This window comes from Sus scrofa, chromosome 8 (genome assembly GCF_054392235.1).
Source record: "Sus scrofa isolate SSC_HxYL_T2T_F1_AM1 chromosome 8, Sscrofa_HxYL_maternal_Yorkshire_Landrace_v2.0, whole genome shotgun sequence".
Lineage (NCBI taxonomy): Eukaryota > Metazoa > Chordata > Mammalia > Artiodactyla > Suidae > Sus > Sus scrofa.
Window position 1 is genome coordinate 7,891,219 of NC_139390.1, and position 144,179 is coordinate 8,035,397.

Below are 144,179 nucleotides of genomic sequence, written 5' to 3' on the forward strand. Positions count from 1 at the left end.
CCTTGGAAAGTTATACCACTAATATTGTCTCTTTATCCCGAGGCATATGGATACTCTGGTTATAATTTTAAAGCTATGGACACGGGAGACGCGGGCCCATGTATGTCCATCTTAAATTGTGGAATAAATATGACCATGACTAGAGCTCCAGCAAGTAGTCATGCTCAGATAGGAATGCAGGGACACTGGAAAACATATCACCAACAGGTGTCTTTGAGAGGGCATCTCAAAGGGTACCACAGAGAATTTGCATTTTCCCCATGTCAAACTGTTCTGTTTTCTCTAATTGTAACTCGTAAGAGGCCATTGACTAAGTTTTCAGGATCATTGTTTTCATTAACCATGTGCCCAAGGATACATTCTTATATCACCTTTCCTAGGTAAGTCTTCCTTATATTACCTTTTACTCTTAGTTGATAAGACCCTGTTTGTAGTAAACTAAATTATAAGCCCCTTAGAGATCCTCATTCTTTTTTTTTTTTTTTTTGTCTTTTTGCTATTTCTTTGAGCTGCTCCTGCGGCATATGGAGGTTCCCAGGCTAGGGGTCGAATTGGAGCTGTAGCCACCGGCCTATGCCAGAGCCACAGCAACGCGGGACCCGAGCCGAGTCTGCAACCTACACCACAGCTCACGGCAATGCCGGATCGTTAACCCACTGAGCAAGGGCAGGGACCGAACCGGCAACCTCATGGTTCCTAATCGGATTCGTTAACCACTGCGCCACGACGGGAACTCCCAGAGATCCTCATTCTAATTCCTAGGTCGTGTGAATATCCTGCTCTCCATGGCAAGAGAGACTTTGCTGATGTGACTAAGATAGGACCTTGAGGGAGTTCCCACTGTGGTGCAGCAGAAACCAATCTGACTAGTATCTATGAGGATGCAGTTTTGATCCCCGGCCTCGCTCAGTGGGTTAAGGATCCAGCATTGCTGTGAGCTGTAGTGTAGGTCACAGATGCGGCTCAGATCCCACGTTGCTGTGGCTGTGGTGTAGGCCAACCGCTGCAGCTCCAATTTGACCTCTAGCATGGGAACTTCCACTTGCCACAAGTGTGGCCCTAAAAAGTGAAGAAGAAAAACAAACAAACAAACAAACAAACAAAAGGAATAGAAAAGAAAAGAAAGAGAAAAAAAAGAAAAGAAAGCAAAGAAAAAAATTGAATAAGGTCCTACCTTGAGATGTGGAGATTAGCCACAGCCTTTCAATGTAGTCACAAGTTTGCTGTAAGAGGGAGACGGAAGGGTCAGGATCTGAGGAGATGTGACAATTGAAATAAGGATCAGGGAATCAGAGAGAGATTTGAAGATATTACGCTAATGGATTTGAAGATGGGGGAGGGGCTGCAGGCTAAGGAATGAAGGTGGCTCAAGAAGCCGGACAAAGTAGGGGAATGGATTCTCTAGTCTCTAAGAGGAACTAGCATTCGCGACCCCTTAACTTTAGCCCAGTGACACTGATTTTGATTTTCTGACCTCTGGAATTATAAGACGCTAATTTTGTTGTCTGAACGGTCATGTTTGTGTTCATTTGCTAGAGAAGCAATAGTAAATTAATAAATATATTGTCACTAGTCTCCCATTCACCATCCTCTCTATGTGCTTTTGGGATCGCTTGGTTGACAACTGATCTTACACCACAATAGTATCACATCATTTTACTTTGTGTTTATCTTATTATATTTCATAGTCATATATTTTTTTTGGATGTGCCCGCAGCATGTGGAAGTTCCCAGGCCAGAGATCAAATCCAAGCCACAGCAGTAACTTGAGCCACAGCAGTGACAATGCCAGATCCTTAACCCACTGAGCTGCCAGGAAACTTTCATAATCAGTTTCCATATATGAATACTCTTTCTTTTTTCCAGTTTAGCTTATCACAGCCTAAGGGATGAGGTGTGGACCCTCCAGTGGGTCCCACAATCCAGAAGCAATATCAAGAGGAACCAAGACTAAATCTCAGAAACAGTGGTACATAAAGATGACTCTCACTAGTAGATGAAAATGATGGTCTGATGGCTAGAGTCAATTATTCTTCCTGAGGGCAATTCAGTAATAGGATATAGGATGCCAGAAATGAGTTACGTTTAAGGAAATCAATGAATAGGCAGAGGGAGCTTCCTGGAAGGTGGGTTGGGAGGCTGAATGGTGGGAGGAGCCCAGAGAGAAAAAAGGGAAAAGACTGAGAATCAGGCAGCAGAAGAAAATTCAATCTAGAGGAATAATAAAAGAGAAGTAGTCTCTTTGTGCTGAGACCAAAAATAAAGTCCATTTATCTGTCTTTTTTGCATATGTTAAAAAAAAATTCAGGGAGGCAAAGACCCATAACAGCATTTGGGGCAGTATCTGGCCTCTCAAAATCCAATTTGATTTCACTATTTTCTTGCTATATTACTGTTGTCTAACTTCATAGCACAGATACCCACTGGATCAAATTAAATACACTTTCTTCTGTATTTGCATTTAATAAAGTTTGGAGTTAATACTATCGAGTCATAGTGAATAATCCTATTATTAGCCAAATGTCTAGTTATGGCATTAGCAAGCCATGCATGAAACTACTGACCTCCCAAACAAAAATGAGATATTAGCCTAAAAGTGCAGCTGACATAGGTTAAGCTATAGTTGGAATAATTTAGTGTCTGAGCCATAATATTTAGATCATAGAGTGGACTTTTCCAATTCAATCCCGTTTTAGTGGAAATGGATGGGTTTGTGGTCAATACCAATTAAAAATAAACACCCTAGATACCTTTATCTCTTTCTCAATGGGTCAGAGATTCATTTCACTGAGCTGTTAGTGCCAGCGATTCAATTAAAGGAGGAAAAAGAAAGAAGCATGCATTGCAATAAAACTTTAGTATTTGAAATAGCTTAATAAAATGAACATAATCTCAGAAGTGTTTTCCCTTCCAATGTGCAAGTTTTAATTACTCCATTTTGCATTAAAAAGAACTTGTTAAAAATGTCTAATTGCCACTTGCAACTGAATGATGTCCTAGGACCGCTGGATCTTGCCTCTCTTTAAAGCACTTTGGGCTTGTATTTATAGGTCTTACAGGAAAGAACTGCAGAAGATTAAGAGTAGCAATTAGTCCTGAGTGCCTAGATGTCAGGATAGGAGCAGAACTCTGGGGATGGGTACAGAGAAAGAGAGTGAGCCATTGCTTAGGTTGATGTAATGCAGGAGCACTAGGTCAGTGTCCCATAAATAATACATCTCCCTCTTATCCTTAACAAAAATCAAGTTTAATTAGCCAAGAGAGATGGAAATCATTCTGGTATACATAAGCAAGCAGAAGAAGGATGGGGTGTTTTTCTAATTAGTGTTTTCTTTTTTATGCCAGTATTTCAATGTTTTCCTTATTAAAAATTAGGACAAAGGTAAAATAAAAATAAATCACAATCCCATTACTGTAATATACCAGTATAATTATGTTTTCTTATTATAAGAGTCCATATTTGCTGCTGACAATTCAGAAAATTTGAAACAAAAAAGAGTAAAGAATATATTAATTGATTACACAAAGATTAAAACCTATATGAGGAAGATATTTAAGATTTGGAATGACCTTCATATTTTGTTAGGACCTCCCTGAACACTATGGCATTGATTGAGAAAGCCACCCCACCCCAAGAAATGTTGGAGGGCAGGACAGTCTGGGGACAAGCCTAAAGGAATAGCTGTTACCCCAGAGAGTAGATTCAGTAGTGGTTCTCAGGAAGCAGCATTCCAAATTCCAAGGATCCATCCGTGCCTCTGATGGAGAGTGATGCAGGGAGACAGGCTTCTTCAGAGAGGGATAATTTTACAAGAAAAATGACCAAATTCTTATGGAATTGACCAAGCATCCTGAGTTTCCTTATAAACAGAAACACTAAGAGTTTAAAACAGGAAACCAAGGGCACAGCCTAGCTGTTATGCTGAACAAACTCTAAAAGGGAGGCACAAGGACAAAAAGAGCCTGGGTTTCAGGACGGCAATATTAAAAGATGAATTCTAAGCACCGTTGGCTGGTTATAGTGTGACTAATGCACTAAATGCATGGTGAGTACTGCTCTGGGCAGAGATGAGCTGGCATGTTGAATGTTCTTAATGGTTTGTCTTTCTCTCCCATTATAGGTAAGACTGAGTTCAGTTTACTGCAGTATCCTTAATGACCAGAACACATCTGGAAACAGTAGCTACTCAAAAATTATTTTTTTAATTTGTCAATTAATTAATTTAACTGATAAATGCATATGTGTCACATCACTAGACACCCACGAAGCTTTAAAAAGCTAGTGAGAGAAGAATGTGAGGATGAGGCAGTGGGGCAACAAGGACGGCATGAGATGGCCGGTCTTCTCAGATCCCTTGTTCATCATGTGTATGTCACAGACATGTTTAGCTGATTTATCTCCACCTCGGTTTTCTCATCATAAAAATAGAGCTCTGACTCCAGTCAGGCAGCTCTTAATTCTGTGCCTGGTGCCATTCTGATGCTCTGTGGGTCATGAAACACTTTACTTAACCTTTGTGTCCTCATTCTCCAGTCTCTCCCTGTATAAACTGTGGACACTAATCATATGACCCTCCAAGGTTTGCTATGAGTTATTTGGTACTGTTGGGAAATTTTTAAATATGCGTAATCTATTGCATGTGGGCACTGAACAGATCTTGGTTCTTAATTTTATTAGTAATGTTATTTATAATTATATTTTTGATTTAAAAAAAAACCTGTATTCAGATAGACCCTACACCTATTTTTTAAGCTTCCCTTTTTTTGCTTGATTATTTTACTGTTGGTTTTTATCTTTTTGTTGTTGTTGTTGTTGTTGTTGTTATTGTTGCTATGTCTTGGGCCGCTCCCGCGGCATATGGAGGTTCCCAGGCTAGGGGTTGAATCGTAGCTGTAGCCACCGGCCTATGCCAGAGCCACAGCAACGCGGGATCCGAGGATCCGAGCCACGTCTGCAACCTACACCACAGCTCACGGCAACGCCGGATCCTTAACCCACTGAGCAAGCGCAGGGACCGAACCCGCAACCTCATGGTTCCTAGTCGGATTCGTTAACCACTGTGCCACGACGGGAACTCCTACTGTTGGTTTTTAAATAGAGTAGAAGTTTCCATGTAGACAGGAGGTGTATCTTTCCCCACATTATTTTACTCTCCATTACCAAGCACAATGCCTAGCATATAGGAGGCATTTAATAGATATTTAATAATGAATTAATAAAATGATGATAGTGGTTCTAAAAAGACTTTTTAAATGAAGCGCTATAATAATAGAAGTTGGTTTATTATCATTTCTGAGACCAATTACTTAGTATTTGGAGTTTCAGACTAACAGGATTTTTTTCCTCTTCATCATTTTTTTAGCTGTGGTGATCATAATAATTACATCCACTGATGTTTGCAAGAATCTAAAAAAAAAAAAAGAAAAGAAAAAAGAATGTAGTTAGTTACATGACACAGAATAGACAATACATAATTTTACCCTCAAGACATGGAGTCAATCTGAAACAAATAGGAGAACAATGACACAACTTATGAGGAGGCACCATGGTGCAGTTTATTATTTATGTATCTTTTCATGTATTCAATAGATATTTAGGGACATGTACTTTTCACCATGCCCTAGCTACAAAGATGAAATGTTGTTCTCTAAAAACTTGAAGAAATCACAAAATAATACAGTGGTAGACATAAAGAATTAGATTATAAGATAAATGATGGTGTAGAGATGGGGAAAGAAAAGAAAAAATATTGTTTTATCTAAATAGATGTTATGGAAAATTTCATGCAGGAAGTGATGCTTAAGATTGAAAATGAGCATGAAATTTCTGGGTGGTCAAGTTGGGCCAGACATCCTAGCCATGGTAAGTATCATCTGCAAACACTACAGATGTGTGAAATTGTGACCTACGTGAAGACCCACACATAGTTCAAGATCAATGGTGTGTACGTAAGGAGGTGAAGATGTGTGCGTAATATCTAGTCAGTCATTGGAAAAAAAATTCTGAAGTTTTTGGTTAGAAAGACTTGTGTTTGCCCATGAAAAGGGTAAGTATGGTGTAAGTATGAAGCATGAGTTTATTTTGAGGTGTAGAAAGTTGATGGTAGAAGCATAGTACGTGACAAAGAAGGTATTGTTGGAGATCAGATATTTTAGGAGACAGAAATCTAAGCGCGTTGATGGCAGAGGAGGTGGAGAAGGGAGAGTAGAGTTAGCAGAACTGAGAAGACGTGGTAATTGGTGGGAAACAGGAAACAGAGCTTGAAGGAAGATTCTCTGTAATAAGAGAAAGCATCTTTGGTAACGCTCTGGCCCAGGGACTGAACTTCTCAGGACTGTCATGGTGCATGTGACTCATCTCATCCTGAGGACTTCACCCTCCTAATCTCATCTAAACCAAGTCACCCCAAAAGACCCACCTACAAATACCACCATCACATTGTGAAGCAGAACAGTGGAGGGCATGAGTGTCAATATGTGAGGTTTTGGGGCACACCAACATACAGTCGTTGTTACCAATATATATCATTTTTTCGCTTGTTTGGTTTACCTGTTCTTTAAGTCTCCATGCCTGTTGGGAAAACTTGCTATGTGGATTTGATGGGAAATAATAACTGCTACCATCTCTCCTTTAATGACTCTCATAGGGAAGCCCAGGAACTAGGTCTTTTTTCTACGCATCTATAATCGCTGCTAAGTATTTGGATCATGAACCATGGAAAAAGTATGAAGAGGACAGAGGCAGTGGTTGGGAGGTGAGACTCACTGCAGTGCTTACCAATATTGGTACAGCCCAAACTCTTCCAATGCTATGGTCTCATCTGTGGTTTCTGCTCCAACACAAATATACTTTGATCACTGCTTATATTTACCAAGTCCTATTCTCCAATTTCCCAACAGTTCTGTGTGTTCCTAAAACAATGTGGTAGCACTTCGCTGCAGGAGGGCAGTGCCAAGGAGCTTTGGTTGATTATGCCTCAGCGAGCACAGAAAGAATTCAGAGAGAGGAAAAGTGATAGATAAGAAGTGATTTATTAGAATAGGATGCTTGTGAGAAGTACAAGCAAGTGGACAACAGGATGCCACACCCTGAGAGCTTGGTGGGCTACAGTTTTATATTCAAAAGAAGAATGAGGATGGGGAGAACAGCACCTTCTTCCTCGTCCTTGAGTCAAGCTCCCATCATCAGCTCCTCCTTCAGGTTGGGCAGGGGAGATTTCTTATTTTTACAAGGTCAAGCTGGGGCTGTCATGGAGCAATGGAAATGAGCAAAAAGTGGCAACATATTCTAAACTATGGTAAATTATCTCAGGTTTCAGTAAAGTGTCACTTTTTCCTATACTTTCACTCTTAGTGTGTGCAGGAAAGAATGTTATAGGATTTATGAACTTACTAACCTCACTGGGCAGAATGTAGGTTCCATTCCACAATTGTTTTGTTCTTGGGGGCATGTCTCCTGCTTCTGCTGTGTGGTTTTATTGCTAAGCAAGCCTGCTTTCTTGAGGGATCATTAACTTGCAGCGGTCTTTCATACTTTTTTCCTACTTACATTGTCTAGTGGGATTAACTATTTACTCTGTCCCTATCATTCTCATTTCCTTCCAATAAATTCTCTTTTTTTTTGTGTAAGATAGCCTAGTTGATTTTTCTTTCTTAAAACCAAACCCCCAGCATATCCAGTCCTCATTTTTTCAGATACCTGAATGTGCCCCATTTTGCTAAACACTCTCTAACTGATGCCAAGAATGTAAAAGCTTTTGTGTCATATTCTTATCAGTAAGAATGAAAGAATGAAACAAAGCCAACATTTTCCTTAACAATTAAATTTAATAACATTGTAGCACTGATTTCAAATCATTGCACAGTCTTGTTCTTTTCTCTTGCCACTAATCTGTTTCCCCTTTATTATGATTTTATAGGATCTCAGTAGCCCTCACATTCTCAATTTGTGACCTTTGTCCTCCTCCTTCATAACTACAGCTATGGGATGACCTTTTTGGATATTTCCCCATAGTATAGTGCCTCTAGTCATGTGATATGAAAAATCGAATCCATAAATAAGACGTTTAGCCTTGGGGTGCTGCCCATTGGAAATAGTATACACTTAAGATTGGGACAATACACAAGTCTATTTCTTCATCTAATCTCGAGCTAGCCCAGACTTAGGGAACTAATTTGAATGCTACAGAAGGAGTGAAATCCATAGAAATAGGTAAGTTTCAAGAACACTGAAGTTCCTAGCTGACCATGGACTTCACTGGCTCTTTGAGCACGAGGTCCCTAGATGGATATGATCTCTCCTCCCATAATTATGAAATTCGGTAGGCCAGTAGTTAATGAAGGCTGGTTACGTGCCAAGCATCATCCTCTGTAATACGATTTAGTCACAAGGAAAAAAGTCAGGGTCCTGTACTTAAAGACCAAAAAATCTAATAAAGAAGGAGATAATCAATAATGTGCTAAATTAATAATATGATTTCAGTTAGTGACAAATGACAGAAAGAAAACAAAACATGGGAATAAGAGAGTATGAGATACTTAGGAGAGAATGTAGGTTATTTTAGTGTGTGATGGTGTGAGGCTACTCTGAAAGGTGATATTTGAGTGCAAATCTGAATGCTAAAGAGAAATTAAACCAGCTACCTACAAACAAAAAAAAATGTTTTATGCACATGCATGGACTGTACAAGGGCTAATAGATTTTTTTTTTCTTTTTCCTCCAAAGACAGAGCCATTGTTGCTAGAAATTGAAGATGGAGGTGGCTCTTAGGAAAGGTAGGGGAAAAAAAATGCAGAATTTTTGACGTGCTCTTTTCCAGGAAGGCAGCATGAGTTCTCCCCCACTGAGGTTTGAGGTTTCTGAGAGGTCTGGACATTTCTATGAGGGGTGTGTAACACTTGCAGATGACTCTGCACAATTCACAGAGTGCCAAAGAAGAAACCCATCACTCTTCGGCAGGGGAGGCAAGAGGAGGTAACTTAACGATTATGCTTCAGAATTCTAATTCCTCTCTTAGATTTTAACCTTAGATATCACACCTGCTGTGGAAAATCTCAGAAAGCACCTGTTGGACTCATGCACTATGTACTGGTCTCAAGAGCAGAGGCCAAAGTTCTGGCCTTACTACAAAATTTGTTTGTGTGCATGTGTGTAAGTATGTGCGTGTTGAATGTGTGTAGTGATCAGGTGCTTCTTACCATGTTTAGCAACCTCAGCTCAGCTGTTGGTAAAGTCTGAGGCTGGAGGAGAGCATCTCAGAATGAATATACCTGGACTTAGCTTCATAGAAATAACCTTGGACTTCTGATCACGCCCTTCAGGCAGGACAGCATCATCTCCCTTGACATTCCTATTTCTCGTACCAGGCACTATACTGGATACTCTGTTGCTATTACCTGTATTTTTTCTTATATCGAATGATCATAACGGTAGGGAGTTATTAACTTATATTTTGTAGATGGTAAACTAAGGCCTGAAGAGTTCTTTTTTTCTCTACATCACACAGTTTATAAAATAAAAGATTTCAGTTCAGATCTAACTCTAATGTGTAAGTTGTTGTTAATATACTCTTAAGTCTTATTTCAAAAGGAAGATTGTTTTAAAAGGATTACATAGGCCTTCATGGAGGGTATATAGATACAGGCTCTGGTTCTTTTTTATACGCATTTATTTGCATTTTCCAAATGTGGCTAGTTATTTATATTTAATTTCTCCCACTGGAGAAAATCACATTTTGCCTTTTGTGCCAAGCTGCAGAGTCGGCTCATTTCATTACATTTTTGTCTTCTCGGAAAGACACGACACAACTGGAATTTCATCTGTATCAATAGTCGGCTGCCAACTGTCGGAGACTGCTGACAGTGGATCAATTTTAATTTGCAGCCGATCTTGAAAGGCCATTTAAATAGTGGTAATTAAGGAGCAAAATATGGGGCTGGAAATATAGCAAAATGTGGACAGTTTTAAACTAATGAAGTTCTTGAGGCCCTTTCTCTACAGAGCCGAGATGTTCAGCATGAAGTTTCTCTGAAGTATACATCATTATTTTGGCAGAGTTAAGGAAAATCACTAGATTCCCAGGGCCAGACTAGATGATGCCCATCTAAAATGCTATTTCTTGGAGTTCCTGTTGCGGTTCAGTGGTTAACAAATCTGACTAGGAACCATGAGATTGTGGGTTTGATCCCTGCCCTTGCTCAGTGGGTTAAGGATCCGGCATTGCCGTGAGCTGTGGTGTAGGTTGCAGAAGTGGCTTGGATCCCATGTTGCTGTGACTCTGGTGTAGGCTGGTAGCTACAGCTCCAATTAGACCCCTAGCCTGGGAACCTCCATATGCCGAGGGAGCGGCCCTAGAAAAGGCAAAAAAGACAAAAAAAAATTAAATTAAAATTTAAAAAAATAAATAAAATGCTTTTTCTTACTATACTGCATTTCCTTTTCATAATGTACATTTCATTTGTATCTCTTTTTTCAGCATCTGTATTCCCCATAATCATAATTTCATATAATAGGACTTGAATCCACCAAATTAACCACACACATAGACCCCATTCGGGGTTATAGTTGATGCTTATCAATTATTGACTTAAATCACTGAGTGACAAAATAATTATATGAATAAAGGAAGAGAGTTCCATTTACATATACAAAATATCCAATGATGCATCCTGAGTCTTTAAATGAGACAGCAGTAAAAAGTCAGACGTGAAAATATCTCAGACTTTTTTCTTTTTAGAGCTGCACCTGTGGCATAAGGAAGTTCACAGGCTAGGGGTGGAATGGGAGCTACAGCTGTCAGCCTACGCCACAGCTACAGCAATGCAGGATCAGAGCCAAGAGCCAAATCCCTGGTCTGCGACCTGCAGCATGGGTCATGACAACGTCAGCTCCTTGACCCACTTAGTGAGGCCAAGGATCGAACCTGCATCTTCATGGATGCTAGTCAAGTTCATGTACAATGCGCCACAGTGGGAATTCCACAAGTCTCAACATTTCAACTCCAGGTTTTGTAAGTAGTTATGTTTGTCATTTCTTATTAATTCTGGACCTTGATGATATCTTTTCTTCTTATCTACCTCTGCATTTATCCTTTTCTCTTCATTTTCTTGGCGGTCAACCCCCTGGTCATTGTTTGTGATGAGCTTCCATAGGACAAAGACCATCTCATTTCAACCGCTTAATGTAAACATCCCTCTATATATCAACTATTAGGTACTTGATGAATATTTGTTTTAACTAAATTTCAGCCTTTCTCATGACAGACAGTGCAATGTTCTAGAGTGAGACTCATAGTGTTCAAAATCCAACAGTTTCTATCCTTCTTCTTTTTTTCCTGTTGTATTTCTCAACAACTGATGAAGAAAGCTGATGTGCAGTCATTCTTACAGAAGAAAACAGTGAAGGGTAAGGAGTGGCAATAACTTTAAGAAGTTTATTTTGGCAAAAGTAAGAGGCAACAGGGAACCTTCATGTTCATAATGTAAATGCAAGTGTGTACACACAGCTACCACAGTACTAGGTAAATTACTGGAAACTAATTAGAATGTTTTGCATTTCTAAAGTATGGTCTATCCTACATAAATTAAAAAAGACTATCCTACCCAGTCATTTTGTGGCCAACAAGCAAAAGCAGAAGCTTTGGGTATCTCACCTACGTCAAATACAAAAAACATCTCTGCTCTTAGATTCTTCATCTAAATACTGCAACATCTACTTTTGTCTTCCTCTGAAGTCCATTGGTGGGCATGTTTCTCAGTTTTGATGCTGAGTATGCCTTCTCTAGCTAACGTGGCATGATTTACACACACTATAATTACAGTCTCCAGCATTTGTCATCTTGGTGGATATCATCATTCTTCAAGCACCGCACACAGCCCTGGCATTGGCATTGGCCAGAGATGCTCCGAGGAGGAATTAGAAACATGTCTGTCTCCTGGATGCATATGTCTTCATGCTTCTGCACTGTACAGCAATGCTTTCTTCCCCAGAAAGCCTTTCTCAATGCCCTTTCTTGTTTCTTATTTCATAGTCATTTATTTCCATATCCCATACAATCCTCTCTCAGTCCTGCTATTTGCACACAGAGTTACTCTAATCATTAAAAGTAAAATCTTTAAGGAATCATGTCCTTTTATTCTGGATTTCTCTGCTCATATATGACTTGATATAGATTCACATTCCATAAATATTTTATACAATGAATGAGTGAATGAGTTACAAGAAAAATGCGATGTTGGACATACAGTGTATTCTATAGTTGCTTTTTTTTTTTTTTGGTCTTGCCAGTGTCATGTGAAATTTCTTGGGCCAGGGATGGAATTCACGTCAGAGCTGTGACCCAAGCCATAGCAGTGACAATACCACATCCGTAACCCACTGCACCACCAGGGAACTCCCTACAGAATATTTTAATTTTTGATATATAACTTTAAAAAAAGTGTTGTTTTGATCTAAGCCTTATACATGGGTTTAGTTCCATTTATTTAATTATTGAATTGTATTTAATTATTTTTTATGTTATTTTTAAAAAATTTTTATTACAGTATGTTGACTTACAGTGTTGGGTCAAATTACTGTTGTACAGAATAGTGACCCAGTCGTATATATATATATATATATATATACTTTTTCTCAAACTATCTTCCATCATGTTCTATCCCAAGAGATTGGATAATTCTTATATATGTAGTGGTGTTCAATTAATTCAATAGTGTCACCCTTTAACTTTCTTGTTTGACCTAGTTTGTTTTCTTATGTCTTTATGACTTTATTTTCGCCATGTAAATGGGGAAAAAAAGTATTATGACATGGATAAAATCTTACTAATTTAAAAGCTAACTCTTCCCTATTAGATGACCCACTTATGTGACCTAAAGAGAAAGCAAAACAGAAAGGGGCGCCACTTTATTTTTCTCCAATATGCCTCACAGGCATTGAGATGTTTTCAATTATTTATGATGTTTACTCAGAAGGAAAAAAAAATACAGAGGGTTTCAGTTCTTATAATGAGTAGAACAAAGTGCAAAGATCAAATAAAGTCAAAGAAAAATCCAATAAATAATAAAAGACATGTAAATTAGCATTTGTTTTTGGAATGCCTTGCATTGTAAAGCCATAGATCATCTTTATAGATGTCTTGGAAATGAATAAAATTTCTCTCATTCCTGGTATATCACTTCACTTTTTTTTTTTTTTTTTTTTTTTTAATAGGCATGCAGACTAGTCAACACTGCAAAGTGTCTAGAACCTCACTTTCTCTGAGGTGGGCTTTCAGATATAGTTATAGAAATGGAAACCTATTCACATAAATAGTATGAATAAGCATGTTTGGATAACATAACAAAGGTAATTTTCACCCACATTTGAGAGGTGCCAGAACAAATATCAGAAAACACAATTGTAAAACACATCGGGGGCAAAAAGTTGTGAGAAAGGAAGCTATTGTGTAAGATATCTAGAAAAACGAAAAGCTGGCAAAAATGGTTACTCTCTCCTGTTGTCAAATAGTATGATAGGAAAAATATATGGCCATCTAATGCCACCCTACCTCACAGAAACTGTCAGCATCACTGGAACATGGCCAGCCATTTCTTGAGTAGCAAGAAGCGAGGCGTGTCCTACTTCTAAGCAGCAGGTAGCATAATCTTACCTTTCATTTTTTAACACAATCTAAAACCACAAAGATGTGACTGAAGGTTTGGCGTGGCAGTTTCCTCTCTGGGCAAGCTCAGGAAGAGTATTTACATGCTTTCAGTTCCATCTCTTCACACACCATCTAAATTCTTCACTTATAAAATACCAAGTAACTTAGAAAAGACCATCTGTTCTTCCTACCTTAACAGACGTCAACATGATTATATATATGAAGTACAAATTGCCTTATAAATGTTACTGCTCAAATATAATCATCATTGATTTTCTGAACATTAGGCCTATGACTAATATTGAGGCCTGCGGAAGAAAGTTTTATTTCCCTAACTCTTCAGTAACAATTGGACTTGAATTCTATTACTAAGTTTTTCAAGAAAATTAAGAAAATAAATCAGGAGAAAACATAATGCTATGAAGAAGCACTAGATGATAACCAGTCACACCAAATATACATGAAGAAAGAACACTATGTATGATCATTATCACCAACGTGAAGGAAACAGAAGTCAGTTAATTACAGGGTAATCAGAGGAAGAAGACATGGCGATGTAGAAAAAGGCAGATGAAAAGAATTTACTTCATCTCTAGTGATATGTATCCAGGAGTTCCCTTCCTGACTCAGAGGTTAATGAAGCCAACTAGCATCCATGAGGATGCAGGTTTGACCCCTGGTCCCATTCAGTGGGTTAAGGATCTGGCGTTGCTGTGAGCTGTGGTGTAGGTTACAGATGAGGCTGGGATCCTGCATTGCTGTGCCTGTGGCATACGCCAGCGGCTACAGCTCCAATTTGATCCCTAGCCTGGGAACTTCCATATGCCATGAATGAGGCCCTAAAAAGCAAAAAGCCTGATCTCTAGCGATATATATCTGGAGTAAATATGGTTTGATATAATTGGCACCCTCTAGTTGAATGGTAGTGATATCGCCACAATAGATAAATGTTTAATCACCACCAGGATGAAAGTGCAGATAGGATTTAGCTGATTCATAACCCTGAATGTTTCTTTTGAATTTGCTGATGAAAAATATTGAAAGAAATATTTAATGATGTGGTTCCCATTGAGATGAATACATGTGAGTTGGCCTGGAGCCACTCCTTTGAACATAACATTATTTCCAAACTCTAGTCCACTGAGACTTCTAAGATATTTCTGGAAGAATTTCCTACCCTGAAAGATAATATTCTGGACCAAAAAAAAAAGTCAGCTTGCATGGAAAGAAAGCTGATAAGAGCTGTATCTTCTCCCCCAGCTGGAGCATTCATGGTGACTTTAATGCCTGAATATTATGGTTCCAAGGGTTAAACCCAAGACATTGTGTATGTCTGTGCTCTCCACATGTTCTCCGTGTTCTGTACCACAGCATTCTCCCACTCCATATCTAGGTAGAAAAAGTCACTCTTCTCACAGAAAACGCCATCGTACAAATGCAAGTTTTAGTAGCAGTGATGTTATAGGTGCAGAGACAAAAGTCAACTTGATGGTTCACAAACTCAGATGAATGAAAAGATACCCAGAAAGTCTCCTGTTCTCATGCTACTTCCTATCATTTGCCAACATAAAAATCCAGATTTCCTTTCTCTTGACTTAAGGCATTGCCCATTCTCTTTAAACTCATCTACTATGAGTATATATACCCCTTGGCCAGTGATGCTCCAAGGAGGGATCCGAAACATGTCTGTCTCCTCAATGCACCTGTCTTCAGGCTTCTGCACTGTACTGCAATGCCTTCTTCCCCAGCAAAACTTTTCTAATGCCCTTAATGAGGAGGTGAGCTTTTCCTTGTTTCTTATTTCATAGAGTCATTTATTTTCATATCCCTTACAGTCCTCACTCAGTTCTGTTATTTGCACACAGAGGTACTCTAATCATTAAAAGTAAAATATTTAGGGGCAAGAATCATGTCCTTTTATTCTGGATTTCTAATGCTCACATATTGCTTGACATAGATTCACATTCCATAAATATTTTACATGATGAATGGGTGGATATATATATATATATATCCATTTCCAATTAAACACCTCCCCTGAAGATCACAGAATGAGATGCCTGACATAGAGAATGCCAATGGGAGGCTGACTGGTTTAGTAGCTAGTATAAGTGAATCTGAATATCCACCATCCACCCCAGCTCATGTATGAACTTGTGACTCTGTGAACATGAGCAAACATGAATAAATTCTATGTATCTCTGAAGTGGGAATGCTAATCCCTATGCTGCTTTGTGGACAATTATTAGGAGAAAAAGACATTGCATGAATAAGTGACATGTCAATTACAAATGTCTGCATAAATGCTGGTCACTGCTTTTACTATTGCCATAGAATTGTTGACCGGGGAGCAGGGAAGAGCTCTAGAGAGTGACTTCCCTCGTGGAATGCTGCTCTATACTCTCTGTCTTGTCCTGGTCATCTGTGGGAGCCTTGAGGGGGAGGGCCACATCCCATTCCCCTCACTTCTTCCACTGCTGTTGACAGAATTCTCATTACAGAGTGTGTTCTATATAAGAAGCCATTTATAACATTTCCGAGTAAAAATAACAAGGACTTTCTAATGGGCATGTTTGTTTTCGCAAAGGAGGGGCATAAGGTAATCTGGAAAATCCTTTCTAGCTTGAAAAAGTCTATAAAAATGAGACCACAGTGGAATTGGGAGATTATTCCATACTTGGAGCCAGATTTTGTCCTGGCGCAGGACACTCAGAGTAGTTAAAACAATTTTAATTCATCCTCTTAAAACGTAAGACGTTGACTTGGATACATATGAGTTTAAAACGTATGTATTTAACTCCAAGTAGTTCTTTAACACCTTTAGTGAAATGTATTAGATATACAAAGAACCACACATATTTAATATGTACAACTTTATGAAAGTAGATATATATAAACACCTATGATACCGTCACTGTAATTAAGTATATGGGTGTGTGTGTGTGTGTGTGTGTGTGTGTGTATACACACATACATACATAACCCCAAAACCTTCCAAAGTTTCCTTGTGTCCCTCCATTTCTGTTTTGTGTAGTAAACAACACTTAATATGAGATCTATCCTGTTAACGAATTTGGAAGTGGAATATACTGTTGTTATCTCTAGGCAATATGTTGTACAGAAAATTACTAGAACTTATTCATCTGGCTCAGCTGAAACTCTGCATCCATTACACAAACCCCAGTTTCCGCCACCTCACAGCCCCAAGCAACCATTGTATTCTCTGCTTCTCTAATTTGACTATTTTAGATACCTTATTTAAGTGGAATCATGTAGTATTTGTCCTTTTGTGAGTGGCTTATTTCATGGAGTGTAATGTCCTTGAGGTTCATCCAGGTTGTTGCAAATAGGAAGATTTCCTTCTTTCTACTGGCCTGAAAAAATATTCCATTATATGTATACAGCATATTATCTTTACGCTTGAATTATTTCTGTATATTGGCTATTGTAAATAACACTGCCATGAACAAGGGAGTGCAGAAAAAGCTTCACTATCCTGATTCCAATTCTTCTGGATATATACTCAGCAGTGGTATTGCTGATTATACAGTAGTTCTATTTTAATTTTTTTGAGGTACTTCCATATCGTTTCTCATAGCTGCTGCACCAAATTACATTCCATCAGTAGTATACAAAGGTTTCAATTTCTCTACATCCTAGCCAACATATATTATCCTTATTTTTTTTAAATAATAGTCAACCTAACAGATTTAAAGTGGTATCTCATTACACTTTTGATCTGTAGTCCCCTAATAATTAATGATGTTAAATATATTTTTATATACCTATTAGCCATTAGTATATCTTCTTTGGAAAAATACCTGTTCAAGTCCTTAGTCCATCTTTATTTGTTACTTGTTAATGCGTTTTGTTTGTTGCCATTAAGCTGTAGGATTTCTTGTAAATTTTGGAGATCACTCCTTTATCAGAGATATAGTTTCCACTCTTTAAGCTGACTTTTTAATCCTTTTGATTGTTTTCTTTGCTGTGCAGAGCTTTTTAGTTTGATATAATCTCACTTGTCTAATTTTGCTGCTGTTGCTATGCTTTTGGGGTCACATCCAAGGAATCATTGCTAAGACCAATGTTAATAAGATTTTCCTCTGATGCTTTCTTTTAATAATTTGACAGACTCAGGCCTAATGTTTAACTCTTTAATCTGTTTGGAGTTTATTTTTGTGTATAGTAAAGTAGGGTTCCAATCTTATTATTTTGTGAGTGGATATCCAATTCTCCCAGGACTATTTGTTTAAAAGATTATTTTTTCCCTACTGTGCATTCTTGGTACACTTGTAAAAGGTCAGGTTACTCTATATGCTATACGCATGGGTTTAATTCTGGACTCTCTACTCTGTTCCATTGGTCCATAGGTTGGTCTTTATTCCAGTATCATATTGTTTCAATTACTGTAGGTTTGCAATACATTTTGAAATTGGAAAATGTGATACCTCCAGCTTTACCCTTCTTTCTCAAGATTGCTTTGGCTATTCCAAGTCCTTTGCATGTCAATATGGATTTTAGAATTTTTTTCTTCTATTTCTTTAAAAATATCCTTTAATGGGGATAGAATTGAGTCTTTAGATCTCTTTGGGCAGCAAGGACATTTTAGCAGTATTAAGCCTTGTAATACATGAACACAGACTTTCCATTTATGTGTGTTTCATTTCATTTCTTTCATCAATGTATCATTGTATTATTGATACAATGTATCATTATATTTCATTTCTTTCATTAATGTTTTATAGTTTTTTTGGTTGTTGTTGTTGTTTTTTTGCCTTTTTGTCTTTTCTAGGGTTGCACCAGCGGCATATGGAGGTTCCCAGGCTAGGGGTCGAATCGGAGCTGTACCCACCAGCCTATGCCAGAGCCGCAGCAATGTGGGATCTTATCCGCGTCTGTGACTTACAGCTCACGGCAACGCCGGATCCTTAGCCCACTGAGCAAGGCCAGGGAATGAACCCACAACCACATGGTTCCTAGTTGGATTCGTTAACCACTGCACCATAACGGGAACTCCAATGTTTTATAGTTTTTGGTGTGCAAGACTTTTACCTGCTTGGTTATATTTATTCCTAAGTATTTTAGTCTTTATCATGCTATTATAAATGAAATTGTTTTAACTCCACTTAAATTTAATCGTCATGGATGAGAACCGAAATCAATGCAACATTAAAGAAGAGATTAAAAATGAAAGTCCAATCTAATTTGGTAACATGACACAATAAACATATAAACTTGGGAAGGTAATCAAGGTAAATCAGTAGACACATGTTGGGCTGAACTAGGGCAATAAAAGTAATAGCCATTTACCGAGCACTGTCTCCATGGCAGACGCTACCTCTAAATTGTTTTCATAAACACAGTCTCACAATAGCACTATGAACTGGATATTTCTCTTCCCAAATTGCAAGTTTTGAACATGAAACTAAAAGATGCTGAATAAATTGCCCAAGTATATGTAGATTAAAATTCAGGATTTAAACTCGTGTGACCTATGCCAAATTCCTTTGTCTTACGTTGTGGTAGGACTAATGAGTAAAATTAAACTTGGATTCCATCCACCTTCTGATCTATGTTCTACAAAGAGGTAGTTCATTTGATGGCTTACAACACAGACTTCAGAATTATCATATTGCCTGGGTTCTATTAGAACTTTATCATTCAGTACCTGCTAGGACTTAATGCACACATGCATCTCACACATGCATACACCAAAAAGCACTATGTTGATCAAATTTACAAAGTTTTAACTAGATTAGAATGAAAAGATCATCTGAACTTCTGATTTACGTAATTCAAAAAAGAATATCTAAATTTTGAAATTGAAGACATATGTAGATGACCTATGGCTACACAAAACTGCTAATAGACATCACATCTATAGAATTTCAGTTCCATGAAAATTCATTTCCCATCTTATTTCTATAAATCTACTTGAGAGATTAAGCCTCTTCTCAACAAATCTTTTACTAGAAAAGCAATTGTGAATCATTAGAGAATAGAAAGTCAGTATTCTGATTTAAACTCTGACAAACTAGTTTAAAAAAATAAAAGAGCACATACTTTGAGGGTCAAAGGACCTGAGATTGAGTTCATAATTTGCCAGAAATTCGTGATTCAAATTGGAGAAAATTTTACCTAGGCTCCTCAATTCATTAATGATAATGTCTGTGCAAAATATTGTTACTCTTAGTAATGTAGTAATAGCATTATAACTATGTATTTCCAAAGAGCTCTCATCACTCAAGCAGAAAATCCATATCCATTAAGCAATGCTACTGTTCCATTTCCCCAACCCATAGTAACTTCAAATATATTTTCCATCTCTATGAATTTTTCCATTGTAGATATTTTTATAAGTACTTTTATACAAGATTTTTCTTTGTATATCTGGCATACATCATTTAGCATAATGTTTTCAAGGTCCATTCACATTGTAGTATGTATCAGAATGCCATTCATTTTTCACAGCTGAGTAATATTCCATTGCACAAATATACAGAGCCACACTTCACCACCATACTAAAGTTTACTGATTGCATCGTGTAATGAGATGATGGTTCTTATCTTGCAATAAGTTTACAAAAATTAAATTGGACAATGTAAGTAAAAAATGTTTTGTAAAGCACTATGCAAATTTTAAATATTATCTCTGAAGCTTTGTATCTTAGCTAAACCTCATTTCTTTCATCATAAGTTATAAAGAACTAATGAGAGGTATGACTTTGAATCATACCATTTTCAGTAACCAATTCTTCATCTTCAACAGTAGTGTATAGTATGGTATTTAGGGGAGAATTCTGTCCTTGTTTTCCAGGAACATCCCAGTTTCAGTCCTGATTCTGTGGCTAGAGAAGTTTTTCACTTAGATCATTGAGTTGGTCTCTCTGAGCCTCAGTTCCTGGCTCTTCAGGGAAGGGGTGTTTGATCTCCAACACCATCAGCTCTAACAATGAATAGGTCCATCTAAAAAATGACTGATACAAACTGTAAGACATACTAATGAGTTGAGGCAAACTTTTAGAAAGATAAAAGTTAGTTATTTTGTAAATGTGTTCCCTGATAGAGGATTTTCTGGAGAACACTGGAGCCATTATTGAGAATGTCTTAAGAAAGAAGTGATTTTAGATTATTCCCAAATAGTGACTGATGAGACTATCTCTAGCTAATGACAATTGCCTTAATCAAAGCACTTCATGTACATGAATTAATTAATCTTCAAACTCCCTCTTTAGAGTAAAACATTCATGAGGAAATCAATTTATCAACAGGTCCTAACTAAAAGGAATAATGTGACTTGCTTAAGGCTGTGGAGTAAGTCATGGTCCAGGTTTGATTGTGGAAGCAGAGGCCCCAGCCAGGCTGGGCCATTAAGACCCTTTATAAAATACGATTTAACGAATATCCCTAACAGGGGCTTCAATCAACTCATTGAGGGTCCTGAGATCTGTATCACTCAGTTCTGAGTATTTTTCCTGAATTTGTATCTCCTATAAAAATTAGTCTTTCCTTCTTTTCTTCTTTCTTATTAAACCATTGTTTTCACTATTGGCTATGCTGTTAGTTGGTACATATATGAAGATGAGTATGTCACAGGTAGGACCCTGACCTTGGAGAACTTGAAGTCCAAAGAGAGAGAAAAAGATGCTCACAAACATAGTGTTATTAGTGCTTAATGGAGGTAGCTATGAAAAGATTTGCAAACCGGGAAAGAAAATCTGGTTTTTCAAAATAAACCTTGATCAGTGATCACTGTCGGATAGCCAGTCTTATGTGACAAACCTAGAGTTAAGGACCTATATACCAAATGAATCATATTTCTAGACTGTGTGCTCAGTTATCTTGCCTTATCTGCGCCATGGGACTATCCAACATTTAGCTATTGATGGAGCTTTGTGGAAATTTCTATAAAAGCAAAGTAGTATTGCATTATGACTCAGTAAAGGCATTTCAAGGTGGACATGGCTATTTGGGGAGCTAGAAGGCTATATGCTATGAGGATTATCATTATCATCATCCTAAATTCGTTACTGAGGGCCCACAACATTCCTGGCACTATGTGTGCTATGCATGGCCATTTCCGATAATTACTTCAGAGGCTTCAAAGGAAACAATCTAAAAAAAAAACATCGAGGTAAAAGGACTTGCACGGTGCTTTGGTTTGGACATTTTGGAATTTTGGAATTTTTCCTTCACACTGACTACTGTGCACACCTTTCCCCTGGTCCTCACAGATCAGTGCATTAACTGTGCTTAGCATCCTAGACAGATTAGCAAAGACTTTAGTTTATGAGGAACATCTTAACTCAAGGACACCACTTCCTATTATGCTTATTTTTGATGACACCTGAATTCTACTCTGATTTGGTAGAATGTGGGATGCTCTGATAAATGAGAAGGTTCCTTTTATTGCTAGATATACCTTTCTCAGTAATTGGAATGGAGGTTATAAATGCCAAAAAGGGGGTCTGGAGCTTGAGTTAGGGTCCTTAGGTATGTTGACTTGAGTGTCCAGAAGTAGGACACAGCAGGTAGATGCAAACAACATACATGTGGGAAGATGAGGAGAAAGCCAGGCTGTGTTTGCATCTAAAGGGACAATTTCAGATCAAACAATAGAGGAGCATGAAAGAACAGGATCCCAGTGACCACAGAGATGAGCCTTTTGATGATGAGACCATTTGATCAAAGCTTGGTGAATTTTAAAGTGCACACCTGGCCAGGTGAATCGGGGGTGGGGGGGAATTAAAGTTTTTAAGTGGCTCGTTGGACTGTTTGGGGAAATGAGAAATGATAGGAGGAGATTCTGGATCTCTGCACACTCAAAGTGGGTGTGGAGCTGTGTGCTTATGGAGAATCTGGGAAAAATCAGAGTCGATGGGAGCTGTCTATGGGGCTCTGCCTCCAGAGGGAACAGGAGTGAATAGGGAGCCCAGCAATTCAACAAATGTTATCTCAGATAAGCCTCACAACACCACAAAGAACAGAGCATGGTGGGCATATGATCTCTTTGTCATCAAGGAAAAAAATTAGATTAATGGGAGTAGAAAGAACTGAAAGTCAACAAGTCAGGCAGTTGTAGGCTCAGAACTCAAATCTGAACATCTTTTTCTCAACCCAGGGCCCTTTTCATTCTATCAGTAAGTCTTCTTTCAAGCTTCTTTCTCCATTCTTGGTTCAAAATTATACCTTTCTTACAGCATCTGTTATAACCAACTCAGTTCATCCTGGGCAATAGTTATTTCCAAGTCTCATATCACCAATGTATTATTGGACCCCCTAATAATAATAATAACATAATAAATGGTAATGGTGGTGATGATGATGACAATGGCTAAAATCTATTGGGTACAGTTCACTAGGTACTAAGCATTGTCCTTGTACAGGTATTATCTAATTTAATCCCCATAGACTAGGAGATAGATATTATAAGTGTCTCTATTTTATAGAATGGGAAGCTGAGACTATGAGGTACAAGGTGCTTTCACACAGCTGATAAGTCTTAGACCTGATATATTGAACCCAGATTTTCTGAATCCAGAGGTGGCTCTCTTTACCTCTCAGAATAGTATATTCTTTCATTGAAAGTGGGAACCATGCTGTACTTATTTTTTATTACTACATCATACGTCATTGTTTGTAACTATATGCTGCCCTATATTTGATTAACATGACATTTGCCAAAAAACCAAAAGCTTGTTGAAGTGAATTGTAGCTTGATACTTCAGAGCATTGTGTCATTTATGAAGGAGAACATCCACCAGTTGGTTGAGAAACAGAGGTTTGATAGAAAGCAGAAGTATATATTTGCTTGTACCTGGATGCAGAAAGTGTGAGGCAATGGGGAGAATGAGAAAGAGCATATCCTGAGTCCCTTCTATTAATGAGGCAAATTGTTCTGGAGGCATGGTTGGGAAGAGTGAAGTGGACCCAAAGAAGTTGCAATGTTGAATTTGAGTTGACTAGCTATTTGGCTTACTTCTGTGTAATTAGATAAAATAGAGTAGCTTCTCTGAGTCTCAGCTTTTTTTATTTCTACAATGAATATAGCAATCAACATCTTGGAATCATGTGGAAATTAAATCAGAGAATGTATACATCAGCCTTCTGAAATTTCCTATATCTCTCTGTCTTGAGTCATGTCACCAGATTGGCGTGTGGCTTGTTTATCTGCTTTGTATTGATTAATTCTAGTGGAAACTTGAAAGGCAGTTGATTATCTCCATGTTAGTGATGAAAAAGAGTCATGGTGGTTAATAGGAATATTGAGGAGCAGAAAAGGGCCCAGATGTGGCTGATTAAAAATCTCAGAATTTTCCCATAATGTGTATAAAAAATTCTCTCAAATAGAAATCTCTAGGACTGTTTCAAGAGTCTCTTAAGTAGTGTGAAGTCCGCTCTCACCTCCAATTTAGTTGGGATTCCACTTTGTTACATATCAACCCTGTATTGAAAGCCTTTCAATAGACAGTTTCAAAATTCCATATGAAGACGTAACAAACCCTTTGTGGACAGGCCTCCTCATCATGTTTTTATGCCTCAGTCTTAGACTCCTCTGCTTTCTCATGTCAATGCCACGAAGATGGTTACTTATTTTTATCAACTGTACTAGCTATGCTCATGCTTCTGTAACTTGGAAGAGAAACTTCACTTTGATTGAAATAGACTCACCTTCACCTGACCCACTTGGTGAACTCCTGAAAATCCTGAAACCTTCCATTCACATTGTTCCTTCCTTCTGACATGCCCTTCAACCCAGGGTATCCCCCATCACTTCCGTAACATCTGGAGCTCACCTCCAATTCAATATTTCCAAAGCCTATCAATCTTAAAACTTTCAATGGAGGTACTTTGAAAGCTTAATGTTTATAAGCTCTTCAGTCAATTGTATAATCTGACATGTTCTGGTACTTTTTAAATGGACCGAATAGTAAATTGCATTAAAATTATCTGTGTGTCTGTCTGCCTCTCTCTAGCTTGTGGTGTCCTTTAAGTGTGTAATTTCACCTTATTCAGGATTGATTTTCTAGTTTACTGCTTGGAAATGCAGTCTTCAGAAATTATTTGCTGAATGAATGAGCTAACAAAAGAAGATTCTTAGAATGAAATAATAAATAGATGTCTCATATTCTCTATAGAAATCTTTCCAAGTCACCATGAGTAAGAATTCCAGATGTCCTGTTGCAAATTTCTATCCGTCATTATGTGTTTCGTTTTTTGTTTGAAAAAAAGTGGTGTTAGATCAGCAGAGATTTCTTTACATGAGGATATCAATTCTGAAGACTCTGATCATCAGAGTCAAAATAGGTTGAAGAGATTTGGGCTGTGGATGAGTATATATTAAACAACATTCAACTTGAATATAGACTTTAGTTTGTTGAATGTAATGTATACTGAAAAAATATATCAACAAAAAATATGCAAATATCTAAACATTGAGAGTTATGTTTCATTCAGTGGACAAAACAGAGGACTTAAAGCCTGTGAGGCAACATTTCCAACAACCCTGAGAAAACTCCAAGGAGGCAAGGGGGGAGCTAGGATATATAGAAGTTTTCAACAAAAGGCAGGTAGTAGGAACAAAAGATTATGGTTAATCTAAAGTTAAGGAATTTAGTGCTTTTCTATGTTTGGAAAGATGCAAGGGTCTGGGCTCACCTAAATCATTTCTTTGCTATGCACCTTGCTATCTGGGGCCTGTATCCTGTGTTCTCACATCCTGAGGTCTCACAGTTGGGAGCAGTTTAAGTCTGATGGCTGCTAGATGGGGGGTATTCTTTGTTTCCTTCCTGTGTTCCCTTAGGGCTCACTGGTTCACCCTTGGAGGTGATGGTGACTATGACCATTGCTGATGACTCTGACCTTGCTTTACTGATACAGCAGGCAATTTTTTTTTTTTTTTTTCTCAAATAGAAGTGTTAGAGAACCATTGATTGAAATCACCCACCTTGGCCAGGCATGACGATTGCCACTTGCATGAGTTGTCTCAGAATAGGAGGCCCTGATAAGAAACATGGTGCTGAGCTGAAGACTAACTGGGAGAATTTGGGAGGGACCAGTGGGAGGGAGGAGAAGAGCAACCTCCCAGAGTCCTTGGTGGTGGAATCCATCTTGGCTGAGAGATGCATGTGCCACCAAGAAGCACCCCGGGCAAAACCAAGCATGGGCAGAGAAAGACGACCGGCCAGAGACAACCTAGAAACTAACCCCATCCTCTGAAAACTTGAGACAGTTGCTGAAGTACTGGCTGCCTCTGTGCACTGATGCCAAATAGAAACACAGAGACAGAGTTGGGAGGAAACAGAAAAAGAAGGTTTAATTGCCAGGCAAAGAGGGGAACATAGCAGGTTAGTGGCTCAAGGACGGTTCCCACCCCTTTAGATGGGGTAATGAGGAGTCTTACAGTGTTTGAGGAGCAGGGCATGATCAGCTCATGGACATTTTCCTGATTGGTTGTTGGTGAGAAAATTGAGAGTCAGTGTCATCAACCTTCTGGTTCCAGCCCGTCTGGGATCTAAATGTTTGTGGGCAGCACAAGGTCGACTTCTTCTGCCTTGTGGGGGCTTCAGCACCTGCAAAACAGCTTCAGAGACATGGCTCAGAATATTATCTGTAGTCTTTGAAGAAGAACTGAAGTTCCTTGACTTAGCTGATTGCTGAATTATTATTAATTACTCTATTCTTTTTTCTCTATTCTGTCCCTCCCATCCCACTTCCCTGATGAAATTGGTTCTTTGACTAAAGTTCTTCCATAGATAAAAAGGCAAAAATAGGCAAGTGGAGGACATGGGGTGGAGGAGTCCACTCTGGGAAGGCCTGAGTGTCCTGCTCAGTTACAAGACTGCGAGCCACATGGCAGGGCAGTTCTCCCGGGGTCCCTCACTCTGCTCCTCTCCACCTGGGCGCCCCTTCCCAATAAAACCTTTTGCACATGTGTCTCCTTGTGGAAAGTAACATAATGTCTTTTCTATCAAAGGAAATCTTGGTGACTCCATTTTGCTCTGGTTTCGGCTGAAACACCTTCCTGCAACCCCCCTCCTCTTTCCCTCTTCTCCCAGTAACAATTTGTTTCAAATTAGCCAACTGGGAAGAATGTGCACCCTGACTTGACCAATGGGAAGGGGACAGGTAAATCACCTGTGTTAGGGATAAATAGGGGAGGGTCCTTTGTTCTGGGTGCGCACTTTTTGGAGTACCTGCACCCTTCTGCAGAAGTAAAGAGCCTTGTCGAGATCTCCCCATGTTCACGTGTCTCATTTTTTGACACCGACAATCTGAGCCATGTCCCCAAAATCCTCAGACAATTCACTTCTGAGCATTAGGCAAGACTCCACACTCAGGCCCTGGAAGCGGTCCCCCTTCCTGCAACTTAAGGTTTTTTTCCTATTAAAGTTCTAAGTGATGATGGAGAAGAAAAGTAGTAATAAGTCAGAATATCAGTGAAAATGTAAAAAGAAGAGATTAAAATACATCTCTGAATTCTGGGACTTCCATTATCACAAAGGACACCTTCCACTTTTAAGACGTATCTCTCTTCCTGCCATAATAAAGTCCATACCTCCTCATGGCATGCAAGACCCTCCAAGTCTGGTCCAATCAACTCTGAAAATTTCTTTTTATTTCATTTCACCACTTTTCCATATAATCATTCATAAGAACTATCTCTCTGCCCCCTTTCCTTCTTCTCTATCTTTCTTTCCCTAGTGAATTATTGCAACAAACAGAAACAAAGCTAGACAGTAAAGAAAGATTTTGTTCAGCATAAATACTGCAATAGGGAAGAAGGTTCAGCATAAACTGAGCACACCTTTGCCTAAACAAAAGGCAGGAGACTTTTTAAATGCCAGGGTGTGTTAGAAGAAAGATGCTGAAGGGTATTGAAAGCAGGTTTGTTTCCTGGGACCAGGTCATCTGTGTTTTGCTAATCAGCACTTGTCTGGAGGAAGGATAAACAAATTTCTTGAGGACAGGAGATGGAGATGGTTGTGCAATTTGGAGCAAAGCTTCTACTAAGTTTTCCCTCCAGGACTAGGGAGTTAGAGGTATCTCCTTGATTGTTTGCATTTCAAAGACTGTTCCCAGGTCCTTGAGGAGACAGCTCTGGTTGACGGAGGAGTCATACCTCAAAGGGCAGATAAAGGGTTTATAGCTGCAACTTTAACTCTCTAAAGGAGGTTCAGGAATTTACAGTTCCAGTCCCATCATCAAGTCTGGGCTGGAATAAACACTGTGTTCTCCTGGCACCACTGAGCTTTCTGAGACAGACATTTTAAGGCATCTGGGGGTATCTTGCAGATGCAGTTTAGGCTGCTAGAAGCCACATTAGAGTTTGATCAGGCATCTTAGCAAAGGGGTTTAGAAGGAGTCTTTAAATGTTAAGAGATTCTGCATCTCTCCCTTGATGCTGGAACACTCCTGAGAACTAAAAGCATTGCCTGCCATATCAGTAAACAAAGGAGATCACAGTCCAGAGATTGCAGCCACTTTTGGTGGTGAGCCCTGAGGGAACTCAGGAAGGAAACAAAGGATACCTACCACCGGGCAGCCCTCAGAAGGCAGCCACTCCCCATGGTGATTGCTTAGGATGAGAAAGCACAGGTACAGGCCCCAGAGAGCTGAGGTGCATATCAAAGGAATGACTTCTTGATCCCAGGCCCTTGCGTCTTCCCAAACAAAGAAAAGTGCTAAATTCCTTAACTTCAGATATTTGGCTTTCTTTTATTAGTGGTAACTTTTTTTTCCTACAGCCTGCCCTTTCTTGTAAAATTCCTATAAATCCTAGCTCCTCCTTCACCTTCTTGGAGTAGTTTTCTCAGGGTTAATTTCAGATCCTCTCTCCTGGGCTTACGTCATTAGTTTTGTCCACAGCATAAAATACAACTCTCAAACTTTAGGTTGTGCATATATTTTTTTAAGTCAACCCTCTAATTTCTTAATTTTCCTTAGAAAGCTAACATAAAAATAAAATCATAATAATATAAAAACAAAGGTAATATTCAGGATGGAGGGTGAAGGGAGAAAAGAAATGCCATTTTCCAAGGAGTGAAATGCCATTTTCCAAGATGGTGATAATATGCCACCATCTTTAATCAACCTCCATAGACTTTCCTGGGCACAAGCCTTTCTGCATCTCCCATTTATTATTTTTTGGGGGAATAAGCTTAACCCTCCAAGACCTTCCCTGAATCCCGGAAGGGGAGGTTCAAATAGTTGCTAATCAGGGAAGGGAGGGGGAGGCAGAGACAAGGGAGGAGCAGTCAAGAGACAATAGGGCAGCCTCAGGGTCAGGGTCCTGGTTCCTCCTCAAGGAATATGCATAACAATACCTTTGAACTCTTCTGCTCTCAGCGAATGTCTGCTGAGTTCTAAAACTCCCAACAAATGAAAGGCAAAGAGGAGCACCATCAGAACCAGTCCCGGGACAAATAAACACCAACTTTAATAGAAGAATGAAAGTTTGCACCTACACTGATCCTTATCTATGGCCCTAGTTTCCACACCCAAAACTATAAAGCCACCTCCTACACACTCCCAAGGGAAGGCACAGTCTTTAAAGCATTTGCCTGCTGTGGCTCCCTTTGCCTGGCAAAGCAATAAAGCTATTTCTTTCTCCTTCACCCAAAGATCTGTCTCCATGTTTCTATTTAGCACCAGTGGACAGAGGCCAAGTTTTGACAACAGAAGTTGCCAGGACCAATGAATAATAGTAATAAACGGTCTGGGAAATGACAGAAAAGCAAGAGGATGGTCCTAACTTCCAGCAAATTAAAATCTCCATTCTTTAGTGTGACAGGCAACGGTTCAACTACTTGTCAGTTCTTTGACTTCCTCAAGCAAAGGCGCCTAATTCTACCAAGGGGTCCATATCACAAACTCCTTTGATAGACACTGGAAGATGCTAATGTGAAACAGTGATCAACAGGTTATCCTGGCAAAGAGGGGAGGCGAAGTGAACCCCTGTGGAAAGCAGGTGCCTGAGGAAATAGATGTTTCAGGTATCTATTGCTGTACAGCAGTTGACCCAAAACTTCCTGACCTAAAATAATAACCCCTTTCTACATCTCATGCTTTTTTGGGTCAAGTACTCAAGCAGAGTTCAGCTGGGAAATTCTTCTGCTTCATGTGGCATTAGCTTTTTCAGTCTCTGATTTTTAAGTGGTAGCTTCCCTCTCATACCTGAGCCTTAGAAGGGACAACTGGATGTTGGGCTTAGCCAAGCCCATCTCTCCATTCAGGGTCTCTCTAGCAGGCAGCTGGGCAAGTCAGGGCTCTCAGAGGCAAGAAGGATCTGCCTTTCCTCCCAAAGGCTAAATTTGGGACAAGGAAATGTGCAAAGCGTCATTTTACCTGCGCTCTGTGGGTCAGAACAGCCACAGGCCAGCCCAGGTTCAAGGGGAGGGAAATAGACCTTACCTTTTGGTTAAAGGAGAGGCAAATAATACGCCACCATCTTTAATCAACCTCCGTAGACTTACATAGACATTCCTGATTAACCAAGAATCTCCCACATCCTAAGGGGAAAAAAAAAAAAAAAAGAGAGAGAGAGAGAGAGAGAAAATATTAGGCATCTTCATGGCTGTTTTTATATTATCAAGATAAGTATCTAAAAGATACCAACGGGAATGAAAGTGATAATAGATAAATTGCACCGCTTCATGTAACTTTCAAAACAACCGTTTGCAGAGAGGCATTTTATCTTCCTTTTCCAAGTGAGGAAACTGATACTCAGAGACACACCCTTTCTTGTCCTGGGCATTGTTAGAACAGCGAAGTTGAAGTTCCTTGATATCACAGTCCGTGGTCTTTCCATGGAGTTGCATCGCCTTCGCACATGCCCCACAGAGACCCATGCGCTGCCAGGACAGGGGTCACTACTGCCACTTCTCAAGTCAGATGACCCAGGTTTAAGGAAAACAGTTTTTCCACCCTTACAGAGACAACAAGTGAAGGCACAGGAATGCGTATCTACGCGTATTTAAACTCCAGAAATTTTAGGTGTTACACACACCACTTTGTAATAATTTCAACCGTGTTAAAGAACATGCAAACTGTATGTAACCTTTTATCATTTTTATGCTTATGACCGCGCAGTAATGGAAATGTAAATTCTTTGCAATTTACAGCGGATTTTACATTAGTGGCAGTGTTCCCACAGCTTCCTTATCTCAGTTTGTCTTAAACATTTATTACTAATTTGACACCAGTGATGTTCTAATTAAACTTCATTCTCTAACATGAAATGGCGTATTATATAAAGCAGGAAGAACAGTTTCTTTCCATTTAGATTGCCAGATATTTCATGGGTGCTTTACAAAAAACGTGAGACGTAATTTTGTTTATTTCCTTAGGAAATCATCACCTCCATCATTCTTACTCTGTATTACCACCCTGCATTGTTCCAGCTAAGTCTTGTGTTTCATTAAAAGCTCTTTTATGCAATGGGTTTTTGTTTAGGCACAATTGTTAATTAAAATAAGCATCTAAATTACTAAGTTGCTTGACATAAGATGTTAGATTTTTCCAAGCAAGACCTATGCTTTCAGCAGAAAGATTATTAAAAAACAACAGCAACAACTACTCGCATATTTAAGAAAAAAAGCAGTGCTCTGAAGAGAGAATGAAGTCATCCCGAACGAACCTTTTCAACATAAGCAGAATCCAAGTAAACTTTACTCAGTAGCCAATCCCTGTTTCTACTTCATGAATACATGTTGCAAGTATCTTTTTTCCATCTAACTCCCCTTCCTCCACTTCCAGGCAATGATTGGTTCTCAAAGTCTACATTTTATTATACTACCTCCTCAATTTTTTTTTTGTTTCTGTCATATTTTACACTTTTTTGAATAAGGAATCAATAACTTTTGAAAATTTTGAATATATGTTGGTATGATTGTTGTCTCTCTCTTTTTTTTTTTTTTTTTTTTGTCTTTGTCTTTCAGGGCCACACCATGGCATGTGGATGTTCCCAGGCTAGGGGTCTAATCAGAGTTACTGCTGCCAGCCTACACCAGAGCCACAGCAATACAGGATCCAAGCCATGTCTGTGACCTACACCACAGCTCACGGCAACGCCAGATCCTCAACCCAGTGAGCAAGGCCAGGGATCGAACCCACAACTTCATGGTTCCTAGTCGGATTTATTTCCATTGCACCATGATGGGAACTCCCTCTCAGAGGTCTTTTAAAGTCTCTTCATTAATTTTTTTTTCTTCTTTTTACTCTTCTGATAAGGTGATTTTCATTATTCTATCTTCCAGATCCCTTATTCATTTTTCTGTACCATCTAATCCGTTGATTCCCTCTAATGTATTTTTTTATTTCGGTTGTAGTTCTCAGTTATGATCGATTCTCTAAGACTTTGTTGAAGTTTTTGCTGAGTTCCTCCAATTTTCTCTGGAATTCAGTGAGAGTACTTAGAACTTTTTTTTTTTTGGAAGTATTTATGAGGTGAATCACTTATGTCCTTTTCATTAGAGTTTTTGTTCACTTGGGTTTTCTGTTTGTTTGTTTGTTTTTTTGTTTGGGGTTTTGTTTGTTTGTTTTTCCTGGAGATGTTTTTTTGTTTGGATCACATTCACCTCTATCTTCTTATTTTGTGTGACTTTGAGTTTTTGTTTCTATGCATTAGGCAAAACAACTACCTCCCCTGGTCATGAAGGCGTGGTCTTCATGGGAGCAGGCCTTCTATAGATTGCTTGTACCTGGTGGCTTTGGCAGGCAGGCTGGGCAGTGCTGCACCAAGTTGCCTTTGCGGGGTGGCTGAAGCTGGAGTGGATGAGTGCCAGGCAGAGTCCCTGGAGACGTGAACAGCGGTGCTCACTGATGCCTCCCACCCTGCAGAAGGCTCAAGAAGTTCCCGTCCTTTCGGAAGAAGTTCTAGGGTTAGTAAAGGGATTCCCTTTCCATATACTCTACTTTTCCTTTTAATTGCTGTTTTTTCACAGTGTCCCTTGTGGGCGAGTGTGCATTTGGACCCCTCAGCAACATCATTCCTACTGCACTGGGGGTGGGGTTCCCATGGGTACGGTGCCTCTGACTTTCCTACCCGTTGCTATGTGGTCCTTCCATGTACGCTACTGTTCCATCAGCCCTCAGGTGTTCTGCCAGAGTAACTGCTCTGTATTCAAGTGGAGACTCAGTGTGTCCCTGAAAGGAGGTGACCTCAGAGTCTTTCTGCATCACCATCTTGGACCCCACCTCTTCCTGTTTGTTCTTAACACAAAGGAAAAATGACTAAATTAAGAAGGAAATTATTTTCTGAGACCTACCCTCCAAAAAAAGAAAAAAAAAAAAGAGAAAAAGAACACTTCTTCAATTCTTTTTTGAGAAATCTGCAGATCACTTAAAATATTTTATATTTCATATTAAATATTTCAGTTACATTGGAAAGGTTCATAACTCCCCGTGAATACCACTGCAATTTAAATATTTAACTGAAGAAAAAGGGTATCATTTTTCCCCTACTGGAATTTAAAGTTAGTTAATTTTTGATTATATAATGTTCACTTGGACTCCCACAAAGTCTTTCTCTACATTAAAAATACTATTTTGTACTAAAGATTCTTTTATTCTTGCTTCTCAAATTGTAAATAATATATAAGTATTGCTTAAAGTGGTAAAATAAAGAATGAATCATTCCTTTTTAATAGTGTGCATGAATAATTATTAGAGCAATAGTTTACAGTATACAACCTGCAATTAAATATACTCAGTAATTCAGCAAAATGGCAATATTTTATATTCGAACACCATTAAAGTAGAAGTACATGACTCCTAATATAAGATTGTTCTTCAGTTATAGTCATGTACATACAAATAGATTTAAAATTTTCAAAAGTAATTGATTCCTTATTCAAAACAATTCCCTTGAATTATTAAATAAATAAAAATATTTTAACTCTTTCACGGACAATATTCCAACTAGCGAAATCTTAATTCTTAGTATAGTAAAATGTTTAAGTCCAAGTAAACACATTTAGGACTTTAACTCAGAGGCATTTCTTATAAAAATGTTGACCAGAGTCCAAAGATTGATATTTTGAAAGCAAAAACAAAAGGCTTTAAAATCAGTTCATAACTGAGTTACGAATGTATCGATCACGTTTCTTCCCAAGCTTCCTAGTATATACTGTTGGCCTTAGAGGTCACTCTATGCTTGTGCTCATAGACCTCAGCATAAAACATAGCCTCTGGAGTTCCCGTTGTGGCTCAGGGGAAACAACTCTGACTAGTATCCATGAGGATGCAGGTTTGATCCCTCACCTTGCTCAGTGGGTTAAGGATCTGGCATTGCTATGAGCTGTGCTTGGGTCAGAGAAGCAGCTCAGAACCCGCCTTGCTGTGGCTGTGGTGTAGGCTGGCAGCTGCAACTGATTCAACCCCTAGCCTGGGAACCTCCATAGGCTGCGGGTATAGCCCTAAAATAAATAAATAAGTAAATAATTTAAAAACTAAAATGTATAGGTGGTGAGTCTAGCTACTCAAAGTAGCATCAGCCCCACCTGAGAGCTAGGTACAGAGGCAAACTCCAGACCTACTCCAGTCCTATTGATTCTCCATTCAGAATCTGCATTTCGAATGGAGTCCCCTTGTTTTGAATGCACAGCATTTGAGAAGAAGGACTGAAGCACAGGACCTTAACTTTGGGAATTGGAATTCATTCTGCCTATGCCGAAACATAGGTCCATCTCTTTGAAGTGCTGTGTAAAGTGTAATTGATCTGTAAATATCAATTAATTATTGGACACGGCATAATTATTGGACACAGTAAAGAGAGCTCACCATATTGCTTATGTCACAAAGCCATGTGTGGCCTAGCAGAGAGAGCCCTTGACTTTGAATCAGCAGACCTGAATTTAATTCTCAGCTTTGTAACTTCCTACATGTTTTATCTCAGTTACCCCATTCAAATTCCCTGAATTTCAGATTCCCTTTCTGCAAAACTAGAATAATAACATTTCAGGGTGAACGTGAGGATATAGTGGGGCAAGAATAGGAAATCACTCTGTAAGCTTTATAATTCTGTACAAATATTAGTCATTGATATTGGAGCTCAGCATGGGCTCTGCTGACAGCGGGTGCTGTACCCCAACTCTGTTCCATCATGGCACTATCCTTCCCAAAGCATTTCGATGATAAAGCCTATCTGTCTGGCCCTCAGGTTTCTCCCTGAGCTGAGCCCTGCCTCTCTTGTTGACACCATCTGCTTCCCATTATTTCTTTTCTCACATTCCTGAAGCCATATGATCTTGCGGTTTTTCTGTGAAGACAGCAATTATGTACTTGGCATTTGCTACCTGTCCTTGCCATTCCCTAGGGCTGGAATGCATTTCCCTCAGATATCAACATGTCTTCTGCCTTCAGTTCTCACTTGCAGATGTCACCTCCTCAGAGAGGTCTTCTAAGATCTCTGAAAGAACATGCCACTCTCTCTCTCTGTCCACTTCCTATGTTTCTTGTTCCACTGAATGTATTGCTACCTGACTTTATAATTCAGGGCTTGAACAGAAAAGCAGAAAACACACTAGGCATTTTGAGAAGGAAAATTTGAATAAAGGAAATATTTGCATCTACATCCATTGGATGATCTGGGAGAGCAAAAAGCAGGCAGAGCCTTACATGACATCCAAGACATCTGGAATAACTGACATGGCAAGGAAGCTATAACCATGGCCTCAGCTGGCAGCAAAACCGCAAGACTGTGGACGTGCAGGAGTCAGCCTGGTGGCTGCTGCAAACACCACCTTGGCTCTCTGTGGCAACGCTGTGCCTTGGCTTTCACAGTGATTCTTGTCTCTTACTTTTCTTCTTCTCAGATCTGTGAAAATGCTTCTCACTGGTGAGCCCCAACTCCTGCAAGGATGTGTGGGAAGTAGAGTTGAGAACTCAAGGCTTTGCATCTCCAGGAAAGCTTAGAAGAGTAGATATAAGAAAATAACAAGAGTTCCCACAGTGCGTTAGGAATCTGACTGTAACAGCTCAGGTTGCAGTGGAGATGAGCATTTTATCACTTGGCCCAGTGCAGTGGGTTAAAGGATCTGGCATTGCCACAACTGAGGTGTAGGTTGCACCTGTAGCTCAGATTCAATCCCTGGCCTTGGAAACTTCCATAGACTATGGGTGCAGTCATAAAATTAAACATTAAATAAATAAAAAGAAAAGAAAATAACAACGGTACCTGGTATACATATATAGTTAATTTCTGTCTTCCCTACAAAAGCATAATCTTCATGAGATCAAAGACTTCATCTATTTTCCCTATGACTTCTGATAAAGAAAAAAAAGAAAAAAGAAAGAAGAAAAAGGAAATAATGAAAAGTAGCTGAAATTCAGCTGCCACTCAAAAATATCCTTGTGGAATGAATAAAAGAATGAGTGAACGAGGGATGGCTGAATGGCAGAGCCCCTAAAGCTGGTACTCCGGTCATTATCTGAGTCTTACCCATGGGTGCACTATAACTGCAAGGCAAAGGAGTACCCCTCTGCTCGAGGTGCTTGCAGTCACCCTTCCCACTTAGGCAGCTGCAGATTCTCAAGTCTTCATATATTTCTCAGTGGGTTAGGACAAGTTAAATCACAGTTAGGCAGGGCCCTGGACTGAGAGATAAGAGACTTGGGCTTCTAGCCTAGTCTATTTTTAATGATGAGGGTTGGAGAGGTACTTCGAGCAGATACTTTACTTCTCTGAAATGCATTTATGCTTTCTGGGAAATGGAGACTATGCTGGGTGCCCTAATGAGTGTATGGGGCTATTGGAAGAATCAGCTGAGACAACGTTATTTTGCTCATTCATTCAATCAGCAAACACTTACCAAGCATTTACTCTATTTCAGGAACAGGGAAGACCCTGGGAATACAAGAGTGTGTAAAATACTATCATGGAGCCTGACATATTATTGTATAGTCTGCACTAACAGCCAACGAAATAAACCTAATAAGAGTTGGAATGGAAAGAGGCAAATCAGAGTGATGTGGGAATAGAGGGATGAAGGCTTGTTGTACCAAAGGAGGCAATAACCCTGTACAGGTGTGCTGGCTTTTCAGAAGGCTCTCCAAAGGAGTCGAGTGTTGTCAAGGGGAGAACCAGGAGAAGTATGTGTTGCTTGCTGTAAAATGGTAGACACATAAAATGTAAAAGAAAAAAAATGGGTTGAATATGCGTAAATAGTAAATATTTCTCCAATGGCAATGGTTTGGTAATACATGTCTCTACGGAAAGATACGTGTATCAGGATGTGTGTGTGTGTGTGTGTGTGTCTGTGTGTGTTTTGGCATAGGGAATTCAGTCCCCAACTGTGGAGATAGATTGCTTACATTTAAATTCTAGTTTTACCACTTACTAGCACGTGACTGTGGGCCATTAACTTTTCCACGTCTTTGTTTCCTTACATTAAACCTTATTTAATGATAGCACCTACTTTACAGAGTTGTGAAGGCTATGTGAGTTTATACACACATACACACCGCTTTTAATAGTGTTTGACTACTGAACAGGGTAAACACAAGTAATCCCAGATTTTATTGTAATAGCTACAGTCCTATTATTATAGCTATTATTATTACTATTGATAGAATTTTCTTCTCTGTAGAAACTTCTGCTCAGTGTGAGGCCTTGGGACTCATAACCATCGAAAGTAACAGCTCGAGTCCAGCCAATCTATCTACTATATTCTTCCTCGGTAACTTGACACCCCCAGGGCAGATATTAGCTCAGTGTCACACTAGCATTATGCAGCCTTCTGGCACCCCAGGCTGGCTGTGCTGGGCACCCGTCACAATACATATGACTCAACTCCATGAGAACTGACTCTGCCTTGCCCTTATAAAATATACCTATCAAGTTCTCTTTGATGTGCTTTTGGCATGTTTATGTCCATGCAGTGTCATAGGGAAGGGAAACTGGGAGACCCCGTTATGCTCCCCCTTCACTTTATGGATGATTTATCTGAAGACAGGAGAGAGAGAAGAGCCTCGTCCAAGGTCACAGAGTTGATTAATGGCAGGGATAAATCCACAATACAGATCTGCTCAGTCCCTGACCAACACTCTTCTCCATTCCCTTGTCCTGCTTCTGAATTTCCATGTGGACAATAGCAATTACACAGACCATAACACTAAAAATGTGTCAGATTTACGTCATGATGTTTTTGTATTTTAGTCTCAGCAAACACTCTTCAGTTACAAATGTTGGTTTTAAAACCCAGGTTTAGCAGCCACAGTGCATGGATTGAGGGGATAAAAAGTGCACACACTAATAACCGTAATGGTAGAACTGACAATTATATGACACGTCACAGTCCACAAAGTATTGTACACACATCAGTTCAATTGTTTTCTCTTCCACATAAACACGAATTTTCGCACAAAGCTTATGCTTTTGTCATGGGCTCAGAGAACCGTTTTTAGCTGCAATCTTATAACCACCCTTTACCTAGTCTGACCTTTAATCCTTCATAGTAGGGGTGGTGGTGGTGGTGGTGTGTGTGTGTGTGCATGTGTCGTTGCTTTGCTTTTTCAAGCGCTAGGAGACCCTTTGGAATAAGTGTCTTGCCTCAGCAGTTAGCAGAGTAACCTGGTGCTAAGCAAATACACTATTCTCAGAAATGCCTGCCAGTTCATGGATTGGATAAAACTTATACAGAATATCTAAGGAGGAAGTTATGGTACAGTTGAAAACCATCCTTATGCTTACAGTTTTGGATAGTTGTCAGAATGGGTTCAAGGATGAACAGAAAGTCATGGACACGGTACACTGAATCCACTCTCTGGAGTTGTGTGAGGAAAATGCAAAGGGAAACTCAGATAAAGGACGGATTAATGATTTGTACGTACATGGTACATTGAGAGACGGAGAACATTTCTGTTTAATGGGTTGATGTGGGGTCATGGAATCCACATGTTGATGTCGTGAGTCACCAAATTATTCTTTCCAAAATACAACTCTTGAATTCCAAAACTTACCTTCCTTTAGTTTCTGTAAATGTCCTCAAGATTTGCTCATTGATCCAGCCCCAAACCAGGAGTTACTGCTTCGTGATTTTTCTCCCTCAGTCGTGACATGTAATCGTTTCAAAGCCCATCAGGTACATGTTGAAAAGATACCTGGAATCTATTCCCTGCTCTCTACCTCCACTGCCTCCAGCTCAAACTTTTCTTCTTTGCCTTGACTACTACAATTCTTCTGTAATTAGCATCATCATTTAATCTCTATTCCTATAATCTAACCTTTTACTCTTTATATGTATTTACGTCAGTAAAAGAAACTTTTATAGCTCTATGAGGTTTTTTTAAATGCATACAAAAAAGGTTCATTGCCCTCCAAAATTCCCTCTTATGTCTCTTTTCCAGTAAATCCCACCTCCCACTCACAACCCCACTGATCTGCTTTCTGTTCCTAGTTTGTGATGGGGGAGTGCTTCTTCCTCTTCTTTTTTTTTTAGTACTAATGTAACTTTTTTTTTTTGCATTTTTAAAAATTTTTATTAAAGTATAGTTGATTTACACTGTTGTGCCAATTTCTGCTGTACAGCAAAGTGATCCAGTTTATATATATATATGTGTATATATATATATGTTTATATATATATATGTATATATATATATGTTTATATATATATGTATTATGTATATGCATATATATATAGAGAGAGAGAGAGGGAGAGAGAGAAAAACTTTTTTTAGGGCTGCACTTGCAGCATGTGGAGGTTCCCAGGCACATCTGCGACCTATACCACAGCTCACAGCAACACCAGATCCTTAACCCACTGAGTGAGGCCAAGGATCCAGCACACAACCTCATGGTTCCTAGTCGGATTTGTTTCTGCTGCACCACAATGGAAACTCCTTCCTTTTCTTATATTATCTTCCATCATGATCTATCCCAAGGGATTGGATATCTCCTGTGCTATATAGTAGGACCTCACCAGGAGCTTTTCTATATTACATACAGGATGTTTTTTCTACTTACCTCTAAGCTTATACCTATATTGTGTAAATGTTATGGGATTAATCATGTCCTCTCAAAATTCCGATTTGCAGCCTTAACCTCCAAAAATCAGATTGTGACTATACAGGGAAATAGGATCTTTAAAGAGTTAATTATGTTGAAAAAAGGTCCTACAGATATACCTTAATGTAATCTGAGTGGAGTCCTTAGAAGAAGATACAATCTGAATACACACAGAGAGATGCCAGTATTGTATGAGAACAGAGGAACAGACACGTGAAGAGGAAGCAGGAAGGTGGCCATCTGCACACCAAGGAGAGAGGGCTCAGAGGAAACCACCTCTGGAGCACCGTGACCTTGAGTGTCAAGACTCTAGAGCGGTGAAAAAAATAAATTCCTGTTGGTTAATTCACCCAGTTTGTGGTATGCTGTTATGGCAACCCTAGCAAATGAATACTGATTTTACTTTTTAGAAGTGGAGTGCTATTGTAACAAATACCTAGAAATGCGAAAGTGGCTTTGGCCATGGCTAATGAACACTCAAAGAGTTTTGAGGTCCATGTTAGAAAAACCCCAGAAGAGATTTTTGGTAGGAAAATGGACCTTAAAACTGATTCTGGTGCATTCTCGAACACATATGGGGAACATATTATTGGAAACTGAAAGAAAGTTTATCTTTGTTATAAAGTGGCAAAGAACTTGGCCAAATTGTATTCTATGATACACTTACATGTTTATTTCTAAACAAAATATTGAAAGCGTAGCTTGATTTCTCCTGATTACATCCAAGAATATATGAGAAGGGAAAGATAACTGAAAGGATTGTTAAGCAAAAACAAACCAGAAAATGAAGATTTGGAAACATTCCATCTATTCTTATTGTAAGAAATGAAAAAAAAAAATGTATTCTGGAGAGAAGAACACACATATGGCTGGAGGATTTCCCGTTGCGGCTCAGTGGGTTAAGAACCCAACTAAATATCCATGAGGATTCTGGTTTGATCCCTGGCCTCACTCAGTGGGTTAAAGATCTGGCATTCCTTAATCAGACGCAACTCGGATCTGGTGTTGCTGTAGCTGGGGCATAGGCTTCGGCTGCAGCTCCGATTCAACCTCCAGCCTGAGAACTTCCATATGCCATATGTGCAGCTGTAAAAAGAAAAAAAAATGTGTATGACTGGAAAAAAAAATTGAGAAGAGATTACGGGTGTGACTTATAGATCTAATCAAGACTAGAGATGGTGTTATACCAACAGAAACACTGCCAGCCTGGATTTCAGGGGACAGAGATGGGACAAAATCTAGGAAGGCTGTAAGACTTCTGATTAAACATTATCAGCCAGTAGAGTAATCTGGCTGCAAAGACGTTACACTTAAAAGAAGAAGAAGAAGAAGAAGGACCCAAAAGGTGGGGCTCTTTCCTTTAAATTTCCAGAAAGTGGGACAACCTTCTCATACCCAGAATTGTGAGAAGATACGGTTCTGTTGTGTAAGGCACTTGGCCTATGGTGTTTTGCTGTGGTGGCCCTGAAACACTATTACAGTAATGAATTCAGTTGTCTTCTCAATTTAAGTCCTAACCATCGTGGTCTGTGCACATGGGCTGGAAGAAGAAGAATTTCCAGACTTATATTGGGGTGAAAAGAAAGAAGAGTTTATTGAGGATAGAAATGCTGCTCCTGGAGTGGGATTACTTCCTGGTAATCGGGGAGAGCCGATAATGAGTGCATGGTCAGGCCTGTTTCTATAAACCAGGGAGAGGAGAGGTCCCTCGGTACACCTCCTGACCTGCTGATTGGTTGGGGAAAGACGGGGTCTTAGGATACACTTGCTGCTTTGTTGGGGGCCGTATAAGGCCCCTGTGGAGGAGGGACGAGGAGTGGGCCACATACCTTTCCTGGTAAGGCCAGGTTGCTCAAGGTGGGGGAAGGGGCGTTACAATGAGGTGGGTTGGGTGATGATAAGGGTCTGGTACTTCTTGGCTTAGTCAGAGGCTTTGCGTTCCATCTCCTTGAAGGGATCTTGAAGCACAACCTTTCTTACCTGTGAACTTGACCTTATATGGAAATAGGGTCTTTGCAGATAGAATTAAAGTAAGGCTCAAGATGAGACCACCCTTAATTAGAGTGGGCCCTAATTCAAATAAGAGTGTCCTTATAAAAGTGAGAAAGACAGAGGACAGAGTATAAGAGTTAATTTATGTGTCAGCTTGACTGGGCCATAGGGTGCTCAACAGTGGTTCAAGGTTATTCTGAATGTGTCTTGAGGGTGTTTCTGATGAGATTAGCATTTGAATTGATAGGAGGAATCAACCAGCTTACTCTCCCCTAACTGGATGACCTCCATCCAATCCTTTGAAAGCTTACGTAGAATACAAGGGAATTCACTCTCTCTACTGTCTTTGGGCTAGGGTATGGGTCTTTTCCTGTCCTTGGACTCTAACTCAGACAGGGACTTATATGATCCACTCTCCTGGGTCTCAGACCTTCAAATTTGGACTGAAACTATAGCACTGGCTCTGCTGGGACTTCCGGGTCTCAAGCTTACTAACTGTAGATTTTGAGACTTGCCATCTTAGTCAATTTCAATCTGATCTAGCTATCTACCTGTAGATAGGTAGGTAGGTAGATAGATAGAGATGATGGGTAGATAGATAGATAGATAGATAGATAGATAGATAGATAGATAGATAGTTAGATAGATAGATAATCACTTCTACTGGTTCTGTTTCTCTGGAATACGAAGACTAATAAGCATAGACACACATGACATTCATGTAAAGACTGAGGTGGCAGAGGCAGTGTTTGGAGTTATGTTGCCACAAGTCAGAGTACCAGAACAATCAAAATCTGGAATATTAAAGGAAACATAATCTTTTAGAACTTTGGGATGGTGTGCAGGTCCCTTCTGGTAACTTGATTTCAGACTTCTAATCTCTAGAACTGTGAGAGAATAAATTTCTGTTGCTTTGAGCCATCCAGTCTCTGGTAATTTGTTATGGCAGCCGTAGGAAACTTATACACTTGTCTGAAGTTACACAACCATCCGTGCAAATCCCTAGTTTTGAATGCTAGTCTGTTGGACATCAAAGACTTTGCTCTTCCCACTACATTATGGTACCTCTCCAGGCTTAGCTTTTATAACAGAGATTTATGTGGCAGTCATGTAGCTTTCTTTGGGAGACAAAATTTCTACAAAATGTTTTATTCTTCCCTTCATGTTTACATATTCCTTGATTTTATTATGTATTGGTTTATCTTTTGTTGAATTATTATTGATTAACCATGTTGTATTAATTTCAAAAGTACTACATACTTTTATAAACATTGGTTTATTCCCTGTGCTGTGCATTGCATCCCCATATCTTATGTATTTAATACCTAGTGGTTTGTTGATTTTTATGTGACAGTCGCTGTCCTGAGTGAGGTGAGGTCCACAAAGGAGAGAGGCATGGCTGATTCTCATGGGGTTGCCAATTTAATGGTGAGAACAGATCATAAATAAGTTTTCTGATAAATGCATAATCACCAGTAATGATACATAACATATACTAAAGAAACAGGGCGATAAGAATGATAGGCTACATGAGACTACGGATGACAAATTTAGACTTACGCAGGAGTTTTTCTTGTGTTGTCAAGAGTTTTAGATTCATGCTTCAGTTGAGAATTAGCCTTTGAATAGAAGTCAGCTTGAGCTAATGGCCTAAATTGAGATTGGTTTGTGTAGAGGGAGGGCTGGAGGCACAGGTTAGCAGCCATTTATTTTTTATTTTATTGCAGACTAGAAAAAGGCAAATCAAATAGCCCACCCTTGAAATATCCAGGCATTTCCAACTGTGAGTTATTTAAATGTGCAGGAGAGCCACTTAATGATATTTCAGAGGGTGGTGTTTCAGGGTCAAAATTTAAGGAAATCCAGAGACACGTGGTCAGAGGTTCTAAGACACCCTTGGGCCATCCCCAAGGTAGGGACGGTCTGGCTGCTTTCAGATTCATCTTCGTCATGGTTGCCAGAGTGATCTTCCTGAAACAGAAATGTCACCAGATTTCACCACTGATTACAATTTCCCACTGTCCACCCTTTGCCTGACTCAGAAGAGCCCTTACATGCCTGTTTTTTGCTTTTTCATCTCCCGCAGCCTCCCACATTATCGTTTTCACTCCAGCAAAGCCAGGGTGTTTCTAACAACCCCCTCCGAAGTCTCTCCACACATACACACACCATTCAATGTCAAATTTCCTTGCCTTCCTTGTATCCTCTCCTCTCTTTCCTGTGCACTTGTCATCCTCAGCATTTACTTCTATCTTGTTTCACGGCTTTATAATTACTCCCCCTACTCAGACCATAAGATACTCGAGACTTGACTTTGTATCTTATCAACTGCTTTTTTAAAATTACGTTTTAAATGTGTATTGAAGCATAGTTGATTTACAAGGCTGCGATCATTTCTGCTGTACCACAAAGTGATTCAGTTATACACGCATCCATTCTCTTTCAGACTGTTTCCCCACGTAAATTATTACAGAACACTGGGTGGAGTTTTCTGTGCTATACAGCAGGTCCTTGGCCAGTGACTCCATATACCTCAGTGTGCATGTGCCAATTCCAAACCCTGATCCACCCTCCACCCATGACCGCCTGTCCCCTTTGGTAACCATAAGTTTGTTTTCAAAGTCTGAGTGTGTTTCTGTTCTGCAAATAAGTTCACTTATATTCTCTGTTTCAGTTTCCACATATAAGTGATTTCATATGATGTTTGTCTTTCACCACCTCATTTCACTTAGCATACTAATCTCTAAGACCATTCATGTTGCCGCAAATGGTATTATTCTATTCCTTTTTTTTTAACATCTGAGTAATAGTCTATTGTATACATGTACCACATCTTCTTTATCTGTTCCTCTGTTGATAGACATTTAATTTGTTTCCATGTGCTGGCTATTGGGAAGCAGTGGTATATGACCTGTGAGATTGGGCTCCATCTTTCCAGGAGTCTCACCTAAATGCCAGATATGTGTGAGGCCATCTGAAACATCCACTGGAATTCCAGCTCCCAGATGGAGCAGCCAAAGAGTGACCCCAGGAAAGTCCAGTAGAGGAATCCATCATCCAAGCCCAGCCTGAGCCAGAGATCCACAGAACTCTGATAAAAAAAAAAAAAAGGTTGTTTTAAGCTATTGAATTTGGGGAGGTTTATTATGAAGCAGTAGTTGAAGTGACACAGACCTCTACCTAGTTAACCCAAAAAAAATTTATGAAAGCCACAAGGACGTTGACAGGATTTCCAGGAGGGGTAGAGAAAGAGTGTTGGAGGAAAATGAAAACCAAGGAACGAATAGCGCCATCCTGGAGGGTCAGGGTAGCACAAACCCCACAGTCATCATACCCGCTGTCTGTTGCTGGCCATGCTGAGGACAGGATGTGAAAAGCTATGCTTGCATTTGCCCCTTATGATGCTCGGGACAAAAGAACTATCTTCCCGTGAGTAGATACTGCCTCATGTTCCCTAATTCTTCATAACTCTCTTGCAAAAGTCATCTGATTGGCTAAACTTAGGTCATTGTGCTGAACTCACAGCGAAGGAGCTGAGAAAACCAGCGGTTACTGTTATCATTGCTGTTGTTTTGGTTGGCAGTGGTTCCTCTCTTTTACTGTGAAAAACCAATATGAAAAGGAATTTGAAAATACTTTACTGCCAAGCATAAAAGATGGAAAGAAAAGAAAGCTGTTTATCACATCTGCCTTCACACTCACTCAGTATGTGGACTACATATAGACCAACTGGACTGAGTTCCAAGACTTCAGAATTGCGGGCGCTCTGCTGTGCTTCTTGTAGTTCCTTATGTAAATCCCCACTCCTGGATCTGCTGGCCACATCTGCCGTGAAACCACCTTCCTGATTTTTGGCAAATCCTGAAATCCAGTCATATCCTAATTCAACCCGTCACATGAGGATCAAATATTCAGTTTATCCTGCACCAAGGTGATAACTCAAAATGTCAATGTCTGTAGATTTTTCTGGGATAATGCCAACAAGGTGTTCCTTTACTTTAGAGGAAGTGTTTCACAGTGGTGATACTCATTGTCTCTAAAACAGGCCAGCTGAGGTTTGAATCCCAGCTCTTCTTCTTACAATGCTATGTGATCTTGGGTACATTGCTTAATCTCTCTGTGCTCTGGATGTTTTTTTCATTTGGGAATATAGGCTAACATTGGCATCTAATAATTTATATTTTAATTATAAGTGTATTATTTATTTATTTATACACACCCAAAGACAGGCACATACCTGGACAGCATCACATACATATTATAAATGCAGTGAAAGTTTTAACTATTAGTATTCTCAGTTATTATCATCAATAAATTCTTTTTTTTTTTTTTCTTTGTCTTTTTTGTTGTTGTTGTTGTTGTTGTTGTTGCTATTTCTTGGGCCGCTCCCGCGGCATATGGAGGTTCCCAGGCTAGGGGTCGAATCGGAGCTGTAGCCACCGGCCTAAGCCAGAACCACAGCAATGTGGGATCCGAGCCGCGTCTGCAACCTACACCACAGCTCACGGCAACGCCGGATCGTTAACCCACTGAGCAAGGTCAGGGACCGAACCGCAACCTCATGGTTCCTAGTCGGATTTGTTAACCACTGCGCCACGACGGGAACTCCAATTCTTAATAATTCTTAGTTGTGAAGAATGAGAAAGGCACTAGAGAATAGTGACTCAACCATGACTTTGCAAACAATTTATTTATTTTGAATCAGTAGATCTGACTGGTATGAGTGTTGTGACAGTTTCCCCCACCTCCACATAAAACACACTTCCTTATAAAAAAAATCATCTGAGACTAAGATGTCACATAATGTTGTTAGTCATCCGTGAGACTCACTCAATACATGTAAACATTAGTGCTTATGGTCACATATGTAAATAGTATTTTCTTTATTTATGGGGAGTACCAATTGCCAGACCCCATAAGAAAGACACAAGACCACAAGCTTTTTTTAGTTCTCAGATCATATCATCAGTTTTAGCTGCAGTTCTGTAAAGGTGTCACTGCATGAACATATAAACATGGGAAATGACTTCCAAAAGGTTATACATCATGATAATTGTGAAGATGCTATCATAAAGTAGTTATTCCTGACTCCATAGTTTGTACCCACCAGGCTGACTAGAATAAAATTGACTTTACTACAACACTGAGAAAATATAGAATTTAGTGTCCAATGCCTATACCTCACAATAGCTGAACTGTAATCTGATTTTATGTTTGAAACTCAAATTACATGTGATTTTAATCCAATTAAGATTCTGGGCCAACCAGCAGAAGGACAGTTAAATGACAGTAACCCAAGTCAAAATGTTTAAGAGCTGGAATAAACATTACACCCATGGTGTCACCCTTCATGGTGCGTCAGAATCGCCTGGATGGTCCATGAAACACACATTCTGGGTCTCCACCACTCAAGGTTCTGGTTCAGTAGGATTGGGGCATATCAGAGTATCTCTCCCAGTTTCCCAGATGACATCACTGCTGCTGGTTCAGGGACTATACCATGAGAATCATTACCTTAGAAATATTTAAGCTAGATCAATCATTTCAAAAATAAGGCAGTGGGTTGAGAAGTAGGATAGATTGTGAAGTTTATTGGGGGAATTAGACTCTGAAATTGGAATTTAATTTCAGGGAGCTTTCTGAAAAGGGCTCTCTCAGATCAGCATGGAGGAGGTGACAATCAGGGGATCAGGAAGCTGACGAGCAATGGCACTGCAGCAAAGGTCTCAGCTCAGCCTGAAGCATGTTCCAGAACAGCTGTGGATGCACAGCACATTCTTCATGTGAGGCAAAGAAGCCGCACCTTTGTACAGCTCCTCCCTTCTCTCACATTGACCGGTCTATGGATGTGGTCCCCACCTGTGTTGAACCTCAGGCACCTGGATCCAGGAGCTGGGATGTCTCCTTCCTGCAGGATCCTGGGAAGAGCACGGGAGCTGGTTGTCTTATTTCTCCATATATTAGCTCTTTCAATTGAACTTTGAACACTAACTCTGTGAACATGATGTGGTAGAGACAAATTAATTTTACATTTCTCTAGACCTGAGTTTGAATTCTTGCTCCACCATATAAAAGCCATGTGGCACTGTGTCACTCAATGAACCTCTCTCACCTGTTTCCTGATTTGCCAACAGTGGGTAATAATAGTGACTATACTATATATCTTTTTAAAAGGGAGCAGCCTGGGAGTTCCCTTCGTGGCTCAGCAGTTAACAAATCCAACTAGGACCCATGAAGAATCGGGTTCGATCCCTGGCCTCGCTCAGTGGGTTGAGGATCTGGTGTTTCCATTAGTTGTGATGTAGGTCACAGATGCAGCTCGGATCCCGCATTGCTGTGGCTCTGGCATAGGCTAGTGGCTAGAGCTCCGATTCAAGCCCTAGCCTGGGAAGTTCCACATGCTGCACGTGCAGCCCTAAAAAAAAAAAAAAAAAAAAAAAAAAAGGGAGCAGGCTTCATTTAACATGTGTTCAGTAGGCAAAGGTGCCAGGGTAAAAGGTTATATCCATGCACCCATCATTATTTAGTGCCACGTAAATAATTATCCCAACTTTAGCAACTCCAGCGGTAAACGTGAATTCCTCCATACTTTCTGGACATCAGGAATCTGAGAGAAGATAAACTGAGTATTTTTATCCCAGGCAATATCAAGTGATTGCAGGTCATGATGTTGCACTGGTCTCCGGTCATCTGAAGACTGGGTTGGAGCACCCATAGTCCAGACGGCTCCCTCCCATGGCTGTTGGCGGGAGCCCTCCTCCCTCACCATGTGAGCCCTGGTGTTGTTTAAGTGTCTTCATGGTAAGGTGTCCGGCTTTCCTGGCAAGAATGATAAAAAGGCATGATGCTGCAATGAACTTAGGGATCTGCGTATCTTTTTTTTTTTTTAATTTTTTTATTTTCCCACTGTACAGCAAGGGGGTCAGGTTATCCTTACATGTGTACATTACAATTACATTTTTTTCCCCCACCCTTTGTTCTGTTGCAACATAAGTATCTAGACAAAGTTCTCAATGCTATTCAGCAGGATATCCTTGTGTATCTTTTTGACTTAACAGTTTTGTCTGGATATATGCCCAGGAGCAGAACTGCTGAACCATATGATACTCTTATATTTAGTTTTCTGAGAAACATCCATACTATTTTCCATAGTGGTTATACCAATTTACATTCCCACCAGCAGTGTAGGAGGGTTCCCTTTTCTCCATACCCTCTCCAGCATTTGATATTTATAGACTTATTAGTGACAGCCATTCTGAATCACTTATATGTAGAATCCAATATATGGCACAAATGAACCTTCCTACAAAACAGAAACAGACTCATATATAGAGAACAAACTTATGGTTGCCAAGGGGGAGGGGAAGGGCGGCAATGAATGGGGAGTTTAGGTGTAGTAGATGCAAACTAGGACCTTTAGAATGGATAAGCAATGAGTCCTGCTGCATAGCACAGGGAATTATATCCAGTCTCTGGGGATAGAATATGATGGAAGATAATACGAGAAAAAGAATATATATATATATGTATAACTGGGTCATTCTTCTATGTAGCAGATATTGGTACAACATTATAAATCAACTATACTTTAATTTAAAAAAATAAATAAGTGAAGAAAAAGAAAAAAAGGCATCATGTTTTTATGTTCTATCTCCCAAAGTGCTTCTCCCTCATTTCCATGGTATCTTAGTTACCCAGATCATCCTCTTTGGAGACTGGCTCCCCTCAGTGCTTAAGGCAGGCATGCTTGAGTGGCCTGAGAACAGAGACATCGCATTCTGCCTGGGACTGCCTGCCTCTTCTGCAAGATCATCTGTCTCTTAATTAGAAGCAAGGAGTCTTAAACTAAAGGATTGGAACATCAACACCCAGGGAGAAACTAAATTGAAGGAAATTACTGACAGTCAAAGATTCTGCCTCACACTGAACACAGGATTTGCACTGGTGAAGAAAGTGTCAGTTCAGATCAAACCTGCTATCCTATTTGAGTTTTAAATGAAAGAGGAAGGTTTTTTTTACTTCCTTCTATTTTTACTGCTTCATTTATTTGGCTGAACCCAGGTCACATATACTTTTAGATATGTTTACCAGATGAAAAACTGTTTAGAGGAAAAGAAATCTCATAGAGATTTAATTTTACCCACTGGTAAGTTCATAAGGAAACTTGCTCCAGCAGAAGTCTTTGATAGTAACAATATTTGAGATCATTTCTTGTTAAATGTACCTGTTCATTTTTTTTTTCTTTTGCACCAAAGAGTGGCCTTTAATTTACGGCAAAAGGAGCCTCTGTGTTGTCAGAAGAGACATAATTTCAGAAAGAGGAAACAATTCTGTATATAAAAAGAAACCTATTTATCTCATTAATCCTTTTTATTAAGAGTTTTTCTGTACTTAAATGAACAGCCTGTTATGAGAGAAAAGGCTAAACATCTAAATCTTGCTTTAATGGTGATAAAACGTATTATTCATATTAACAACCCCAAGGTTATTTTTATGTGCATATAATGGCTGTGCAGATCTGCTTTCAGGACATAATAATCCAGATTTTCCACTCAGCAAGGCATCTTATTCATTTAAATTTACTGCATACATTTAGAAATATATATCAGCAGTGAATACAACCCAAATTGCCAGGTACAATACTGCAAACAAGAGCTGAAATTAGAAGGGAGACTATATATAAAAACGTGGCTGCAATAAATGTGCTTGCGTGTTGGTGCTGGAATAGAAGGCAGAGCCCTGGATCCAAGGCAAAAGTCCTAGGTTCTGGTTTCCCCTCTTCTTTCAACAAATCTGTGACTGTGACCTTGGGGAAGTATTTGACCTTGATGAGTCCCTGATTCCTCATCTAAAAGTAGAATTGTTAGGCCTACTAAACTCACCTGTACCAAGTACTCCCTGATGGCCTATACATACATGAGCTTATTTTATTCATGAAATAAATAACTTACAAAGTTGACAATTTATTCATCGAAGTCTGGTGTCAGTTGCATATTCCTGGGATCTGCAGACAAAGGAGTAAAGGAGGCAGGTTATGCTGCCTCTCCTCTGGCATGTATAGTCCAGAGGAAGAATTAGAGAAATAGTCCAGATTATTGAAACTGAATATAATGAGGGTCATGACTTGAAGAGTGTGGCATTAGTGAAAGCCCGTTTAGAGTTTAGGGGCATCCAAACACATTTAGGAGGACCAGGGAAGGCTTAGGACCTGGCCACAAAGAACACCAGGAGAACTCAACAAGAAGAGGTAGCTGCCCTGAGTTTTGGATGGTCTACACAATCTAGTCTTATCAGACTGGGAAGAATTGTTTTATCTACACATCTGGATGTGCAAAGCTTCTCAAATATAACTGGTGAGAAAATGACCCAAGAGAGAACATTAAAGTACATGCCTTGGGGAAAACAAAAATGCAGTGTGATGTCACAGAGCACAAACCTATAATTCACCAAGACAGCAAAGTGATGTGGATTTATCTCGGAAGAGATAAAACCCCCTTACATACAGCCAAAGAAAGGCTTGGGGTGGACGTGTCTGGTATCTTCCCTTGGACCGTCCCCTTGCAGACTGCATCAATGGCCATGCAGTCCTTAAATCCTGGGCAGTGACATTGAAGGTAGGTCCCTTCAAACCACAGATTCCCATGCAGTTGAGCTCGATCTTCAAACTCCAAATTTTTCTAATATTCTACCTTTTTCAATAGGTCTAGCTGAGAGTTTCATTTGGTAACCAGATAAATCTGGTCAATATCACTGTTTAAATGCATAGTCTTCCCCTCATGCCCAGGGCCAACGTTGTTGATTATCTGCATGAACTCATCTATAATAAATGCTCTTCCCACTAAGGGAGCCTTGCTAATGTGCCTGCTAGCTGATGGGTTACTGCAGCATTAGAATCACGAGTATATCTTGCATGTGCATAACATGCAAAGCTTCTGAAGTGTGATAGGTCATTTCATTATTAATAGTCCAGAGCTATTACCATTTTTATCCTACTTGTGAAAACATTTGAGGCTTAATGAAAAAAAAAAAGTCTATTCAAGATAGTGGGACCATGTTGTGAATACACATCTGTGGGCTTTCATATTCTAAATAGTTTGGATAAAGGTAGTAGGATTTAACTGCTTTTTTTCATTTGTCTTTAATCATAACGGTTATAATTGCACCTAGGTTGTTGCGATTTTAAGACTGTTCTATACTAGCTAGTGACCATAGAAAGCCATTTCTTTCTAAACCTTGGTTTATGCATTAAATGGTGAAAACAGTACTGACTTCAAGATATATTTTCAAGGAGTTCCTGTCGTGGCGCAGTGGTTAACGAATCCGACTAGGAACCATGAGGTTGCGGGTTCGGTCCCTGCCCTTGCTCAGTGGGTTAACGATCCGGCGTTGCCGTGAGCTGTGGTGTAGGTCGCAGACGCAGCTCGGATCCCGCGTTGCTGTGGCTCTGGCGTAGGCCGGTGGCTACAGCTCCGATTCAACCCCTAGCCTGGGAACCTCCATATGCCGCGGGAGCGGCCCAAGAAATAGCAACAACAACAACAACAAAAAGACAAAAGACAAAAAAAAAAAAAAAAAAAAAAAAAAAAAGATATATTTTCAAGGTTAAATAATGTAAACTATATAAAGTACCTAATACAGAACATGAACTTAGGACTACAACCAGTGGGAACATTTTTTTTGGTTTTTGTCTTTTCAGGGCCACACCTGCAGCATATGGACATTTCCAGGCCAGGGGTCAAATTAGAGGCGCAGCTGCCAGCCTACGCCACATTCACTGCAATGCCAGATCCAAGCCATATCTGCGACCTACATCACAACTTGCAGCACCTTTAGATCCTTAACCCACTGAGTGAGGCCGGAGATGGAACCTGCATCCTCAAGGATACTGCTCAGGTTCTTAAGCTGCTGAGCCACAGCAGGAACTCCTCAGTGGGGACTCCTCATAATTTTTGTAGTATTTGAGCATTGTCACTTACTTGTCACTTCGCTCTTTTGGCAGGTAGGCCCTAGGGAAACATCATAATGGAGTAATTAGGCATCTGACTTTGAAGCTGGACAGATATTACACAACCTCAGTTGTATCCTTTACTGTCTCCATAGCCTTGGACTCGATTTCACATCTGTAAAGTGGGATTGACTGTAATTTCTTACTCGTGGATTTGATTGTTGAATGAGGAAATGCAGGTAAACTAAAAGGTTTTCTATACTCAGTACATATCAGATACTACAGTAACCTAACCTGACAGAGAAGAATTGTGTGTGATGTGAAGATGAGATTAAAGGACATTGCTTGGCTCTTGGAAGCAGTGATGAGTAGAGCCTGGATTCCAAAAGTGATCCATTGGCCAGAGCTTTGTCTCATGTTAGCGACTCAGTTATCCTTTCTGATAGTTCTTGCCTCATCTACACAAAAGAGTGTTCTGTCACTGGCCCAGCATGATCCACATGAATACTTTCCAACCTACAAGCTTTTGTAGGCAGCTATTCAGTGCCAAGCACTGTGCTTGGAGCCTTGCATACAAAAGAGAGTAAGACAAAAATGTATCCTGAAGGAGCACTTAGTCCAGTGCTGGGAAAAAGGGAACAAACAGTTACAAAGTTGTGGCATGTGTCCTTTTAGGTTACATCTCAGAAACTGATACATTTTTAACCTCAAACCAGCTGACTATCAGCAATTCCCTGTTTCAAACTGATGCAAGAGGCATGTGCTGGGGTCGATGGGACAGATTATTATGACCAGTATGGTGGTTTTTCTGTACATATTTCTAGAAAAACTATGGGGAGACCACAAAAGTGGATCTGAGTTAATCAAATGTGAGGAAATCAAGAGTTGTTGAACTGAATTCTATTCTTAGCTTCCTGAGGCAGTTGCAAGGTGATTCATCATCCTTAGGCTTACTCAGCCAATTTCCTTGGATACATAGAGACAAGAGAACATAAACAGGAGTGTGTGTGTGTGAGAGAGAGAGGCAGAGACACAGAGACAGAGAGAAACAGAGAGATAAAAAGACAGAAAGAGAGAGAGACACAGAGAGAGACAGAGAAGGACAGAGAGAGACAGAGTAACAGAACTTCCTGCGCTGGTGACTCATAAAAGCAGGGGTTTCCTTGTGATGTGGCTTCCAGGGAGAACTGCATGTCTGTTGATTAATTTACTTTCCATAAAAGAGCTATTTTTGAAAACCGCTTAAGGATTCAATGGAAATGTAAATGAGTGGTTGAAAACCTTTTAAGTGCCAGGGAAAGAGAATAGGTGGAAGAGCTTGTTCTATTGGATGGGTGCTGGTATGAATGCCAGGAGCCTCTTGGTATCCAGATAGCCTACCGCCTTAAGGGTTTTTAAATAGCTTTAAAGGGATTTATTTTCACATCAATATGATATTGAGGAAGTTTTATTCATTAAATGTTTCTTCATTCAATATTGAAATCCAAAGGGACATAATACATATTCTTACGTATAAGCATGTATCATAGAAATTTAGCTGTTTAGTCAGGAAAGTAAATGTTTGTGTAAGAAAGACAGTGTTTTATATCTAGAGAAACTGGGCAGGGAGCCAGGAAATGTAGGCTTTAGCCATTAGCAGTAATAAAGGGACAGTACCAACACTTAGTAAATGCTCGCTACATGGTGTCAGGTACTGTGTTGAAGACTTATCTTGCCCATTAACTCATATTAACTCTCCATAGCAAGGGCAATTGCTAATTTTTCACATAATAAGGCTCAGATTATGTCTGTATTTCAAGCTCATGGCATAGCCCCTTGTAGCCTTTCTTAAATGTTAATTGAGTCAATAATTGAGTGAATGAAAGGAAGGCTTAGTTTTGGTGCCTCAAAGACCAACAGGGCCTGCATGAAAAACCTGTTAAAAATGTAGTGCTTCTTTAGAAGGAAAGGCATCATCAAGGCTTCAACAAGATGGTATTAGTGGGGTTATAGGACAGAAATGGCTGAGTTTGCATTTTTATTGCTTTATGGTTGCAAAGCAAGTCTGAGAACACAATCATCTTGGATCCTCCCAATAACCTTATGAGGCTTTTTTTTTTTTTTTCTTTTTCCTCATGAAAATGAAGCATGGAAAGTTTGTGTGACTTTCCCAAGGTCATTCAGCTAGTTTGTAATGACCTGGTTCATTGTAGTACTCCATAAATGCTCATTCAGTGATATGCCTAAATTAAAATAAAGCTTTTGTTTTCTTATGTCAAATTTGTTTATGTTTGTTCATGATGCTTTTATGCGATCATGAAGGTAACAGTCACGGGTCCAAGAAATATGAGAAACAAAGAAAAAGATTTACACTTGAATGGCTGCATGGGAGAGGGAGTGAAGACAATTATGTCTTTTTTATAAATAGTAAACATGGAAATAGGAGTATTTTGGAAAGAGAAGATTAATGAGTCTAATTTGAAGCATGTTGAGTTTGAATTACTGATGGCTTGTCCAAGTGCACCTGCCCAGCAGGAAGCTAAAAATGCAGTCCAGGAGATTTGGAAAAGGCTCAGGGTTGAAAGAAATTATTTGATTCTAATCATTACAATGACAAAATAAGGAATTCTTCACCAATTATGTGAGATTTCCAAGGGAGAATGGATAGAATAAAATTTGATAGTTACTGTATTTGATACCTGTTACTAATATCCATTATTTATACTCAAAATGTTAATATTGGTAAAAGATTGAAATTCATCGTACAATACAGTTTATTTTACTGTTTTATTTTATTTTATTTTATTATTGTTTTTTATGGCTGCATCCACAGCATATAGAAGTTCCCAGACCAGGGATTGAATCCAATCTGCTGCTGTGACCTACACCACAGCTGCAACAACACTGGATCCTTTAACCCACTACACTGGTTAGGGATCAAACCTGTGCCTCTGTAGCAAACAGAGCCACTGCAGTCAAAATCTTAACCCATTGTGCCACACAATTAAATCTTGGTGTGTGCGTGTGTGAATGCATGCCTGTGTATCTCTGTGGGTGTGTATGACACCAGAAAAAAAAAAAAAACTTTGCATTTGATCTATGTGACGTTGATTACACCTGAAGTGATTTTCCCCAAGAAGCTGAAATACTGCTTCACCAAAACCCTGAGCTAGAAGGCAGCCCACTGAATTTCCTTCCAGGCTTTAAACGTTGTCTCCTCTAGTGATAAAGTATACCTCAGACATCCACAGATAACAGTGATATTCTGCACTAAGTTTTTCAGAGAAATTCTCAACCAAAGCTCATGGAGCAATAGACAACTCAAAGGATTTACAATTTGCCGGCCCCTTATTCTGCAAAGTCCATCACCCTAATTTGCCCCTGGGTTGATTTATATAGAATTACTCTTTTTCATTACTCACTCTGTCCTTTGAAACAACATTAAATCCCCTGTGGACATGTATTGCTACAAGAAATACCTTAAGAGAATGAATGGTTGCCTCACAATGAAGTGTTGCATGGTTACTTATGAGAGTCTATTTTAAACATTTCTCTACATCGTGAGGTCATTTGCTTTGCTAGTGGGTTGACTCATGCTTGCCACTGTTTTGGAAATGGTTCAATTTTTTTCTACTAGCAAGAAGCTGACTTGACTAAGAGGAAAGTTTAGAAAGGTGGGCAGGAATGACCTGGTCCTTTATCTGTTATTACCCAGCATGAAATTGAAGAGCAAATGAAAAAGATGGGTTGGCAAAAAGAGTTCAAGCCTACCCAGTAGTGTAACCTATGGAAATTTCATATCCCATGGAACCTTAACTCTAGAAGACACATCCCTCTAAAAATAGTTCTAATATTTTAAAAGTCTGAAAATACTGACTCTTGCACTTCCTTTGGAGCAAGTCAAAACACATTAGCGTATAAATATTTCAGAAAAGTCCTACAGGAACATAATGTATTTTACTTTTTTTTTTTTTTTTGGCCACACCTGCAGCATATGGAAGTTCTAGGCTAGGGGTTGAATCAGAGCTGCAGCTGCCAGCCTACACCACAGCCACAGCCATGCAGGCTTTGAGCCGTGTCTGTGACCTACACCTCAGCTCATGACAACGCCAGATCCTTAACCCACTGAGAAGGCCAGGGATCAAAACCATATCCTCATGAGTACTAGTTGGGTTTATTACCACTGAGCCACAGCAGGAACTCCCGTATTTTACTTCTTGTAATCCAGGAATTTCCCATGTCTATTTGACCATAGGACCCTCTCCTGCCTCCTCACTTATTACTCCTGACATTTCTGGTGTGCACCAAGTCACAGTTTGAGAAATATCACTAGAGTATAGGACCTAACGCTTTTCGGGGCAGATACTACATATTGTCCTTCTTGTACCTTGCTTATAGTGCCTGTAGGGTCTATGGACTTTCCACAAATTCACAAATTAAAAGAATTAGGAAGTGATGAGTTTTGCAAATTAATTGTGTTTTAAAATAATTTACTTATTTGTGAGTGTGTATAATTTAGCATTTAATGGAGGCTTATTTTAACAAGAGGCTCGAAAGTTCCTATAATTTATTAATCTGCTCAATCAGTGATAGGGATCTGGAAAGTTTTATCATGAAGATAGTTGGAGTTGCATATCAGAGCTGAATAAGGGATGGGACAGAGGTGGTTTAAAAACCAAGTTGATGGCAGCCAAATAGATCATGATTTGGAATTAATGCAGAACTGTTCTGTCCTTATTGCGTTTCCTAGATGAGTCCACATATTTTAAAACTATTTTTGGTCATGGTCCCCACTCCTCGAGGAATATCCTTCAGAAATATTAAACTCCCTTTACACAGTAGTAGTGCCTGCTTACATGACGTGAGCACAACCAGCTCTTTGTTAAAATAGTTAACCTTCTGAACATATCCATCTTCAGTTTAAAGAGTCATCTGTGGTGTAATGGATACAAGAATTATAAGGTGACAAACGGAAGGTGATGTACTCTGTGAATGGCAATACACCAATGCCATTTATGTCTATAATTTGAAGTGACACACGAGTTTTGATAAATACATGAAAACCGCTTGGGTGCAGTGGATTTCAGGTAGCAAATGAGACAATGAAGGTAACTCTAGCACTTGCCATTATCAACTATATTCACACAAAAATATATTCTCCCCCAAAGAGATTCCAATGCAATTATGTACACACATATGTGTTCTCTGACATTCAGGTCGCTGTTTGTCAGTAGACTTTTCCATTCATCGGCTTCCCCTGCTTCTTCTATTTCCTATTAACTTTTTTTAAGGACATATTGATTTTAAATATGCATGACATTAAGAAATATGTATAGGAAGTGTTTTAAGGGGATTAACATTTATTGACTATGTTATGGATTTTAGGTACTTTATTTAGTGTCTCATTTAATCCTCACAAAAATCTTAAGAGTTTAAAAGAGGATTAATACTGAGCTCCATTTCAAAGAGCTGGTACATGGCTGCTCTAGGATTGACCATAGTTCTGTGTGATTCTTTAATGGGTGTATGCTGTAGCTGTATGCTGTTTTGTGAAAAGGCAAGTCTTTCTTTGAGAAAACATCCATCTTCCTTTTTTTTTTTTTTTTTTTTTCTTTATAGGGCCAACCCCGCAGCATATGGAAGTTCCAAGCTAAGGGTCGAATCAGGACTACAGCTGCTGGCCTACACCACAGCCACAGCAACTCGGGATCTGAGCCATATGTGAGACTTAGACCACAGCTCATGCCAACATCAGATCCTTAACCCATGGAGCGAGGCCAGGGATGGAACCCACATCCTCATGGATGGTAGTTGGATTCATTTCCACTGCAGCACAAGGGAAACTCCTGCTCTCCATTCTTAATTATAACATTAGTTCAAAGAAGCCCACTCTGTAATTCAGAGGATATGTTTCAGCCTCCTGGTAACGGTGTATGGTTCAGGGTGAGGCGAATGAATCTTAGTCTTCTCTTGAATAATCAGGGAAATAATGTCCTCATTTTCCTTGGAATTGTGTGCTGAGAAAGCTTAAGAAGGGCTTGGAGCTGAGTAAGATTTTCTTAACATGATTCATACAAAATAATGTATAAAAATAAGGCAAAAGCAAAGACAAGAGGAAGAGAGAAAAATAGACACTTCATATCAATGTTTGAAAATCTGAATACAACTCTGCCCGAAAAGGTTCTAACGAAAATGCTTCCCATTTATATAAGCCAACATATTACTATTTTGCATACTTCAGTCTGAGCTTGGTTTCTTTCTCTTCGACCTGAAGTATCCTGACTCGTAAAGATGGCTGAGCTAGTGCCCTTTCTTGCACCCTGCCATCTCTCTTCTATAAAGTTCAACGTTTGGGACAAGCAATTTAACTCAAAATGCATTATTGGAGTCTCACGACGCAGAATGAATCTTAGGGGCACTGTGAACATGCAGAAGTGATGAATAGTATGATCCTTGGTGTTTGGAAACTTCAAACTGGTTTGTGAAAGACCAACCAATATGGGGGGCAAACATCAATAATATGAGGCAGAGTGTAGTAAGTTCTGTACTAGTAATTCAAAATGCAGTGGGGATATACATAGGAAAAGGCATCCTACTTGGGTGTTCCATATTTTCAAGACTGTTTTCTAAAAGGATTAGGACTTAACTGGGCTGTGTAGAATGAATATGATTCAAATAGACAGACATTGAAAACAGATATTTCTGACTGGTGGGGAAGTGTGAATACGAGCAGGCAGCTTTGACAGTCCAGAGCATGTTTAAGAAAATTTTTGGTGGATCAATATGAGTACTTTAGAATATTATGTGAATTGCTGCAGGAGCTTGAAAGAAAAAATTGGTTTTCCCATGTACTGCAAATAGCTGAAAATATTAAGTCAAGCAATCTGACTTTTAACCATATGCATTAATTTAGAGAGCTAATATAAGGTAAGAATGTGTGTAGAGGGGGTGGAAGATAAAATTTGGATGACTGCATGGTTATTTTATGATTTTGTAAAAGTCCTGATTGGGGGTAATGATGCTTTTCTACTTTGAGATTTTCTTCATGTTGTGCAAAAGTCCATTAGCATAGCTCTCTCAGCTTCCCTCTGCTCCTTAACTCTTTCAAAGTGAAGATGGAGTGACTCAGGAGGTTGGTAATTTGAGAATAACTAAGTGGACTAGCTGTCTTTTTTCTTCTTTTTGGAAGTGAGGTGGCCTCCGTGAAAGGATTATGTCCCACCCTTACCTGGGCAGGTATCCTACTTGTTGGGGTGTATCTCACTGGTTGTTGCCTTTGACTAGGAGAGGAAGGGAATCCAGTTAGCTCTGGAGTTGACCAAGTATCAGTCGACTCGCTTACAGATATATGTACCATAAGCCATGTTTTCTACCTAGATTTTATTTGTAGTAAAAATGATAATGTTGTTTTTTATTTTTCCATTTCTTTGTTATATATCTTAATGTTTTCATAACCTGGGAAGAGAAACAAGGTGCTATTCCTTCAGCCATCTAAAGATGCCTGCATTGAGTGAACGGGCCAGGAAAATCAAGAAACAAGATAGGTGACAATATCATGGAGCAAGACACCCAAAGAGTGGCTGACTGGGCTTTTGTGCTGGGTCTTCAGACGTGGACTTCAGTGCCTGGGCCATGCGTTTTAATCTTGTTGGTTTGCAGAGGCATCTGTTAGACTGAGTAGGTTGTTCCAGTTTTAATGGAATTGTCATTCACTGCCTACCTGGACACTTTCAGCTATCTTTATTAGCTCATCCTGTACACCCAGAACTCAGCTGCCTTGAAGTTTAAACTTTTTAGCTGCTGAAGCTTAGCCAAAAGGATTTAGCTAGTCATAGAGTATTTTGACCTTGGTGGATGACTGCAGCTTTAGGTGGCTTTGTCCAAAGGAAATAGGCAGATTTGGATATGGAGATGCTCAGGCTTCAGTAAAGACCCGAGGCTTCATAATTGACCCCAGCAGATACTGCCACCCTAGATAAGAAATGCTGGCCTCTCTGGCCTCAGCAAAGAGATAGGTGACTCAGAGAAGAGGAGGTCAGAGTTCTTTCCACTGTAAACATGAACTACATTTAGCTACAATGGATAGGCAGGGGATCTTCAACAAGGATACGAGGTTAGCAAGATCTGGAGGGGCCCTATAATAGCTTATAACCTCAAGGCACACTCTATGGGAAAAACCTTTCCTAAGCAACATAGAAAAGCCAATGATGCAGCCATAAGGATAAGAATCTTTCTACCGACAGGTGCTGCCTTTTTAAACTTCAAGGCAGCTGAGTTCTGGCTGTGCAACAATGAGCTAATAAAGTTATAGCTTAAAGTGTCCAGGCCAGGCTTAGGTAGGCAGTGAATGAAAATTCCATTAAAACTGGAAATGCCTGGACTCATTAGAGTGGCACGTTACATTGCAAAGAACTTGTACTCATTTTAGTGCTGACCTTCCAGAAACATGAGACTCAAAAGAGAAAATGGAATTTAAAATCGTATGCATACATGGACCCCTCTTCAAGCTAGCTCCTTCTCTGAGAAAGATGGTTAAAGTTGTGGATTTTGGACATCTGGTATACTTTAACAATGTCCCAGTAAGAACAGAATCAAGAAAACTTTTTTGTTGTTGTTTTCTTTTTTCCTCCATCTATCTTCCTTTGTTCATATACCATGGAGCCTCTGCTATGATTGGCAAGTTGCAGCCGGAGGGTTAAAACCCATTACAAACACAGGTCTTGCTGTTTTAAACTTCAGTCTTTGTCAATGCTAAATACACATTCCAGGAACACAATTTTCTCTGGATAGTGTTTTTAAAAGTTGGGTATTGACCTCTAAATTCAGTATATGTAAAGCCAATACTTTGATACTCTGATAAGTACGGTTATTTCACTCTTAGGGCTTTTTAAAGTGAAACCTGAGAAAGTTAAAGGTCCTGAGAGCTTGGTGTTAAAATAACAAAGCCATGGGAATATTGTCCAGGAAGAAAGAGCCCAAGGGGTAACTGCTAATCCACCCAGCCATTGACAACCCACCAGCTGAAGCTGAGAATAAAAAGAAGAATGAAGAAGAATTAATTTTAGACTTCAACTCCTGAAATTTTGTAAGATCAAGAACATTTGATTTTGGAATTTAATACCTTCCAACTTTAACATCTTTGGATTTAAAACACAATGGGAATTATTCTTTAAACTTTAGTTTCTTCTTGGGAATTTTATAATTAGTGGAAATTTATATTCAAACATGTACTAGATCCATTTTTAGCATTTTATTATCTACCAGTATATATTTTTATTGTCAAATCTTAATGTTTCTCAAAAATTGTGTCTCGAAGTTCCCATCATGGCTCAGTGGTTAACGAATCCAACTAGGAACCATGAGATTGCTGGTTCAATCCCTGGCCTTGCTCAGTGGGTTAAGGATCCGGCGTTGCCGTGAGCTGTAGTGTAGGTTGCAGATGCGGCTTGGATCCCATGTTGCTGTGGCTCTGGCGTAGGCTGGCAGCTACAGCTCCAATTTGACCCCTAGCCTGGCAACCTCCATGTGCTGCGGGAGCGGCCCAAGAAATGGCAAAAAAAAGAAAAAAATTGTATCTCACACAGAATTGTTGATACGCAGTATTGGACAATTTGGCTGGATGTAAGTTGGGATGGGAAATAGAATCAAAAAGAATAAAGAAGAAAGAGTATGAAGTGACAGGTAATTAATATCCTGTCTGACATAACTGACAGCCTCCTGGGGGCAAAATGTAAACTACAGAATACGGACTAAGAAGTGGGATCACAGAGGAGGAGTGGGCATCTCTATTCTTTGCTCTTCCTGTGTTTCATGTCTCCGTTGTTCAGAATTTCAGGCAGAAAGAGTAATGCTGTCTATAGTGCAGTCTCAGATCCCAATATTTTTGCTCAGTTGATAGTCCCTTTCGGAATCAAATTCAAGAATGCTAAATTCAAAAAATATTCCTTGAAATTGATAAAAAATATTTTAAGCAAATGAGTAGAAAAAAGTATTTTACTAAAATGAGTAGAAAACGGGAGAATCTATTATGTATAGCATTTTTAAAGTGAATTTGTACAGTGGCATTTAAAATGTACACTAAGGGAGTTCCCATTGTGCTTAGTGGTAATGAAACCGACTAGTATCCGTGAGAACACGGGTTCCATCACTGGCCCCACTTAGTGGGTTAAGGATGCGATGCTACTATGGCTGGGGTGTAGGCCAGCAGCTGTAGCTCTAATTCAACCCCAGCCTGGGAACTTCTGTATGCTGTGGGTGTAGTCCTAAAAATAAATTAATTCATTAATAAAAAATAAAAAGTAGGGAGTTCCCACGGTGGCTCAGTGGTTAACGAATCCAACTAGGAACCATGAGGTCGCAGGTTCAATCCCTGGCCTCACTCAGTGGGTTAAGGATCCAGTGTTACTGGGAACTGTGGTGTAGGTCGCAGATGCAGCTCGGATCCCTTGCTGCTGTGGCTCTGGCGTAGGCTGGTGGCTACAGCTCCCATTAGACATCTAGCCTGGGAACTTCCATATGCTGAGGGTGCAGCCCTAGAAAAGACAAAAATAAATAAATAAATAGTACACTGAGTTATAAGCATGATACCAATTTTTACAGGCTTTCTGATTTGGGCCCATTCAGTTAATCTATTGAAGCCTTATTCATAAAATTTAAGTATTTAATACGTAACTAGGCTGAGGTTAAGAAATTGGGTTTACGGTATTTTCAAGGTAAAAACCCGCAGTTTGATTTTGCATGTATTATACCCATTACTACCAATGTTAGCACATATGTACGTATTTTTCACATTATCTAGGGTAGTGCTGTCCAATAAAAATAGGAATAGAATATATAATTGCCAGTTTTGTAGAAGCTATATTTAAAAAATAAAGGGATATAAAATGCATTTAGTAGTATATCCAAAGAAAAAAGCTTCAATATAAAATTAAAGCTAAATGTATAATGATATTCTAGACAATTTTGAAATGAGTCTTTAAAACAGAGTGTGCATTTTATACCCCTAGTACATCTCAATTTGGACCAGAGACTTCAGCAGTTTCATAGCCACGTGGGGCTGGTGGGTTCTATATTTGACGGCACAGATACAGACTAATGAAAACCGTTGTCTAGGGAAATCAGTACTATTGGAAGCTACATAGTTAATATTTTAGTGTCGGTATCATGGTTTAAAACTCTCAAAGGCAATCATGATATGCTCAGATCATAGAACACTTATCACACTTTAGATCTAGGAGAAACTTGAAAGACCATTTGATCTAAACCTTTCTGTTTTAGTTGCAGGAGCTGTGCTCAAGAGAAGACACATGACCTACAGAGGCCAAATAGAGAGCTGTCAACAGGACTGGCACCAAAGCCAGCCCACTTATTTCCCAGTTGAAGGGATACTCTGGATCACAGCACTGTGATGTGGTCTTCTTTGAACATGTGAGAGTATTATACCCACTCTTAAGTGAGCAAAGAAGGGGAGAAGTACCATGAAGTTCCCATGGGGTGCTGGATGCTTTATACCTATGCATGTTCCTTAGCATTTATTTATTTATTTATTTATTTATTTAGTGCTTCTTTAGAGTCACCATTGTAACAATGCAAAAGTTGAGATTTTTCTTCTTAAATACGCTATTCTACAATGCATTTTTTTTTTTTTTAAATGGTTGCACCTATAGCATACAGAAGTTCTCAGGCCAGGGATTGAATTCAAGCTAAGCTGCAACCTATACCACAGCTGCAGCAATGTCTTACCCTTTTAACCCACTGTGCTAGTTGGGGGGCTGAACCTTGACCTCGACCTGAGAGGCTGCAATTGGATTCTTAACCTAAGGGTCCCCATGGGAACTCCCTACAATGTACATTTTGTAACGAAGATAGCCTAGCTTTGTCCTCTGGAACTCAAACCTGAGTACCACACTTATTTAACACAGTGGAAATACTTTTTCCATTTCCAAGTTTTAAATTCTTCCATTTGGCAACCTCAGTGTTCTGTTACCTTCAACCTTTGCATTTTGTTTATCCTGCAGATTAGATCTGCAAATAAGAATTGTGGATTCTCTCTTCATTCTAAACTGTGTTTTTGACACACAGCGCTATATTCTGTTGAGCCAGGTTTTCAAATGTGGAAATGAAACTCAACAAGGGAAAGTCAGAACCACTGTCTTTAACCTCAAGGATTATAGTGACAGTGCGTGGATTGTTAATACTGACAGAAAGCTGTTAGATTACAGAGTGAAACGCCTGATGAAACGAAGAGACTGTCATTGTGAGCTGTGTAAATCAATATAGTGAAAGATACTCAATTAGGGATACGCAGGAGCTCTGATTTGTAATGCAGATAGAGTCCCTTACCTGGGCAGGTTGGGTGATTAAATCATCAGATCCTCTGAAGCATCCTCTGAAGAACACCAGTCTTAGTGTGTGACCTTAGGCAAGTCACTTACATGCACCTGCATGGTACCCATTTTCTTAGCTTTAAAATGATGCTCCTCATCTATATTCATCCAGATACTGTTTACAGAGAGCTTTGAGAGACTTGGATGAAAAGCCCTATTTACATGTAAAGTACTGTTGTTATTCAACCCTCCCCCTGCTGACTACTGTGCGGTGGCTGTATTGAAGGAGGGCAAATGAGGAAAGAGAAAGGAAAAAAATTGGCTCTTGGAAATGATGGAAACCTGATTACTTCAAACTGCCTTATTCTGAAGGCGAGGTGTGCTGCATTTATTAACCATTTCTAAACAGACTTTACTTTGGAAGAGCAATAGCAGAGTGGGACCAATTCATACTCTTTTCTGTAAGTGAGAAGCAAAACCTGAGATAAGAATAAAGCCACTACAGTTTTGAGCATAATCCCCTTAAAAACTGTTTCCACTCCATGCATCTGACTTCCGTTAGTCTGCAGCACTGGTAAATTTAGAAGATTTCAAATGTACCCCTTTAAGCTCAACTTATAATAGGTTTATATGTGTATATGCCTATTTGCAACTTAGGTTACCATTAATGCTATTGTCTTCTATTAATTGAACAGTGGTGGGTTCAGTGATTCCTTGCCCAATTTTAAATCCTATCGATTAATAATGGTGTAATCTTTCAATGAAAGTATCGGTGAAATAAACTACTCTTCTTTTTGAATGCATTTTTAAGAATACCTCAGATTGAAGAGGAAGAGATGGGAGGAGTGAATAAACACTACCTTTGTTATCTGAAGCCATGGATTATGCTCAATTTTTTTTTCCAGTAAAACTTGCTGGATAAGGCCCCAAGATTTTCAGGCAGCATCATATTCAATCTCTTTATCTCTTCGCAATAAAGGATTTCCATCCAGCATCTAAAAATCCATTCCAGGTCTTACATTTTTCAATTACTTGGTTTTTGAGCATCTTCATTGTGACTGCTGTGAATTTGTTTCTCTTTTATCCATTTTGCATCCCTGTGGCAGTGGCATGCCTATCTGTGTATTAGCTCCTGGCACCCTCACAATAACCCTAGGAGATAGCTGTTACCCTTCCATTACTGCAGATGTGGATTAGAAGCAGGACGAGGTTATGTTACTTGGTCAAGGTCACCCTAGACAAGTGGCAGAATGAAGAATTTTAACTAGCTATAAGTGACTCCGAAGCATATAATTTTCCCACTATACTAGACTACTTCTTAAAAATAGCATCGCCCCCCATGTTTATCTAACTGTGCATTCCTGTCTGGTATCACTCACCTTGCCACTTTTTAAGTGTTTTGAAACAATGAAACATGTGCATAAAAAATTTGGTAGAATGGAAATTATTTCTTCGAGTATCTTTCTGAAAAGGTCTTGGCCTTCCTGAATAATTACTGGTGAAATTAATGTCATCCTGCTAACCCCTAAAAGTGCCTGACACTCTTTCTTTGTGACTAATTATTTTACACGTGGCACTTTAATTGCAGGATGTAGGAGGTACTTTCTACAAATGCTTAACATTACAAGGGGACATGATCTGCAATCTTCAGATCATTAAACTTACTACCAGGAATAAGCATGCTTTGGGGACCAATGACATTTGTCAAAAGAAGTCCCTGTGTTCTGTAGAGAGCAGGAGGCCAGGCCCAGGAAAGGCAGCCTCATAATTGTCCTATGCTGAGTGCCTTTAATTATTTACTAGAAGGAAGATATGGGGTTCCAGACCTTCTCCAGAGAGAGAGCTATTCAAAGAACAGGATACATAAAATCACTGAGTGAACTGAAATCGATGTCTAAAATAAATTCCCCAGGACAATTTTCAGGCAGCTTGCAACCATTGCAAAATAGAAGCTGAGGAAGCTGGCGGAGGAAGCTGGCTGCAGACGGCTTGAATAGGCATTACAACATAGTTATGCTCTAAGGGGACAAAGACTCCCCTCATACGTGTTCCTAGCTGTCACCTGGTGCCTAGAGCACCTTCTGGCCCAATGCATGTCATTCAATTAAGACATAAAGGTCATTGAATGGGAAATATGGATCTTTGTTCTAGAGCTAAGTTCAAATCTGACTTGGCACTTGGCAATGGGTAGCTTTTAAGACATTTTAAGATCCCAAAATATTGTTCAATGACAGAAGCTGAGCAATGGGAAAAATATTTGAAATGCACATTTTGGCATTCTCTGCTTGGTTGACAGATTCAGGATATTTAGAGAGGGAGTTTCAGCGTCTCATCGATTATTCTTAAGCAGATCAAAAGTTTCAGAATCAAACACAAAATTCAATGACCCGATCCATTTGTTCATTAGTCCATTTCCTCAGTCAACATGTTTCCATGCACTAATTTAATTCATATTTACTGATATTATCTTCTGGGCACCCCTCTAATGCTAGGACATCCTGTCTATACCAAAGTCCTGCTCATGTGGGACTTACATTTCTCCTGGGAAGACACACACACACACACACACACACACACACACACACACACACACACACACTCACACACACACATACACATACACAGAATAAGTCAATATGAGGCACTGAGGGTGCTGATGTGTTTAGAAGGAAGGGCAAATCCAGAGAAGAACGAGATACTGGTGGCTGGGTGCTTTTGGGTGTAAGGCGGTCTCTTTGGTGAGAAGACATTTGAATAGAAGGAATTAGCTCTGAGTATAGACAACCCAATATTTCTGGTAGAGAAAATGGAAAATACAAAGGCCCTTGCCAAAAGCAGCTTTAGCATGTTTGAGGAACAGCAAAAAACAAACAAGAAAACAAAAACAAAAACAAACAGCAAAAAAAAATCCCACCCTGCAAAAAAAAGAAACCCTACAAAAACAAAACAAAACAAACAAACAAAAAAACAAATCAGGGTAGCTGGGCCAAAAAATGAATAAGGAGTAAGGAGGTAAGGAATGAGGCCGGGGAGGCAGGGAAGATCTCATTAAGACCAGAGTAAGGAACTGGATTTGACTCCAAGCGGGAAGGTGAGGTAGACAGACATCTTTGAAAACCCCTGAGATAACAGGACCCTATCCATTGGTGGTAGAAGCCCCATATAGCCCCTCTTCTAGGATGGGAGTGCGAAAACTAAATATGACGGATAGTCGCCACCATGAAAAGGTAATATGATATGTCACAGAAAGTCTTATATATATATTTATTAAATATGGTTGATTAACACTGATGTGCCAATTTCTGCTGTACAGCAAAGTGACCCATCATACACATATATATACATTCTTTTTCTCATATTATCTTCCATCAAGTTCTATCCCAAGAGATCGGATACAGTCTTCTGTGCTATCCAGTAGGACCTCATTTCTTATCCATTCTTTTTTGGTTTTTTAGGGCCGCATCCAGGCACATGGAGGTTCCCAGGCTAAGGGTCAAATTGGAGCTACAGCTGCCGGCCTACACCACAGCCACAGTAATGCAGAATCCGAGTCATGTCTGTGACCTACACCACAGCTTAACCCACTGAGGGGGGCCAGGGATCAGATACACAACCTCTTGATTCCTAGTTGGATTCATTTCTGCTGTGCCATGACAGGAACTCCATGCTTATCCATTCTAAATGTAGTACTTTGCATCTACTAACCCCTAACTTCCCGTTCACACCCCCTTCCATGGCAACCACAAGTCTGTTCTCTGTGTCAGTGAGTCTGTTTCTGTTTTCTAGATGGGTTCATTTGTGCCACATTTTAGATTTCACATATAAATGATAACATATGATACTTGTCTTTCTCTGTCTAACTTACTTCACTTAGTATGAGAATCACTAGTTGCATCCATGTTGCTGCAAATGGCGTTATTTTGTTCTTTTTTATGGCAAAGTAGTATTCTACCACATATTCTTAATCCATTCATCTGTTGATGGACAGGCACAGATATTTTTTTAAATGGGAAATTAGCCTCAGTTGGCTTGACCTAAGATTTGAAGTGCTGGCCTGGAAAAAGATAGACATGCCATGAGTTCCACAGATGTAAGGAGGTAAATTCTGCCAAATACTTGAATGTGCTTGGAAGAGAACCTTCAGCCTTAGAAGGAAGCACAGCCCTGGCCTGATCCCCATCACAACCTGTGAACATTTTGCTCTAGAGATCCCAGCCTTGCTACAGAATTATGACATAATAAATTGATTTTTTAAGCTAAAAGTTTGTTTTTGTTTTTGTTTGTTTGTTTGCACAAAAGAAATTATTTATCATTCCACAGCATTATTTACAGTTGCCAAGACATGGAAACAACCTAAATGTTCACGGACAGATGAATGATAAAGAAGATGCAGTACCATGAATACCACACAGCCATGAAAAAGAATAAAATAATGTCATTTGTAGGAACTTGGATAGACTTGGAAGAAATTATGTCAAGGGAAATAAATCAGTCAGAGAAAGATAAATACTGTATGATATTACTTATATGTGGACTATTAAAAAAAAAGTAGTGAATGTAACAAGAAAGAAGCAGACTCAGAAATATAGACAATGAACTGGTGGTAGTCAGTGGGGGAGGGGGAGGGGGAGGGACAATATAGGGGCAGGGGAGAGGGAGGTACAAACTGTTGGGTGTAAGAGAGGCTCAAGCATGCCCTTCCTGCACAACGCCGTGGGTGAGGGATATAGCCAATGTTTGGTATTATCTGTAAATGGAAAGAAACCTTTAAATATTATATAGGAGCTCCCACTGAGGCTCAGCAGGTTAAGAAGCTGACATAGGATCTGTCAGGATGCGGATTTGATCCCTGGCTTTTCTCAGTGAGTTAAGGATATGGCATCACTGAAAGCTGTGGAGTAAGTCTCAAATGCAGCTTGGATCTGGAGTTGCTATGGCTGTGGTGGGAGCTGGCTGCTGCAGCTTAAACTCAATCCCTAGCCTGGAAACTTCCATATGCCACAGGAGCAGCCAGAAAAAGAAAAAAAAATTAAAATTAAAAACCAATCAATCAATCAGTTTTGTATACAATTTTTTAAAAAGAACGTTAATACAGAAGAGAGTCACAGAGGAGAAATGCTTTGTACAGAGCTGTGACCTGGTCTGCCTTTGTCTTATTCTTATCTATTTATTTATTTATTTTTGGCCATGCCCACAGCATGCGGAAGTTCCTGGGACAGGAATCAAATCTGTGTGATGGCAGCAACCCTAGCAGCTGAAGTGACAACACCGGATCCTTAACCTGCTGCACCACAGGGAAACGCCTCCCTTTGTCTTAGGAGATAGATGGGGCTACCTTGAAGGGAATGGTCTATAGACATGCAAGACAGCCAGTGGGAGAACATTGCCAGCGTCCAGAGAGAGATGCTGGTGGGTTTGACTGAGGTGGTGTGGATCAAAGAAGCAAGGAGTAGTGGTGTTATTTTAGAAGTTAGAGACATTGCATTTTCTGATTGACTGATGTGTCAGGGAGTATAGATAAAAGGAGGATGTAGCATCTCACCCAGATGTTGGGGCAGTTAGAAGGCGGGAGGGAGTGCTGGTGTCCCAGAGAGGGCGGCCCTGAGAAAGAGTGAGAGTGCAGATGAAGAGGAGAAAGCAGGTGTTCATCTTGGGCTCTGTTAAGACTGAGATGCTCAAAGTCAAATCCAAAGAGAGATAGCAAATAGGACACTGGATTCAAGAATTTAGAGTTCCGAAGAGACACTGGAGCTGGGACTGTTGATGTATGGGTCGTTAGCATATAGCCCGCATCTAATACATGAAATGGAAATTATTGAATCAACTCAGAATAGAAACAAGATCTCGCGGCTTATTCCTGAGACGCAATTAGTGACCACAACCTGGTACCAAGTGGTACTTCTGCATTCATCTGAGATTCTGGTGATTCTGTCTCCAAGGTCCCAAATGGAATGAGAAGACATTCTAGAGAGGAAGGTGGAATCCTAGGGAAAAACAAAACAAAACAAAACAAAAACCCCTGCATCATGCCGTCAAAGAAAGAGGTATTTTAAAGAAGCAAAGGTGCTGAATATTGCTAAAAGTTTAATTTAGATCAATTGAGAGGTGGGCATAAGATTTAACAAGCAAAGCTTTAGCAAGATGTTTCATTGTCATGACAGAAGCAGACATTGGAAGGCAATAGAGGACAGAGCAAATGAGAGATGAAAACATAAATGCAACAATGTGGATAGCTTTCAAGAAGTTTGGATATGAAAGGGAAAGTAGGGAGAATTTGATAAGGTATTTTAGTCTAATTTAAAAATAGGTAATGCATCCATATGGTTCATAAACCAGAGTACAGAAGTTTATGTAGTGATAAATCTCTGCCTGTGGTCCCCTCTATTCTGGCCTAGGTTCCATCCTAAACACACCTCCTGTCTCACAATTTTGCTTCTTAAGTTCTCTCTTGAGTTTCCTTTTACATAATTAAGCAAATCCAAATATAGCTTCTTATCTTCTCCCCTTTATCTAAACAGAAGTTATATTATTGTTTATACAATTCTTGTCCTTGCTTTTTTCACTTTACGATGTATCTTGAGAATAATTCCAATGTCAGTTCATAAAGAGCTTTCTTTTCCTTTTACACAGCCTCATGTTATTGCCTTGCACCATCAATTATTCAGCCAGTTCTCTACTGAAGGATCCTCAGCTTGCTCCCAATCTTTTTCTCTTGCCAACAGGGCTACAGTGGATAACCTTGTTCTTACACCCTTTCCTACAAATTCACATGTACAATAACCCCGCCAAGTGTATTCCTGGAGCAAGAATGTGTGGTACTTGCTGTAGCTGATGTTGTTGTTTGCTTGTTAGTTTGTTTCTTTTGGTCATTTAAGACATAGAAGAAAATTGAGTGGTTTAATTACAGAAGTAGAGGAACTAAGAGAAAGTGAGGATGTGAACATACAGGACTGAAATGGATAGTGAAGAGTCAGCTTCCCCAAAGGAGGACGTGGAACAAAGACTGGAAGGATAACTCCAACAAGAAGTAATCCCCTCATCTCCTTGTCGAGGTCGACAGAGTCATCATCCAATAATTCCTCATACCTCTATAGATTTTGAGTTATGTCACCTGCTAAGAAGGAGGGAATTATTGCTTGGTTCAGAAGTTTGAGCTGGGTGAAACAGTGTTGAATTAGATACCACGGCGAAATTGAAAGAGAAGATAAGGGAAACAGAAGAATGACTAGGTAATGCGGTTGGGACCATTTGACCCTGGAGAGGGTTGGTGTTGCTGCCACCATGGAAAATAACATCGCAGGTTCTGTGGAAGAAGACTATCTAAAATCTAAGAAGACAGTGACCCAGTGGTGTGGAATAAGCTGCAAAGAACAATGTCAGTCCCATTATCATTTTCCCATTAACTAGAGGAAGCCTGGCACTGAGGAAAGATTGAACACCTGCTGTTTGTCCTGGCCCTGCCTCTTAAAACACAAGCGATCATGGGGAAGTCCATTCATCACCAGGGTTCCAGTTTCTTTTAATTTAATTTTTATTTTACATCGGTGTATGGTTAATTTACAATGCTATGTTAGTTTCAGGTGTACAGCAAAGTGATTACTTTAGTTCCCAGTTTCTTTATCAGCAAATTGGGGTGTTTTTTGAAAAATTATTTTATGTCTAAAAAGATAACTGCTAAATGGGTTAAGGGCATGCTTGTTTGGGGGGAACTAATACATTGCAATGTATGAAACTGCTTTTATAATATATGAAAAAAAGCTCTGCATGCATTGCCACCATCAGCTCAGAGTTGTTGGTTCTTGTCTAAAGTTAAACAATATGTGTGAGGAGTTTGTAAATACTTTGTCCTCCTGGAAGTGCAGATTATTTCTGATCATACCATAAATTATGATTAACAGAACCGAGTTTGAAAAAAAATACATATATAATGTATGCCTGAGTAGGTAGACAGATAGATAGATGTATTTTATCATATTTTAAAACTTAATTCCAATTCATAGAAAGATAATTTTCTAAGTCATTATTACTGTAGAAGAAGTTTTACCTTTAACGCAAGCACTTGATGTCCACTGAGCTATTATATTCCATTACTTTTCTCACGCCTATTGTGAAATGGGACCTTGATAGAATTATAATGGATATAAATGTGTTTTTGAGTGAAGTAGCATATCATGTTCTACTTACATCAATATTAGTTAGGGTAACCAACTTTCCTGCTTTTAATACTGAAAGTCCCACATCCAGGAAACCCTTCAGTCTCCAGCAAACTGGAGCAATGATGCTCAGTTTGGTACCCTCATCTTATTTTTAGTATAATTTAATTTGGTAAATAAATATTTGACGAGAACACACCGCTGGTCACTAGGGAAGCTAGGAGTGTACATGAGTTGTGGGTGGGATGGAGAAAAGTATTTCAAGAAAGACCACAGGCTACTGAGTCATATGGCTCACCACTTGTAAGTTAGTTCTGCCAGTTACTGACTGTTAGTCCTGAGGCTCTGGGGAACCTCTGGACCTTCCTGAGCCTCATTTTCCCATATGAAATATAGGATGATAACAATATTACCTTAAAAAGTGTTTTCAGGACAAAAAATTCTATGTGTGCTTATTTGTATACATACATCCAACACCTAGTCTGGAAATTAGCTGATACACAATACACCCTAGTTTATTCTCTCACCTCCATCAATAGTTGGCCTAGTGGAATTAGTGAAAGGGCAGAAGAGTGAGCACAGGGTAAGTGAATCATACCTGGTATGGACTGGGAGAGTTGAGACCACTGGTAGACTTCCTGCAGATGTGACGTCCCATCTTTCGTCAGCTCTAGTTATCAGAGTTGTGCTACTGATGAAGAGCCACACTCCGCTTTCTGAGGATTAGGTGATCTGTTAAAAGAGACATGTCCTACCAAAGGGTCACACAGAAGGAGTAGCAAGAAGAAGAGACAAAAGGAAGCATGTGTTCTATCAAGTTCTCTGGTCAAGAGCTGCAAAATGTGTTCTTGTATGTGTGCGTATTTCCAGGCCATTTCACGGCATCTCATGACCTCGTATTACATGCTCGAAGAACTTATTGGAGAAGAAAAATGTGGTAAGTTGTGGAGAGTAGAGAGTGACAAGCAGTGATCATAAGTATCAAATGCCATGTCATAATGAAAAGAAAAGGCACATAGTGCTAAATATGATACCTTAAACTGCTAAACTGGTGTTTTCGGAGGGGCGGAACTATGCCTACCATTGCCTGTAGCACATTAGATATCTTATGTCACTTAATTCTCCTAACAAATCCAGGCAGACATCACTGTTATTATTCTTGATTTATAAATGAGAGAGTGACCATATATAGAAAAGGTAGCATTAAAATTGTTGTGGAATAAATACTATCTATGCCCGTTGAAGAGAAACAGTTAATCATATTCTCTAAAACTTACACATACAGTGTCCACACTAGCAGAGACACAAGCACAAAAGCAAACCACACAAACCAGTGAGTATCCTCCCTCAGAGGCCCAAGGACCAGCTTAGAATATGCTCGATGTCTCCTGATCTCATTTGGAAATTGCTCTTTGTCCCAGTATTTCTCAGCTGGGAAATTCAGAGCACTGTGAAATGTGCACTGAAACAGCACTGAAGAGAAGATGAAAGGAAGCCAGATCTGTGGGCATGAACCTTTCTGACATGGATTGTGACCTTACAAGACCAAGAATAAGGGAACAGTGTAGGATGGCTGAGACCAGGCCTCATCATTCTGGTTCAGTCTAGCTCAAGCCATCTCATGGTTCTGCAGTTGCATTTCTCCACATGGGAACTCAACTCTGAGGACAGAGCAGGAGAAAAGAAAAGCTTTCAGAAGAATGGAAAAGAAAAGCATGTGTAGAGAAATGAGACAGATTAAGCCTCATTTGTTTTCAAGAGTGGTTGCATTCTTATCTTGAAAGTGAGCTTTATTGGGACCACTGCATACCTACATTAACATTTATTTCATACATGTTATGATGAGAGACTTTTCTTCCAATTTGAAAGGATGCTGCTGTAGAGAAGTATGGCTAGTCATACTATATCTGCCAAGGATGCAATTTGGAAATGACATTGATTTTCAGGGAATAGTTATAAACTTGTAGGCTAAAAATGTCAGTAGTACACCTGAAAATTAATGGGCTTCAGAGGAATAACGCATTTCAATTTATTATACAAGAAGTTTGTATTTATACCAGAATACCAATTTTCTAAATTATATTGAGAAATAGAATGCATCAGGTAAGTTATCAAATACTGTTTGCTGGTCAATGCATTTGTTTTCTCTTGATAAATCCATACCAGAAATAAATTTATAATCAGAATCTTTTTAATGAGACTTGAGCCAGAGGAGAGCCAATTAGGTGGATCAAAACTGTAGATGTTGTAGAGATGGGATGGATTAAACGGTAGATGTTACTAAAATGCAATGAATTATTATGTCTGTTGTAGAGTGACTACTTTTTTCTTAGGATGTGAAATTCTCTCTTGGACAGTGTTAAAAATAAGTAGGAATGTTTGTCTCAGTGGCTTCCCCTTCTGTATGATTTCTTTTCCATTTTTTCCCCCTCAACACCTATGGCATATGGAAGGTCACAGTCCAGGGATCAAATCCGGGCTGCAGCTGCAACCTATGCCCCAGCCATAGCAATGCTGGATCCTTAACCCACTGTGCCACAGTGGGAACTCCTGGATTTTTACTGTTACGGCCAATATTATCAAGAGGCTGTGGGCCCGGTGTGTGTTATACAACCATTAACACCACTCTCTTATTTACAAATCATACACCCTTCTAGCAATGAACATTTTGGAAGTCAATGCAGACTTTAGCATATGTTCTAAATGCAGAAATAACAATAACAGCTACTATAGGGTATGTTAGTTATTGCACAATTTATTTACATTCGCTTTTAATTCTTATCAACTCTTATAATAACATGGGAATACATTACTCTCCTGGTCTCTTTTGCAGATGAGGAAACTACTGCTAGGAAAGTTAGTCAAAAGTTAGTAAATCTTCCACTTCCTTAGTGATGGAGATGACCTTTGAACCCAAGCTCACTTATTTTGAATCTTCAAGATAGACTCACCCTCTTTTTCTCTATAGCTGGTATCATGATGTGCTTTTTGTATTGCTATAAAAAAATCAAACAAGAAGAATAAAGCAGTGGGTTTTTTTTTTTTTTTTTTGGTTAAAGCTCAGGAGTCAGTGCTGGAATTATTTATGTCATTAATACATATTATTTTTGATCAGTATCACCCAACTCCCTTAGCAAATGGGAAGCACTATCTCTCCTCTAATCTCATCGGTGCAGCTCTCCTACTATTATGTAAGGTTCAGTCCCAGGAAGTGATCAGCTCAGCCTCCTGCAAAGTCAAGACATATTACATTCATTAGTACCTTCTCCTCCAGTCAGCTCCTAACTTCCTCAGAGACTGCAGTCAGGTGGGTGATAGCTGACCTACCTTCTTTGAAGTCACCTCATGATTGGCAGGTCATGATGAGGCCGGGTGTGCACTCTCCAGGCTCCCAGAATAGCTGCCTTCAGGAGGGAATTATTTTCTTCTCTCTCTCTCTCTCTCTCTTTTTTTTTTTTTTTGAATACTCATGGCTTCCTTTCATTTCAGAATCAGAGCAAAGCACTGCTACTGCTTTAGTGCCACAAATAACTATTTAACCCTCTTATAGCTTCCTTGAAGAATGTACTTAACACAAACTTGTAACCCTCTTTAGTCTGATACTTTTATTAAGGAACACAACTGGAAACATTGAATAAAGCCATGCATCTGTTCTAAGTGTAAAGTGTTCAAGTAATGCATTGTAAAGCTTTACTGTTTGTTGGAAAAAATAATTTAACCTAACTTCTCCTCATTTGCATATGAAAAAGGGATCTCTGGACAGAGCAATTTATCTAAAATCTCTCCATAAGTGAGTGGCAGAATCAGCTTCAAAATAAGGAGTGGGGCATTTCCTTTGTAGCTTACTGGGTTAAGAACCCAACTAGTATCCATGAGGATGTGGGTTCAATCTCTGACCTCATTCATTGGGTTAAGGATCTGGCATTACCACAAACTGTGGTGCAGGACTCAAAATGCAGCTGAGATCCTGCATTGCTGCAGTTGTGGTATAGGCTGTCAGCTGCAGCTCCAATTCGACCCCTAGCCTGGAAACCTCCATATGTCATGGGTATGGCCCTAAGGGAAAAAAAAAAAGTCCTAAATGTCCATCTAAAAGTAGGCAATGGACGCTTACTGCCTAAACTTCACCAATGGGGAATTTTTTTTTTTTTACTAGTTTTTACTTAGAAACTATCTTTAGGGGTTCAAGCTCCTCAACATCTAATTATAGTTGCTTGCAAATGCATGACTTTCTTTTGAAAGGAATGGAGTAAAATAGTATTGCTTATCAATTTACTGAATTCTGAGATTTAGAGAGGCCTGACATGTGTTGGTCACAAATTCTGATTTCCCTGAAGAAGTTCAAGATTGTTTTATTTCACAGTGAGAATTGTCCCCAGGTGGATTAAGAATGAACAGAGATGCTCAGGATTCTGGAAGAGCTCAGTATGAGGGTGGAACTTGAGGTTGAAAGGCGTGGAGGAGATGAAATGTCCTCTTCTGACCTCTGTGGTTCATGTGTTTCGTTCTAACAAACTGGTTAGAGAAGTGGCAAGATGGCTTCTGGAGATGAATTCTACCTGGGAAGAGCCATGCCCTCTCAGAGCCAGACAAGTTCAAAGCCAGGTCCAGAAAGAAAGGAGTCCTGGTGTGGACATCTGGGGTGATTTCTGCATGGGTCCATTCATTCTCAGCTTTCTCCCTGTCTCCAACCTCGTACACTGTTGCCCACCCCACATATTTTCTGTTTCCAGTTCTCCCCTTTCACTTCTCCTTCCAATAAAGCACAGCTTCTGTCTTCTTGACGCCACCTCCATTGTCACGACCTGCGATAACCCCCATGCCCCTAACCTAAGGACCTTTATTGCTTCCCATTTAACTTGGGTTCTTGGTGATTGTAAGCATGTATGTGGCAAACACTCCTTCATGACTCTGTCTTTCTCTAGCTTCCAAACCAAATGGTTTCTCTTATATGTTTACCATTTATTTGTCAGTGTTCTTTCCTGGTTTATTTTCTTGCATACATTAGATGAGAAACTTCCTTAGGAGTGAACACTAGACCCATTTCTCCCGCTATAGTCTTTACTTGGAGATATTCTTACCCTTACTCTTTTAATTTGCACATTTTTGTTGTGATGATTCCCACATGCACATCATCCGTTCAAGCTTTTCCTCTGAAGTCCAACGTTCTACTTGAATTATCCACTTGGATGAAAACACCTCCGAGTCTACTTGTCCATAATGAACTTAAAATACCCTTCAAAATATATTATCCCTCTAGTGTTTTCCTGCCTCAGAGCAGAAAGTCATAAACCCCACCAGAGCAGAAAGTGAGGTATCATCCTTCAGAGCCCCTTGTTTCTTACCTACTATTTTAAAGTCATGTTAATTAGCTTTCTAAATATTTCCCACATCACTTAATTTTATACCATGACAATCTAACTCCATTTCTTATTGCCCAGAGATCTAGTCAAAGTCTTTTCTCTTCCTCTTAAAATGTCTCTCTCCCTTCTGCCCAAGGAAACCTCTCTTCATTGTCTTTATGACTCACTTCAACTATCATCTCACCCATGAATCCTTCCGTGACATTCCAGAAGGAATTGATGACTCCCCGTCTCCACTCCTATAGCAATTATATAAACCTCTATTATCTCATAGTGTGTAGTTGGATGTTTTGTTAACTAGATGCCCAGCCTCTATACTAGGAAACAATTGTGCTTATATCCCCTCCAGACCTACCACAGTGACCGCAAAGGGCTGATGGCTAATATTTGTTTAGTAACAGAATTAATTTATGACTTAACTCATTAATTCATTAATTAAATTAATGCAAGGTAAAATGCAAGGAGACGAGGGACACAATTTTCAAGAAAGTGAAAACAGGTGCTATATGACAGGCAGTATTTATAGAAGGATGTCTGCTTGCTTGTGTGTTTTGATTTAATTTGATTTTGGCTTTGTATTTTTAATATAATTTTTGTAGGGTTAGTGTAATAAGTCAGAGGGAAAAGTACTCCCAAAAAGGGGAGAGATTACTAGATGAATCCATGAACTATAGGACATTTAAAAAAGATTAGAGGGAGTTCCCATTATGGCTTAGCAGTAATGAACCTGAATAATATCCATCAGGCCTTGGGTTCGACTTTTGGCCTCACTCAGTGGGTTAAGGATCTGGCATTGCCATGAGCTGTGGTGTAGTTTGCAGACATGGCTCAGATCTGGCGTTGATGTGGCTCTGGTGCAGGCTGGCAGCTACAGCTCCATTCTGAACTTCCATAGGCAGCAGGTTCAGCCCTAAAAAGATAAAAAAAAAAAAAATTAGAATCAAGGATAAACTGAGAGTATCTGTGAAAAAGAAATTGTAAATAAAAGGTTCACAAAATGAAATACCTACTCTATGACAAATGTTTTCTCAATAAATATAAATTCCAAAATTTTTCAGTTGAATGCATTATTTTCTTCTTTTTATTGATGTGTAAACTAACACATGAAGATTAATATGTTCAAATCATACAGCCAGTAGAGAGGTAACAACAACTCACTATCTAGCACAGGAAAATCTACTCAATACTGTATAATAACCTTTATGGGAAAAGAACCTAAAAAGGCATCGTTATATGTATATCTGACTTAGATATACCTGATTTACTTTGCTGTACACGTGAAACTGACACAACTTTCTAAGTCAACTATACTTAAATAAAATTTTTATTAAAAAATATAATGCAAAAAAAAAAAATTCCTGCATCCAATACTTAGATCCAGGTCTGACTGATTCCAAAGCCTGAATTTCCTCCATGAACCTGCGTCACCTCTTGGGGACATGAGACCAGTCAAACCTGGATAAGGATGAAAATGATGGATTGGCTCACATAATCCTTTGAAGCCCAGGTAAAGAGGTCTGAGTGTGTAATCGGGAGAGGGAATTTCAGAGGATTTATCCTGAGCAGGGTAGTATCTTTGGAAAAGAACTGGCCAGGCCATTGTGTAAATGTAGTGGGTCAGTTTTGAGCTTGGATTTTGGTCTGTAAAGAAGGACATGTCTTACCCCCTGTGATCACTGAAAATGAGAATCCGAAAGGATAAGTGTACAGATTCCCAAGGCAGCCTCCTCATCTGTAGCAAGTTTGGAATCCCTGGCTCTGGAGGGCTGTCTGTAGAATCCCAAGTTCCCCAACAGAGCTTATCCCCCAAAGTGAGGGCAGCGGGGATGTGGGTTAGAAGGGCGGGGCTGCAAAACCTGTCACATAGTTCCTTACAATTCCAAATCCAGCTTCAATTTTACCTCCTCCATTTAGATGGAGTCTTTGTCATAACATTTATTATTTTTCTCATAACTTATCAAATTTATCTATATATATGTCCATCATCATTATTGAAGTAAGAGCTGTTTTGGAATGGAAAGGTGTTTGATTAACACTTTTATTCCTAGAACAATTCTTGACACCTGACTGTAGGACCAATATTCCCTATAAATTGAATGGATGATGAATATCAATAGATTAGGTGTTGTTCATCCTGCTCAGGCAAGGGTACAAGAAAATAAGTCCTTGAGACTGAGAGGGCAAACAATTGTCTGTTTCTGCACAACTTAATTCTCAACTAAAAGTGAATGAACACGTACAGGTCCTGAGTACTTCAGTGCTTTGTTACCTAATTGCATTCATGTAAATTGGGCATTTTAATCTCTATCATGTAGAGGCTTATGAAGATCAAGCAACTTAAACTGGTTTTAATCCTGATAGTTCTTAAGCCCATGCTCCTTCCACTCTGCACTGATTGATTTCTCCAGATAGGCTGGGCTTATTCTGGAATAACCAACTGAGCACAGAAATACTTACATTTCACTCACACATAGTCCGCTGCAGATTAACCTCCATGGCAGCTGCATTCTATGTGATGAGTTACAGATGCAGGTTGTTTCTGATTTGGCACACCGCCTCTGGTCAAAGCCCAAAGTGAGGAAAGACATAGGAAAAAGGTAAGTAACATCTTCATCCCTTCACCCATGTTGGTGCAGGTTGCTTGCACTCTCATTGCCTTACCCAGAACCAGTCATACAGCTCTGCCTAACTACAAAGAGCTGATTGGTATTCTTTATTTTGTATGGCCAGATGGAAAGAATATCCAATGAGACTGAATAAACCCACTTTGCCTCGTGTCTCCCTTGTCCTCTGATATTGAAGGGAAAGATCACTTTATGGGAATAAAGTCATTGGAGAGCTGCGAGATGAAGCAGTGAAAGAAGCAACCATTAAACAAAACTTTATTGAATATCTACTATGTGCCAAGCTCTGTTTTACATGCTGGAGATTCAATGGTGAACAAAGCATAGACATTTGCTGTAGTCCTGGCATGTGCATTTCAAAATGAGAGACACTGGAATTTAAGAACTCAAGCACAATGCTTTTTAATTTTTTAAAAATTTTTAATTAAACTGTAGTTGATTTAAAAACAAACAAAATAAGAGACAAACACACACACTCTAGGATGTAGTTTACCTTTCTTTCAACAGCCACACTTGGGACATATGGAGTTCCTGAGCTAGGGGTCAAACTTCAGATGCAGCTGAGGCAACACAGGATCTTAGCTGCATTTGTGACTTATGCTGCAGCTTGCAGCAATGCCAGATCCTTAACCCACTGAGCAAGAGAGACTATATACTAAGTTAGGTCCTGACCCTGCTGAACCACAGGGAAACTCTGATGTAATGTTTTCTAACACTGAAGAGGTATAGCTAAATGCTTGCAGATAATTTTCATAGCATTATGGGACAGAGTGTTTCTGCAAACCTAATTTAGATGAGGTGGTCAGCAAAGGTTTCTTTGATATTTAAACAGAAATCTCAATGACATGAAGGAACAACCATGTGACATCAGGAGGAGAAATATTCTAAACAGAGAAAAGTTAGCTCAAAGACTTTGCGGCAACAATAAGCTCCTGGTGGCAACAGAACAGAAAATGGGTCACTGAGGGTGGGGCAGAGTGAGAGAGGAGAACCATGTCGTTCGATATTATAGGAGTAGGGAGAAGCCAGCTCACTCTGTTGTAGGTTTTTTTTAAGGCAGGATGAAGAGTTTTGAGAATGATGGAAAACCACTGGGGGGGGGGGGGGCAGTGGGCAGCAGAGGGACGTGATGTGACTTATGTAGATGACTGACACAGTGAACCTTCCACACCTCCTACGTTTCTGCAACCGCCAAAATAGAAGCTTCCAAGACAGACATCTGTGTGAGAGCCAAAGGGAAGATCAGGGTTGAAAGGTGATAAGCTCTACCCACTCTCAATGGGGCTGTCAGAGAAATGCATTGTTCCTGAAAAATGCCAGCGTTGGCAAAAATCTAAGCTTGTCTCAAAAACCTACAAGAGAACTGCAGCAGTATAAATGCGACCCTAGTGTTAGCAAACTCAAGTAACTGGCATTTAAACTGCTGGCATGCGCCTAGCCATCCATTTGACCTGTGAGAAGTCTCAGAATGTTTCCATGAGAATAAGACATTGAGTCAAGGTCACGGTGATGTCTGCTCTGCTGGCCCAGCCTTGAAACCAGACAAGGAGAATAAAGGCAAATGGGAGGCACTGTGCGGAGATGTTTTCATAACGCTCAGAAGTGGCAACGTCAGCCAACAGAAGCAGATGGAAAATTCTTCTCCACTTGGGCTGTCAGAACTGCTTCGTGAAAAAAGCTGGCACTGCAGATGATTTCTTATGTAGATATATGCAGTGATGTAAGAAGTAAAATGGTTTTAGGGCATTTTTTTTCAAACCTTGCTTCCTGGGGCCCTAAAGTTTAAAGAAAGTGCCTCAGGAACTGCCATGGTTACAGAGAATAAGGGAAGGAAGTGACACTTCAATACACTGGGGTATTCCATGCGCTATTCCATAAAGACTTTCTTCATGTATCGTATATTAATGTTGTTTGGGTTCCACATGAAATTTTATCTGAAATAAATATACCCACCACTAAAAACATGTTTTGAATGTAAGAAAAGCAAATTTAGACATGTAAAATTGGAAACAACATAAATTACTTATATTTATGTGCTTTTTAATGCTACTTTGAGTGTATTTAGCATATTTATTTATTTCAGAGGGCCATTCCCAGCCCCAATTGACATTCAAGGTCTCATAGTAAGAAGTCAAGATGGGATTTAAAATTGGATCTCTGACTCAAAATCCATACCTCCATTTTTTCTGTTTTTCGTTATTCTGCTATGTCATGCGTGATGAACCCATGTCCTTCAATCTCTAACTTTTGATGGCCAGTAGATACCATCTTCTCTGAACCTCTGTTTCATCATCTATGAAAGAGGAATATAGGTAGAGCTTAATAAAATCGACCTCATTGTTTTGGGGTTCAAGTTATATAATATGTTTAAGGAAAGAACTCACCATAAGCCAAGTGTCATGCTGGACACTCTTATGTGTATTGACATGCAATTTGCATAGGAGCCTTACGATGTGGCTGATAATACAGATAAGAAAATCGGGAACAGAAAGTTTAGAGTAATTATCCGAGCCCAAACAGCCAGGAACAAATGGAGCTGCCTATAGTCTGTTCTGGGATCCGTCCATTCATGTGAAAAGTCTTTTGCCCACTTACCATATTGTTAAAGGGTTGAACATCATAAATCAAGCTAATACACACATATTATGTGCTCCTATATGGATGAACATACCTTCAAAAGAAAAACAAATGCATAGTTTTTATTTGATGGGAAGTCAAAAGAAGTCCAAAAATGTCAAAAGAAGACCTAATTTAATAACCTATTAAATGGAGTCATAACATTTAGATAATTTTATTATAGGTAAACATAATAAATTATTATATTTTAAAAACTGTGTAATTTACCTTAATTACTTTTATTTCAGTAACATGTTATATATCAATGCTTTTATTTTTTTTAATTTTGGCATAATTTTCTGACTAAAAATAAAATTTTAATTTATTCAAAGCTTAGTAAATGTAAATGGAAGGTTACTAAATTTCAGATAAAAAAATCAATATATGTAAAATATAAACATTAAAATTATTTTATATCTATTATAAAACTTTTTTCTTTATAATATTCAAACTAATACAACTGACAAAACGCCTATTTAAATATTTGATTATTCTTATATCAAGGTTACTCTAACAAAGTTAGTATTCATATTTTTTTTCTTCTCAGCTATCAGTTTTGTCTTTCAGTTTTATTCAGTTTTATTGACATAACTATCAATTTAAGGTATAGAGAATAATGCTTTGACTTAAAAGTATCATGAAATGATTACCATTAAGTTTAGTGAAAATTCATTACCTCGTATAGATACAGCATTAACGAAATAGAAAAAAATAGATATGTGATGAGAATTCTTAGCAATCTACTCCCTTAACTTTTATCTGTAATGGGAAACAGTGTTAATTATAGTTGTCATGTTGTACATTACACCCTAGTACTTGCTTGTCTTATAAAAATTATAACTTTTTCCTACCTTCCTGCATTTCCTCCTCTCCCCAATCCCTGCTCTGATAGCCACAAATCTTATCACTTTTTCTATGAGTTTGTGTTTGTTTTTGAAGTAAAATTGACCTACAACAGGATTTTAGTTCCTGAAACACAAATAGTAATTTGCTAATTCTATACATTTCAAAATGATCACCATGATAGGTCTAATTATCATCTGTCAGCATACAAAGATGACACATAACTATTGAGTATATTCTCCACACTGTGTATTTCATAAACAGGATTCATTTCTTTTGTAATTGAAAGTTTCTACCTCTTAATAGTCCGCATTTTTTTTTCTTTCCTCCTCACAACACTCTACTTGGGCAATCACCTGCTTCTTCTCTGTTCCTATCACTGTTTCTGTTCAGTGTTTGCTCATTTGCTTTCTTTTTAGATTCCATGTATAAGTTAAGCCATACTCCATTATTTCACTTAAGGCAATAACCACTGTGTCCATCCATGTTGTCACAAATGACTAAGCAATTCTTTTTATGGCTGAGTGATATTACATATATAAATATATGTATATATATAATCATATATATATAACATTACATATATATATGTATATAAAATCTCACATCTTCCTTATCCATTTATCTATTAATGGACACTTAGGTTGATTCCATGTCTTAGCTATTATAAATAATGCTGCAATAAAAATGGGGCTGCATATATCTTTTAAAATTAGTGTTTTGTTATCTTCAGTTGAATACCCAGCAGTGGAATTGCTGAATCATACAATAGTTCTATTTTTAATTTTTTGAGGAGCTTCCATACTCTTCCATACCAGCTGCACCAATTTACATACACACCAACAATGTGTAATGGTTATTTTTTTTTCACATTCCTGCCAACACTTGTTATCTTTTTGATAATTGCCATTCTTACAAGAGGGAGGTAATATATGAATCTGGTTTAGATTTGCAATTCCCTGATGATTAGTGACATGGAACATCTTTTCAAGGGCTTGTTGGTCATTTATATGTCCTCTTTGGAAAAATGTTTATTCAGGTCCTTTGCCCATTTTTAAAATCAGGTTGCTTTTTTTATTTTTATGTCAAATTGTATGAATTCTTTGTGTATTTTAGATACTAACCCCTTGTTGAATACATTCTTTGCAAATAGTTTCTCATACAGTAGGCAAACTTTTTGTTTTTGTTTTCTTTTCGATAGTTTCCTTTGCTGTGCAAATCTTTAGTTACTGTATTTCTGTTTGCTTCATTTTGTTTTTGTTTCCCTTGTCTGAGGAAACATTCAAAAAATATTAATGATGCCAGTGTCACAGAGCAGAATGCCTATATCTACTTATAGTATACTTGTACTGCATCTGCTTATATATATATAATATATATACTTTATACTATATCTACTTACAGAAATATTATGGTTTCATGTGTTAACATTTAAGTCTTTATTCCATTTTGAGTTTATTTTTGTATATGGCATGATAAAGTAATCCAGTTTGCTTCCTTTTCATGTAGCTGTCCAGGTTTCTCAACACCATTTATTGAAGAGGGCATTTTTTTCCCCATTGCACATTTTTGCTTCCTTTGTCATAGATTAATTGTTCATGTAAGAGTGTGTTCATTTCTGGGTTTCTTTCTTTTGTTCCTTTGATCTATATGTCTGTTTTTGTGCCAGGACTATTGTAGGATTGTTGTAGCTTTGTATTATAGTTTGAAATGAGGGTCCAAGATACCCCAGCTTTCTTCCATTTTCTCAATATGTTTTTGGCTGTTCAGAGTATTCTGTGTTTTCTAAAAAAATTTAGAATTATTTGTTCTAGTTTTACAAAAAAAGCACCGTTGCTATTTTGATAAGAATTGCATTATATCTGTTCATTGCCTTGGTTAATATGGTCATTTTAACAATATTATTTTTTTCTAATCCATGAACATGGTATATCTTTCCATCTGTTTCATTTTTAATTTTTTTATTAGTGCCTATAGTTTTCTGAAAGCAAGTTTTTTCATCTTCATAATTAGCTTTATTTCTAACTATTATTTTGATGTGATTATAAATTGGATTATTTTTTAATTTCTCTTTCTGATAGTTCATTGATAGTTTATAGAAACACAACAGTTTTTTCTCTATTAATTTCATATCCTGCAACTTTATCAAATTAATTGATGAGTTCTAGTAGTTTTTATGGTAGAATCTTAAAGATTTTATATATATATATATATATATATAGTATCACATCATATACAAACTGTTACAATTTTACTTCCTTTCCAATTAAGATTCCTTTTATTTATTTTTTCCCTTGTCTGATTACTGTGACTTGAACTTCCAATAGTTTGATGAATAAAAAAGTGGTGAAAATAGCTCTCTCTCTATTGTTCTTGACTTTAAAGGAAATGTTTTCAACTTTTCTTTGTTGAGTATTATGTTAACTGTTGCTTGTCATATATGGACTTTTATATTGAGGTGTATTCCCTCTACAAAGTGGCTATCACTTTGTTGAGACTTTTTTTTTTTAATTAATATTATGAATCAGTGTTGAATTTTGCCAAATATTTTTCTGCATCTATTGAGATGTTCGTATGATATTTTATTCATTGTTTCATTAATGTGGTTTATCATACTGATTGTTTTGTAAATGTTGGATTATGTTTACATCCCTGTGATGAATATCACTTGAACATGGCATATGATTTTTTTCATGTATTGTTTAATTCGGTTTGCTAATATTTGTTGTGAAATTTTAATTTATCTTCATTATTTAAATAATAAATATTTCCTTACATCAAGATTATTCAAGTAAAGTTAGTACTGCTCTGTTAAATTCATTCATTTCTATTGAAGTAAACAGAATAAAACTCATTTCTACCATGCAATGTACATCTAGTTGCCAAATTAAAAAAATATATCCTTCATGTATGTTATTACTAGGCAAAAAATATATATACATGTAAAAGTGATCCAAAATATTTAAAATTGCAAAATGTGTCTTAGTTGCTGTAAGTGATCACCACGTGCATATTGCAAAATGCTAGTGATGTGCAGAGCAGTACCCAAGGGCTTTAACGATGTAAATTGCAAGAGTGAATATTTGAATGTTTAGAGTTATGGGTCCCACTAAACTGGCCCTTTGAGCTGAATTTCAGGCTATATGGAATATATACATATTCTTTCTCTGTGTGTGTGCATGCACACAATTTTGTGATGTGAGCGAGCATCTAAATCAAGTCAACTATTTATTTTCTGTAAAGTATTCTTACTACATGCTTTTGTTCTTGTAGGTCTTTTGGCCTCTTTTGCAACTATTCAACACTGCCTTTGAGAGCAAAAGCAGCCATAGAGAGTATGTGGATGAACTGAAATTCTCAGTTGCCTGAGAAAATATGTACCAATCTTAGGTGACCAAATGTTCTTGAACTCTATTATGGTGGGCCTCCCGCTTAAAGATGTATTCAGTTTTTTGTATTTTTTTCTTGTTGATATTCGTGCTCAGAAAAACTTTTGACTTTGGTGCATGCCTCCTTATCTCAGAACAATGATAATAACAACATCAATATCACCACCAATAATGAGAATTCATCAATAACAAATGATCTTAAGGAGCTCACTATGAGTCTTGCAAATGATAGCTCATATGGTCAGAGAAAGACCAGTTCGTAATCCTGTAATGAAAGTTTGTAACTAATAGCATCCTCAGGAGCCCATTCTCTGAAATACTGGATGCAATGGAGTCAGAAGACCAGGGTCAAATATCCTAGTAGTTATTTATTAACTGTATAGATCCTCAATTTTTTTTTTTTTTGTCTTTTTTGTCTTTGTAGGGCCAAACCCATGGCATACGGAGGTTCCCAGGCTAGGGGTCAAATTGGAGCTGTAGCCACTGGCCTATACCACAGCCACAGCAACGCCAGATCCAAGCCACATCTTCATCCTACACCACAGCTCAGAGCAACACCAGATCCTTAACCCACTGAGTGAGGCCAGGGATTGAACCTGTGTCCTCATGGATACCAGTCAGATTCCTTTCCACTGAGTCACAACAGGAACTCTCCTAGACCTGCTGTTTACTTGCAGGTAAGAATGGGATCATAAAACAACTTTAATATTGTAAGTACACAATGAGATGAGGTTTGCAAAATACACTGTTAGAAAAGTGCAGGTACTACATACATATTAGCTAATATCTTCACCCTTTGTATCAATATCTCAGCAGTCGGTAATTGCATCTTTAATAATTTTCTAAATGTGTGTGTATGTGTGTGTGTTTCTCTCAGCTCTCTCTCACACTGAGAATCAAAAAGGCAGTGGTTATGAGAAAAAAAATTATAGCCCCTCCAAGATCTTCATGATCATAGAAGCCAACATACCTTGCTTAAGGCTTAAGCAACAGACTGATTTTTTTTTCACCTTCAGTTTATTTCCTATATTTTTTTAAAAATGTGGCCTTTCAAGGTGTTTTGGCATTAGCTTGCAACACATACTTACACTGGAAGTTAATATATGTTAAATCAGTTCCAGGTTTGGAAACAATCCTTGCTGATTTGAAGATAATATATGGCACTTGTCATTGGCAAGGTGTGTGCAGGTGCACTGTATGCTGACAATGTGCAATTGGCATTAGCATTAATCACAGATTTGAATTTGGCAGATGCTGGATTTTATAGCAAGTGTAATCTAGTATTACTGCAAAGGCAGTTATAAAATGTCTCTTTTTTTCTGAGCGACGGATTAGAAGGTAATTAGAATCACAGGCAGGAGAATGTATGTGTGTGTGTCTTGGTGTGGGTGTTATATTTAACTTTTCTTGCCTCCTGAGAGTACACCCATCAATCAGTACCAGAGTCTTAAATATACACCTTTTTCCATGTTCAGCTTCAAATTGTATTTTCCATCCCTAGATTGACTCAATATCCACAATATTGGAAGCTCCTCAAGGCCAAAAATTGTTTTATTTTTGCATTTCCATGTCCCTAATAGCTAATTCATGTTCTCCTCAAGAAGGATAATATCTTCCAATAATTGAGATCTATTAGAGACTTTTTCCATGAACTCTTATCATGTGAGTGCCGTGAAATTTTATAAACACTTTTCTTGACAAACAAATAATATCAAATTTTAATAACTGTTCCTTGTTTTATCAAAGAAGGCTGATAAATGACATATCAAGTGACAAAATCAGGGGTCCAAGAAAGATTAATCTGTTTAACAAATAATTTATTGAATATCTTTGCATGAAGATTAAGGGGTATAGCAGTGAACAAACAAGAAAGCTACACAACCAATGTAAGAGTTCTAAATGTAGGTAGGATAAGAATTCAAGTGTAAAAATCTAATAAGAGGCTCCAAATGTATGGGACTTCCTATGTGCTAGGAATTATTTGAAATATTTTATAGGTATTAAGTTACTCCTTAAAACAAACATATTATTATTTTACAAAAGATGAAACCCATGTACAGAGAAGAAACAAATTCTTCACATAGTGTGTAAGTGATTCAACCACATTTCTAAGCCAAGTGATTTAGCTCCAGAACCCACATTCTTACAGGCTTTTTTATTCATTTTTCCTTTTTCAGCCACACCTGCGGCATTTGGAGGTTCCCTAGCCAGGGATCGAATCTGAGCAGCACCTAAGACCTACACCACAGCTGCAGCAAGGCGGGATCCCTAACTCACTGTGCTGGTCCAGGGATCGAACCAGCAATGCCACAGAGACAAGCCAGATCATTAACCCACTGCACCAGTGCGGGAACTTCACTGGCTTTTATATCATGTCCCTCAAGATGTTATTTGCTACAAAAATATAAGGCAAATTTTCAGCCAGATAAATGATTTGTGTGTCTGTTTTTATGATTACTATATCCCATCACCATGATTTTGATGGGCAATGGCAGCAAAAATTCAAGGGAATATTTCCCGTCAAGAAGGTAGAGTTGATATATTCTTCTATTTTATAGCTGTGATACAGAACCACATGCTTTGGCAAGCAACTGGAGAAAGGACAGGGACAACATACTCATAAAGAACTGATAAATAAGAATTTTGTGCCAAAACAAGAGTTATCGCACATTTTCCTGAGGGTGAGCATGAGGTCAACACATCCAGATTTTCTCTCAGGAAACAGGTCTGGGTCAACTCCAAGACAAGAACACATATTTCAATGAAAAATTGCCAAGAAAATTATTCAATAATGCAATGGGTTAGTAAAGAAACAAACAAGAAATAGTACAACATACCTCAAATACCTAATTTAAATTCTCAGAGTATTATTGTCATCTTCAAAAGAAAAGAAAAAATTCTGCTTGCAAAATGTGTTGGAAGTGTACCCGTGGGTTGATCATTTGTTGAGATGGCAGGAAATCTGCCACAAACTGTGATTTCCATGAGTGGGCTATCATCATCTATGCATCCTGAATACATCTTATTAACAGGTGTACTGGACCTAGTCCTTATTTAAGACAATAAAATTATATCTTTGGTATGTAAATGGTATGCTTTACTGCCAGAAGACGTGATTTTCTCTGCTAGTGATATTCTTTGGGGAGGAAAAGAAAGTCATCTGACTGTCTTATTTGTGCTTGATGGAGTCACACATCTAGCTCAGCAGCCCTTTGTGGGGGAAGAGATGGAGGAAGCTTTCTCTAAACAAACAAACTAAAGTGATTTCCTGTGGTCTCAACATGAAATAAACTTAAGTGCGTAAGTTTCCTCTCTGCAAAGTTGGAGGCAGTTGAGAACATACAGAGATTTTCTGAGATCATTCTTTTTCTGTTTTTCCCTATCAGTTGGTGTGAAGCAGGCAGAACTCTGGGACTGTTATTTGGCAGTTTATTGTTGCCACACATATAAGCCAATCCTCAAGACAGGTTTTTATTCAATTAAAAAAAAAATGATACATAGTCTCCACCTTCTTGACCCTTGTGTCTTTTGAATGCTTTTTTGTTGTTGTTGTTTTTTGTTTGTTTGTTTGTTTGTTTTTGGCTTTTTGCCTTTGCTAGGGCCTCTTTGGCGGCGTATGGAGGTTCCCAGGCTAGGGGTCAAATTGGAGCTGTAGCCACTGGCCTATACCACAGCCACAGCAATGCCAGATCCAAGCCACATCTGCAACCTACACCACAGCTCATGGCAACACCAGATCCTTAACCCACTGAGCAAGGGCAGGGATCGAACCCACAACCTCATGGTTCCTAGTTGGATTCGTTAACCACTGACCCAAGAGGAGAACTCCTTGAACGCTGTCAATCTTTAGGTCAAAGCTAGGATATTATTAGAGTCTTTCAAATTCCAACGAGAACCTCAAAACTTTAATAAGAGTTTGTATTTTAACAATTCCTGATAATGTGTTTCACACCAAATCTTTATCAAGAAAAATAAGCGTTTTGCAGAATTTGTATTAAAATTCATTTGAAGGAATTAGGAAGCTAACAATACAGTGAGGATGTGTGGGACCAGAGTTTCAGAAAGAAGCAAGCACATTTTCCTTTGCTTTTCCTATTGAGTTATTGTTGATTTCTGAAGAGGGCTAAACAAAACTTTTGAGAGTCTTGAAAAACTGGAAGGAAAAAATAGACTTCAGGGTTCACCATGGTGGAAAGCCCTGGTAAAACTCAGGTCTGGGTTGAAACTCAGAAGAGCTAGCCTCAAAGAGTAAAGGTGAATCAGGAATATATCAGCTCTTGGAGGAATCAAAGCCTCCTTTGAATGACCTCAATTTATGATAAGACTAATGCAATCTAAAGTTACTTATCAGTTTTGCTACTTTACTCTCAGAAGTTAATATATTTCTAGAGGTTATAGACCATCCTGCAGAAGTTACCAAAATGATCAAGACTACAAGGAGAAAATATGTGATTAAAAATCATAGTGACGATACATAATATTGAGGACAGAGCATCTGTTTTCAGGCATCAATTTTAAAATACCAATGAGTAATATATCAACTTTATTAACAGAAATTGAGACAACTGATAGAGAATTATAAACAATAAATAAATCTTGCTAAAATTACTAAAGTCAAAATACAATAACCAATTCTGTTCTTATATGTTAACAATAAACACTTAGAAAATGAAATTTAAAAATGACACTGACAATAATGGGGAAAATTAATAAAGAAAACTTGGGAAATGGGTGAAATAAATTTTCAATTTTTAAAATACACTGTAAGGAGAATGAAAAGGCAGGCCACCAAGAAGGCAAATGAATTTTCAGCGATAGAAACTAATGTACTTCTTGGTTTCACAATATATAAAGATTTCCACCAATCATTTGTAAAAGGAAAGCAATGGTAGAAAGATGGACAAAAATATTTTTTGGAACAAAACTTTTGATCAGGAACTTCACCAAAGAGTATATCCAAATAAAACATTTGAAAACTGTTCAACTCCATTAATCACAAGTATAATGCAAACCAAAACCATAAAATAGTAACGAAACATCAGTGCCACTCTACAATACATGAATTGTAAAATTTGAAGAGTGATTAGTACATGTTGACAAGGATGTGGATCAAGTGGAATCCTCAAACTCTGCAAGAGGGTATGGGCATAACTGCTATTGCCAAATGGGAGAATTTACTAAAGCTGAACCTATATGCCAACCTACAATACAATATAAACCATACAGTACAGCAGTGACATTCTGAGGTGTATATCCAGCAGGTGTGTTTATTTACACAGGTGTGCCAAAAAAGAAACACAGTCCATAAAATTATTCATAGCAACTAAATTCTGGAAACAGCCCAAAATTCCATCAAAAATTGAATTGATAAGTAAACTCATGATTATTCATAGAATAGGATACTTATTGTGCAAAGAAACACAAGAGTATGACTCAATCCCATAAACATAATTTTGACAAAAGAAGCCAAAATTTATATTATTCTGTATGCCTCTAATTATATAAACTTTAAAAATGGACAAAGCAATTTATTTTTGAAACATCAGAAAAATCAATACATTTTGGGAGGAGACTTTGAATACTTGGGAAAGAGCAAGAGGAAGTTCCTGGAAGTGTTAGTATTTTACTATTTATTAACTGGTATGATGTTTTATAGATGTGTTCACTTCTTGATAATTTATGGAGCTGTATACCTCTGATTTGTGAATATTTCTCAATGTATGTTATTCTTTAATAAAAACATTTCAGAAAGCTTAAAAAGCTTTAATATTCAAATTAACAAAAGAAGAAAGCCATTTATTACACATTCCTATGTCATCATTTTGATATTATTTTTATAGCTATCTGAAAACTAACTCTGCAGACCCTGGCTCTCAAGGTGGTATTAAGATTCTGGTTTATACAAACATTCAGAGCAAACTGAGGACTTATATGAAATTCATACAGCTTAACCCCAATCGTATCCTTGTCCATGGACTTTGCAATCAAGGAAGGATCAATAAAATAGTAGTCTTATGTTCAGAGATTCTACCATGAGTTAGTAAAGAGTATGACAATGTTAAACATTGGAATAACACCATTCTAAACATACTTGGTCCTCAAGAATATTGGACATTTAGGGTGGAATTTTAATTTTAATTGGACAGCCGGTAGGAAGCGTGGTCTAGAACTTGTGAGGAATAGTAAGTTACTTTTTGACTGGCTTAGAAAGAATAGAGCCTTGGAAGCAGAGTTATAGAATACAAGAAGATGAAATAAATTGGGAAGATGAACAGTCATTTTATGGAGAAAATTAATGCTCTGGAAGGTGACACATATCTTAATGATTTTTTAAACATAAAATATTACACAGGAAGGTGTTACTGGACCTCTGTCTGTCAAGTCACAGAGCTCTGTAAAATTCAGGGCAGTTGACTTTGATTTAAAAACCTTCTTTGAACGCCCATCTAGTAGAAGCCAGGCTGTGCTACCCAGATCTCACACTCCAGGACAGCAGCATTCCTTTCCCACCTGCTGGCATGATGGGCTGCTGACAGATTGCAGCTGAGTCCGTCCCTGGAAATTGTCCATTGCAGAAGGGAACTGCTTTGCTCATGCCTAGATCCCTCCCTCTGATGTAGCCTGCCCACAATAATGGGTGTCAAAAACTATTGCACCAGACAAGTTAAACAGGCTTGGTTCAAGACTTAACTCAATATTTTACTCAATACCATAATGTAAAATGTTTTATTCACAATTACTGCAATAGAGGAGAGAGATTGACCTTAGCTCCACTGAAACAAAAGATAGGAGATTTCTTAAGCACTGGATGAGGTAATGGAAAAGCACTGGATATTATTAGATTGGCCCATCTGTTTCCTAATTGTCCCTTACCAAAGCTAGTCCCTCTCATAGAGTCCCTCTCATAGAGACTGGGAGATGGGAGTGGTGAGTTTCTTTTATTATTTATTTATTTATTTATATATTTTTATTTTTGTAATATTTTAAACATTTATTCTCTCTTATTTTTAAACATTTTATTGAATTATAATCGATTTACAATGTTGTGATAATGTCTGCTGTACGACAAAGTGATTCAGTTATACATATACACACATCCATTCTTTTTTACATTCTTTCCCTTAGAGATGATCAGACTATTGAGTTCCCTGGTTCTACAGCAGATTCCTGTTGGCCAGTCATTCCATATACAACAGTGTGCATATGCCAATCCAAACCTCCATTGCTTTTGACAGAGACGTCTCCCAGGTCCTGGAGAAAGACATTCCTGCCTTGTCAAACTGGACCTTCTAGCTCCAGAAGCTTCATGGAATCACCCAAGTTCTCTAGTAAACTGAATATGGATCCAATTTTCTCTGCCCAATCCTGCTTCCCAATCCCTCCCTGATGGGGGTAGCTCCTGAGGGCACTCAGAAATACACTTCTTCCAGGTGTAGTCCCTCAAAGTGGGTTTATCAGAAAACTGCCTAAGCACAAGCCATCTCCACTATTTTCAGTAGAATAATACCACTCATTTGATTAAAATTAAACATATAATACCTTCTTAAAAAAAAAGGAAAAAAGAAAACCCTCCCTTTATTCTCTAGCTCCACGTCATAGTCAAGTGCAAAGTCAATTCACTTGTCCTCTTCTCCATTTTCATAGCACTCCTAAACTGGGAGCATTATTTACTGATGCTTTTCTTTTTTTCTTTTTTCTTCCTCATTAGCAGGAACCTTTTGAATGAAATAAAGGAGCCATATTTGCTTTATCTTGCTCTTTGGTAACCACAGTACCTGAATTAGGAATAGGCATATTACAAGCATCAATTAAATAATTCTGAGTCGTAATTCTGCTGAATCATTGTTCTACTTACCTTCTTCACCATGCAGCTAACAGATCATCGGCTGAATTTTTTATTGAAACATTGGGTATCCAACAAGGATCATACCTTTCATGCATATGTGTTAGTGTTTTAATTTAGGCAGTGGGATAACTGCCTTATAAAAAAGTTGATTTTTTAAAAGAGTCAACTCTAACTTTTCCATTCATTTTTTAATCTTATAAGTGTAAATTAGGTTGTTTCAGGACTCTTAAATACTCTTCAAACCAAATATTAAAGTTATTTTTAAAATAAATGTTCAATTTAATTCATTTGTAAATGGTAAAGAGTGAAGGCAGTAGGAATTTTCAGAGACAAGCAAGTTGCAAATATAGAATGTGAATGCCTTAATATCTTCCTTCAACTTCCTATGAGTTTAAAAATCCAAGTGATTTTGAATAACTATGACAAAGGTAACACACAGAAGAATGTGTGAAAGTACTTAAAAGAAAGATTTTTAAGATAAAATCTGAAAACCTAGCCCATAGATTAGAAAGATAACAGGAGTAAATTATATTGATTAAACAATCAATCACCCAAAAGACTCTGTGGCACACAAAGGAAGCGATAATGCCAATGTTATTCTACACTTTACTAAACTGAAGAAACTTGAGGAATATGTTTACTCCCGGGAGACTCATCCTGCCATATTATTGAATATTGAGTTCACTCAAAATAAATTTATAAATTGGTAAGTTTGGAAATTTGAAACAACTATCACAAAAACTTAACTTTAAAAGAATTATGGGAGTTCCCGTCATGGCCCAACGGAAACAAATCTGACTAGAAACCATGAGGTTGCGGGTTCGATCCCTGACCACCCTCAGTGGGTTAAGGATCTGGCCTTGCCGTGAGCTGTGGTGTAGGTTGCAGACATGGCTTGGATCTGGTGTTGCTGTGGCTGTGGCGTAGGCTGGCAGTTGTCGCTCCAGATTGGACTCCTAGCCTGGGAACCTCCATATGCTGTGGGGGTGGCCCTAGAAAGCAAAATAAATAAATAAATAAATAAATAATAAAAGAATTATGTGTGAAATGTTCTATTGCTGTAAAAATTAGAATGTTTTGAACTAAGTGTTTAATAGTGAAAGCGCTATATATGTAACATGTGAGGTGAAATTAAAAGACTACTTGGAGAAAATTTTTAGTTGTAATGCAAATTTTGGAAAAGAGAAAATGTTGAAAATTCATGATTTAAGAAATCCATTTAAAATAGTAATAGCTTAACAAGTGAAACAAATATAGATAATCTAAGGAAAAATAATATATACAAGCAAATATTGGTGGAAAAATTTTAAAATAATAAAAAAATAAGTCAAGAGCTAATTCTGTAGCAGGCTTGATCGTTGGAAATAAAACAACGTTTATGACAAATATAAGGACAGAATTGAGATACACATTGCAAAATATTTTTAAGTTATGAATAATTGTATAATATTTTGGAAACTTTAGATCTAAGGGATATATTAAAAATCTCACCAAACTTGGCTCAAAAATAAGAAAACTCAAGCAGACTAGTCTCGTGTGTATTTACAAGCTAGTATTCATTAAAACAAAATCAAATCAATACCAAGTTAAAAAATAGAAAAAAAACCTGTACCTTAGCACATATAAATATTTCAAAATTTGTGTGCAAAAATCAAGAAACAGATCTATGGAATAAAGCAATAAACCCAGAAAAAGACTAAGGCAAAATAAATAATAAATAAAAATACGAGGAGCTACACCTATGACAGGAGCTATAGAATGACAGAAATGACAAAACAAATCATCCAGGAAAAATATATCATTATATAAATGGTACTAGAATAACAGATTCTCCCTAAGAGAAAAAAATGTAATTAGATTTCTCATTATTTCATGCACAAATTATTCTCAGCTTGATTAAAAACATAAATATGAAAAGAAAACCATAAAAAGTTTAGCATAAAACATATTTTTATAACTTAGGCATAGGGGGCAATCTTTTAAGCAGAACATAAAAAGCAAAATTCATAACGAGGATTAATATATTTGCTCACATTAAATTAAAAAATATATAAAATAAAAGATACAAAAAATACAATGGAAAAATCACACCTGTGTGTAACATATAACCAACAAAGGATTGAATCTAACAGTTATAAAGAGCATAAGTTATAAGAAGTATATATATATAAAGTATGATTTTTAGCTATATCAAAATAATACAGACAAATAGAAAAATGTCATGGATAGGTAATTTATAGAGGAAGAAATATGAATGGAAATTAAAAAAAACATGAAAAGATGCTTATTTTCACTTGCAAAGAGCAAAATTCAAATTTTAAGTAAAGATACCATCTCACAGTTACAAATTTGCAAAATTTAATGTGTTAATATTTTTAACAAGTTGTTGTGGCAAGGATGTAGAGAAATGAAAACTCATATTATTGGTGGGAATGAAAATTATTACAGCCATATTAGAGAGCTATTGGAACGTGGCTGGTAACTCGTAGCATCATATAATTTCTCAGTAAGTAATATGCATCTTGACGTCTATTCTAGAAAAACACATATGTACAAAAGAAAAGAATGTTAGGTTGAATCAGTGATGGTAATAGCCACAGTGGAATAAGCTGTTTCTCTGTAAGGCAATAAATTAATTAATCATGTTTTATTCATATAATCATACTATGACAGTTAAGATGAATTATATTCATATCTATCAATATATCTCAAAATCATAGGAGTACACAATGCAGTGTGATTCCATTTATGTAAATTTTAAAGCATGCAAAACAATACACATATAAGTTTTCTTTTTTTTTTTCTAAATTGAGTTTCCTGGAAGCACACACTTAAGATGGAGAGTTGTGTGCAGAAGATTTAGAGAAGATTGCCTTAGGAAGATGTAAGGAAATGAGAAAGGCAGAATAGGGCAGAGCATGAAGCCAAGCCCCATTATGGTTGCAATTGAGGTCTCAGCCCATCCTACAGGGAGTTCTAGAACTCAGACGGCTCTTCAGTTACTTCACATAGGGGCAAGGGGTCTGGGTGTGTGTATTGCTGCCTCAGCCAGATTTATGCCACACCAGGAGGACAGATCTCCATAGCTGAAGGCAATGTCCAGTCTGGGGCACAGCTGGGAGCCATCAGCAGCAGATACCAGCAGTTGAAGGATGTGTACATCTGACCTGAGGAGGGCGCCAGAATGTGAAGCCATAATCTGTATTTTTCCATCGTTCGTAGCTACACAGTAAGTGTTACACAGGCCCACGTATGGCAGTGGTGCACATGAACTTCAGGATAGTGGTTTTCTACGGGGAGGGAGGCGCAGGAGGGGAAGGAATGAGGGGAAAAACTTTAGATGGATCCGAGATATTTCATTATAATTACAGTGTAATTATTATATACAATAATTTATAACATGATATAACTTTAAATTATATTCCTTTAAAAATAATATTGAAGCAAATACAAAAAAAATGTTTTACCTTATTGGTGTGCCTCGGTCCATTACATTAATTCAGTAATTTTTAATATTTAAAATATTTCAGTTAAAAAGCTTCTAATTGCATTGCAGAGTGACAAAATGACACTCAAAATCTGGCGCCCCAAAATGGTGCCTAAAAATATAGAAAAAAGTCCATTTTGAAATAAGTAATCAGAAGCTTTGGTGATGGCTGTTTTCAAATTACATTTGAGATTGCAAATCATTTAAGTTGAACACATAACCCAAGGCTTATTTTAATTAAAAAAGACATAAATATCCTGTTATTTATTAATCATTTTACATAGGGCAATGGGTTTTCTTTCAAGTACACATCCACAGAATATAGTTTCATACAATGTTTTGTCTTAGTTTTTGTTCTTACCAGCTATGCAATGAATAGCATCTGACACTAAATTCATCTGCTGATTTTCCAAAACCCCTTTCCCCCCCTCTCCCGCCTTATTTGGTGATATTTAGAAATGGAGTCTTTGGAGGGTAAATAGTGCTAAAGATGATGGTAGGGGCTGGGCCATCATGATAAGATTTGTGGCTTTTCCAGAGGAAGAGATCAGAACTCTCTCCCTTTCCACGGTGTGAGAACACTGGGAGAAGGTGGCCGTGTGCAAGACATCTGCCTTCTGACCTTGGACTTCCAGGCTTCAGGAATGTGAGATAATAAATTTCTGTCATTGAAGACAATCTACAACACTTCATTACCAAGACCCCATGAGAAGGAAATGCAGAGACAGGAATTTGAATACATGTGGTTTCTTGGGAAGTGATTCCAGGCAACTGTGGAGACAAAAGACAGGGAAGAGAAGGCGGCTGGGGAAGGTTTGTTATGAGAGGCACGTTATCACTGTGGTAAGTGGAATTTGAGCCCCTCAGGGAAATCTAGGCATCAATAGAGAACACAGGGTTCCCAGATGGTCTACCTATGGGAACACAGACCGAGGTATTTACACATCCATTTCTAGCAATCATTTAAGACTGCTTCCAAGGATGTTAATTCTGAGCCACTTTTAGCCCTCTAGGCTGGTGGACAGACAGGACTCTAGAAGCAAAAGACTTTATACCAAGAAGTGCAGATACTGCACCAGAAAATTTGTCTGGTGTGTAAAGAGATAGCGAGTACCAAGGTGGGGAACCAAGGAGCTTAGCTCCATATTTTTTATGTAACTATATTTCATTTGATTGTTATTTTATTTTCTTTAAAAGGAGCAAGAGCTTAGGGAAATTCCCGTATTTTAAAACTATTTCACCCACACATAATATACTATTTCTTTGTCATAGCTCATTTTTTATTAGTCTTTTTAAACAACCCAACACTACTTTTTTGCATCATTTTGCATACTAGCTAATAATTCAATTACATAATTACAATCAGAAGTATATGAAGTGTCAGCAAGTTTCAAAATAAAAACTCTTAGCCCTTGGCAGTTGTGAAAAGTGCATGGGCATAGTTCCTAGGAGCATTCAGCATGCAGTGAGCATCAACTAGTATAAATTCCAGAGGGATGGAAGAACATCAGTTAATTCAGTGAGTTTGTTAAGTGGAGGTAAGTAAAAATAACCCCTAGTCTATCAGAATAGCTGTTCCATAGGAAATAAATTTTATTTGCCCCAGGGATAGAACTTTCTGATGGAGTTGGGGAAAGTACAGTAGCTTTGCTGGGTACATTTTTATCACCATTTCATATTCCACAAAAATGGAAAGGATAGGCTAGGAAAACTGTAATTTGCTCTAAAAGGAGTATTTAAGCAAAATACTTGACGACTGTGGAAGTATCATTTGGGGTGAATACAATTTCAGTATCATTTCTTGGGTTGGAGCAACTGAGTTCCTTGAATTTCTCATGCCTTTAGAGTCTCTGTTTAAACATATATCACTGCTCTTATCTGCCCTCAAAACCTCCTTTGATGCCACCAAACTTTGTTAGGGAACTGTGTTTATAATTTGTGATTCTTAGCGGTAAATATTTAGGCAAAATCAAGCGTTTGTGTTAGCTAAGCCATTTTAGCATTGTGAATGATTCGACTTTCCTGCCAAAGTTAAAAGCCTTAAAAATTGTCCCATATTCCGGGAGAGAAGCTTTGTATAGGTTCCAAAGGAAGCTAGCTGGGGTGGTTCGAGCGCAGAGGTTGAATTCTGTCCTCCATGGGCCTGTGATGAGTTCCATCTTCAAGGAGGGAATGGCTGCTTATCCATGTCAGGGTCGCTACAGAGTGTGTCCTTGTCTCTCTCTTTTGTTAGCAACACCTCCATAAATCTTCGTGTGAAATGCATAGTGAGCATTACATAACTTCCAGTTGTTACTGGTGTTGCCAGATCAGTGTTTATCCCGGGCTTGGTATTCTATGGGACTCATAACGTGGTCCTTAGATCTTTTCCAGCCATGTCTTCTTCCCCTTACTCTATTTTCTTTCTTTCTTTCTTTTTTTCTTTTTTGGCCACCTCACAGCATATGGAGTTCCCTGGCCAGGGATCAGATCAGATCAGAGCCACAGCTGTGATCTAAGCCATAGCTATGGCAACACCGGATCTTTAACCCACCGTACTGGACCAAGGATGGAATTGAACCTGCTTCCCAGAGCACCAGAGATGCCCTCAATCCTTTCATGCCGCAGCAGCAACTCCTCCCCCTTCCTCCTCTGAATAAACTTCTGTTATGTCCCACCCCAGCCCTTTGTCCACTCTGCTCCTTCAGCTGGTAGTTCTTTCTCAACCTATTTTCTTCATTCACTTCTTCTTCTTCTTTTTTTTCTTTTTATGGCCGCACCCGCAGCATATGGAAGTTCCCAGGCTAGAGGTCTAATTGGAACTACAGCTGCCAGCCTATGCCAGAGCCACAGCAACGTGGGACCTGAGCTGCGTCTGCGACATACACCACAGCTCGCAGCAACACAGGATCCTTAACCCACTGAGCAAGGCCAGGAAATTGAACCTGAAACCTCATGGTTCCTAGTCAGATTCGTTAGCCAGTGAGCCACGATGGGAATTCCCCTTGATTCACTTCTAAGTGTCATGATTGTGTTTCTGTCCCATCTCCTGGCCGTTCTCTAGCTTGGTCTGCTTCCGTTTCAATACTAGAATCACAAGCTTCTATCACGGTCCATTTCTAGAGATTGCTTGTGGGCTTCCACCCTTTCACTCTTTCAAAGAAACATGGGAAATGACGTTAATCATGGCGAGAAGTATTTAATGCTGCAGGAAGTGGAAATTCACATGGCCTGCCTTCTGATCTTATCATGGCTACAGGATCTCAGAGACGCTCGAGTGATTCATGAAGAAAATGTAGTTGGTGAGGTGCATGAATCTTGAGAAAATCGTTGTGTACGCCAAGACCTATTTTGCTAACTCACTCCCCAATGCACAAAATTAAACAGTTTTTTTTTTTTTTGCCCTCTTTAGCTATAGTGCCGAAAGTAGAAAAAGACTGTCCTAGTTTTAATAGCATTTTCACTCAATCTCAACATTTTGCCCTGTTAAAGTAAAATAAAATATTTTTTAAAAAAACAATTTCTTCGACCAGCCACTTTGTGCTGTCAACTTTACCCTTCTTCTCTTTTTTATATTTTAGTTTTCTTTTTTTTCCCCAAAGAAATACAAAGGAAAGAACATACTTTCTAAAAGAGGTAATTCTCAGGGAAGCAAACTCAGATGCCAAATTTCTCAGACTGCTAAGAATAAGGGACATCCATAACATAACAAGTTATCTCATCTGGTTAAAAATACAGTGCTTGGGAGGCAAAAAAATAGATTTAGTTCACGAATACGTCTCTCTGGTGTCCTTCCTTCCATTTTAATGGTTTGTACTCTGTTATCTCTCGAACATAAGGAATCCAAAAGGACAAGGTGTGGCAGATTCATTGAGTTTTAAGACAAATTCAAATGTGCAGGGCCCATTGACAAATGTCAAGCAATTCCATGATATAAAACATATGGGATGACGCAGTATGGCCAAAGACATCCAATATCTTCAATATCTACACATATAATTGGTTGAACATGAGATTTTTAATTTTTAGGCAGTCTTTTACAAAGGTGTTACCAAGTCCGTAATACGAGATGGTGTAATTTACAGCTATCTTTCAACTCTCTTAAATCGGTAAGTCTTCAAGAACGTAATGTGCATGCATTTGTTAAATATTACTGCATATCATGTTGAGGGAGTTTATAACACATGCGGTAAAGTTAGAATGAAACGCCCAAAGATTCTATAACGTTTGAAGCCCCCATTTTATAGCTATTAAATGTTAAAATATGAGAAAGTGCATTTGCATCATGTATTTAGAATCCCTTTCTTTCAAAAGCATCTTCCGATAACTACTGAGCCACCCCAAATATCTTACCTTTCTCTCATTTAAAATACTCTACAATGAAAATTACTATTTAGGATGACCTCCTGGGAGAATTGCAATGTACCAGAATGTACAAATACTACAATACTTGTTGGTATATTCTGCTGTCTGATAATGAAAGAGAATAGAAGACATTTAAAATATGCAACAAGCCCTGTGGCGTGGTATTCCCCCAACTCCTTTCTCATACTACATGTCTGCCCTTAGAGGAAACGCTTGCCTGAAGAAACTTGGGTTTAACTATCCACATCATGGAGACCACAGGGACGTCTACCATGAAAACTAGAGTAAAATCGAAATCTCTTAACACAGGAACCAAATAGTTAGTAAATAATCAATAAAGGTTATTTTTTACTATTATAACCCCATCCACACATCCATTCAGCTATTATTAATACATTCTTATTGAATTTACAGTGAGCATGCCAAGTTCAATGAAAATATAAAAGTGAAGCAAAGTAAGCAATTTGTCTTCCTGGTGCTCCCAATTCAGCATGGGAAGCAACTGTGCTTAAAACCAACTGCTTTGGTATCACGGGTGGGGGCTGGGGGGAAGATGGGTATATAAGTATAGGGCCTCCAAAGCACAGAGGAAAGAGAATTTATTTCATCTAACGTATGAGGAAGAAGACTTTTCTAAGAACACGTCTCCTAGCTAGGTCTTTGAGAGCTGAGTAGAGGAAGACTGCATGAAAACAGCTATGGAGAGGGGAACTATTTGAAATAATCAGTGGACCTCTGCTGCTTGAACCTAGACACATTGGATTTTCCGTCTGACAAAAATACCATGTTATGCTTCACCTTTTGGGGATACTGTCCTAATTAATCCAGTAGAAAAGGAGGAACCTGGAGAAAAGTGGGGGTTGGTTTGAGGAAGGAGATTCATCACCTATATGAATGTAAGTGGGAGAGAGAAATCTGGCATAAGTAGGAAAGAAAAAATTGGAAAGATAAAAAGTGAAGGGAGACTACTTAAATAGCCCAGTTGAAATTATTTTGGCCAGAAGAAATTAAAAAGAACTAGAGATAAAGACAATTGGTTGGATAAAAAGGACCTCGTGGAGAATAATAGAGGGACCCATTTATTCGGGTGATTTCTGATATGAAGGGAAAGAGCGAAGGGATTTATTAAGGACAGATGAGGAAGCTGAAGCTCAGATGGGTTATTGTCTTTCCATGATCAAAGGTCTTATAAGAATTGTAGCTTGTTCCCTGAAGCTTACATACTCTCAAAGCTACAGGGTTTTTCCTACACCGTTTGTTGCTTCTCTCTTGGCCATGATGATCATATGTGCAATAAAAACCAATTATGTGAGTGTTACCCTCCTTGGTTCCCACAATATGTTGTTAATATTTAAAATGAACAGCTGGGATGTAATGAAGCTAGTCTCACTCTACTTCTCGTTTACCGTGTGCACCACAGAGGGAACATGAACACTGGTAAGCTCTGCTCTTCTCCAGTGCACGATGTCATGCATATTTAATTAGTACCAAAAATAGAAATGCATATTTAGTTCCTTATTCAGCAAGAACTGGAAAGCCACCAGATTATAGGCACAGCGGAATACAAAGATTGACATTTTGACAAAGCCTCCTTTCTGAAACGAACCCTCAAGAATGATGACTCAGGCAAATCATCTGTTAATTGCTGACCAGTTTTAAACTGGGTCAGCCCCAAATAAGGACACAAATTGAACTGGATGGAACAAATGCTTGTTACTCGGGCTGGTTCAGATGGACTTGGCAGAATTGGGGTTAGGTGACAAGAAACATTTTGATCTGGATAGTGACACAAGTTTAATGACTCAAGTTATTAAAGAAAGAAACATTTATTATATAAGGCATAATTTACACAGTTTATAAAAACTTTGCCACTTAAAACAACACCAGTGATCTCAGAGTCTCCATAGTAAAATTCTGGGTAACTATCAGCCTGGTCTTCTGCCCAAAGTCTCACCAGGCTGAAATCAGTGTATTTGCTGGGATTTTTCTGGGCTCAATGATTCTTCTTGGCAATATTCTGTTTCTTTTGATTGTATAACTGAGGATCTTGGCTTAAAGGAGCCTATTACACTCCCCGCCATATGCCTTTCTCCACAATATGACCGTTTTCTTCATTACACCAACAAGAGAATGTATATCTTGCTTCAGATCTCTCTTTTTCCATCTCTGATCTCCGGATCCTCCTTTATAGAATAACACGCCTTTGGGTTAATTTTTTTTTTTTTTTTTTTAATCTTTTGTCTTTTTTGTTGTTGTTGTTGTTGTTGTTGTTATTGTTGTTGTTGTTGTTGTTGCTATTTCTTGGGCCGCTCCCGCGGCATATGGAGGTTCCCAGGCTAGGGGTTGAATCGGAGCTGTAGCCACCGGCCTATGCCAGAGCCACAGCAACGCGGGATCCGAGCCGCGTCTGCAACCTACACCACAGCTCACGGCAACGCCGGATCGTTAACCCACTGAGCAAGGGCAGGGACCGAACCCGCAACCTCATGGTTCCTAGTCGGATTCGTTAACCACTGCGCCAAGACGGGAACTCCTTTGGGTTAATTTTATTTTATTTTATTTTTATTTGTTTTTCTTTGGGTTAATTTTAAATCACTGTTTAGGAGCCTTAATTTCATCTGCAAAACATCTTTGCCTTTGCTGCAGGGACAGTCATCAAATTTATAAATTCTTCCCCGATTCCAAGGAGCCAGGGGAAAGAAATCTTGGAATCCATTTGGAATCTTGCTTAGCACATGCATTTCTTTTTTGGTATATACCTTAAAGGTCGGAAGTGACGGGTGAGCAGATGTACACATGGACTTGTCCAGGAACCTCCTCCACTGCGGCAGAATACGGATTGCGATCCCCACCATACTACTGACCACCGGAGTTCCCAATTTTTCCCCTAAGAATGAAGTTATTAATAGTAACAATGTCTCAGTGTCATGAGCTGTCAATGATGTTTTTAAAATAAAGACAAATCCTGACATCCAGTGAGTCCTTAAAAGAGTGGGTTAATAAATTACCCAACTGTAATCTCTGGCTGAAAGTTTAGCCAGGAAGGCAGAAAGGAAATATATATATATATATATATATATATATTTATTTATTTATTTTTTGCCGTTTCTCGGGCCACTCTCGTGGCATATGGAGGTTCCCAGGCTAGGGGTCGAATTGGAGCTGTAGCCACCGGCCTATGCCAGAGCCACAGCAACGCTGGATCCGAGCCGTGTCTGTGACCTACACCACAGCTCACGGCAACGCCGGATCTTTTAACCCACTGAGCAAGGGCAGGGATCGAACCCACAACCTCATGGTTCCTAGTCGTATTCACTAACCACTGAGCCACGACGAGAACTCCAGAAAGGAAATATTTAAAGAGGATGGGAATATTAAGTCAATTGAAGTATAATTTTAAAGGATATGCAATGATAGGTATAAAACTAATAATCACTAATATTGAGGATACACTATACAGCAAGATAAATACATATTATGTAATTACATAAACATATGTTATTTGTAATTCACATACTAGCCTATGTTGCTATACTCATTTGGCAAATGAGGAAACAGAATTCAAAGGTAAATAGTAGAAACAAAGCTCAAACCTTGACATTTTGTTTTACATGCCATGTGCTTTCCACACATCAAACTATCTTTGAATGGTGGTTTAATCATGATGTTTTAAATGGTGCAGAATTTGCCAAATCTAACGTGAATATTCAGAGGTCCAGAACACTAGGCAAAGAATTGTCATCTTTGTAGCTTATCAAGAGGTTTCCAAGATCTATACTTCTGTCTTGGGATGGTTTTCTAACCTGGATAAAGGTCAGCAAGAGGAAGGAAGGTCCTATTTCTGTGGCTCGATACTCCAAGGCTTGAATCCAGAGAAAAATCTACCCACAGAAAATAAAGTAGCCCCTGATACTAAATAAGCAATGCGTGAGTCAACTCTTGCTGTGCGACAAATTAACACAGGAGTTCCCTTGTGGTGCAATGGGTTAAGGATCTGGTGTTGTCACTGCAGCAGCTTGGGTAACTGTTGTAATGGAGGTTTGATCCCTGGCCTAGGAACTTCCACATGTCATGGGTACAGCCAAAACCCAGACCAAACAAAACAAACACAGAGGCTTAAAACAATGTGCATTTATTGTCTCACAGTTTCTGTTGGTCAGGAAAATGGGCATAGCTTATCTGAGTCTTCTGCTTAAGGGTTTCTTATAGACCTCACATTAAGAAGCTGCTGAAGACTGAGGTTTCATCTAAAGGCTTGAATGCGAAAGGGTCGGCTTGCAAACTCACACGACTTTTGGTAGCCTTCGTTTCCTCATGGATTGTAACACTGAAGTTCTGTGTTCCTCGGGGGCGGAAGAACAGAAAGACGAAATTAGAGACCACCCTTAGCTCCTTTCCGCACAAGCCTCTCCAACCTGCCAACGGGTTTCACCCAAGCATACACAAGCCAAGAAAGCAACGCAGAGACTCTGTTAGGAACACTGAAATTGCAATCTTAAGTAGCGCAATCAACAAAGTGATAGCCCATCATCTTTGCTGAATTCAATGTGGGCCATTTTAGATTTGTCTGCCCCAGGAAATATAGCAGAAGAGTTGGGAATACATAGTTTTGGGCCCAACACACCTGCTGATGGTTTGGCTATCCCATTTAATGGGCATGACTTTTGGTGAGCTTGTTTTTTGTTTTTTGTTTTATATATATATAAAAGGCCACTCACCCAGCATATGTAAGTTCCCAGGCTAGAGGTCAGATCAGAGCAATAGCTGCCAGCTTATACAACAGCCTCAGCAACACTGGATCTGAGCCATGTTTGCGACCTACACCACAGCTTATGGAAACACTGACCAACTGTGTGAGGGCAGGGATAGAACCTGTATCCTCATAGATACTAGTTGGAGTCGTTTCCACTGTGCCACAACAGGAGCTCCCGGAGCTTGTTTTTTGATACTACATTTTTCTCATTTGAAATAGGGATAGCTGTTTTTACATATGTATATATATTTTATATGCATTTATTAGCATATATTTTATATAATAGCCTTTATATATAATTTATATAAAATATAGGCTAATAAATGTAAAGCACCTGTAACACAGTACCTCTACTATCTGTTAGTTGTGTTTGAATAAACCTTAGAGCTTAAAGGAAGACATGGTGCATAAGAGCCTTATTAAGCATTGATTCAGTATCGATGTCACAATTTCGTGTCAAAACATAAAATTATCATTCTACTTTTGTTTTATTTCATTCCTGAATTTACTCATCACTATTCTTCATTTCTCATGTGATTGATCTGTACCTAGGGGTAGGAATAATGATGGGGCTTTTTTATAGCACTTCTCGTTGCTGAAGCTTCTATTTTTAATGTGATAGTGTTTTCTTACTAGATTATAAGAAATTACAAATGGATGACGACGTCATGGATTCTTGCTCTTTTTTTTCTGCTAGCACCTGAAACAGTGCTAACTCATTTATGGAACTTAATGAATTGCTTAAGTGAATGTCGATATGAACAAATGGATGGAGGAATAAATGTTTATTTATTGATAATAAAAGAATCTTAAAATGTAGTTTTCTGTACTTTGTATTATGCCAAGATAATCCTGATTTAAAACTTATTTTGAAAGTAATGAGTGGGAATTCCTGCTGTGGCTCAGCCAGTTAGGAATCCAACATAGGATCCATGAGGATGCAGGTTTGATCTCTGGCCTTACTCAGTGGGTTAAGGATCTGGCATTGCCTCAAGCTGTGGCACAGGTTATGGATGCAGCTCGGATCTGGTGTTGCCACGGTCGTGTGCAAATGCAGCTCCAATTCGACCATTAGCCCAGGAACTTCCATATGCCACAGGTGCAGCACCACCCCCCCCCAAAAAAAAAGAAAGAAACTAATGACTGAATCTGTTAGGTACACATATGTCTTATAGAAGAGTAGTTCAAAGTGAGAATGTTATCACAGGACAACGACTGAGGGCGGGGTGGGTGGGTGGCAACTGGCAGCACAGGATTAAAGAAGGCCAGCAAACTGCTCTAGTGGACATGAAACTGCATTCATTAATGACTTTAGCCAATAAAGCCATTCCCATCCACAGGGCAATGGCACCCTAAAGCTGGGACAGGCTGGAAGCCACGTTGAGCGAGAATTTAGGAGACTCCAATAGTCACCTCCTTTAACACAATCTCTCTTGGTGACATGCAACTTATAATTAGTACAGCAATCGCATCATTTTGGAAACAGAACTAAAAATCTATGATACGCACTAATCTGGACACTTTGGGTGACTTAGGCATCCGATTTCCTTATCTGTCAGGTGAATTTAGTAAGTGTGTATGAAGCACACTGAGGGAGGCGAGTGAGGCCATGTTTAACCCCCAGCGTAAATGTCCAGTCACTGGAGAGTATTGGGCCCTACTTTGGTTATTCGAGACCAAGCTTGATACAACTCTTTCCTGGAGGCCTGTTTGAGCCCCTCGAACAGAACTGGCCACTTTCACAAATGTCCGCTATTGCACGGATGAAATGCTGCTCATTTATCTCTTTTGCTTGACCACCGGTAGCGTCTGGTTTGATGATGCTAACTTCCCCTTCCACACCTCAACACAGAACCTGGTACGAATCAGAGATATCCCGTAGCTGTTCATTCGATGTTGGTTAAAGTTAGAAGAAGGGAGTGAGAGCCAGAGAGTCATGAGGTCCCCTCTAATATTTTATTTGCTTTATTAAAATACACAAGTACATATTCTTTGCAGCAGGGAGATGCAGTAGAGACATGGATGGCCTGATCATCAAGGCCTTTCCAGACAAGGTTTTCTTTTTCTTGACATTTCCTACCCAGATCCCCTTGACGGAATTCTGTATTTTTCACACCTTTCAAAAGTGGCTGTAAAGGAGTTCCTGTTGTGGCTCAGTGGTTAATGAATCCGATTAGGAACCATGAGGTTGCGGGTTCAGTCCCTGCCCTTGCTCAGTGGGTTAAGGATCCGGCGTTGCCGTGAGCTGTGGTGGAGGTTGCAGACGCGGCTCGGATCCCGCGTTGCTGTGGCTGTGGTGTAGGCTGGTGGCTGCAGCTCCAATTTGACCCCTAGCCTGGGAACCTCCATATGCCGCGGGAGCGGCCCTAGAAAAGGCAAAAAGACCAAAAAAAAGGCGGTAAAGAAAGAAAGTACTTGGACATGACAAGTACTGATACTTATGTCCCTCTAAGGATAATTTCCTCAATTGTTTTACTGCATTTTCTAAATTATGGTAATTTTAGGACATTTTCTGATTTGATCTGTTTTTCTAATCCCTGTCCATCACCACCTTCTTACTGAACTTATTTATTGCTGGAAATGTTTCTCATTTATGAGACTGAAATCAGCTCATTATTTCCCACAGAGGTTCAATTTACAGTTTAAGTTAAAATCACCATTAAATGCCCCTTACACATTTTATTCTAGATGGTAGTACATTACAAGGACATGTGCAGACCTTTATAGAGAGGAAGTAAATTTTGTTAGTGATAATAGAAACATTTTATTTTTTAAAAAAGTATTAAGATTATAGTATTAATGGTGATATATCAGAATTAAAAATTGCAGCCATTTTCCCATTTAAAGGTGTTTCAACCAAAATCTCTAAAATGTAAATACAAGTGGCAAATAAATGTGCCAATTCTTTAATAAATTATCTTCATGGTTCATGAATAAAGATTCAATAATTTAGAAATACATTCTTATACCACATGCTACTTCTATAAACAGATAAAGTCCAATGGGGAAAACACTACACTACAAATATCAGTCAAATCACTCCTGTGTCTACTGTTGTGGTAACTTTGCAACTCGTTTCCAAATGTAAAATATTTTTCTTTCTGCTGTGTATTCTGCACAATGGCTCAAGTCTCCTTTCCCAAATAAAACTACAAAACAATTTTATTTTAATTGAAAAAAAAAGAACATAAAATAACCAGTTAACAATATATAGACTCTTGACCTGCAGATTCTTTCATACATAACCACTCAGTATTTTTAATACTGTGCAGTGAACAAAAAACTAAAAAAATGAGGAGTTCTCTTGTAGAGCAGTGGGTTAAGGATCCAGCATTGTCACTGCAGTGATTTGGGCCACTGTTGTGGCATAAGTTTGATCCCTGCCCCAAGAACTTCCACATGCTGCAGGCATGGCCAAAAACAAAAACTAAAAAATGAAATATTACTATTTCTTCAAATGTTTACCTGGTCTTCTTTGCATACTGGTTCTGATATTCAGATATTCTTGAAATTTCTGATTTCCCTCATTTATTCCAAATGAAAACAGAAATATCAATGGTAATTCAATTACAATTTCTTTGATTCAAAGCTGAATTAGGAGTTCCCACTATTGTGCAGTGGAAACAAATCCCATTGTAATCATGAGGTTGTGGGTTTGATCCCTGGCCTCACTCAGTGGGTTGCACTGAGCTGTGGTATAGGTCACAGACGTGGCTTGGATCCTGTGTTGCTGTGGCTGTGGCTGTGGCTGTGGCCAGCAGCTGTAGCTCTGACTTGACCCCTAGCCTGGGAACCTCCATATGCCACAGGTGTGGGCCTAAAAAAAACAAAACAAAACAAAACAAAAGCTGAATTAAAAATTCTGTGAGAGTTTATTTGTGTATATACTGATACAAAATCATTATGCTGTACATATGAAACATTATTCTCCTCAATTTAAAAAATAACATATGCTCTGAATTTTCTGAAATTGATGAAAGACATCAAATAGCTCAGATTCATGAGGAAATAGAAAAATACCTGAGCAGGATATTTAAGCAAGATAAAAACAAAGAAACTAAAAGAAAAATCAAAAAACTTTTAACATACCATAGTAAAACTGTCAAAAACCAAAAATAGAAAGAAAAAATTAAAGACAGAAATAACCAACCAGGAGTTCCCACTGTGGCTCAGTGTTATGAACCTGACTAGCACCCATGAGGATATGGTCTGATTCTTGACCTTGCTCAGTGGGTTGAGGATCCAGTGTTGCTGTGAGCTGTGGTGTAGGTGGCAGATGTGGCTCAGATCCTCAGTTGCTGTGGCTGTGGTATAGGCTGGTAGCTGCAGCTCCGGATTCAGCCCCTAGGCTGAGAACTTCCATAAGTGGTAGGTATGGCCCTAAAAAGGAAAAAAAAAAAAAAAAAAAAAAAAAAAAATGGAATGGACCAACCAAGGGGGAAGAAAAAAAAAAAGACATATTTATTAGCTTGAAAGGAACAAAAGTAAGACTGACTACTGAGTTGTCTTCGGACACAAAGAAAGTGGAAAACAATGAAATATGAGCTGCTGAAAATAATCAGTAACCTTTAAATCTATATCCAATAAAAATATCTTAAAAATAAATAAAGATGGGGTAACTCAGTGGGTTAAGGATTCGGAATTTTCACTGTAGCGGTTTGTGTCGCTGCTGTGGTGTAGGTTAGATCCCTAGTCTGGGAACTACCGCGTGCCTCAAGCACAGCAAAAAAAACTGAAAAAAAAATAATAAAAATAAAGATGGAATGAAAGTATTTTCAATCAAACCGACACTAGGAGAATTGTGTTGCCATCAGTCTTACCTTGAAAGAAAGCGTACAGGGTAGATGCTCTTAAGACAAAGTCAAAATATTCTCAAACAGGAGGTGGAGATGCAGGAAAAGGTAGAGTAAAAAATGGAAAGGATATGCACATCTAAATGTATATCAATGATAATAAATTGATAATAATAACAGTTATGATCTCTCAATCTCCTTACAGAATTGAAATCCGTGATAGCATGTACGATTCAGAGGGAGTCTGTGAAGTTAACGTGCGCTGAGTTTCTTGTGTCATATGAAGTGGTATTGTTATCTATCTCTCCTAAGCCAGGGATGCATGCAGTAATTTTTTGGGTAACTATTTAAGGAAGATGAAAATCAAAGCAGTAAATTTAGGGAAGAAATGAAATAACAAAGCTATTTAATCTAAAAAGAGAGAAACACATTTCTATAAGGAAATGAAAGCTTCTGCAACAAGTAGAAAACAGACAGAAGTTTTAACTCAACTACCTCTTAACAGTCAAATAAAATAATTAAAAGCTCTGATTAAATACAAATAGTTTAATTCTGATCCCACTCCCACACATATATACCTATTGTTTATGAGAAAAACACATTCAATATAAGAATATGAAAAGCTTGAATCAAGGGCACTCTGTTGTTAAATCACAAAAGGGCTTCATAAAAGCGTTTTTTTTTTTTTTTTCTTCTCTCTAGACAATTAGAATCATTTAATGTTGAATAAATACTAGAGAATTTTAAGAAAAAATGTTAGTTTTGTTAGTTGTAGCTCATGTCACTGTGGTAGAAAAGGCATATGTGTTTTAAAGGTATAGTCTCAATTCATTGGGTAAAATTATATGAGATCTGGAACTTAAAGTATATCAAATACAACAGGAGGAAAAAGAATTAGGAAAAATATTTCAAAACCTTGATGATTTTTGTATCTCAGTAACAGAGGGGTAAAATTTACACTGGTATTTTATTTTTGTTTGTGTTTGAACTTTTCATGCTAATTTTTTTTCTTCTTTTATTTTTTATTTTTTTATTTTCCCACTGTACAGCAAGGGGATCAAGTTATCCTTACATGTACACATTCCATTTTTTCCCCCACCCTTTGTTCTGTTGCAACATGAGTATCTAGACATAGTTCTCAATGTGCTAATTTTTAACAGATAAGCCGTATTCAAAGTATAAAAGAAAAAGGTGATCTTTGAACAGTTACCCAATAGTCTCCCAGAGTAAAAAAAGTTAAATAAGAGCTCTAAATGGGATCCAGGAATGTGAAAAACCTGTGAAATGCTAGAACCTGGTAACTCCTTCGCAAATTCCCATTGATGTGTCTTCTCAAGGAAGTGCTTAAAAAAAGGCAGCTGGAGCCAAAAAACAAAACTCTAAAAGAAGGATAACTTTACATAAATTGGTAAAATCAAGACACTACAAACAAAAAGTTTAAAAGAAAAAGTAAAAAGTAATAAAATAAAAAGTATAAAGAAAGAAAATTTTAAAAAATACAAAAAAAAAAAGAATATACTAGAGATCAACAAGGCCAAAACTGTTACTTTAAAAATATATTTTAAGAGTCCCATGTGGCTCAGCTGGTTGAGGATTCCATATTGTCACTGCTATGGCTTAGGTCATTGCAATGGCACAGGTTTGATCCCTGACCCAGGAACTTCCACCTGTCACAGGCCTGGTAATAGTAAACTGGTAATATAGGCACAAGGTGTGTATAAAATTTATATGTTAAAGGTACTTATCTTTCCTCTTCCTATTTTCCAGGAACCTACAAGCTAATATAGACAGGCTTGTGTGTTTTTACAACAGTGAGAGCATTCTTATTCTTTGTTGGTTTTCGCTTTTCTTTTCTTTTTTTTTTTTTTTTGTCTTTTTGCCATTTCTTGGGCCACTCCTGTGGCATATGGGAGGTTCCCAGGCTAGGGGTTTAATTGGAGCTGTAGCTGCCAGCCTACGCCAGAGCCACAGCAATGCGGGATCCCAGCCACGTCTGTGACCTACACCACAGCTCACGGCAACGCCGGATCCTTAACCCATCGAGCAAGGGCAGGAATCGAACCCTCAACCTCAAGGTTCCTAGTCGGATTCATTAACCACTGCGCCACAATGGGAACTCCCGGTTTTTGCTTTTCTTACGTGAGGCAGGATCTCAAGAGATTTTTCTTATCTAAACTAAAAAACAACAACAACAAAAAAAAAAAGCCACCTTTTCAAGCTGCATCACACTGCATCACACATGTGTGCCTCAATTTAACTAACTTCCAATCGAAGAATGTTTATTTGATTTGGTTTCTCCTTCGAATTTGTTGCACTTACATGTATGCACATATTTGTAGGATAGATTCCTGGAAAGTAATTCAGGCTAAAAGTATTGATATTTAGGATCTGTTTTTGTTTTCTAGAATAATTTTTACAATTTGCAGTGCCATCAACAGTGTGGTTTTTCTCCCACTCTCAACACATTAATGTCAAATATTTTAATATGTCCAACTTGATTATGAAACAATTATATCTCACAGTTTTCTCCTTATGACTGATGTTGAAAATGTTCCCACATGTTTAAAAAGTTACTTGTCTTTTTCTGTCCACTGTTTATTTTTTTTCATTTTTTTTTCTATTGGATATTGAACTTTCTCTGATTTCTTTGTGAGTTCTCATTACATTTTAAGTTAAATAAATTGGTCTGTAATTAAACTCAATGATGCAGCAGTGATAGCAAGCTTTTATTTCTCAGTTTGTCATTTGAGTTTTAATATTGTATGTTGGATTCATTGTGAGAGAAAATTTTTGTTTTAGTTTATTTCTGGGTTGAATTTACAGTTTTTCTCAAAACTTTTAGGGTTTATATTAGAAATTTTCTACTTTAAATACTTTTTAATCGAACACTTTTTAGAACATTTAAGGTTTTGTGTTTTTTTCTAATTTAAATATGTAGCACTAGGTACAAGGTATAGAATCCAATTTTAAAGCTTTTTTCAGATGGCTACCCAGTTGTCCTAAGAACAATTTTTGAGTAACCTGCCCTTTCTCCACTGATTTGAAAAGGCATCATTTTGATATACTAAATTGTCATAAATATTAATCTGTCTCTGGACTTTTTGTATCATTTCATTGATCTATGTCTATTCATGTGACAGTAACACACTATGTATCTGTAGCTTTATTACAACAAACTAGATACTCCATTATTTTTCTTCTTAAACATTTTCCTATTTACAATTGTTTAGTTTTTCCATTTTAATTTAGGATTAGGTTTATTAAACTCCAATAAAAGCTTAGTATTTTTATCAGTTTGCAGAAAAGCACAATTTTTAATGAGAGTTGCCATCTTTAGAATGCTATTTTTATATCAAAAACAGAGTTTGCTCTTCTATTCTGTGGAAATATGTATGTCCTTCAGAGACATTTAAAGATTTATTTACTTAGACTTTACACAAATCTTTTTTACTATTATAAATGGAGTCTTTTAAAATATTCACATATTTATTCTATGATATTTCATATTGTATGATATGTACTATATCATGTTTATTTTATGTTGCTATCTATAGCTAAAATCTAAAAAAAAATTAACATCAAACTTAAAAAAAGGAAGGGAGGTTTTACTTTATACAGATCTGTATTTGATTTTCAAAGTTTGTGTTAAGGGTTTGTATTGTAACTTAGTGTTACAACTTCGGTGTGATTTAAGAACAGAACACATACCACAAATCCTAGACAGATTACTTAGGTGAAAGTTCACTGCTTGAATGAAAGTTCAGGGGGAGGAAGCCAGATGCAGATGGAGAAGTAGATGTTGATTTGAATAGCATCAAATTCTTTGGACAATTTCCGGAACCGCTTTGGAATAAGAATATTATAGGTAGCTTCAAAGGCATCAGACCTCAGTCAAAACTCTCACTAATGGAAACACGTCTGGCAAAGAAGCATGACTGTTTCCTTGTAATGCCAACAAACATGCTCGAAGCATTTGTGCTCTGCTCCAAGGATTTGCTTGAAGGGAAGTGGCCAAGAGTGGACATAAAGTAGTCAGACGAACTTGATGGCTGGTCCAATCAGGGCCCTAAGTGGTGATGAGACGTTGTTCTTAGCCCTCATCTGGTACATCGTGTGAATGTTTCACATACATGGCATATTTACACCATCACATATGCTCACACACATCTCCTATATACATGCATAGGCATATACACATTAAAGATTTTAGTATCACTTTCCTTTTAGGGAACACTGAGAAGCAAGAGCTCTTCTAGAATTAAACTGGGTCTTTTGGGGGTGAAATCGACACTGTTGGAGCCCTGCTAGTATTCACTCTTGCTTCACTATTCTCATGCTCATGTCTGACTGCCAGGATCTCCATGCATATCTGAGGCTTCCTTCCCCGCCCCCCTAAATTTCAGGAAGCCATTCTACATCTGGATGGATGTCTGGAAGAATTGATAAGCCATAGGAATAGTCATCAGCCAATACCAATTATGAGTTGATGTGCAGGTACTCCAGCTTCTTAGTGCCTTACGAGGAGATAAATCTTAGGTATACCAATTCCCAAAGTTTCCCATTAAAACCATGCTTCGGTTGCCCACTGAGATAACTGAAATAATGATGCACCCTTTATTATTGGTCCATTCAGGCTGCCATAAGAAAGTACAACAGATGGAGTAGCTTAAACAACTGACGTTAATTTCCTTAAGTTCTGGAGGCAAGAAGTGCAAGATCAAGGTGCTGGGAGATTTGATTTCCCAGCTTGCAGACAGCCACTTTCTTGATATGTCCTTAAATGACTTTTCTTCTGTGCTTGTACAGAGTGAGAAAGAGAGAAAGAGAGGGAGGGAGAGAGTGAGGGAGGGAGAGAGATCTGGTGTTTCTTCCTTTCTGACCGTTCGATCAGATTAGGGCCTCACTCTTATGACTTCGTTTACCCTTAAATTTATAGTTTTAAAGGCTCTACCTCCAAATATAGTCACATAGGTGTTAGGAGTTTGACTTGTGAATTTGGGGAGTACTTAATTCAGTCTGAAAATCACTTTTTTTTTCTCTTTCAGGGCCGCACCCTTGGCATATGGAAGTTCCCAGGCTAGAGATTAAATTGGAGCTGCAGCCGCCAGCCTACACCACAGCCACAGCGACAGAAACACAGGTTCCAAACTGTGTCTATAACCTACACCACAGCTCACGGCAATGCCGGATCCTTAACCTACTGAGCAAGGCCAGGGATAGAACCCGCATCCTCATGGATACTAGCCAGGTTGGTCACCACTGAGCCACAATGGGAACTCCTGAAAATCGCTCTTTAATAGCTCTTTTCCTTTCCCTGTATCACACCCTGATCCCCAAGCTCCTCCCACAAACAACCAAAAAAACTACTTTCACTAAAAACATTGTCTAAAAATGTTTATGGAAGAAATAAGTTATGGCTTTGGCCATAAATGGTTAAAACGGTTCCTAGGGTAGGGGCAAGGGTCTGGTCATAGGAAAAAATGTAAGAATCAAAATCTCTTATATGACTTACTGGACACAGATTTCTTGTTTTAATTTGTCTTATTTTCTATCCTAAAGTATCTGTATCTATTTTTCTATCTCTCATCTTTCTATCTTTACAGGGTAACTTTTGCAAACTTCAAAGCCACACAGAATTCTCCAAGATAGTTCCCTTCAAAAAGACTCTTTGTAAATAAATTATAGGCAGGAGCCTGAAGTTTCCAGCTGTTATTAAGACTCCATTCAGAGTAAAATTTGATTTTTTTTTTTTTTCTGTTTTGATGGCATCACCTCAGCAGGATGCCAAGGCATGGGTTTTTGCAGAGCCAAATCATTATTCAGGAGTCAGACTTATTTCGAAGGTTCACCAAGTATTCTCAACTCTGAGTGGTGGCATACTTCACTCCAATTAGGGGAAGTGAGAAGCATTCATTTCCCTCATGGCCATGCAGAGATGGAATTACTCCAGGAGTGGAGGAAGAAAGAGGATGGAAGGCCAGTGAACCAATGATGAATTTCTAAGGGTGCAGTCTTCATGAATCTTCCATAGGAAGCTGAAAAGTGACATGTCTAATTAGGGTCTTATGACTAGAAATGAAAGGAAATGTGGAATTCACATTAATCTTTTCAAGACACCTTTAGGTCATGAGGTTCCTAAGTTTTCACGATGAACTTTGTTGGGAAATCTGTGCTTAAGGCTCTGAAGACAAAAATTTAAGGCATAAATCATCTGCTGATTAGTTGCATAAGTGTCCTATCTTCTTGGGCTTTGATTTGAAAGTGTGTAACTGAAACATCAAGCAAATGGAAGAGATCGCATATGAGGGTACTGAGAAAACGCTACAGAATGATGCACCCCAACTGTTTAAATGGAAGTTGCAAGAAATGATTCCATAATAAATCTGCCAAGGATAATGTCTATACATTCACGATTTACTATCTGAAAACAAGTCTTCTCTAAGAAAGACACACCATCACATGGTATAATTCACAAAAATGCATATTCTCAATTTAGTCATGATTCTCATGTTTGGGCAAATCTGTGTTGGGGAGTATTCTAGAAAATAACTGACTGGTATGCTTCCAAGCATCTCAAGGTCATGAAAGATAGAAAGACTGAGAAATTGTCCTAGATAGAGGGAGCTGGGGAGATTTGATAACTAAATTTGGATCTCAGATTAGATTCTGGAACAGAAAAAAAGGACATCAATGAAAAAACTGGTGAATCAACATAAAAGTTTGTATTTTAGTTTTATTTAAAAAAAAAAATCAGTACTGATACAATAATAAACCTAAACCATTTTGACCATCAAAAAAGACCAAGCAGTCAATCTAATACTGTTCCTACCATATTGGGAGCAAGAACATAATTTATCCCCTGCATAATTTTCTTGATATGCATCACCCTTGAAGTAAATCATAGATGAATAAGTATACCAATCAGTAGAACACTCGCTTGGATATTCTTCATTGGTTATCTTGGATCACATTCATGTAAACATAGTGTTATTATTATTCTCACCTTCAATATCATCAAAACTCTAAAATTCCCAAAAATGAAGGTGTCATGTGCAACTCCATTTTCCCTCTCTGGTCCTCAGTTTCTCCATTTGCAAAATTAAAGAGTTCTATGCAAAGTTGTCTGAGTGTCATTTTTAACATTCCAAAATTACTTACTGTGAAAGAATGATTAGCACTGCCCAGCATGGTGCAGAGATGCAGTAATTTGAGCTACTGCTTTAAAGCATCCATAAAACATGTGGTATGGGAGAGAAAAAAGGGCAGCAAGAAATGGATCACCTGGGAAATATTGATGATCCCTTTGAAAAGTCTTCATTTTAATTGGAATGTCCTGTTTCCATCTATAACAAATTTAACCTCTGGATTCTATGTTCCACGTGTTCTTGGTTAAGATGCTCCAATTTAAGACTGTGGGACAAAATGAAAATCTCAACTGGTGTAAAGATTCTTTTGTAGGAATACAAATCAAAAGAAAGGGGAAGTAAGAATGACCAAGTAAAGACAACTGCTCACTGTTTTGATTTTTTTTTTAAGAAAATAGTGAGTTTATGTGAAAAATTTACTTTTAGTGCTCCTTACATTTTCCATAACCCTTTTGTGCCTTTTCACTGAATGTCTGAGAACTCAAGATGGGAAAAGTTTGAATTAATGTGTCAGGGCCCACTTTTAAAGCAGTTAGTTTTCAGTTCTATATTAGGAGCACAGCTGCCTTTTATCTCATGGAAATGAGATTTTTATGTTGTTAAAAAAAGTCTGGCAATATTAAAGGAGAAAATATAGAATACTTATAAGTGAATGGGGCTTTTAGAATGGAAATACTTTTATTAGAGGAGAACATGCTTTTTAGATATCTGTTCTAAAAATAAACATCCTGCTTTTCACATCACAAAGATGTGTTTCCACATGTTTGCCACAGACATAGTGAGAAACTACAGTTGCCTCCTGTTTACAGTTCAGTCTTGCACAAAGTAAACATGATCATGAATCAATTTGTTCCTGCACATGGAATATGCATGATTTTGAATATTCCTTATATGCATCCTATAATAAATTTATTTTTGCTGAGTGGGTATTTATCAAGACCGTTCCGTTCAACTGAAGAAAAGATTTTTCATAACCATGAAAATTTGTCATTTAAGATAACGTTGAAAAAATCAGGAGACAGGAAAAGGGACAAAAGTAAACAAATCAAATACTGATACAAAAAAAAAAAAAAAAGGGGGAGAGAGAAAGAAAGAAAACCGGGCCGGTGGCAAAAAGAAAGTTGCTCTGAGAGTTATATCCGGGCAGATTCCTGGAGAACATGAAAAACTAAAGGGTTGACACATGTTCTGTTTTTTAATATAGTGTTTCCTGATTGAGGTTTGGTTGGGCAGAGTAGGCGAAACACACACATAAATCAAAGGAATTTACTTTGTATCAAGTTATGCTGTTAATTACTTTTGTACTTTGAGATAATCAGAGGTTAGTTTGATGCTTGTTCACCCTCCAAGAAACCTGAAATCTTCTGAATTTTTGCAGCACAAGATCTGACCCAGGCTGGATGAAACATAATGAGATCTTCAAATTGTAAAAGAGCAGAACAAAAACAAAAGCAAAAAATCCCACCTTTGGAGCTTCCATCGAGTCACAGCAGAAACGAATCCGACTAGGAACCATGAGGTTGCAGGTTCGATCCCTGGCCTCACTCAGTGGGTTAAGGATCTGGCATTGTTGGGAGCTGTGGTGTAGGTCATAGATGTGGCTTTGGATCTGGCATGGCAGTGGCTGTGGCTGTGGCCTAGGCCTGCAGCTGTAGCTCTGATTAGACCCCTAGCCCAGGAAACTTCATATGCCATGGTACAGCCCTAAAAAACAAAACAAAACAAGACAAAAAAGGTAGACATACATGTTGGTCTAAAGTGAGCATGTCAACAGAGACGTCAACTTAAAAACATTCATTCAACATATAGTAATTGACCGTCTATTCTGTTTAAATCACTGTCCTCAGGGGGAAAGAGCAGCGTGTACCCCAGGCTCTGCCCTCATAGAACTGCCACTCTGTCTGGGATAGACAGACCACAAATACATCAATAAATGTGCATGCCATTTTATAAATACTATGAAGAAAACTCAAAAGTACAAAGGAAAACACCAAGATAAGAGGATGCCCCATTTATTGAATGCGTATAACATGAAGTCATTCCATACCCTTTTTTTCCCCTAATGCCAATTGTCACAGAAATTTACATCATTTCCATTTTACGGGACAAAAGTGAGATGCGTACATTTTGTAAGTGTTCAGAGTTTCACGGTAAGAAAATGCAAAGTAGGAATTCATGCTGGCATCCAGGCCAGAGTCTTTTTCCATATGACACAGCCCCATTGACTTCCAAGTCCAGGAATAATTTTTCTTTACAGAAAACGATTTCCTGAACCTTAGCAACATTTGGTTTACAATGGCAGTAGGCATTCCAGCAGATACCTGCCAGGAAGATCATAATTGTTTTTAAAAACATATTCATAAATCAGTACTTCTCTACAAGAAAAAGAACACTTGTCTAGGATGGTTCATCTAGACTGCACTCAGCAAACATTTAGGAAGTCCATACTCCAGTGTCAGGCAGTGCTCCAGACAACTGATATGTGACTTTGCCCAAACTAACAGTGGTCCTTAACTGTCCTTAAGGATCATGGCATCTAGAAGTGGGTAACCACAAGGTAACAGGTAAGAAAAGAATGGCGTGATGGAAACTCTAATAGTGGGATGTTATGGACAATTTGGGAGGTGTACCCAGCCAGAATTTAGGGATTAAGATCACAGAGGTTAAAGTTAACTGAACCTATCAGGGTTCAAAATTTTTAGACATTTTATATTTCTTGTTCAACCACTATGGCTGAGCTACCTGGAACATTTAAGTCCTTTTTCTAAAGGACACTGTTATCACGTTCAACAACTCTCAACTTGTACTTTCTGGCTGTGTCCTTGAGTAAATAATTTATTTCCTCTAACTCACAGATTTTTCATCTGTTTTATAAAAGGTTAATAATACACACTCATACATCTTTTTAGGATTGTTGAGGGGAAGGTAATGGGATAATGGATGTGGAGGAAGTTAGTGATTCGTGGCATTTCTGTATAATTATAATAAGTCACTCCAAAGACTATCAAGTTCCATTTGATCAAGTGACTCTACCTAGGAAAGAAGAGGAAGACTGTATGTAAATCACTCCATGATTTAAACCAAATGCATGGTGTTGAGAGAGAGAACGTTGTGAAGGATGTTGTTTCAGAGCAGGCAGTCTTTGGATGGATTCAGCTGGATCGGTTTCCAATGTAGGATGAGCAGGTTACCCTGAGCTGAGAACCATAGAAAAGTTTCTGAGGACAAACTGGTTTTGTCTGTATCATGTGTGCTGGACATTTCCTTTCTTTGTGTGTCACTTTTCAGGTCTTTTCCATTTTACCTAGGGATGGCTTGGACAGTTTTAATAATGACAATTCTTAGGTCATTAAAAATGAAAGCTTTTACATTTTCCCATTTCTATGTAACATTTATTCAACTCCCAGACATACTTTCTTTTGAGGAATGGGTGCAGATTCATTGTGAAAAATATACTATGAATTATTAATATAAATATGGCGGAAGAAGCAATCCTACAACTTAACACTTGCTGCATGCTTATTATATGCAACACTATGTTAGTCAGCTCAGGTTCCCATAACAAAGTACCATCAACTTGGTGGCTTAAAAAACAGGGATTGAGAATTCCCATTGTGGCTCAGTGGGTCAAAACCCAACTAGTATCCATGAGGATGCGTGTTTAATCGTTGGCCTCACTCAGTGGGTTAAGGATCTGGGATTGTCACAAGCTGCAGCATAGGTCGAGGATGCGGTTTGGATCTGGCATTGCTGCCCTAGCCTGGAGACTTCCATATGCTGTAGGTGTGGCCCTCAAAAAACAAACAGCAGCAAAAACTAAATCCAGTAATTTATTTATTCTAGAGGCTAGAAGTCCAGGATCGAGGGGCTGGCAGCGTAGGTGTCTAGTAAGTGCCAGCTTCCTGATTTGTAGAGGGCCATCTTTTCCTGGATGTCACAGGGCAGAAAGGCTTGTGACCTCTCTGAGATCTCTTTTGCAAGAGCACAGAAAGAATGCATTCTTGAGGGCTCTGCCTTCCTGATGTAACCACGTCTCAACAGCCCAACTTCCAAATCCATCACAGTGGGGGTTATGATTTCAACACATAAATTTGCAGGCACAAACGTTCAGACCTTATAGAACATACTGGGTTGCCCTAGCTGCAGACCCCGAGACAAGGTTATGAGGACAAATGGTTCAATTGGGACAGGAGTCTAGGAAATGTATACAGGAGAAAGGAAAATGTGGCAGGGACAGAAAAAAAAAAAAAAAAAAAAAAAAACCACGAAAGTTTTGTCGTCAGCAAATCACTGCTGTGGGCCTAATATTCCTGGAGTGCATGGAAGTAACACAAAACATGTATTTTCCCCACGGGAGAGTTAGAACACTTAAAAGCCACCTCCTAATCGTCAGAGTTGAGTCCTGCTTTCAAGGAAGGGAACATGCACTTGGCCTGTTTCCAGGCAGAAAAGGCTCAGTAGCCAGTAAGACCATCAGTCAAGGAACAGCAGGTGCTAGTCGTTGGAAGTGAGACAGTCATTCCCAGAAATGGTAATGCATGTGGATTTGTCACTGACAGCAGCTTCACTTATATTGCACATACATTTCCGCAAATCCATACAATCAGTATTATCATCACCATTCCTTTGCAAATGAGGAAACAAAGGTTTAATTCATTTGCTCAGAGCCACCAGCAGTAAGCAAGGATGCTGAGTTCTGAACTCTGAACCTCATCCTACTTCAGGGCTCCAATTCTTGGCTTTTCACCTACGTGGCACCTAGGAAGCTGGAAAAGTTGGCTATCTCTGGGAATGTCAGTGGGCACCTTGGAAGAAGATATACATCATTATATTTTAATAACCTATAACAGTTTTTTTCTGGCAATATAAATAAATTGTTCCCTAAAGTGAAATAGTGAAAACCTCTACTTATCTATCTTTTTAATGCTCTTTATTTTTTTAATCTTTTTTTTTTTTCTTTTGAGCGTGGCCCCTACGGCATATGGAAGTTCCCAGGCTAGGAATCGAATCAGAGCAGCAGCTGCCAGCCTACACCACAGCCACAGCAACGCTGGATCCTTAACTCACTGAGCAAGGCCAGGGATGGAACCTGAATTCTCACTGATACTCATGGAGTTCTTAACCTCTTGAGCCACAACAGGAACTCCTCTTTTTAACGTTCTTAGGTATCTCTTGCAGTGATGATATTAGTCAGGTTTTTTGTGTACGCATCTCTGTGGCACATTCCAGTAGAGCTTTCCTAATGTCTGTAACCTTTGGAAGACTTAGTTTTACTCTTAGAACTTGGCTTAAGACACCCCATCATCTATTTCAAATGCTGGTGAATATTGTGAGTTCAATAAATTTTCTTTATCTTTGACAAGCTGAGTTGGAAGTGGATTTCAGGGAAGCCGTGGCTTTTTAAGGAGAAGGAAGAATTCAAATAATGACAGAATGTGGGACTAAAAAAAGGTAGAGGTAAAATTCAAAGTCATTCCAGGTAATAAAATTTGATTTGAGGATACTTGTGGAAGCAGGATACCACAAACTGCTTCCTAAGAATATGAGAAAAGCAGTTTTATGGAATGGAATTTATGAGAGATAGAGGGTTTAAGGTCAGCATGCAATATTGAGGCCAGATTGTGGGGACTTCTGAATGCCAGGCTTAGACGTTTGAATCTTACCTCACCCCGTAAGACCTAGAGAAGACCTTGGCTTCCATAAATAAAAGGACAGAATTTACTTCCTAGCGGTCATTAAAGCAGAATTGTTGGTTCTGTTATGTCAGCCCTGATATTGTCTTATTGGCGTGTTTGTTTTTCTTTATTTTATAAAATAATCCAGTTCAGTGTAAACAAACAAAAACATGGAAATAGCCAAATTAAAAAATAAAAGTACTATATAAATCCACTCCCTAAACACTTTAGTATACTTTCCAGATAAATATATGCATATACATATCACATATACACAAATACATGCAGTTTTAATAGACAAGCTACTTTTTTCTAATTCTGCATTTCTTCACCTGATATAACATGAATATATTTGTTTGCAAGAATTATCAGTCTAGTTCATAATATCTATGAGTTATAGTCATATTGGTGAAAAAATACTTCAGAAGAATTAAAAGTTCACAACCCCATGGTGGTTAGAAATAAAATATTTGCATTTATGATAGAAGTTAAAGCTTTCTCAAAACACATTCTATCATATCCACACAAGGTAAATCCTTACTGAAAAACTGATAGGCACTTTTCTTTCTTTAATATATAATATACAAACATGATATTATATAGAATATAACCATTAAAATGACCTTTTTTAGGACTTCCCATTGTGGCTCAGTGGATTAAGAACCCAGCAAAGTGTCTGTGAGTCTGTGAATTTGATCCCTGGCCTCACTCATAGCATTGCCACAAGCTGCAGCGTAGGTTGCAGATGTGGCTTGGATCTGGCGTTTCTATGGCTGTGGTGTAGTCCACAGCTGTACCCCAATTTGCCCCCTAGCCTGGGAACTTGCATATGCCACAGGTGTGGCCCTGAAAAGAAAAAAAAAGAACATTTTTTTAATGTGTGTGTGTGCACACATTTAGACACACACACCCACACACCCCCCCCCCACACACACAGAGGCATCCTAAGGAAATTGCAATAATTGTACATTTTCAGGCCTGAAACTTGCGTTTTTCATTTAACGCCTTATGGAAAGGGGGCACCTCCTTCTTCTTAATGGAGTAATGGTAGGGATGCACTCAGCCACTTTTCTCATTGTTGAAAATAAAAGCTTTTTCCTTCCTCTGGTTTTGAGTCATGCTCATGTCATGAATGTATGGCATCCTTTGCCACAATGTGAATATACTTCTTATTTGCCCCAAACTCTAGTCCAAACTGTGCCCACAAGGCTGAACTTTCTGGAAGACAATCCATCAGACCAAACCTCCAAACACATTCTGTAGCTCAATAGTCATATGTGTAGCCATCTCCCAGATCTGAAAACACTTAAATACCTCGTATGTGCCAGAAGGTGTGCACGTCATTGAGGAGTCTGGCATATTTCAGATCTAATTCCTCCGCGCAAGCAAGCAGCTGCAAGTGGAGAAATTACTGAATATACTGCAAAGTTTTAAGCGCTCTTGAGAGACTTAATTTTGTCCTTGATACAATCTAGACTCATTTGTCCTGATGACTCAGATATGCCTCAGATTGTTGGTGGGATGCTAGTGGTTATGCACATTATATGTGCTCTATGATCGACAGACTCCAGAATTTTTGGTGAAAAATCACCCTAGATCAGAGATCTGCAAAGAACAGAGTGAATGGTTTGAGGCAAGCAATTAAAAGATCTGATTATAAGGTAAACCTAAAGATAGGGAAAATGGGGAGTTCCTGTCATGGCTCAGTGGTTAACGAATCCGACCAGGAACCATGAGGTTGCGAGTTCGATCCCTGGCCTTGCTCAGTGGGTTAAGGATCTGGCATTGCCGTGAGCTGTGATGTAGGTCGAAGACGTGCCTGGATCTTGTTTTGCTGTGGCTCAGGTGTAGGCTGGCGGCTACAGCTCTAATTGGACCCCTAGCCTGGAACCTCCATATGCCCTGTGTGTGGCCCTAGAAAATACAAAAAGACAAAAAAAAAAAAAAAAAAAAAAAAAAAAAAGAGGTAGGAAAAATGGCACCCATGTGGTATTGAATGTCTAAACTCTGTTACATGATTCTTGCTTAAAATTCCAACTCTACTGCCTTTCAGCTGTGGAAATCTGATGAGGTAGTTGAACTCCCTTGCCTCAGTTTCTCCATGCTTTATGATTTTAAAGTTATATGCACTATGGAATTGTAAAGATTCAATGAGAAAATACATACCAAGTAGTAATCATAGTACCCCACTGAAATGAAGAATAAATGTATAAATGAGCTCAGCAAACTTTAGCTACTATTTTATTGGTATTTCTTTTATTCCTATTGTCTTATGGTATCACACTTGATTTTTGACGCAAATGGGGGGGAAAAATAAAAAATCAAATACAAGTAAAAGCTGAATTATAGTCATCTCCAGGGATCACGAGGGCAGACAGAATCCGTAGTGGTTAATGTGGCTGACAATTGTGTCAGAAGTCCCCAGTAAAAACTCTCGATTCCGTAGTTTGCTAGGGAAACTCACAGGAATCAGTGCATCATTGTACTCATGACTATAATTTATCATCGCAAAAGGATACAAGTCTAAATTAGCAAAGTGAAAAGGAACATGGAACAAAGTCCAGAGGAAACCAAGTGGAAGCTTCCAAGAGTCTTCCAATGGTGGGGTCGTACCAGATACACAATTTCTCAAACAATGAGTTATGACCACACACATGAAATGTTGTCTGCCAGGGAAGCTCATTACAGACTCATCACCAGCGCTTTTGTCAGTGGCTGGTTGGTCACATAGTTACCCTCTAGTTCACAATGTACCCAAACGCTAGATACCCACAGGGAAAACAGATATGTAGTAAAAACCATAATGCATGGGCAAAGAGTTTAGGTATGATGAGCTACATTTGTCAGTTCTGGAAATGGTAAGACAGCTAAGTTCTCAGTTGGAACTCAGTTCCCAAGGGCCAAACCTGCAAGGGTTGTTTTGTTTTGTTATCTTTAAAATTTTTATTAGACTTTGTTGATTTACAGTGTTGTGTCAGTCTCTGCTGTACAGCATAGTGACACATTCATACATATATACACATTCTTTTCCTCATATTATCTTCCATCATGTTCTATTCCAAGAGATTGGATATAGGTCCCTGTGCTGCATGCTAGAACCTCATTGCTTATGCATTCTAAATGTAATAGTTTGCATCTATCAACCCCAAACCCTATTCCCTCCCTCCTGGGCAACCACAACTTTTTTTTCTATGACTGTGAGTCTGTTTCTGGTTTGTAGACAGGTTCATCTGTCCTACATTTTAGATTCCGAATATAAGTGATACCATATGATACTTGTCTTTCTCTTTCTGACTTACTTCACTTAGTAAGAGACTCTCCAGTTGCATCTATGTTGCTGCAAAGGCTTTCTAAGGGCAGAGGTCTCCCGCATGCTGAGTTAACCCTTTTCTGCATAGCAATGAAAGAGGTAATATTGACAATGAAGGCACAAGTGCATAGATCAACAAAGCCACAATGAAGGTAGAAATGTTTATAACAAGAGTAGTGATAGATAACATATAATACCTACACTTATAATAAAGTTATCACTCTAAACTTATTCTAGTCCACTGGCAGGAGGCAACTTCCACATTGGGGATTTAGCACTTAAGGCAAACATCTCGGGCACTGTGAAATCCTAGAGCAACGGTTTCTTCTTGGGGTACAGTTCACTGGGGCATCTTTACGACCTTTTTCTTTTCTTTTCTTTTTTGGCCTCTGGATCCTAACAGTTTTAGCCCAGGAATCATCAGGAGAGATGAAAAGTGGGTACCAAAGCGGTTGTGCCTTTGATAGGTATTTACTCTGACAAAGTCACAATTGAACAGTATACGGAAGAAGGAAAATTATGGCTAAAATTATGGCCAGGAGTTGGTTGAGGATTAGTGTAAACTGATTCATTGACAACTCGGAGACCAGATGAGAGACACCTAAAGGGGCCTGGAATTCCTGTAGAAATGGTGAAACTCATTTTCGCATTTCCCTTTTCCCTGGCTTTGTGCATCATTCAGCCAAATGATATTGAGCATGTGTGTCAGGAAAACACATGTTGAAAATAAAACCGTGAATCAGAGAGCAGAACTCCCTGCCTTCACGTGGTTTACATTCTGGTAAATACAGACCGTAAGCTTACCCTGAATTTTGCTAAACAGGGCTTTTATGACTTTGCTTAAGTTATATAAAATTCTCAAGGGAATAAAGCTGAGGATGATGACTGCATTCTTCCCCTAGAAAACTCTCACCTATTTATGATGAAAGAATTGTCAAATTGTGCCTTCCGATAAAAAAAATCCCCGCATTTATTTCTGCATATTAACTCCATGATAAAATATTTACATACTCCATTCAAACAAGGCACTGGAATTTGGCAAGACTTGCTCTTAAATGGTCCATTCAGTCCTGCCATGATCACTAATTCCATTCAGTCTGAGTTAATTCAGTTATTGGATATTTCTCAAGTACATAATTAGAGGCATTGCATACTCTAAGCATTCAAATACATTTATTTAATTGCCCACTCTATACAGTGACAGAAATCTATAATTTCTGACATGAATTATGTTCTTCCCTTTAAAACATTGAGACAGTGTCTCACCTCTATAGCTCCTGGCACTTCTCCCCTCCTTCAGGATTTCTCAATGTGCAATGACAGCTGCTCAGATATCACTTTGGCAGGTTCCTTCTGCATTCAGAGGTATGACTCCCGCCTCTGTATAAATTAATGTGTAGGTGCAGACTTCCTGTAACTGGGATATTCAGAATCATCACAGTCAATGACACTCCCTATCACTGGCTACCAATGAATTTAATCAGCCATACCTCCATGATAACTTTGACTCATCCAAAAGTGATTTTGTATCATTCATGATAGATTCTCTTAAGTCTTTAATTTACCTTCATGGCCATGTAGTTTGTTTTGGCTTCATATCTTGGTGGGGAGGGAGGACCAGGCAAGGAAAGTGTAATTCACTTGTGACAAGCTGAAATGGTTGTCACCAGATTTTTACAAGGACGTTGTCAAACATAATTGGAAGCAATGTGGCAGGGCTGTTGATTCTTGGGACTTGACATCTGCAAAGAGGCTAGCTGTCAATCTCAAGCCACGTGGCTCTGCTAGAGAAGAAAGAAAAAACTTATAAGGAAGAAAAAGAAAACAGAATCTAGGGAGATGAGGCTGGGAAGCCATAATTATTTTGAAGTCATTTGGTGTAGGCATGCAAAACAAAACAGTCTCAAGGTCACATAGCTGTCCTATCTATGTACACATTGATATTATCATCACTGCCATTTCTGGACAAGTAAAATGTATATTTAGCAACTGACCTCAAATGACATGCAACTGTATGTGTGTTTGCACACGCGTGTGCACACATACACTCATACACACACACAGAAATTTTTGGTGTATGATTTTGGATTATAATTAGAAAAATTATAAACTATACTAAAAATTCCTGAGCAGGAGAGAAGACCTGAGCATGTTTGCTGTCTTTTCTACTTGCAATGGGAATCTTGGGTAAGTCAATTCACCTCTTTTCATCTCAGTTTCTTCACCTGTAAAATGAAGGATTTGGATGCAATGTATAGTCCCCCCCCCCTTTTTTTTCCTAGTTCTAATCTGTTTATGGTAAATATCTTTAGGCTAAATCTATAGATAAATATAAATATATTGGTATACATAGATATCTCAATTATGGGATGTCACATAAGATTTACTTGTGTTTATCGTTCCTTTTCCAATAAGACATGATCACGAAAATGTGTGAGCTTATTATTTATAAGATCATATAGTATATTTTCCATTCTAAAACATTAATCTTTAAAAAAATTTCTTAAGTTCTTGATTTTTAGTTTTTTTTTTTTTTTTTTTTTTAACATCCTTGCCCTCCCTCCATCATCACCATGCCCAGGTTACCAATAGTAACAGCCTAAGTGTATCATTCCATGTATTTTCTTATGCTCATATAATCACAGACACTCACACATATGCACACACTCTTTGAGGGTTTTTGTTAGCAATTTTGGAGAAATACTTTATTATATATCCACAACTGATAGTCTCAAACATACACCATGTAAGGGAAATGGCCCCGCACTGTTAAAAATATTTGTCCATTACTTCAGTAGTTTGAGTAAGTAGTTTGGGGACATTCATCAGGTACCTGAGAAAGCATGACCATCAACGTCATGATTCTAACTCTAGGTATGTGTTCTAGAAAAAGCCTCACTCATGGGTCTAAACAGGAGAGAAAGTGTACAAGCGTGACCATTGCAGCATCATTTCAGTAGTTAAAGTGATTTACATTGTAGAAGCATCTTAAAAGTTCTTCAGATGAAAACTGGTTAAATAAATTGTGAATATCCATAATTTCCAGAGACAAATTCTACTTTAGGCTCAGTAAGCACAGTGCCCAAGACCCATATAACTATTTTAATTCTATTTTTTTGAAAATGAGAGAAAATGAATATAATAATAATTATATAATTACTCCATCCTGGATCATATTCATTTTAATACCAATAGAGCCATAAAGGATCATTTATAATATTATTATTTTTTTAATGCAGAAGGGGCCCATGAGGGCAAACTTTGGTAGAGCCCATGAATGTCATACTTCAGGTCTGTTTTCAGCAGTTAAAAGTAATGGATGTATATTAATATATATGCTGTGCTGCTAATATTCCCAAGATATCTTAATAAGTTCAAATAGTAATATTTTAAACCACGTAAATATTATTCCACAAAATAGTTTTAAAAATAGTTCACTTTTATATATAAAGTGCAAAAATACAAAAGCCATCTGGAAGAATGCACATTTAGCTTAAAAATAAGAAATACTTTTACCAACAGGAGTGGCTTAAGAGTATGTATATGAAGGGACCTTTTAATTTCATCATTATATTCTCAGATACTTCTTGAATTATTTTACAAGGTTGTGGAATTGAGTTATATTATGATAAAAGTTCTCTAAAATATGCAGTTCTTGTTACCTCTGTGACTAACAAATTGAACCAAAACTTAGTGACCTGGAGATCTCACTGTGGTTCAGTGAGTTAAGAATCTGACTGCAGCAGCTTGGGTCACTACAGAGGGGTGGGTTTGAGCCCCAGCCCAGCATAGTGGGTTAAAGGATCTGGTATTACTGCAGCAGTCTCAAAGTTTATAGCTGCAGCTCAGATTCAATCCCTGGCCCGGGAAATTCCATGTGCCACAGGTATGGCCATTAAAACAAAACAAAACAAAACAAAATCAACGACGACAAAAAAAAAAAAAAAAAAAAAAAAAACAAAAAAAAACAAGCCAGGAAACAAACAAAAATTTAGTGGCCTAAAGCAACATTTCTTATTTTGTTCTCAAATTCTGAAGGTCAGCAGTTTGGAAAGAGCACAACAGAGATGTCTTATCTCTGCTCCATCATGTCTGGGGCCTCAGCTTGAATGAATTAAAGACAGGCTCTAACATGATGGCTGGGGGCTGGAATTATCTGACAAGTCTGGTGCCTTGTTGGGATGAACTGAGGACTAGGTCTGCTGACTACAGTGCTTGCATGTGATCTGGCTACATCACTTGGCTTCCTCACAGAAGGCAAGCTCGGGGAGGTTGGACAGCCTAAATGACAGCTGGGGCTTTGAGCACAAGTGCTCCAGTGGCTAAAGCAAAATCTCCATCACCTTCTACAATCAAGCCTTGAACATTGTAATATCGCATCTGACATATTCAAAGAAGTCATAAGCATCTGCCTCCATCCCCAAATCTGAATGTTCACACTAGCCTGTGTGATGTTGTCATGGCCATCTTTCAAAGATAAAACTAGCCACAATCTACTTTCTGATTATGAAAATACATGACCTTCCAACATATAAAATACACTCTGCTAAGACTCCAAAGTTGTGTCCCATTATGGCATCAACTGTAAGTCTAGGATCCCATCATCAAAATCAGTCCATATCCAGATGAAGCTCCTTCTGTGTGACAGATCTAAGACAGTTTCCATTTATGGAAAAAAAAATCTGTAAGCTAAACTGTAAAAGAAACAATCACCAAAATGAAAAGGCAACACTTTAACCAGTTTAACTGGTTACAATATAATGGATCATAGGATGGATTATGTATTTAAAAAAAAGTGTTCTTTTGACTTGACAGTATCCTGAGCATACTCATCAAATCCATTCCAATATCATCCCTAGGAACCTTTTGCTGGTTTCCTTTGTTTTCATTGCTCAACCTAGCAGAGTTTTGTGTCCTTTCATTTTGCTCCCAGAGCACATCACATTGGAATATGTTGTAGCATCATTCAGAATTTGCCAGCTTCCTGATTCCTGAGGACCGGATTGCGCCTATTTCTCACTGACTCCCCAGGATATACCAGGTGCTTAGAAAACAACACAATGGGCAATTCTCCTCCTTAAGGAATAATAATAATGATGATAATGATAAGCTTTTACATTCACACATTCTTGGAGTTAACATACACATTGTTATGTATTATTACTTGTATGTTAAGGGTTGATAGCCTCCTTTTATAGATGAGTAAGTTGATGTTTGGATAGATTTTGTGACTTGTCCAGTATCACCAGACAACGGTAGCTGAGGAGGGAATGAAATGCAGGATTCGTCAGTTCTATCCTAGCTATCTTCTTACCCCTTTTCTGCCACTGTGAATGGTTTAGAAATGTTGACTTGTCATGAAGTTGCCAAACAGACTCGGATACAATTGTGATTGTGCTGTCTTAAGATTTGGACAAAACAATATTGATATATTTACCTTGAAGAAACTGCATATAGAATGTCAGTGTAAATAAGTATCAACTTTAATCTCTCTCAATTTACAGTACCTGGATCCCATGTGAAAATTAGAATACTATCTTAAGATTCCATAAAAGTTGGGGTTGCCCTCCAAAGACTACATCTTATAAAATGTAAAATATGATTAAGTGTACATTACAAACAAGATATGTTTATTCTTATACCATTACTCAAATATCATAACATTTTATATTAAAGTGTGCATGGGGATAGATACATAAGTTTTCCAGATACTTTATCCAAATATGTGTCCACTTATTTCTAAGTTCAATTGCTTATGTAATTTCTCGATAAATTAAATGAATGCTTTATCATTTGTTATCCTGAGTATTTCATTATTAATATGAAAATTCAGAAATTAGATATTAGAAATTAGTATAAATTAATCATATTAATTTCAAATTAATATGAAAATTCCAAAATTCAGAAATATAGAGTATAGAAATTCTATATTCTAAATTCTAGAATATAGAATACTACAGATTCCTGTATTATATTCCTTCTCAGTTCTGGTTCCATCCTCTGTAAACATTAATCAATAAAGCAAAGGGCACTTTGGAGGGAAGGATAAACAGTAGATCATTTTTTTTCCTGATTCAATCTTTCTCTTTTTTCAGCTCTTTCAATATGATAGCTTTTTGACCTTCTCAGAACTTCCATTTTCTCTTCTAGAAAATGGGCTAAGAAGAACTACTCTTTAAATTTTTCATGAATGAGTGTTATGAGTTGAAATTTGACGCCTCGTCCCCACCCCAAAAAAATCACATATTGATTACAACTCCCCCAATAGCTTTGAATGTAACGGTATTTAGAGATAGGATATTTAAAGAAGTGACTAAGGTTAAATGAGGTCACTAGCGTGGAGCCTAATTCAACATGACGGGTGCCCTTATAAGTAGAGGAGATTAAGAACACACAGAAGAAGACACAGGGAGGAGATGGCCATCAACAAGCCAGGAGAGAGACTTCAGAAGGGACCAGCCCTGCCCACACCTTGATCTCAGACTTCAGCCCCCAGGACTGGGAGATAACAACATGTTCCCGTTGTTTAAGTCACTTCCACCCTACAGGACTGTGATATGATCCACAGGGTCCTGTGTTTAAGCCACACTGTCTGTGGCACTATATCAAGGGGCTCTAGCAAACTAAAACAACAACGTGCGACTTACTCTAAATGTGGGTTGAAATAAAGAATGACACATCCTATGATGTGGAAGGTACGTTTCCTTCCATTCCTTCTCTTCCTGGGACCTCCGCCTTGGAATCCCATGAACAGAAAAGCCATGGCCTTTTTGTTCAGATTTGCTATGCCACATTTTCCTCATGTTTTCAAAATCACGATAACCTAAAAAAAAAAACAACAACAAACTTCTTATAATGTTTCTTAAATTAAAACCTATCAGTTTCGGATCCCACTAGGGTCTTTTCCATCCAACCATGTGAGTGGTTGCCTGTGTGAGATTGCCAATGAAATTGATACATGCTTCTTACTCTAATAGGCATATTTACCTCTCGGTGAGTGTGCATTTATCCTCCAAATGTTAATAGTCTTCTGCATCTCCCGTTCCAGGGAGACTGTAATCTCACACGCTATACACAGATGCACGAGGAAGGAAAACCACCTTTCATGCTGGTCACCACACTTAATTTTCTCATTTCTAGAGCATCAGCAAAGGCTTTTCCAAGAGCCAGGTGGCTTGTGCTGCCCACAGCAGAAGTGATTGCTTCCCCACTGTCTCACTTGAGTAATGTGCTAATAGAAAACCAAGTTATGGATCTCCAGAACCAGGACAATAATAAAATCATAATGATATTGTTAGCAGTCTGGCCCCAGTGCTGGTGCCTTCTCCCAGAGAAACCCTGTCACGGAAAGAGAAAAACTCATCAATCACAAAAATCACTCAAGAGGCAAGGCAACAGGCTGAAATTTACACACAGCTTTGCAGATGAGACGAGATTTCGGAATTTCGCTGCTGGGGAGCGGTTTCCCTTAGAAGAATCCAATTAGCACACTAAGCGATGTGGCTGCCCCTTTCTGAGTAGATCCTGGGAAGTCTGAATTTGCGTGACTTTCTCAAGGTCATGCAGATAATACGAGCCAAAGTTCAAGCTTAGTTTTGACACCAAATCCATGCCACCTCTCTGGCACTTACATCTCAGGCTCTAGGTGTTCATTGAATGACTAGATCCAAGGTTTGGCCACCTCATCCCTTGTAAACAAATGAGAAAATCTAATGAATAAATAAGTTCAGATAGAAAGCAGCAAAACAGAGTTCCCATTGTGGCTCAGTGGGTTAAGAACCGAACTAGTATCCATGAGGATGTGGGTTCAATCCCTGGCTTTGCTAATCGGGTTAAGGATCTGGCATTTTGCTGCAAGCTGCAGGGTAGGTTGCAGGTGTGGCTCGGATCTGGTGTTGCTGTGGCTGTGGTGTAGGCCCCAGCTACAGCTCTGAGTTGACCCCTAGCCTGGGAAATTCCATAGCTGCAGGAGCAGCCCTAAAACAAACAAACAAACAAACAAACAAACAAACCCCAAAACAGCAGCAAAACAATCCAGTTAGCCAGCTAAGAATTAACTGGTAAGCCTTTGAGTCTTAAACATTATCTCACTCTTTACAGCTATGTAATCAGTACCAACAGACAATGACAGTTTTGCAGTTTAAAGAATAAGAAGAAACCAGAAATCACAAGTTTCCAAATAAGAGTTGCTACCTACTGTACTAGCATTCCATGGGGTATTCACTCATTATTATTATTATAATTATTGTTGTAATTGTTGTTGTTTTTCCAAACTCCTGTCTAATCCCTTAGGTTAGTACATTAGAATTCCTTAGACAGTAGATCCATAATTAAACCACTTCCAAACTGAGTCATTCAGGTGGATCCTCTTTTAACATAGTGACCAATAAAAACAAATCAGGCTGATAGTGTTTAGCTTTCTCAAAACATCACCAATTTTAGGGGAAAAAAAATGGTTAGCTCTGTAGTAGGTAATTTTTAAGAAACAATTTATAGCTCATGCAACTACCTCAAATCTGATTTTTTTCTCACTATTCATTGCATGCCTGCTCCATGGTAGACAATCTGCTGAGGATACAGCTATGAACAAAAATCCTATGTTCTCATGGTCTAGTCGAAAGATTTAGACAACAATACAAAACACACAAAAAACATGTAATGTTATAGTTAAAAATGTATCAGAATTAGAGAAAGAGGGACAGCTATTCTGTTGCTGAAGGACAGAATTCATGCCACTTTGACTAGGGTGGTCCGAGAAAACTTCACCACTAAACGATATTTGGGCAGAGACCTGAAAGAGTAAGCAGTCAAGCAATGTTGATACCTGAGCCAAGACTGTCCCAGATAAAGGACATGTCAACACGTCAAGTGCTAAAGCCCTGATGTGATGTGTTCGGGGTACTCCAGGAATTACCAGGGAGTCCATGTGTCAGAGGGTAGAGAAAAGAATAGGAGATGAACTGGAGTTGGACAGGAGATGGAATGAGATCTTTACATCCTTGTAAGCTGATTCTTAGGAATGTGGATGCATGTGGGGCAGAAACTTGATATGGTTGGATTGCTAAAAGGATCACTCTGCCTTTGTGTTAACAATGGACATGGGCCGAACTTGGCAGGAAAAAGACAGTTAAAAAATTACTGTCATCCAAGCAAAGGGTGCTGGTGGCTCGAACAAGGGCAGCAGCAACTTCGGCAAAAAGTGGTTGAATTTTAAATATTATTTTAGAAGCAGAACCAATGCGCTTTCTTGACAGAGTGGATGTGGAGTATAAAAGAAACAGAGGAGTTAAAAACCATGCCAAGTTTGTTATCAACTAGAAGACTGAAGTCACCATTTATTGAGAAGAGAAGGATTGGGGGAGGAGAACCTATGGAGGGAAGAGAGAGATAGGGAGCACATGATCTCAGAAAGTATTTTGAGTCAATGGGTCTAGGATTAGGAATAGTTCTGATGAAAATAAGAGAAGATTAATTTAATTTAATTTAAGAAAAGTTTACTTGGCATATGTCGAAGTTCTGAAAGAAGCTTCTTGGAATAAATTATGCTTAAGCTAGGGTATAAAGGATTAGTAGGAGTTCTGGAAGTGAAGAGGAGGGCAAAGTGAGGGATGTATGGAGAAGCCTGATGGGCACAGGCCCAGGAACAGGATGAACCATGGCACTTCAGAACAGTCTGCAACAGCACTCGCTTTGAGAAGGTGAATTTGTTCCACTGTAGGTGACATGTTATCAGGGAACACTTGGAGCATGAGGGAATCTTGCATTTGCTTATGTGTGATTTTTGTCTGTGAGAAACACTGGCATGTGCAGAAAACCACACATCACTGAACCAAGTTGCATAGGAATACACAACTTGCACACCTCAAGCATCTCCTGGCCCCCTCAGTTCAACACACACGCCCTCGGTCACGTTCACCCTTCCATATCTGGTGTGAAAACGCTCCCTCCATCTCCAGGTCACACTCTTTCCTCCACTTTGCAATTGTTCACAGTCTGCACCCTTCTGATCCCACGTTCAAAAACACACTTCAGGACCTTTGTCGAGGTCCATTTTTTGCTATTACTCTTATGCATGTCTTAACCATTCGACAGTGTCAAACTGTGTACCCATTTTTACTAGGTTTTTATCTTCTTTTCATTTGTGTCCCACATGAAATATTTGGGTTTCCTCTGACCCTGACCCCACAAGCCTTGTGGTTTACATGGAGTCATGTTGCATAGTGGAATGCTCATAGCATCTTAGAGCAGAACTGACCATAACTGAAGTATAGGCAGGTGCTTTGGAGCATGGGATGGTGCAGAGGGAAAGGAAAGTAGGGGGAGAGGAAGAGCTGGAGGATGAGTTGTCCAGGTCATTAAGGGTCTTGTAAGGCAAGCATATATATATTGTTTAGACTTTGTCATAAGATAGATTTTACATCATGGGGCGGTAACATGCTTATAATTTAGAAAGATCACGTGCAGTGTAGGGATTAAATAGAAGAGTGAGGCTGCAGTCAAGAAGCTCCATATGGATTTTGTTTCTTCAACACAGGATGGATGAGATGGTGACTGAGTCGGTGACAGCCCAGATGGATACAAGTGGACAGAACGGAATCAAGTTCTGTGTATTTCTATGCTCATGACTGTTTATCTGTCATCCACCCACAACAGTGTATCCAAGAACAAGCAAAATAACCAAATAAAGGAGTAAGAGTGAGAATATTATACATTTAACACCTACATGTTTAGATATCACCCCATTACCCATTACTATTTTTGCACCTAATGCCACTGAGAAGGAATGTGATTATTTTTTAAGACCTATCTTTTTTTTTTTAAATTTTCATTAAAGAATCATCAATTTATAATATTCCTTCCATTTCTGCTGTACAGCAAAGTGACCCAATCATACATATAGACATTCTTTTTATTTTTCATAGTATCTTCCATCATGTTCTAGCCCAAGAGATTGGGCACAAGAAGATATGGCACACATGATCCTAGCTAGAAAACCAAAACAGAAAATGGACATGAAGAGCAGACTTGTGGATGCCAGGGGTGGGGGGAGGGAGTGAGATGGACAGGGAGTTAATTTGGGGTTAATAGATGCGAACTGTTACGTTTAGAATGGATCAGCAACTGGGTTCTACTCTACAGTAATGTGATTGCTAATGAGAAAAGCTGAACGATACTACTAATGACATGTGCACACTACGTTTAGAGTTCTCAACCCTGAATGTTTTGGTGCCACTTAATTTACCCACATAAAAGGGATGATAATAATACTCAGGTATGTGTCTGCTATGTGTTCAAATACCTTTAAATGTTTACATGACAGCTATGTGGTAAGAACTATTGGGGATATACTTATTATTTCAAAATGCTTCATCTACTCTGCATCACACCATCCTCCATAAGAACCTTTGAAACAGGGCACTATAACTTCAGTTTTTTGAATGATGACGTGCAGGGTCAAGGAAGGTAATTGATTAGCCTGAAGCCACTACCAAGTGACAGTCTAGGTCCTCAGTCTTCAAATCCACCCGGTAATCTTTACACGAGGCCTCTGGGTGTAGAAGGGTTAACACCTGAGACATGCTGGGTGGTCCAAGAACACCCCTCCTTTGGCTCCAGCCACAGTCCTGCTTCCCACCTTGACTCCTAGCTGGGCTTCCATTTCCCTGAGCAACCCTAGAGCGAGCATCCAATGATATCCACAGCTCCCAAACACCATGACGCTATTTTTAGGTTTCATAAAATTAGACTTTGTGAAGTTCTTTCAGGAAAGTTCCTTAATCCTGCAGTCAGCATCACTCTGCCATGTTAATTAGCACGGGGAGGATTTAGCTGTGGAATTAAGATGCCTGGATGGTTTGATTTCAGCCCACACTGTATAAAACCGAAATTACATTTGTTGCAAGCTAACCCCATCTATTTCAGAGAATCAAAGATAAGCTTTTTTTTTTTTTTCCCTTCCTTTTACATCCAAGGCAGGAATAAATGGCAAACACTGATAATCCTTACCACCTTTTTAGGCTCTGATTCAAAGGGGCGCCTAAATCTTAGAGAAAGACCTCAAATCAGAGAGTATTCAATGGTTCAATCCTAACTGTGTCTCCTTCCAGAAGAAATTACTTTTGGGGAAACTCTTAAGCCCCCTCACCTGTTTCATATTCCAAACAATTTCCTCTCCCTTCATCCTAGAGTGCAACAAAATATTTGATTCTGTAGGCTTGTTTCATAAGCAAGTCTGCGTGTAGAAAATAGTTTCATAGGAGCCCAGAGATTGAATTCAGGAAGCATCGCTCAAAGCAGAAAAGCTGCTTGATGACTGAAGGGAAGGTATGCTTCTCTAGAGAGAGTGTTCTGTCTTGAACATTTTGTCTGTTTCTCCTATTCTCACAGAAATTCTAGGGAATACTTAGGAGATGAATTTCTTCTGCCACTGCACTTTATTATTTGTTGATTATGCTCAGGTAAGTTAATTGCTGGTAAGGAGGTAATGAAAAACCCGGAAGCTCACAGTTAAGTGTAGGGAGCAGTTCAAGCTTCATGGCGATTTTAAGGGTGTTCATTTTCCTCCCATTTTTGAAGACCGTGACGAGCCATCTCCTTCCCTCCACCTAATGCTGTTAAAATCAGGAATTAATGCAAAAGAAAAAAATCATCAGGCTAAAAGCCACTTTTTGCCAGCGTGCCAAAGGACACTTTTTGAATGGTTCGGGAATGAAGCTCAGCAAAGTTTTATTTCTTAAATGAGTTTGCGTGCTTTATTATTGAAGCTTATGATATTCGGCCTAAGGGGATTTAAACAGAACTTAACATATACAAATAACTATCTTTCCAGCCAGAAAAAGTCCTAAAATCATAGAAAAATAAATCCTCTCTGCTCCGCATGGCAATTGAATGACACATGATTAGGAAAATAGGGGCTGATACATTGTGCCGTTCAAGTGTACTTAAGAGAATGGTGGGATCAGGAGGGGAGGAGAGGATCTGAGAGGCATCCTGTGCTTCTGGAGCAGAGAAGGTAAGGGGAGAAGGTGACATGGGCTGGGGAGGGGGAGGGGCCTGGGACACAAGCAGCTCCTTATTAGCCTCACTGCAGTGGGTGACATGGGCACAGGCAGAAGGGAAACTTCTCTTTTTTTTTGGCTTTTTTTTTAGGGCCACACCTGCAGCATATGGCAATTCCCAGGCCAAGTGTCTAATTGGAGCAAGAGCCACCAGCCTACACCACAGCCACAGCAACGCCAGGTCTGAGCTGAGTCTGCAACCTACACCACAGCTCACGGCAATGCCGGATCCTTAACCCACTGAGCAAGGCCAGGGATCGAACCTGTAACCTCATGGTTCCTAGTCGGATTCCTTTCTGCTGTGCCATGACAGGAACTGAAAACTGCTTACATTTAATATTTTAGTGATCATTTCAGCTCTTATAATGGTAAATGCTTGAAGCAGGAAGTCAATTAAACATATACACACTCTTGGGGTTCAAAGCCCCTTCAAAGTGATTGAACTCAAAGCCTCTGGCCAAGACAGGAATTTCCAGACTCTTACCACCAGCCCACCTTCTCCTTGGAATGCCCCTCCCCACCTTGAGCACCCTGTCCTACACAGTCCTGCCCCGACTAGGAAAGCTATGTGGCCCACTCCTCACCCTACCTCTATAGGATCCTTGTATGACCCCAACCAACCCCAGGTGTCTTGTTAGACCCCTCTTTTGCCAACCAATCAGCAGGTCAGCAGGTGTATCCTGAGACCCCTCCTCTCCCTAGGCTATAAAAATGGACACAACCAGGCGCCTGGGGTCGGCTCTCCCTGATTATCTGGAAGTCGTTCCACTGCGCTTGCAGCATTCATCTCTCATCTCAATAAACTCTTCTTTCTCTTCACCTCGCTATGCTGGAAATTTCCTTTTCCTGACCTGTGTGCACAGACCACGACACACACTTCCGTATAAAATAGATGATTAAGGAGAACCTACTGTATAGCACAGGAAATCTATACAATAGTGTGAGATAACTTATATGGGAAAAAAGAATGTATGCATTCATATGTATGACTGATTCACTTTGCTGTACACCTGAAATAAATACAACATTGTAAGTCAAATATACTCCAATCAAAAAAAAAAAAAAAAGAGTAGTCTAGAAGGATAAGCTTATAAAGTGCGTTCATATCCTAGGGCTGCAGTAGCAAAGTACATAAACTGCATGGCTTAAACAGCAGAAATTCATAGTCTCCCAGTTACAGAGGCTGCAAGTCTGAGATCAAGGTGTAAGCTGGGTCTTGCCCTCTTGGCTAGGAAAGGATTTTTTCCAAGCCTCTTTCCTAGTTGCTGATGGTTTATTCGCAATCTTTGGTATTCTTTAGCTTCTAGATACATCATCTTGTTCTCTGCCTTCATGTTCTCCCGTGTGTGTTTGTGTATGTGTGTCTGAATTTAACCTTTTGATAAGGACACCAGTCATATTAGATGCAGGGTCCAACCTGCTCCAATACAAACTCATCTTAACTAATTACATCCACAACTGTTTCCAAATAGCGTCGCTGTGGTGCTGGGGGTTGGAACTTCAACAGAGGAAATTTTGCTCAGATACGCAATACAACCCATAATGTAATTTGTTCTGTAAACAAAACCACAAGAGTATTAGTCAGTGAAGAAGGAAATTCCAGAGGCACATTACTTTTTTAGAGAAAGAAAAAAAAAAAAAAAAGAAGAACAAGAGAAGGAAAGGGAGGATGGAAGGAAGGAAATAGGAGAGCAAGGAAGTGAGGTCTACAAGAGAGCTCCATTTTTAATTTATTTTATTTTATTTTATTTTTTTTACTTTGAACATTTAGTAATTGTGTAAGGGTGGATGTGATGGTCACAAACATTGTGTGATGAATCACAATCACCTGTAAGACACAAAGAGAGGGGGTGATTAAAATGTTCAGTATTGGTCCATACTCCATCT